This window comes from Haplochromis burtoni, unplaced genomic scaffold (genome assembly GCF_018398535.1).
Source record: "Haplochromis burtoni strain Fernald_Lab_line unplaced genomic scaffold, NCSU_Asbu1 Contig_572, whole genome shotgun sequence".
Lineage (NCBI taxonomy): Eukaryota > Metazoa > Chordata > Actinopteri > Cichliformes > Cichlidae > Haplochromis > Haplochromis burtoni.
The window spans coordinates 71,050-211,437 of NW_024582933.1; the positions used below are offsets into that span (position 1 = coordinate 71,050).

The window sequence follows — 140,388 nt, forward strand, 5'->3', positions numbered from 1 at the left end:
ATCACTCCTCTAGCAGCTATTTCTGGCTGGCTTTGCCTGAGGGGCGCTCAGGATCATCTTCAGCTGAGGAGCTGGCTGCAGGCTGTGGGCCTCATTGCCCTCACCATTGCCCTCTTCACCATCTACGTCCTTTGGACTTTGGTAAAAAAAAAAAAGAATTCCCATCCATTATTACTGTAAAGCAAACATTTTCACTTGGAAAGGTTGATGTATAATGCTGCACTTCGGTTTTCTTCAGGTATCATTCCGCTACCACTGTCAGCTGTACTCTGAGTGGAGGAGAACAAACCAGAAAGTACGTCTGCTCATTCCCGAAGCCAAGGAGTCGAACTCTTCCCAGCATTCCTTGCTCTCTAATAAACTGATGAAAAAATCGGCCAGTGAGAGCATCGTATGAGACCAAACGGAGATAGTCGATGATTATTACATCTTTTACGTATGAGGGCTGATTCCCGATGCAACCTGCCCACAGTTTTGACTTTGAAGAAACACCTGTGGGGATTTTTTTGTGTGTGTCGCTTTTTTTTTTTTTTTCTTTGCACCATGGGCTCATATTTTTTCACATTGCATTTTATAATCCTCACATGGGTGCAGGAATTAGCACATTTTAAAGGAATCTGCCTGTCCTCGTGTCAGGTGTTGACCAAGTTTATGCAAAGGCACTGAGGAACGGTGAAGGTGGTGGAAGCATGCAGAAATGGAGCCGAGCTGTCTCATCATCACAGATGTGACAACATGACTGGCTAAAACTGACAGCATAAAACAAGATGGATCGAGTAAACTTGTTAAAGAGGACTGTGAAATTGAATGATTGTCCTGCTTGGTTTAACAACCCATCGATGGTCAGGTATAGCACGTCTACTCATTGTGTATTGCGATGATAAAAGCAACTGCTACATACGCCTTTTAATCGTGTGTTACGTGGGCACGCACTTACCTACTTGGGGCTTCTCTTCTCTGCCCACTGAGGATCTCGTTGTATAATCACATATTAGTCTGTAGTGTGAAGATAAAAAGCTTTGATCTTTAATTTTTATTTCATAGTCACATCTGGATATGTCATCTGAGTGGAATCTTTTAACTCACAGCTTTTACATCATCTCATCCGAGACCAGGCGGCTGCATAACATTTGTAAAGCAGAGACTTGTGCAATAAAACACTGTGGACATCGAGGTTTTCGCAGTACACGAAGACAGTTCTACCAACGTGCACAGTTATGCATGCAAGCAGCACTGTTAATATTTTTTTTTACTCTTATTGTATTCTAAAATCATTTTTTAAACCACTTAAGAACGAATGACTTTCCTATTCCTACTGAAGTAGGGTTTAACAGTGTCCTCATAGAGGTTCTTGTACTATCAATATGTAACAAGTAGGTATTTATATTTATATAGATGGATAGAAACTCCATCACGAGTATTGGTGTGGTGGCTGGGGCAGTGTACAAAAGCGTTATCGGTGTTGCTTGTTATTCATTTTTGGCGTTTTCCTTTTTTCTTTTTTTTTTCATGATCGCAACAGTCAGAGAATTCCTGCTGTTCTTTAAGTTACGATTAAGCATTTGGTCTAATGTGATGAGAAACTTTCTTAATCTGGGATTTTTAGTGCTGGTAAACCCTAAAGGTAACCGCCAGCATTTTGATGTTACTGACCAGACTCGCCTGGAACTGGCTGTGTTGGTAGAGTTGGGAGATAGCTGAAGTTATTACAAACTACAGCGTGTGCCTGGTATTCAGATTTCCGGGTCATATGATGGTCCAGTTTTTGTAATGTGAAACATTGTTTCTTCTCTATGCTTAATTTAGGTTACAGGGAGATGTCTGATTGCTTTTTAACGCATGCTGTAGGCTGTCCACAGGGAGACAAGCTTGTAGATTTAAAAAAAAACCCTCCCAACATTACATGTACTACTAAAAAAATAATTTAATTCAGTGGATCTAATGAAGCCAATTCAGCTTAGTATTGGTCTGAAATACTTTAATCATTTTTATTTATAGATTTGTCTTTTAATGGGTTGCAATTAAAAGAATTCCTCCCCTTAAAGGGGGTGTTTAAAGCGATATAAGTTTAAAACTAACCTGACGACGACCTGTTTGGTGGATTTTTGATTATAATTCCGAGAAAGGAATTGGTGATGCATGACGCTGTCATGGTGATCAAACTGTGCGATGCCTTTTGATTCTAAATCTATCATTCTTGGTTAATTATTTAAATATTTACCTTTAAATCAGTCAGGCTTGAATAGTAATTTATTAACATGATGTGATGTGTGGTGATGTAAAATTTATCAGAGAGAAATGTGTTTTTAGAAAGGGCTTGTGGTAACATTCAGCAGACAAATCAGATCAGTGAAATTATTAGTTTCCAGCAAGCATCGTACATTTTCCCCTCCTGTCCTTTGTTAATGCTACATAAATGTGGTAAACCCAAAATGAGGTTACCAGTTAAGTAGGTGGTGAAGCGTTAGTCATGTAAAGATGTCTGTTTTCAGGAGGAATGTTGACATATGCTTGTGTTTTCCTCCCTTTTCTCACAGTGCTGCATTACCAGTAACGAGTCATTTCCTTGTTTACATTACCAGTTCCCTTTGGTACATTTCACTCCTGCTCGTTTGATCCGCGTTCTGCCCCAGATAAATATTTGTTTTTAAGAACAAAGGATTACACCCTGCAGTACTGCGGTGTGCTCGTCTGCCTTGCAGGCTTATGATTAATTTGGTCATCCGTGTGTTTACCCGAGAAAGTACTGGAATCCGTTTGTACGATGTGCAAGAAATAACAGATTTTTTTTGATGCAATGCAAAATTATTTCCTGTATTGGGAGTCTCTGCAGAGTTGCATCAAACTATGCAACACTTCTCCTTTTTTGGCTACTAAGAATTTCTGACAGTGTTTTTAGAGAAACGTAAAAAGAGAGTCTAAAATGTTTGTGACACGTTTAAGACAAATTTGAGTCGCAAAAGCAAATATAGAAAGGGATTTTTTTTTTTTGGATTTCTTTGTTGTTACTCACACAAATGAACACGCAAATGTTAATAATGTTGCGTTATAACACATTTGTGAACTGGGCATGTTGGGTTTTTTTGTTTCATCTGCAATTTATGTTGCTATTCCTCAGTATTATTATTTTTTTTATATTGTTAAATACTACAATGTTTATGGTGTGCTGTGGGGTGAAGGGATGTCTTCATCAATGTACTGGTACCTGCAATCAGCCAAGAAATGTTTGCAAAGCAAATAAAACATAATCATAAATTATGTGATCATGAATTTGTCAGTGACAGTTTGTCTGCACTTGTGTAGTGTTGGTAAGGAATTGTCATATATGTTATATAGTGTAGTTATAATGGATGTTTACAAGTCCTTCTAGTGCAGTGACGATGACATGTCATTAAGTCTGTTTTGAAACTCAGCTCAGTGAGCTTGCTAATCCTAATGGAAAAAAAACCAAACGCTAATGTCAAGTCCTTCTATGGTATCCGTGGAGACTCACTCAGTATCTGCTTCCTGTCCGCTGCATGCGGCATAAGCAGCTTAGAGTAACACAAGTTCAAAATATGCTGTTTTTGTGCAGAGGGTCTGCTCTCCAGGAAGGAAAAATGTTTTTCACAGGTTATTATTAGGAGTCAAAGCAATGTTAAAAGGTGTTTCTTCTGCCTTCCTACTTGCCTGTCTTGCTCTCAGTGACAGCAGTTGCATTCTAGAGATGTAAATCTTGGTGCGCTGCTCCAAGTTAAATGATCTAGATGGTGACCAGATACAAAAGAGCTACAGAGGATATACTCAAGTAAAAAATGCCAATGTATTTTTAAAATATTAAAGGGGGGCTTCTTTATATCCTGTCATATACGCTCTCTGGCCTCTTCATTAGGTACAAATCTTGAGCTGTCAGTCACATGTCATAAACTTTATGCATTTAGACATGGTGATAACTGCTGATGTTCAAACTGAACATCAAAACGTGGAAGAAATTAGATTTTGGTGACTCTGAGTATGATGTAGTTGTTGGCGCCAGACAGGCTGGTCTGAGTGCTGATGTACAGGGGTTTTCCCAAAGAAAGAAAATGAAAATGAGAAAATATCCAGTGAGCAGCAGTTCTCTGGGTGAAAATGTTTTGTTGATGCCAGAGGTCAGAGGAGAATGACCAGACTGCTCTGAGCTGATAGGAAGGAAACTGTAACTCAAGCACTCCCTACAACCGAGGTATGCAGAAGAGGATAGTGGAAGGCACGGGAACCTTGAAGCTGGGCTACATCAGCAGAAGACCACACCAGGTGGCACGCCTGGCAACTGAAAACAGGAAACTGAGGCTACAATTCACATGGGCTCACCAAAATGGGACAATAGAGAATTAGAAAAACGTTGCCTGGTCCGATAAGGCTCCACTTCTGCTGTGACGCATGAGTGGCAGGGTGAAAATTTGGCACAAACAGCATGAAAGCATGGATTCATCCTGCCTTGTGCTGACAGATCAGATGACTGGTGGTGGTGAAGATTTTCCTACAACAACCCACCGCTGACGATCTTCATGCTTATCACCGGCATACCAATCTTCTAATGCCTGCGTCCAACACCTTAGATCATCTCAAACAATAAGTTCACTACACTCGAATGGGCTATATAGTCACCACATCTCAATCCAATAGAGCGCCTTTAGGATGTGGTGGAACAGGAGATATGGATGTATGGCCACAAATCTCTGAGGAAGAACTGCATTAACTTGTTGAATCTATGGCAGGAAGAATGAAAGCAGTTTTGAAGGTAAAGGTTCCTACCCAGTGCCCAGTAAGTGTATTTGCAGTGTTACACTGGTGGATGCTCATACTAAAGATGACTAGTTTCAAGTTAAAAAAAACAAAAAACAAAAAAAAAACAGTTTTTTGCATGTATTGATGATACCCCTAATGTAGTCATCAAGTGCACAAAGCTGGCTCTGAGCAGAGGAGCCGACCTACCTGCTGTTCAGGTCTTTTGTTTGCAAGCAGTAGCCAGTCAGAAGGAAAAAGTATATGTATAGATGGATCCATTGTATAAATGGATAAGGAAAAGTTAAAACCTCCCTAAAAAGCCCATTTAGTTGATTCAGAATTCTGCAGCAAGCGAGCTGACAGGGGTAAGACAGAGAGAGCATGTTTTTCCCACACTGCCTTCTCGTCATTAGCTCCCTGTTAAATCCAGAATCAAATATGAAATCCTTCACCTCACTTTAATCAGGCCCTCATGGTACCATATCACTCCAAAAGAGCACTTTGCTCTCAGACTGCTGGTTTACTTGTGGTTTCTAGAGTATTTAAAAGTAGAATGGGAGGCAGAGCCTTCAGTTTTCAAGCCCCTGTTCTGTGGAACCAGCTTCCAGTTTGGATTCTGGAGACAGACACACTCTCTACTTTTAAGATTAGGCTTAAAACTTTCCTTTTTGAAGCTTATAGCGAAGCCTGGATCAGGTGACCCTGAACCCCCCCGTAACTAAGCTAGGCTGCTAGGGGGTTTCACACTGAGTGCTTCTTCTTCACTCACCTTTTCACTATATCTTTAGACACCACTCCGCATCTAATCATTAATCTCTTGCTCTCTTCCACAATGTGTCTTTTATTTTGTTGCCCTCAACCCCAAACAGTTGTGGTGGATGACCTCCCCTTACTGAGCTTAGCTCTACTGAATGTGTCTTCCTGTTAAAGTGGAGTTTTTCCTTCCCACTGTCACTAAGTGCTTGCTCAAAGAGGGGGTTGTCTGATTGTAGGGCCTTATAATATAAAGCACCCTGTTGATGCTATTTGGCAATATAAACTGAATTGTACTCTATCAGGGTCCAAGAATAAAACATAGTAATCAAATTTATGATCAAAGACTTGATTCGACTTAAATTTCTGTACTAGCAGCTGTATTTTCAGATTCGAAAACCCAGTTTTCTAACTTCAAAAAGGCATAATTCAAAGTTTTAAATATTTACATTAGTAGAGTTTAGAATGAGACATTAACATGTAAGCAGTTATGGGCTCAGGAGGTTGAGCGGGTCATCTGCTTATTAGGCTACTTTGTCAGATACTGAGATCCCAATTACTGGAAAGACGTCAGAGTGAGCCAGCTAAAAAGTGATTAAAAGCATGAAGTAAAGAAGTCAGAGAGGAAAAGCACTGTAAGTACCAGTCCATTGAACATTTTAATGTTTTTCACCTACCTTACACTTACACATGTAAAATAGTTATCTAAGTGACTTCAGAGCTAGAATTAAAATGACAATATTTCAGTTTGTTTTTGTGTGGAATAGTTTAAAATTGTCCACGCAGTTCAGTACATTTCTGATGAGAAAAAACAAAAACAAAAACAAACAAACAAACGAAAACCAAACAAGTCAGAGTATGTTAAATATCCATTTAACAAACTGCTTCAGTCAAGGATTTTATTGTAAATTTACACAGTTCTTAAACTGAAAGTAAAACAATGATGACTTCAGCCAAATCTTCTTCAATAAATACATAATGAGGATATTTTTTGGCATGATTTAAGAAGGATGTAAGAGCCACACTGTCAAATAGCACAATACTGCTTCACCTGGTTGGAGTAACTGTCTGTAGTTTATTTACACAGCACCATCTAGTGGTAAACCATTGAAATGTATCTCACAACCTCCCTTTAGAGGACAGTTTCAGTTCAAACAACTTTACAGGCATCAGTAAGACAGCAAAGACTGCCTTGCTCCTGGGTAACAGGAACCTTCACGCAGACTGACTGAGTGACATAAAGGCTTCTGAAATGTTTCTTTCATGGCAGAAAAGAAGAGCACAAGTGACTTCAAAAGTACTTTATAAAACAAAAGTAAAGGTTAAAAAAAAGATTTAAAAAAAAGAAAAGAGGCTAAAGTGGTGAGGGAGTTGGCCGTGAGCAGAGCTACGGGGGGAAAAAGTGCACAGGTGATGTGATGTGGAGGTGAATGTGGAGGAGAGGATGAGTGTCATTGGACAGAGCGTCACAGGCTCTGGCAGCACTGGAGTTTGTTGCCCTTCTGCCCGTCAGTGGTTGGCGGGACACTTATATCTACGACATTGTTGCCTGGAGACTCGTCGTGTGCAGATCTGTCTGCTATCTGCTTCTGTGACACGATGCGATAGATTTCTGCAGACAAATTTGAGAAGGAGGAAAAAAAATTACACTTTTGCAATGTTCATCATTTAAATTTTAATGTTCTTATTTATTTAACTGGCTGTGCAGATTAAATATAAAAAGGTACTATCAGCTGCTCGTGCATTTCCCAGAGTCGCCGCCACATGTTTTGATCTGGCACAGATTTTTATGCCAGATGCCCTTCCTGATGTAACCCTCCCATTTATCCAGGTATCAGCCCAAGGAATACACTAGTTTGTCACCCTGAGGTGGGGTTTGTTTCTCTCTCAGTCCTCTATTTTTAACCAGGGGGTGTAAAGAACGCTAAATGTGTTATTAAATAAATAAATATTTAACAGTAGCATGTAAGTTACACTTACTGATCAAACTAATCTAAATATGAGTGCATTTAAAATGTACCAAATTTAAGTAAATATTAATTACAACCCATGCCTAAATCCCCAGAATTAATACATGTTAAAGTATGTACAGTAGTTATATAAATGTAATGTCTTATTTCCTGCTTCTATTTGGCATGCAACTAACATACATTACTGTCAGAAAAAGGTCTTGATTCGCCATCATTTCTTTACATTTTACAAGGAAACTGACAGCACAGTCTTCAGGAATAGTTCTCCAGGACATTAAAAGCTTTTCTTTAGATAATGGATGTCTTTTTTTCCCATTCCCTGACAAGATGATCCCACACTCCTTCAATAATGTTCAAGTCTGGGCTCTTAGGAGGCCAGTCCTTACCTTACAGTGTTCTGTTGTGCGTTTTTCTTCTCAGGTATGCCTTTACTGGATTGACAGTGTGTTTGGGATCACTGACAAATGAAGCCGTTGCTCAGATTTGGCTTATTCAAAATCTAACCGTTCTTTTCTGTATTCATTAATTTTGACAAGATCTCCAACACCACTAGCTGAAATGCAGCTCCAAACCATGACAGAGCGTCCACCATGTTTTATAGATGGTTGTAGACACTCACTGTTGTACCTCTCTCCCGAGTTCCTCCAGACAAAATGATGGCAATATAAACTTTGGATTTCAAATTTGGATTAATCACTCCATCAGGCCTCTTGGCATTATTTTTCAGTCCCATTCTTGTGTAACTTGGCAAACACCAGCCTTTTCTCTCTATTTATTCCCCCTTACGAATGGCTTCTTGATAGCCATGACTTTAAGATACTGATAGACGTGCCACTTCTTATTTTGTCCTTCATTTGTCCAGTTTCCCCTGTTGTTTTAAGGATATGCTGCACAGCGTGCTAAGCTACGCCAAGTTTTCAGATAAAGCTCATTGAGAATCACCTAGTTGATGCAAAACACTACCATTGGCTTGAGTTGGGTGGCTTTTTTATGCTTCAGTTGGCTTAACATTAACATTAATTCACTGCATTTACAGCAGTCAAATAATCAATTTTTCAGAAAAAAAGCACACTGGGAAGCTATAATATAAAGTGCATCTATATGTCATCATACAGATGTTAACATGTATAATACTGCACATACAATGACTGGAACATTCAAGTTGTAAAAAAGTCCTTCACTAAGAATGAAACGAACTTACTAACCTTAAAAATCGCAGTCAAAATATTGAGCATAACATGACTTATTTTAACAATAGTTAATGTAATTACCCATACTTGTTTATCATCAACATATTCAACTAATAACAGACGTTGGGGACATCAAAAATCATTTCACAGTGACAAAATCTATACTGAAACATTTGATGAAATTACATGAACTGGTCACTACCAGTATTATGATTTTGGTAGATGCCTTTTATCAGATTTCAAAATAAAAATTCTGTGTGCATTCCTACCTGTTAAAATGTTCTTGAATGCCTCCTCTACATTCGTGGAGTCCAATGCTGACGTCTCAATAAATGAGAGTGTGTTCTTTTCTAATACGAGAAGAGACGTTCGACACTTGAGATATGCACAAAATCACACTGAGCGCAGACTGTTTGGCATAATTGTGTCTCAGTGCGATTTACCTGCGAATGCTCGGGCCTCATCAGTGGGCACGGCCCTGAGGTGTCGGAGGTCGCTCTTGTTTCCAACCAGCATTATGACAATGTTGTTATCAGCGTGGTCCCTCAGCTCCTTCAACCAACGTTCAACGTTCTCATATGTCAGGTGCTTTGCGATATCGTAGACTAGGAGAGCTCCGACCGCACCGCGATAATACCTAAGTGAACCAGCATAAACGGAACGATTAAAATACTGTCAATACAGCACGATCGTGTAAGCTAGTTCAGACAAACTGAAAATACTCACGCTGAGGTGATGGCTCTGTAGCGCTCCTGGCCAGCTGTGTCCCAGATCTGAGCCTTTATCGTTTTGCCGTCCACCTGAATGCTTCGGGTGGCGAACTCCACCCCGATGGTGCTCTTGCTCTCCAGGTTGAACTCATTTCTTGTGAAACGGGACAGCAGGTTACTTTTCCCTACTCCAGAGTCTCCGATTAGTACAACTAGAAACAATACAAAAATTATATTTAGACTTTAAATGAAAAGCACTCAAGGAACTTGTACTTTTAATAGTGTCCCATAGGCGGGTCTGTGACCAGTGACTGGATTTCTACTTTGTTTTTACACTTAATTTAAACAGACTCATTTTTAGCTGCAGGATTACAGATTTTACTACAGAATTTACAGCCATGCTGAAAGTGCTGAACTGTTGCTTTCTATCTCTAGCTATCAGACTTTGCCCTTTTGGGAATGAGGCTATTAGAAGTTGCCAATATCCTGCTCTATGGGAAATCTGACTCATCAGTTTCTCAACGCCTCTTATTGCTGTGTCGTAACGAGTCATCAGTATCTTACAATCAGTATCCAACGGCTTCTCTAGACCGCCTTACTTTGATTTGATATTTTTAAGAGATAGCTACTTGGCCATTCATAGTGTTTCATCTCAGGTTAGTATCACAAGGGAGGAAATAAGGATGCCACCTATTGTGGTCCCATTCTGACAATGAAACCTAATCAACATAACTGTAATCCTAGGAGTAAATGGATCATATGATCAGGGCTTGGTATTTGTTTGGTATGAAAATATGCTGGCTTTTGATGTTTGGAAAACACCTGGGAGCAAAACAGGGCTCTACTGGAGTTTCCTCCTCTTTGCTTTCACTGGGAGCGAGTTTCCTCCCTCAGGCTCCAGTTTTGTTTTGTTTTTTTGTTTTTTTGGGGGGGGGGGGGCACAAAGAGGAATCCTGTTTTCTTAATCATTTCATCTGAGTTTAGGAGGCAGTCTAAAGAAAGCAGACCATTGCTGGAGCCCCTGCTTAAATAGCAGACGTCTACGTGTGGCCACCGCAAAGGAAAACTTCTCTTCCATGCCAGTAAAGTTTAATTAATGCAGAAGTAATGGCACCATCCGTCTGACTAGCCACTAGCTTGCAGCGCCACACGCCCTACTTTCTAGAAAAGCCCAAACTGCTAGCTGTAAACCTCGGTACAAAAGAAACAGCACCGCACCTAAAGTAACGGTAAGTATGGGTTTAATTAGAGGAAGCGACGCTTCAATTGTAAAATAAAATAATAGTAATAAAATAAAATGTAAAAAAAAAAAAGGGGGGGGGGATCTCGGGTTAGCTACAGTTAGCAGCCACCACCAGCTGATTTTCTACCCGGCGGTACCGCAGCTAGCATGCTAACTGACGCTGAACCCGTCCAGAAGCGGCAGCGGTTCCGCTTACCTTTAAACAAGAAGTCGTATTCATCGTCCCTGTTCCCCATCGTTTGATACTATCGCCCTCCTTTTTGAGATTGCGGTGATGAGAGTAGGTAGGTTTCCCTGCCCAAACCAGGGTGGTGCGCCAAGATGACGAGAGACAATGTGCACGGAGCGGAGCCGCTGACACGGTCACGTGACTGCCCGCTACGCAGTAGCGCGTACAGAGAGGAGGCGATGCGGTTAGTACTGGGAAAAGTCTTCCTGTGGATACTTTACATTCATTTACCTTCTTATTATAATTCGACTTTTAATATTTTGTGTTTTTAAGGTTATAAATTATGTCATAGTTTTTGAGGTTTCTGGCGTTTAATTTACAGACATATGAAAATGAAAATGAAAAACCAAGTACATCCTTACCACTTCCATAGGAATAAAGAGGATAAGTAACAGGCTGGTGCGGGTAATCAAATGGAACAAGTCCTTCATTGTACAGAGAGATTATTCACAAGTTGAAAACATTCAAGACAGCTGCCAGCAAATTCACCCTTAAGTTACATGTTCAAGTTCATGATTGTACAAATAGAAAACAGCAAGAATGACTTGTTTGGAAAGGAAGGAGAAACCCTCCTCTTACCAGAAATAACTGCCAGCACGGCTTATCTGCACCTGAACAAACCACAAGACTTCTGGAACAAAGTGGAGATATTTCACCATGCACAATGAAAACAAAACACAGCATATCAGGAAAAACGCCTCATACCATAACTGTCAAACATGGTGGTAGAGGGGTGATGGTTTAGGTTTGTTTTGCAGCCCCTGGGACCTGGACACATTACAGAAAATGAGTCGACCATGTACTCCTCTGCATACCAAAGTATTTTGGAGGCCATTTGTCTGACAGCTAGATGTTGGCTCATGCAATAAGAAAACAATCAAGGTGTTGTAATGGTCCAAAGTCCAGACCTGAATCCGACTGAAGTTTTGTCTCAAAAGCCTTAGGACAGCTGTGCAATGCAAATGAATAAGAGTGGGCCAGAATTCTTCCAAAATAATTTGAGTGACTGATAAAGTCACACAGAAAACAAGTTATTGCTGCTAAAGGTGATTCCACATTTAGCAAGTTACTGATTATGGGATGTGCTCAGTTTTTCACAGGACTGCAGAGAGTCCCTTGAAGACTTTAAAAAAAGTCACATACAAGTATTTTATTTGTTTAGTTTTCCATCCAAACAAGGAAAAAGAAAAATGGAAAAACACATAATACTGATGATGAAACTGAGTGCTAGCCATCCCACACTCTTACAAAGTTGGCAGTACTGATTTCTCCAGCTGCACTGTGCTGAGAAATGGTTAAACAGTTTTGTATATTAAAAAATGTGTTGTGTATTTATTTTAAAGATCCAACAATTAAAGAAATTGGCCCAACAAACGTGATAAACTGCTGCCCATGTTACAGTCTGTGGGTGTCAGGCCAATCAAGCTGTAGTACAATAGTGGCCAAATGTTTTGGCACTACCAAAACTAAACTTATATGTATTTGTTAAATTAAATCTTTGAAACTTATGAAGCCTTTGTGATTGTTCTTCACTGTATCATAGAAATATGTTTGTGTAACTGCCAAAACTTTTGGTGTAGGACAAAAAAGCAACACCAGGGGACAGCAATGCTTTGGTCTGAACCAACTCTCTACTTACAACTAATCTGACAAATCTATATCATCCAAGTCCATCCAAAACTTTTGAAAAGGCCCAAAACAGCTAAAGAAAGGAACCTGTGTGGCCAACACTGGCAAGATATTTGAATCTCATCAGCTCTTGAAATGGTGATATTTATGCAGTGCTTAACTTCAACAAATGCATAAACTAATAAACTTAAGATGGCACACCTACAAAAAAAAACCCTACACCCTTCTCTTGTCAAATGAATGTACAATAAACTGTGCAGCCACTTACCAGAAATCAGAGAGATTTGCAGTGAGGGCGAGGACTCTTGGGTGCACTCGCTGTTGCTTCTTCTTCTTTTTTTTTGTTTCAACTTTTGTGTCCATCATCGAAACACCTTTGTGAACACAAGAATTCATAATCAACCACTATAAACAGTGATTCACGCTAAATGTGGTTTAAAAAAACACACAACTTGAGTACAATACTCACTTCTAAAGGAACTCAAGTGGAGAGCTGTGGATTTGCAAATTTTAAAGACATTGCAAAATTTATTCATGTTGATAGGATGTGGATTCAGGCTTTGTCAACTAGTTAAAAACCAAAACACAAAAATCACAGAAGAAGAGCAGAGTTCGATGCCAGCTGGTTTATTGAACTTGCAAGTTCAACAAATACCAAGAAGAAACCAAAAAAGCTCCCGGGGTGTTCGCTGTAAGCACATGCAGGTCAAGAGCCAGCAGAGACAAACAATAACGCAGACCTTTGGGGGACACCTCCACCTTTTGTTTATCTTAATAAATAAATTGAATACATTTTCAGATTTATTCAATCCCCATCTTACACTGTATGTTATTCCCCAACTGTGTCTGAATCTTTTCCTTAACAGTTTCCTATTAGTTGTGTTTATTCATGTCTTACTTTGATCAACATGCCAATTTACATCATTTTGGTCCTGCATGATATTTGACACTTGTGTCACATCACTGTCTGGGCACTCCACCCGGAGCTTATGATCTGTTCTCATTGTGGTTATTTTGACAGGTCGGTGCTGCGGTAGATACGCAATGATGATTGTTTTACTCGCTTTTTTTTTTTTTTTACATATACCCCACAGATCCACTGGGTGGTGGATATTCACGTAATAACTATAATATCTGTGTCTGCCTTTCTAACTGCCTCCCACACTTTAGGGCCAACGTCAACAGACTGGGACAGATGACTTCACCAATACTGCGCTCTGAAAAGTGTGCTTTCGTGACAGATGGGCTGTAAATGATGATTTAAACTTGGAAACATTTGTGCATCATTGCGGATAATAGTCTTCACTAAGAAACCGGAAACTACACCGTAACCTTCCAGGTAACATGACGCACCTTCAAAGAAACGTAACTATGCGTCAGGTCGAGGCAGATCGAGTGCCGTGGATGTTATCCGCGTGCTTCACTCAGTTCGCCTGAATCAAGATGGCACAGCGACATATTTCGCTGTTGCTCTCTGTTCAAAGCCTAAAAGTTAGATTGTTGGTGGTGAACCCATATTTAAACGGAAACAGTTGCATTTTGTTCTCTGAAAAGGACTAAAAGAAATAATATTTAACATCTTGTTTCTGTAGAAATTGAAAGCTTATGATTTCTGATTTCAGAATGGAGGCTGGCTTTATATGTAGCGTTAAAAGTAGAGCAAAAGTTTTCTTTTTTTGTCTTTCTTTTTTTCTTTTTACAAATCAATAATATATTTTCACATAAAAACATATATTAGCAGTAAAAATTATTTTTACATAGCTTAATGTTTCTTGATTTACAGTAAATCTGTACTATTTTTAACAGTAATGTTGAATTTTGTTTTTCACTGTAATGTTCACGGACATTTTTTTTTACAGTGTATAGGTATGAGCCCTGCGTAAATGAACCTTAGGCTGGATTGTTGATGTTAAACTATAATGGCTAAGAGTGAGTTACTTTGTAAAGATCAAAGATCACACATTCACAGAGTAAACACTGCTAAAGTAACGCCAAGGCCCAACCTTAACGTAAATTCGGGAACTGCTATTTAATCTTATTTTTTCCTGCATTGCTTTGTGTTGTGTGTTTGCACAGTTATTTCAACACGAGGAACAGCCCTAAAATCGACAAAAACATGTTTTTGCTGGTGGCGCTGGCATCTGAAAATGTGACTTCGTGTCCTCAGTTCATTTTGTAGCAACAGAAAAAAATACACGATTATTACTACGTCCTCTTTCATGCAACACTGAGCAGCAACGTTCTCATGGAATCAGATTACCAAAAAACTTTGACAAGATTGAGAATAAAGTACAAGTTGATGGCTAATCTCAGGACCTGTTTCATGCTATCTGAAAGAAGCCTGTGCTATTTTTACTAAAAACCGTGATGATATCAAGTTATGGCTCCTGATTAACCGAAAGATTAGGCTTTGACGTATCCCGCCATTGTTTCACTGCCTGTACCTTGGTAGTGGTGCACCCTTAACGGGTCGCCATAGGCAGGGCTAACGAGGGCTAAAGAGAGACAGACAGTCAAAATTCAGTCATAAACTTCATTCACATTTGGGCAATTTAGATTCACCATTTAACCTGACGCCCTTAAGCGCATGCCTTTGTCCTGTGGAATACCTGGAGAGAGCCAACGCAAATTTAAGCAATGTGCAATTTCTTGGTTATAAAAAACAAACACCATTTCCCATCTTACAGCGTTAGTACACTATACTTTTTTAAAGGTGCAGGCTGTATTATATAGAGCAGCCTAACTTCTGTGTATTTTATAGGAAAGGAGCAACAAATCATAAACATTTGAATTGAATTTGAATTATGTTGTAAAGACCCTGCACGCTATAAGTATTTTAAGCATGCCCAAGTTATAAACTTTAGAATAATTCAAAATGAATCAAAAATCTTTATATGGAGTATATTGTTTCCTCATAGTTCCATACTGTGTGGAGCTATGGGACCTGCAGCACGTGCAAAACAAAGATTACTATTACTAATACTAATACTAATACTAAACCTAAGCTAAGGCCAACTAAACAGAAAACAAGCGGAAAACACATAGTGTACTTAGAAATCTAAACTAAAATAAAAATATAGAGTAAGAAAAATAAGTTTGGTTTTAGTCTTTGCCAGTTTCGTCAGATTATGTCAACACAACCTGCCAAGCAAGTTTTGGTGCAAATGTTTAATCAGAGTGCCCCAGATGACTAACCTTCATATTATAACCATTTAAAAAAGGCCTAATCCTCAAACAATGAAGACTAAATTGAAATTAGCAAACAGACTCTGGACTGAGCCAATTTAAAACCAAATAAAAATAGTCACGATAAGAAATTCTAAAACAACTGCGCTTCAAAGCAGTGAATAATCTACAAACAAACTGTATGCAGAGGTTTGAAATAAGCTATGAATTCAGGTCAGAGATTTTCTATAAGCAGGTCTCTGGACAGAAATCTGGAAACTGTATACCTGAGAAACAGGTAAACAGGTGAAATGGTTCTGGAGCAGACTTGTGAATGAGTAGCTGACTATTCAAAGTTAATGAAAATGTAAAAAAAATAAAAAAATAAAAATGAAGTGGTAAACACATGTACTAGTTACTAGTGGCCATTGATGATGGCAGGTCTAAAAAACTAAGGCTCCAGCTCAACAGCTTTATGGTTTGCGTTGTTTCCATTTAATGACCTGTGAATTATTTACTGTAAATAATGACTGAAGAACATACACGCTCTGATGAGCATTGTGCTTTAGTTCCTTTGAAGTTCATTAAGGTGTAAATACCAGGCGCTGGAGTTTGTTCCAAGTTGCAAGAAAAGGTAGTTTCCGTCCTCAAGAAACACCCACCCACTTCGCTCTTTGACCAATCATTGGTCGAGGGCGTGGCCCAAGGACTGAGTTGTTTTATAGTCAGGCAGCTGGGGCACTTTTCATACATTTGTAGGAGAATTGAGTTCGTATTCACAGTATAATCTGACTTATTCTGAACAACGACACTTGCTGTGATGGCAAAGCGAACAAGGCGACCGAGGGACCAGCTGCCGAACTGTTACTATGAAGGATACATGGAGAAGAGATCATTCAATGATGAGGTAAATAAGATTTTTGCTTGGTTGTTTGTGCAGATATTTGACCGTTGTGTACTCACGCTTACAGCAAACATGTCATTATTTTCCATCGAGGCTTCAGGTTTTTAACTTTCAAACAGTTTAGTCAGTTTTTGAGTTTAAATGTCCATGAATTTCTCATAAATGATCAAGACCTGATGAAGCAACGTCTTTCTATTGATTGTTACTGTCCAAAAGAATTTGCTCTTATATATAAGAGAGAGAAAAAGAGCAAATCCTTGCAACTGAAAAGTGCAAAAACGTGACCACTTTTGCTTGAAATGTTGTCAAATTCGTTTCCTTATTGTAAAGCAATCAATTAGTCTGAAATATGTTTTCTGTTTGTTTTGTGTGTGTGTGTGTGTGTGTGTGTGTGTGTGTGTGTGTGTGTGGTAACAACAGAGGAACATGAATGACTGACCTGCCAACCATGTGTAGAACATGCCATTAATGTTCCTAACAACTGCCAACTCTTAAATATTTTTATTTACTTATTCATTTTAATGTCAGGGTCATTTAGTGACTTCAAAGAGGACTTCTATGCTTTTTTGGGCAATATTTAATTTTTTTCCTGCACAAGCCTGTGCTTTATATAAACTGTATTCCAATGTAATATTTGTACTTAGTCTTTACAACGTTATGCTTAAAATGATAAAACAGCACTGCATTGGCATGGTTACTGCTCAGTTACCCTTTAAAACAGATGTAGGTAAAAGACCTAGATAGAAAAAACCAGGTAAAAAAGTTGTTTACTGTGGTAGAGAAGCTCCTCGTCATTTTCACATTTTTTTTCTGCCTGTCAGACTGGTTTGACTTCTTTATTGCTTTTGTCGTAATCATTTGAGAAAACCAGGAACTAACACAAGATATAAACTAGAACATCAAGCTTTAGAGATCATAAATCCTGAGGGCTGTTCTTACAAGGTGTTACTGATAAGACTGTGCACATGAGACTGAAAGGCAAGCCTTTATCTCACTTTATAAATTCAACACAATTTGTTTGAGCTTTGCATCGAATGCCTTAGAGATTTTGCCATCAGTCTTAATATTTGCCAGCAGGTCACAGTGTTGGAAAATGGAAAAAGAGAGCTTCATTCGGGTCTTTGCTTTGTCTGTAGACCAAAATAAGATGAAATTATACATGAAATGTCTCTGGTTTTCTCAGTCTAGGCAAAACAAGTCTGGGGAGGCATTGGTGTACGCGTTGACTGAAACTGACGTCTGCGTGACTTCATACAAAATCTTTGCATTGTGCATTGCTCTATTCTGAACTTCCTACAGTGTGACAGCCACACAATAGTAAAACCTTGCATAACAGACAAATGCAGAGTTAACACTAAAACTGATAAAATCAAAAACAAAGAAATCAATTGAAATCAAGCTGAAATGAAAACAAAACTGTAAAAACCAAATAAACAAACAAAATAAAAACTAATGGAAAAAAATCCTAACTTTGTTCGTACACATACCGGGATTTGACACACTTTACACACCAACACATTTAATTATTTCAGTGATGCAGCGTCATGATTCCCCTCAGGTCCAAAGGAATCCAAACAAGCATGTAGAGCAGAGTTATTAATATCATACACCTGTATCTGTTGAGGTTTCTTGGTTTCCTTTGCGGTAAAGGAATCAGTTGACTCATCAGGTCTTTCCCAGAAATGTCATCAGCCTGGTTTTTGTTGATGTTGTTGTTTTTTCCCTTGTTGTGTAACTTTGCTTTCTTCTTTACTTGGAAGGAAATAAATGAAATGGATAAAAGAAAATGGATGATTTTATTTTTAAAATATCTATCCACGTGTCTGGATTCGTCACTTTTCTTGAGCTGTTTTTCTTTTGTGTGCAGACATCTCAGAAACTGTGGACCGCCCTTTGTGGAAACACCCTTTTTTTCTTCAATGACAAAAAGGACTGCGATGTAAGTTGACTTAATGAAATTCACAAATTTGAATTATTCTTTTTAAAAAACAACAAACAACCCCCCCCCCAAACTTTTCTTGATTAACCCTCTTTGACTGTGTGTGTTTTATCAGTACATAGAGAAACTGGATCTCAGTGGATTTATCTCAGTAACAGATGAGACCAGACAGGACCGTAACTTGGATGCAGCCAGATTCAATCTCCGACTGAAAGGCGGAAATATCAAATTCACTGTAAGGGAATATGTGGAATACATGCAACTGGTCTGATTTCTATCAAAGGAGGATGCTCTGTTTTTGACCTTTTCCTCCTCCTCTGTCACTTCTTTAGGTCCCAAATGCAGAAGTTCGTGAGTTTTGGAAGGGCTATATCCAAGCTGTGGCTGAGGTCTGTGGTACAAACCTTTATCTCACTTTATAGAAAAATAACAAGCTGTAGATGTAACACAGAGTATTTAAAATTATTATTATGTATTCCTGCAGCTGGCTGTGCCCACCTCTCTGAATCTGCTGCCAGGTCAGATCCACATGCTGAAAGAGGCAGTACAAAAGGAAACGGAGAGAAAACAGAACAGCCCTCCATCTGCTGAGACCAGCTGCCCTTCTTATGTCACCCTACAAGCAGACATGCCAGCGTCAGTACCAAAGACACTCGTGACTTTTGCACTATTGCTGACTATGTTTATGGCGAAGAGGTGTTGCTATAACTGTAAATGCGTTAACTGGTATTTAACTGAATTATCTGCATTTTCATTCTTGGAACAAAAAAAAAAAAAGAAGCCAGACATGTTGGAATTTTGTTTTCTTTGGAAAGAAGTCAAGATTGACTCTAATGCCAGAAACATTCTTTGCATATGCATTCCATTAGAATTTAATTATATACCGAGCTCAGCTGCTGATGAGTGACACATTTGTGTCATTCCTATAGCTGTTACCACAATGTCTCCCGCCTGGAGGCCGAGCTGCTTCTTGACAGAGAAGTCAAAAGAGGAAACCTGCTGCTGAGACCTGGAAGCGATGGGAGCTCCTTCGCTGTCAGCACCAGGCAGGACTTGGACAGGTACGTACACGAATCGGACACAGATATAAACATGTGCTCACTCATTCATACATAACACAAATGATATACAAACTTAATTCCCAAAAAGTTGTGATGCTGCGTAAAATGCTAATTAAAACAGAATGGAGTGATCTGAAAACCTCATAAACCCATCATATTGTTTATTCACAGTAGAACTGAAATATGGATTTATTTATTCTGTTTTTACGTTACGCTTTGCACAGTGTCCCAACGTGGCTGATAGCAATAACTATGCTGGTATTTTATTCAGGTTTAAAGTTTATTCATTTTTTTTCTTGCAGCCCTTTAGTCAAACACTACCGCGTGATCCGAAAACACGACGGCGGCTTCATCATCGATGTGGAGCCTAAAGTGAGTATTAACACTAAAGCCCAATTCTGGGTTCAGTTGTACATTTTATTCTCTATGCAGGTCTTGCCTTTTTTTTTTTTATTGCTTTATGAAATCTTCTGTGTGTGGCTTACACCCACATGGCAGTGACAAACAGTGCAACACACACGCACTGCTGCCCTTGATAGAACTTTTTTTTTTCATGGTTTTATTGGCGATAGAGATAAAGTGTTATGACCTCCTGGAAAACAATAAGGTATTTAACAGTAAAGGCTGTGGTGGGAATAAAATTGTCATGGCAGCAGATGATTGTTTTAATCTGGCTGCTGTTTTCACGACTCAGCCTGGTGTGTGTGGTTTTTTGCATTAGTTTGCGGGTACAACGCTAGGTTTGTGCTTGAAAGTTGCATACATTTCCTTCTGTGCTCTCATGACACACCTCAGTCTGTAAAGTGAATTTCAGCAGCAGTGCTCACTGCAGTTCCTGCAAGACATTTTATCGTTGCAGGTCCATAAATGACCAAGTCAACACACACACACACACACACCCTTGTTAACTTTGTGTATTTGATTATTCTCTCTGTGCAGGTCACCTGTGACACTCTGCACGATATGATCAGCTATTTAGTGACATCAACTGACGGAGTTTTGATTCCCCTCATTATTGAAGAACCATATGAAAAGAAATTATGTATGTACAGAACCTGATATAGTCCAGTCTCTATTTGTTCTTCTGTAGTAATTATTCCATGACTAATATAAGCTATGGACTTTTTTTTTAACAGCTTATATTTCTTCTGATAATGAAAATGGAGAAAAGAGTGTTCAGCAGCCTTTGCAAAAAGGTCCTCCACCAAGCCTTCCTTCCAAGCCTCCCAAACCAGGTATTTTCCATTAACACAAACTCATACATCAGTCTGTTTACTCTGCTTTGTAAGCCTCTTTGTTTTGGTGCAGTTGGGAGATTCCTCCTTGAGATTTAACTTTAGTTTCTTCTTTTGGCTCTGGACTTTGAAATTAAATGCTAATTACCATTAAACTTTAATTAATTAAACTGTAATTTAAGAAAATCTGCACAAAATATCACAGTAAACAATCGTTTGAAATGATATTGAATTCATTCCAGACTCCTGTGACTAAAACATATTACGTTAACCTTTATTTACCTGAACATAATATGCCATGTTTATTGTCTGCATATTTGTGGTTTCCCAAGGTTGCTGGTTGAAATAGTACCTGTTTTTTGGTTTGTTTGTTTAAAATCTGGTCATTTTCTTTCTTTATTTTTTATTAGGTGCTCCAATAATCAAAATCATGTCTTCTATTTTCCAGTCTGTAGAAAAACACCATCTCCTGAACCAGAGGAATTGCCAGTGGAAGAGTGCTTGTATTTGAATGAGAACTGTGAGTATCACCATTGTCACATGTGGCATCAATCAGCTCATCCATCATGAGTTTTTTGTTATGTTTCACAAGTGTAAACAGGTGTGACTTCATTTTTGCCAGTTACTGTTTCTAAGCAATGTCTGTGTTCAAACAGGGAATGAGGAAGCAGAAGAGACAGAAGATTCCTCAGTCAATCCGTTGCCACGTAAGTCGCTCTCGATCTCTATCTCGCTTTCTAATTTAAGAAACTATTGGAAAATATTCACTTTGACGTTGCATGGTTAATTCCCCCCTTGTATGTGTCTGTCTTCACTACAGAACCAGAAGGGAAAACCCAGAAAATTCCACTCATGCCTCCAACTCCTGCACCTCGCAAATTCTTTCCCTCCTCCGTTTCAACCACAAAACAAGATGTGAAGGTGAAAGCCGTTACAGACCCCGATAATCAGCGTAGGTTCACTTTAAGGCTTTTTCCTACCTCAGTGAAATCTGAAACACATTTAATATTTTTCTAAATAGTTATTTTTACTTTTTTCTCATGTTGAACTTAATAATCTGTTTATCTTTTAGTTGCTCGCGCAACAATATCTGAGCTGAAACTTCGGCTGGAAAAAAACAAGGGCAAGTGCCAGTGACCTCTCGTGACGGGAGCCCCTGAGAGCAATCTCCATCTGTGACAATATGGCAAAGCTGCTGTGTCAGACCGTCCCTGCAAGATGAACCGACACATGGGAGCAGAAATGGGCCGCTGATAACCTCCCCCTGCTCCACAGTGTAGCTCGGCTCTCGGCACAGAAGCAGCAAAGCCTCTCAGAAGATTAACGTGCTATTGATTTTTGCTTCTCTTGGACACTCATTAGCAAATTAATCAACTGTAAAGAGCAGTGCACATGTCACATTATCTATACCTTTCTCTTGTACATTTTGCACATTTGCCAATGAAAGTGGCACTTTTTTTCTTTGTTCTATTGAATCACATTTATCAGTGTTTTTAATTTTTTTTTTGTTTTTTTAAGATTTCCATAGCTACAATGGTTATATTCTGCCTTACAGGCAGAATGTTCATCTTTGAACTGTAGTGTATTACTGCCCACCTTTTTAGTGATGCAGCCCTATGAAGAAAAACAGAACTGCCAGACGAACTTTTGGTTTCTGTAAATGTATCGTATAAAATTTTAATTTTTTTACTGAAGTAAAACTTGCTCTTTCGCATCAGGTCATGTGATCAAGCAAATTCTAGTAGGTGCCATGCAGCAACAGAATAGGTTTTATGACGGTCTGTGCCAGGTCTATTTCCGCTTTATGTATTATTCATACAGCCAAACCTTTTTGTCCTCCTTTGTTGATTTCTGTTTTGAGACAGACATCCACGGACAAACACAGTGCTCTCACTCCTTTATTACCTCAATGACTGATACATTATAGTGGAAAAAATTAAACTATTTACAATAAACTCTGACATCTGTCAGCATGTGAAACAAAGTCAACAGAACTCTCGCTTCTTTAAAGCATCGCAGGCTACATTACTCAGAACACACGTAGAGGGAGAAATGTGGCAAAGCAACACTGTTACCGTGTGTTACATACAGCATGAGGTGGATGCTTCTCAGAGGTCAGGCGGTGCACAAAAACAGACTTCAGACTAAGTTTTCAGGGTTTATCGTTTTAGTTTCTCGCCTGGGTGGCTCCATAAATGGCTAATCTGTATTATATGATTTATTAGCTCCAGCTACTGCCTAGCTATTTGTTATATTTAGGACTAAACGCAGTCCACTACTCGTAATGGGAACTCTTTGCTGCAAAAGAAATGGTGCATATACAGGGACAAGCATTAGAGTGCAGTTATGTGAGTATACAGTACAATCATTTCAAAAATCCTGAAGCCACATGAGCGCTCTGACTTCACTACAAGGAGTTAAAATGAAGGAAGTTGCCTCTGACTTTTAGTCTGTACGACAGACTCCTCCACAGATAACACCATCTCTGATTTTAAACTAACAAAACCTCAGCAGGAGCCAAAAGAGCCCAAAGTGTGGGTCCTGGCTATTATATGAAATACAGTAGACACTGTTAAATGCACATGCCTTGGCAACAAAACAAATTCAGCATCCTAAATATGTTAATTTCTTGTATCTAAAAGCTGCTGGCAGCGATTCAGGGACTTCAGTAACTGTGTGTAGGTGCAGGTTGTTATTTGGGTTATAGACCGTATGTTGGTTGCTGGCTGGATAGGTAATAACCGCTAATCCAAATTTTTCTGACATAGTTTTAAATTGGAACAGAAAGCTTATTAGCGTACCCGATTTCATCTTTTTGGAAATGAGCAGGAAGGCACAGGGAGAGAGAGCAGACAGGACAGAGCGTAACCCTGAACCGGCAGCTGGCTGCACAACAGTTCGGCTGACAGAAGGATGGACAGCGGCCAGCGCTAAATCAGTGCTCTAGCAGCAGTGGTGCTAAATGGATGTGCAGAGACAGGAAACCTAGCAAGCCTACACCTACTGTATCCCCAGCATTCACAACAGCCAGAGTCATACATCTGAAGAGTTCTGTCACTGAGGGAGCAGCAGACCCACCTCTTCCCACCTAAAGTTCGTCTCTATGCAACACAGACACTGCACGTGGAATAGGATAAACTGTCATACTCCAGTGATTTAACTCTTCTGCGATATGGCTTCGACCGCCGTCAGGGCAGAGGAGATGATCTGCGGCGCTGACCAAGGCTGGGTGGAGGTGGGAGGAGTCCACTTGGCTAGGTGGATGGATGTGTCTAGTTGAGACTGGCGTTGGAGCTGCTGGTGCCGCTGTTCTTCCTCTGGCCGCTCTGCACCACGCTAGGAACCTGCAGGCCCGTCACTACAGAGAAACTCCCGTTCCAAACCTGCAGGGGGCAGCACATGACAGGCAGTTTATTAAAAAAAAAAAGAAAATCAGCAGGTGGTGCAAAGTTTTCAGACAAAAATAGGCTTGAATTTCCTCACCATGAACGCTGGGATAACTGGCTGCTGAAACTTAGTTTTAAAAGTGTGCATCAGCTGCTTAGTTTTGGCGTTGTAAAAAGACAGAATACCTGGAGAGAAACACAAAGGCAAACATACTTAACGGTTTATTTTATAAAGATTTGCTTTTTAAAATGTGTGGAAGTTAAAGTAGCCTTATTCTTGCTTCACTTTAATCCACAAATAACGCTAAACAGTCTTTTTCTTTTATTTCATTTTGTTCCAGTTACCAAATTGTGGCTGAGGCAAACTAAATCTTTGAGTTCACCCATTGATCTGTTTGGATCCTACCTTCATCGTAGTTGATGTAGACTCCGATGCTATTTGGGATGGGACAGTCGAGGGTTCGAGCCTTGTTGTTGTGCTTGGCTGTGAGGCTCTGCTGCAGCCAGTTGTTCAGGTGGATGCACCAGGAAGCGCTGCTTTTCCCCAACTGGTCGAATCGGCCGAGGCTCCGCAGGGCTACGCCCACGGCAAAGGCCTTGCTCTCCTTGTCGAAACGCACCTCCCAGTACTGCTGGCCAGCATCAATCATAGTGTCAGCTGTCACGACACATAAGGCCAGCGTCAAAACAATCGCCACTGTCTTTACGCATGCTGACAGCTGTGGTTATGTAACAACTGCCTTGCTAAGAGATGGAAATCTGATTTGAAGAGTTAGTTATGTGGAAATGATTTCTGTTTAAAATATCCAAAGCTGTAAAAAGTGCAGTAATTAAAAGAAACAACAAAAAAACCCTTTGGTTTAAATCTGGATCATTTCTTCTCGTGTAAAGCCTTCATTACACCAACTAACTAGTTCACCTTGGGCGGTAAGGAAGATCAGATTACTTTATTGTGTAACTTTCTAACATTGTATCTTACAATCTACAATCTGGGGCGGTTTGGTAATGCAAAAACAAGTTTGTGTCTGTCCTTCCCTCTTTTTTTGCTGCACGTATTCTTACCCAGCACTGTGTACGACTCTGCTGTAAACCTGTCTCTGCCGGGCCGGGCGGTCGGTGCTCTCTTAGGAGACATCAGGGCTGACCTGATTACAGAAAAGACACGAGCTAGAAAGATTCAATATTTCTGAGCTTTATTCATAATGAGAGTTAGCACATGAAATCAGCAGCTTACAAACCTGGCTGGGGAGTGCATTGGTGAGTTGGTTCGGTTCTTGTCTTTTCGGATGTCCTGTATTTTTCCTCCGCTGCTGTCCCACTCAACGCTCAAGTCCTCCACCTTCAGGTTCTGATGAGCTGAAGCAGCATCCAGCTTGAAAGTGAAAGCTGGAAATGGGAAAGAAGTAAGGTTTTTCTTTTAGTGTACAGGAAACTGAAAAGCCCCACATCTTTTGTCAGTCAGAGTAAAATAACAGCAGCCAGATCCAAGTATTCTCACCGTGGGTTTCTAGTGTAACCGGCTCAGAGAACTCTCCCGCCACAGCCTTGTTACACGCTCTCACTCTGAACGTCAAGTACCGGGTGTCAAAACGCAGACCTTGGAATTAGGGACGTTTTCTAGGTTAGAAAATCTACTCAAAGTTTAACTATAAATGCCAAACATCACCTCACAGTCCTCTTCCTACCCGTGAGAGTGTGCTCCATCTCTCGTATCCCCTCCACCACCATCCAGGGGTAGTCCTCTCGGATGCGAGGTGGACCCTCGTGATTTGTGCGCCGGTGTTCTAGTATGTAGTGGTCTATCTTGCTATCAGGCTCTGGTAAACTCCAAACTACGGTCACCGTATTGTCGCACACCTGGCACTCTGACACCTGGATCTCAGGAGTAGCAGGAACTGAAGACAAAAAGAGTTTTTACCTGTTACAGATTGTGTCCAACATCAACTTTCACTACTCTTTAAGTCTTGTTTTCATTTAAAAAAGGTACTAAAATAGTCAAGAAGTGTAACAGTTCGATATTAAAGCTGCATTTAATACCACAAGGGGGCAGTATTTTCCTAAAAGAAGTCTTACATGACCTTGTGGCAAAATATAAATATTTATTTTATTTTTATTTTTTTTTACATGCACTTGATAAAAAAGTCGACCTTCTCTGTGCCCAACTCTTCACTCACATCCATCTGATAAACTTTCACCTTTTCCATTTACTGTATCCTGTTTAACCAGCAGTGTGTCTTAGCTCTGTGTGTCTTAGCTTTACAGCTAAAAGCAGGCGATTCAGATCAGATTGAGACCCACACTACATATGTAGGCTGTCAAACCGCAACGGTGCAATAACGAGGTTAGGAGGTCTCGCACAGCTGTGGAGTGATACTTCTCTGTGGTTTTATTGCTGTATGTAACTCCCCGTCACATCACATGTATTCATTTGACTCATTAATATAAAAAAATGCTGGTAAGTGGAACATACTGCAGGAAGTTTAACACACAGCAAGCATCGACCCTTTCTTTTGTTCTGGTTGAAAAAAAACACAAAAATGCCTACACTGCGCTTAACAACACCTCCAGGGTGGCAGCTTATACTCTATCTACCAAACACAGCCTGACCAGAATCTCTTAAGTATTTTTTTGAACTCTTAACTTCATTGTGTTGTGAAATTAAGTGTAATGTGCAGTGACTCATTTCGGGTTGTTTTATCTAGATTGCATCGTCTTACTTTTGAAATTCATTGAGGTGAAGTTAGACTACATGTACTGTGTAGCAGTTCAAGGTGTAACGATACAAAAGCTCAAATCTTAAAAGAGTTTTCACACATGAACTCAGGTGGGAACGTTAACCAGATTTCCCCCCTTTTCCCACATGCAGCACACCGGATCACGCAGCCTGCTTCAAAAACACTGTTTAGTTTAGGAGATCCCGCTGCCTGAACAGACGCACATCCCGCCTAGCTGCTGTAAACTCTCCTCATATTTTATCTGCTCTACTATATGGCCTAGTGAAAAACTACCTGGACTTTGTACGAGGGAGCAGGCAGGTTACAGGTTGTTTAACTTCCGATGCGATTGAGACAGTTGTGCCCTCACGTGCAGCTCTGCTGATCAGAGAAACAACTGAAACCCATTAAATTGGTTGGCACTCGCCAAGAGCCGACAATGACATGACTAGATGCAGATTTTATACCAAAAAAAGTAATTTTTCAGACAAAAACTGTAAAGTAATTAGTTACTAATTATAGTAAAATACTACAGCTGTAATTAATAATTACTCAAAGTAATTATTAGTAACTAGAGCTGTTAAGGAGAACCTTAATTTCAGCTCCATATTTAAATTCTTGGACTCCGAATCATGCTAAGCTACTCTTGTAGAGTTCAAAATAATCCTTACTAATCTTATGCTCAGCTGTACTGCAGCCCCTAATTTTATCTGACCTTCAGCCCTTCTCTCTTTAACTTTATTTATATAACACATTAAAACCACTAAAACTAAATAAATTAAACATGTTCCTGAATATTGATGCTACACAACATTTACATAAAATTGCACAGCAGGAACCTATCCTCCAGAGATGAACTATTTCCAAAAGCCTGCCAAAAAAAAAAGAAAAAAAAGAAGAGGTACATTTTCAGTTTAGATTTAACGACCGTCACAGGGGATGCTCATCTGATTGTAAAAACAGCAGAGACAAGCGTCTCCCTTTTCAGAAAGCATCAGAGGAATGATCAGGAGTGGCACACTTTAATGATATTGAGTGTATGGAGGCAGACTATCTACCACATATCCAGGTGCAAGACCATTTAAGGCTTTAAACACAAACAGTTCTCCTTTATATTTGATTCTGTAGTGCACAGGGAGCCAGTGCATGGCTGCTAACAAGGGACTAATGTGATCTCTCTTTTTTTTTGTCCCAGTCAGTGAATTACCTGTAAATAATCAACAAGTAATTGACCTACTAATGTATGCAGTGCATTACAAGAGTCGAGTATAGATGTAACTAAGTGTGCATGTGTAACTTTCTTATCATTGCTTATCCCTTTTAAACAGAAGCTTTAAACAATCAACCGGGTGTGTAAAATTAAACAGAAGTAGAGAAGCAGAGTGCTGCTTTAATGTTGTGCAAGTCAGCAACTCCTTCGTTTCAGACCTGGGAGAAATTTGAGTCCTTGCAACATCTCCCTCTCCTGGCTGAAATCCACCATCAAGTGACTCATGTTGTCACTGGCTTTAGCCTTCAGGGAGAGGCGAAAGGCTGGAGCCATTGTGACGCTGCGGAGAAAGACACACAAAAAACACACAAAGACGTGGGGTGGAAACAAGTGCGGGTCTATTATTGAACTGAACCAGAGGGCGACAAAGAAGAAACAGGTGATTCTAGTACTGCTCACTAAGAAAAGACCACTAACTACATTTCTGACATACTAGCGCTGAACTCATCACCCTAATTCAAAAAGCGGAGCTAGAGAGGGAGCAGCATTCATCCAGGGAGGGGCTGACACAGGATGGCACAGACTCGAGATGAGAGTGGGGAAACTCAGAGACAAAAGAGTGGAAAGCTTCCATCGTGCTTACTGTCTATGAAATGGGTGCGGTGGCTACAGGTCTGAATGCATGCATGCTACATTCATTAGATGGCTCGCTGGTTACAGGAGGCTATGACAAAAGGAAAGCAATGGATTGCTGAGTACTATACCTATCCTTAATGTCTTTGGCCGCCTGGAGAGGAGAAGCACAGAGAGGGAAAGGAAAAAAAGAGGAGAGACATGGAGCGAAGAGAGAACTGAGTAGGAGCCCATCATGTTGTCATTCAACACAAAAAGCTGCCGGTGGCCATGTTAAAATCACTGCTAGTATGACAGCACAAGGAGGACAGATTAAATCGTATGTGGACACTGAAATTCACATCAAACGGCGCAGCAGCATGACTGTCAGTTACCTGAGTAAAACCGTCCGTCTCAGAGGAGCAGAGCGTCTGATTGGCCATCTCCAGAAGCTCCTCTGAACTCTCCAGGGCTTTGGAGCAGGCGCTCAGCTGACTCTGAGAAAAGACCAACTTACAGTCAAATGGAGCGCATCTGCAAACTCCCACAGGTTATTCGTCTGTATAATAAGTTGATTGTGTTGCCAGCAGAAGCCATGGAGCTAGCTGCATCATTTGAGAGTCATCGCTCAGTCCTGAGGCTACAGACGTTTTTGAATTATTGGTATTTTGACCTGAGATGAATGAAAACAAAGATCAGCCTTCATTCATGCAGCTAGTTTGGAATAAATGTTGCAAAGAAAGAGAGTAAAAATGCAAACTTGAGATGAGTCATTTTCACCTCCTCTCTGCAGCATTTCAGCAGGTACCTCTGGCTCCACAGCTGCAAGTTCCTGGCCTTACCTTGTTTATTGTTACACAATATGAACAAAAGTATCGGACCACGCCTCGTAATCTTTGAATTCAGGTGTATGAAAATCAAGCATGCAGTCGGCCTTTACAGACTGCATGGCTCACTGAATTCGATGGTGCTGTAATAGGATGCCTCTGTTGAGATCTCTTGTAAGAGGCTTGTTGCAACATGGAAGTGTTTAGGAACCATGCTAGCTCAGCCATGAATTATATTGATGACATAAAGTTACAGAGCGGGGTCGCCGAGTGCATAAAACTCGCCGACGCTCAGCTGACTCAGTAACTGCAGAGGTCCAAACTTCCTCTGGCATTAACACCAGCACAAACACTGTGTGCCGGGAGCTTCACTGCATGGGTTTCCATGCTTGAACAGCTCCTGCAGGTGTAATGTGGAGATGGCTCAGTAGTTTTGAGGCATATAGCGTATATTCCTCTTCTCTCTCTCTCTCTATGGTCTTCTTTCTTACTTCATTTTTTAAAGCACTTTAACAAGCTAAAGCAATGTAGAGGAAAAAAAGTAAAAAACAGTGTTGCTATGGTGGAAATCATTGAAAGCTGATTGGAGCAGAAGTCACCTGATTCTGTACACACCACTTAAAAACAATCACATACGGACACTTTCAGTCTCCTTGCATCTTTGGGGCGATTTTGGCCAAACCATTCATGTTCAGGAGGTTCATGGTTCGAGGAATAAATGACAGTTTGGACCTTTTTTTTTTCCCAAACAAAGGGGAACAACAGCACCGTACAGATGGTAGCAGTTTAAAGGAAGTGGCAATATTATTTGTCTTGCTCCATAGTCCCCTATAAATCTTTCTAAGCTTGGCAACGCACTTCAAAACATATTACTAGCTATTGTTACTGTCTTCCTAATGCCTCAGAGGCATTTCCAAACCAACAAATGACACAAAGTCAACACACTTTCAAGAGAAGTACAACCGAACATGTGAAGCATTTTAGAATTCAGCTTGAAGGATAAACGCTTCTCACCAATATTATAAATTACAGTGGCATTAAAAAACATAAACGTTAAGACAAACACGATGATGCTCCACTTAAACCTGTTATCTGTAATTTTGTGGTTTGTATTCTGTACAGTTACAGTATTTTTTAACAGATCGTGTTAAAGTACGTTGCATTCTGCTTGCTGTTCACTTAGAAAAGTTTAGATTTTAGTCTGACTTAAAGGTCAGGAGGCTCCGGTTTTATCCTGTGAACCGCCTTACTCAATCAGTGATCAAGAGATGAGCATGGGATGTACAACAACAAAGAATGAAACAACGTCCCCACAAGCACTGATGCAACACCTGCTTTCGTATGCAGACAGGTAATAAGTCTAAGCCATGCTATGATGCCCCCCCGATTAAAAAGATCTAGACTTTTCAAATCAAGAAACAATAACGGCTACCTGCAGCTCATAGGTACGGCTTGCTCGCTCCTGTTTGATACGGGTCAGCATATTTTCTTTCATTTCGTCCAGAACAGCATGGAGGGAGCTGCATTCAGACTCCAGGTCCTCCTGCACCCGGTTGGAGTTTGCCTGGTGTCACAACAGAAAAAAAACAGTTCAGGGTATCATTTGAGATCAAATTTAACTTGAGCCCTTCGCGTTACTGTACCTCCAAGTTGTCCAGACTCTGCTTGAGAGTGCAGATGAAGTTGGAAATCTCCTCATTCTTCATGGCCAGTGTGTGGGTGATCTTCCGCAGAGATTCCTGAAGAAAAAGACAAAATTTTCCTTTAGTCAATTCAGATTTTTCTTAACATTTCTGCTTTGAACTCACACACACAATCTGACCCTTCCAGGCAGGCTCAGGATCCCTGTATTAGCGCACAGGAGAGCCTCCTCTGTGGATAAGATGTGTTAATCAGCCCTTGTCTGATGAGTGGACACATAAAGCTTTAGGCTTTGAGCTCCCTTTTAAACAGATGAGATCAGAGAGGGACCTACCCTCGGTGCACAGGGAGGGCGGAAGGATGCGCATTTATAATTTAATAATGCAGCTCCGCAATCGTTACGCAGGCGACTTCAAAGACCGGACACACAATATTACACAGAAAAACCCACACTTTTGATTTGCTGCCACTCCTGCTGCACTGCTCCGACGCCACAGTGAAAAAGCCCATTCATACAGAAGAACTGTGCAATGTTTGTTGATGGAAGAGGAGCTACGCCAAGGCCCCCTTCCCCACGTCCCCGACTGCTACACCGATACTTATCGATAAGAAAGCGGTCGATAGCGAGCACAGCAACGACCCCACATCCACCCGAACAAACACCGAGTACAAAAACAAGACGACTGAGAAATTCAAGCCCGTGCTGCATCCACAAACTCCCTCATATCGCCGCGTCTCCCCCTCCTTCCTTTGTACACTACGCCCTGAAACGGCTTCCCCCATCAGAGACACCTGTTCCCCCGGCTCCGGCTCACCTTCTGGTCTCCCATCTTGCAGTCAGGTGCACCGGCGCGGTCGCAGCTCCACACACCGCCGGTATGTCTCCTCCGTCCCCCGGTGTTTGGTGTATTAGCACGGCGGAGCTGGTACTGATGCTGCCGGAGAGCAACGCATCTTCGGACGGACACCAACCACCAACGCCTTTGGGCCGTAGTAAGCGGGGCGCATGCGGCACGGGGGGATTCTGGGTAGTGATGTTCTGGTGGCGCGGGTGAGGGATGCTGCTTTCAGGTGCAGTCAGAGAAAGGACAACGCGATAGATAGATAGATAGATAGATAGATAGATAGATAGATAGATAGATAGATAGATAGATAGATAGATAGATAGATAGATAGATAGATAGATAGATAGATAGATGGATAGATAGATAGATAGATAGATAGATAGATAGATAGATAGATAGATAGATAGATAGATAGATAGCCTGTATAACACAATACAGAGCCATTTAGGGTCCCAATAAAAATCTTCTTGGATATGGTTTTAGGTTTTCCTGTTATTTATAAAATCTCTGTATCTATTTTAGCTACTAAAAAGACAAAACTCTGTGTCTGCTTCCTTCTTTCTTTTTTCTTTGTAGAGGACACAAATGAATGTCTTCTAAATAATGCAGGAGAAGGCTCCACCTGAAATCTACATCTATATTACCAGATAAGTCGCCACAGCAGTGCTGGAGCCTATATCTCCCTAAATACTGATTTATTTATTCAGCATCTCTAATCTGAGATGTAAAACTGTGCGCATGGTTGGTAATAGTATGGTGAACCATATTATGAATTTGGATGATCTTGTGGTCTCTAGCCGTGGTAGTGCTGGTCTCTATTAGCTTCTTCACATATGTTGTGGATTTAAAAAAAATAAAATCATATACAGTGTCTGTAAGAGCGATATTATTATTTATAGAACCAAGGAAAACAAACATTTAAGATTTTATAGACTTCATATTGTCATACAATAACGTTACTGTGTATGTAATAGGGTCAGATGTCTTGGACAGAGCAAAAAATAAAAACAACAACAAAAACACGTGATGATGATATTTGTAGGCAACGTGCGATAATGTATATACCAGCATATTTAATGCATGCACAGACTGGGGGAGGGTCTTCATTTAGATCATTATGTAGAGCAAGGTGCTTTTCTTTCCTTTAGTTTGTGCATACTGTACAGCTCTAGCACATATGTGTACAGGAAAATGAGTTTACCGAAACTAAATGTAGCTTTCAATGACATCATGAGGGTGACGATGGCTCAGTGCATGTAAGATGTTTGTAACTACTGGAGCCAGCATATTTAAAACTACTGGGTGTAAGTATATTTGCAGGCTTAATATGAAATCACTACGGGCTAAATGCAAATGATGTTTAACACTAGACATTACCAGTATTAATTCTAGAGACACTGGTATCCTCTCTTTGTTGGATGGTGTTTTGCAACTGAAATAAAGATTAAATGAATGAATAATCTGCCCATTAAGGTGTGGTTAGAAATATGGAAATAAATACAACTTTTACTCAAGTATTGCACTTGTTTTGATGTAACTGTATCATATATGTCACTACTTCATATCAGAGCTTGATGTTGGCCTTTTTTCTATTCATTTAAATTCAGACTGAAAATTTGATATGAGAGATGCAAGATGCCACCCTCCACACCACTGGGCTCCCCTCTGTTAGAAGTGCTGTGTGGTTACCAGTATCAGCTCACAGTAAGAAAGCACCGACTTTGAATTTAACTGTCGGCTCATGTAAGTTTGCATTTTCTCTTTGTGTCTGCATTTGTTCTTACAGGTGCTTTGACTTTCTCGCTCCCCCACCGTCCTCTCAAACACATGCATGTTAGGTCAGCTAGTGATTATAAATTGCCCAGAAGTGTAAATGTGAGCACGTATTTGAGTATGTCTATTTGACCAGGGCCTACCACAACTCTTCCTCTCTCTTGGCCTCTTGCCTTATAAGAAAAATAAAGAAAATAACTATGTGTTGTGCATGTGTATTGTGTCACGGAGACCATTCATAACCTTTAAAACTGTTAAAAGTGATGACAACGTGATTTTTAAACAAAGTATAAAAGCATACGTGACCTTTGTACTCACAATTTTAGTTTGGACACGTTTGGACAACTTTCTTTTCTATTTCTATGTCCTCAGAATGGGTCACATCACAGCGACCGCAAACTTGCATACTTTTGATGAAGGAAAACAACAATGAAATGACCATTGGCCAATAAGTGAAACTCAAAACAAAGGAATTAAAATAACCAACAGAGACTCCTAACTTAAGAGATGCAGCTTCCTGTCTGCTCAGCAGCAAACAAAAGACCCACTCTAACGTAGCTGCACTGGTTCTCTAAATAGAAAGGAAAAAAAAACCCTTTTAAGTATCGCTCCCCTAAAACCTAAATGTTGGTAACATTTCTTGATTCTGATCAGTATACTAAGTAAAATTTGCATTATGTTTGATTAAAAAAACAACAACCCCGCAGCTGTTTCAAAGCGCAACATTTTTTACAGTAATTTTTGTCTTTTTCTTTTGCTTTTATGCATCGACATGCGTTTCTTATGAAAAACCACGCCAGTAATTAGAAAATGGTCCGAATTTTATTATCATTTCATATATAACAGCATAAAAGATGAAGTGTATTGTGTTCACAGAGTCCTACTAAATAAATGATTTTAAGATTCTTTCTTTTCTTGCATTACAAACAGGACCTACTTTCAGAGACAAAAAAAAGATCATAGGGTTGAGGTTTCAGAAGCTATACACCCCCTGCAACCTTCAGATGTCTCGTCTTGTGGCCTTTTTTCTTTCTTTCACTGTCAGGAACAAATAATACACTGACACCTGCTATAATGTTAGTGAATTAAAGATTAGTTTTCAGAGCAAATCAATGCAGCGCGGCTTTACACTTTAAACACCTGAATGCAAAATGCCACCCACACTGTTGTGTTCTTAAAGCCTTTTGTTGTGTTCACTTTATAAAACAACAATGCAAGAAAATTAATATATGTAATATATATGAGTTGAATCTCTTTCTTTTTGTCAAGATTGTGGTTGGAGACTGGATCAGAAAGTTCATCAAGCCATTTTGCTTAGTTGTGTCTTGTCACAGGAAGCCAGATGTTACTTTTCTAGTAAGACGGTGTGGAGACGAGGCGAGTAGAGTTTTAGCACCCTTGCACTTAAAACCCACAGGGGTTTCACAACCCCTTCACATCATCCTCATGTTTTTTATATTTGGTGACAGCAAGAAAGTCAGCAAATGTACATTTATATCACTGAGGAATTCACAAGGTGCAGAGCAATGCAGGGTATACTTTTTTATTTTATTTTATAGAAAGGCCTAAGAGTAGTAGTCAGGTTTGATTTCTAGTGACTAAAACTGTTAGGTATAAAAAATGAGTTGGTGTGTCTGGTCAATAATTCTGTCTTTCTTTAGAAAGCCTACGTCAGTTTCCATCTTCATTTGCCGTGTCTGCCTAAATCTCCAATAGTAAAAGTAACTGACTGACACTGAGCAGTATTAGAAAAAAAGAAAAAAAAAAACCTACTCCTCCCTCCCACCAACCCAACCGCCCACACACCAGTTCTACGTCTGGCTTTGTCAGATGTGCAGAAAGGCAGGCTGCTAAGACAGGATGACACTGACGATTAGAAGACCACTGCTCACACGATAAGATGGAAATGTCGCTGAAGCAGTTGATTCTGATGCTACTTACAGGTAAGACTCCCAATTTTATATTTAACGGATTAAAAAAAAGACACAGTGTCATGCTAAATGCAACATGTGCACATTTCCTGAAGAATGAAACTCGTCTTCCTGTCTGTAGTTTTTGTCTACATGAACTATTTTGTAATTCAAAAAGTAAAATATCTTCTTTTTTGTATTTACAGTGGCAGCAACAGCCATGGTGATATCAGGTCAAACTGCTGTATTTCTGAATGAAACAAGAACAGTGAGAGTTCCATCTGGATCAGACCTGGCTTTGTACTGCTTTTTGAACACTGAGAAATATGATCGATATCGAATCTTGTGGTATTCCAACAAATCTGAGAAATCTGAATCTTCTTCCAACAAGTCAAACTCAATATGTCGCAAAATCATTAACAAAACTGCAAACAAGACTGAAAATGAAGATTCAAAATGCATTTTGTCAAATGTTAATACAAACCACAGTGGATGGTACTTTTGCAAAGTCACAGGAGAGATTCCCAGTTTAACAGAAATTCAGAGCAATGGAACAGAAGTAAATGTTTGTAAGTATTTTAAAACTGTTAATTTTTTACTTTAAGTCTCTTGCATAACTTTTTTGAGCAGTATACAAACATTTAATAAATGCTGTGTAATACACTAAAATGTAGCAGTACAGTAGTACACAGATAAAAAGCACTTTACTTTTTATCAGGTAATCTATATTTGTCAACAACTTCCTCTGTTAGTATGGATACATCATTTTTATCATAATAAATACAACAGCATCCACTTCAACCAACCTTTAACATTAATGTGTTATAAACCATTACATGTTTATATGCCGCTTACAAACACCTTAACACCTGCTTTTTTGTCGTGAATGAATGCATAACTAATTTAAATGTCCTGGCTTGCAATGAATGTTTCTCATATAATTTTGTTTCCTCCACGACAGCGGACAGTGAAGTTACAACGTACCCGTCAAATGTGACGAATATTAAAGGTGTGTGCATGTATGTGCGTGTGCATGTGAGAGAGAGTGCGTGTATGCAGTTCTCAAAAGGCATAGGACATTTTCAGGACCCAGGAGATACTGAGCTGCGTAGATTTTCCATTCAGTGTCGCTCTGCGTGGGTGTCATTTGTCCACTTACACAGGGGATAAAAGCTCTAGCTGATGAGTCAAAACTGTTTCAAAGTGCTCACATTCGTCCTGTCAGATGCGTACTGCTCACAGGAAGTGCGTGGACCTTTACATAAAAAGGGCTGACGTAACGACTGCATATCTTTTAAAGTGATCACATAACGCAACAATCCATTTTATTGTATCCATGGTGTAAGTTGAGAGTTACTTGTAAGTTAAATGCGTTCACATTTCAGGGCAAACTTTTCCTCCCGCAGACCCTTCTGCCCTGAGTGACAACTGGTGGATATGGGTGGTGTTGGGAGCATCCTCTTTCATCCTGTTCATCCTGACGGTCACATGTGTCCTTCTCTCAAGAAGACAAGAAAATAGAGGTAGTGCTATTTCTTTTCATTGTGAAGGTTTAGATAATCATCGACAGTCTATACAGATTGCAGATAAGCTGTGCTTCAGCTGTATGCAACAGAAGCTGCTAGCCTGAGATAAAAGTTGCTCTATAAGAAAAAGAGGTCAAGCAACAAAAAAGCAAATTATCACACAAGATAACTTCACAAGATCTACAGTCACTTCAAATCTACACCGCATACAGTACAAGCTGATTCATTTCCTTGCAAATATTTGCATTTAAAAGAAGAAAACCTCTCATTTTTTTATATGAGAGAAGACGTTTTTATGATAGCAGAAACCTTCCCAAGTAGTGGCTGATGGACACAAACTGAGCAAGAAAGTGGTTAGTGTGGTTTGACAGCACACCGTGAGACAAACTCTGCTGTCACTAATAGATGTCTTCTCCTCCTGTGCGGTTTCACTTAAGAAAAAGATTTTAATTTCGAGCAGACATCAGAGACAAGGACCGCAGTTTATTTTGTGAAGCAGAGCTCGAGGTAAACACTTTGAGATCTGGTTGTAGGCAAGTTATCAGCACTGTTATTAATATCAGATATCTGCAGAAATAAAACACAGGCAAAGCTGAAAAAGCCCGTCCACATCTGCATCAACCAGCACTTTTACTACTTAGAGATAGCTTTCTGTAGTGTCCATATTTGACAGGCAAAATAAACTGAGCTGTTTCATGATTATTGAAGCCCTTACAAGTGGTTTGACTATAAAACTGGTATTATTATGATTGGGAAACTATGTTTTTTCCAAAACTCTATTTTTCTGTCCATTAACTGACAAAAAATTAAGTTTAAAACTTGATTAGTTCTGACTTCAGTCCCACTCGTCATCATAAGATTGTATTTAGCTCACAGATTTAAGTCATTGACACATTTTTTAAACTAACTTTAAACCACAGAGGACAAAGCAGTTCTTTATGTAGGCAACCAGCAGCTCGTGCAAGTACATGTGGTTGTTTGGCCACCATTGATGGCCACAGAGGAAGGAGAAAAAACAGATGTAGAGTGAAGCTTTGAAAGTACTGCCAAGCAGCTGTAAAATCACACGTATGACCCAGGCAAGGTGGTTTCTGATTGACACAAATTGTTGTTTGGAGTATTGTGTTACTGAGAAAATGTATTAAAGTATACTACTGAGGAGAATGAGGGAAAAAAGAGAGTTACCGGCAATAAAAAGCAAACCTCTGCTTTAGAAAAAGGTATTGAAACGATATCATATACAATAAAAATATAAAGGAAATTAATTTTAGTTAAGTATTTTGTAAGTTTGGCCACATTTGTCAATATAACCAGCACAAGGGGACGCGAGTGCTTATGCCTATTGAGACTCGGGCACCCCTCGGGTATCGCTGTACCATTCTGAACTTCAATCTTTTAATATGTCAAACAGCACCTGCAACATAACAATAAGAGCTAATATTAATGTTGAAATGAATAAAAATGAGATGAAAGTTGAAATTTTAAAACAACAAAAACTAACAACCAAACTGACTTTTGAAACTAAACTGAACTGAAAACACAAAAGTAAAAATAAATATAAAAATAAATAAAACAAAACCTAAAAATGTATAATCTTAGTTATTTTATAGTTATGACTAGCACATCTGTGTCGCAGTGAGAAATTAAATACAGAAATTCCAGGGGACTTTGGTACTGACTCTGTTTCTTTGACATTTAACTATCTTGACTGTAAGTGAACTTTAACTTGAAAGGCTTTGATGTATTAATTTGATGAATCTTTTTACTTTTGAATCATAGTCAAGTGATTTCACTGAGTCAACACTTGTGTTTTTGCAGTACAAATGAATGTTTGCACTGCAAAATGTTTTGCCTTTCAGTAAAAAATGTCAAGATTAAATTTACAGTGACAGCATTTTTCTTTTTGAAAAGCGTGAGAAAAACTTACACGTGGTTCCAAATGTATAGTTTTCGGGGCAGAAAGGATATTCTGTTAAAATAGAAATGAATTACAATTAAAAATAAATATTTGACATTTGAATAATTCCCATCTTAAACTATTTTTTTCTGTTGTTAGGAAACTTTCAAGTTTACATCTCCTGATCAATTTTTAAATTGCAAAACCAGTTTAGTATTAAGTTGATAATAAAATATGTAAAGCATTTGTAGTAACAAGATGTATATTGACTCTTAATACTATGTATATTCAAATATATAAAGATTTGGACGGACAACATCTGACGTGACTTGCAGTCTTTCTCTAAAAATCAAATGATCAGATAATTGATGCTGACATACTACATATGAAAAATAAGGTCATGTTATTTAGTTACTTGCACAGAAATCAGTCTTTATTGTAGATCACTGTATTTCATCACTGAATAGACTAGAACAGAATGCCTTTATTGTCACTATACAGATGTACAATGACATACAGAGCATCTCCTACTCAGTGCAAACATGTTTGAGAAGAAAGGAGGGGTGGGGTGCACAGTTTTGCAGCACTGCTATATGACAGTATTGAAGAAATTATAACAGAAAATAAATATATATATATATATATATATATATATATATATATATACATATATACATATACATATATACATATACATATATACATATACATATATACATATACATGAAAAAAGGAAATAAAGACGTAAATAAATAGTGTTATGTGTTTACACTGTATTTCATCACTGTTTTCACTGGGGTTGGGGATTTAAATAGCTTCATTTGCAGTGTGTAACAATTAGTCAACTGCACAATAATCAAAATTAGCTAATTCAACTAATAAAACTAAATAAGTACATTTTTAGGGTAAAACTGTATTTATTTTCCCTGCATTTTGGTCTCAGTGATGTTTGATTACTACTTTAAAGTCTAATCAGCCAAATGATAAGCTATAAAAAAAAATCCCTCTGAGCTTTTGTTCTACAGATTGTCCTACAGCTCAAATGCAGACATACATTAATTACAGCAATTAAATGATATGCCATTGATTCTGTATTTGCCTTTCGTCCACCAGAAGAGCCCATCTATGCAAACACCCCCAACAAACAGCCTTCACCTCGGCCGTCCATGAGCGCAGCAGCGGTCAGTCTGAAGGCAGCTTCTTCCTTTCAAGACCCGCGGACCCCGAGTCCTGCCAGCAGATACGACGAAGGCAAACGGAGATATAGACACTGAACAAGTCACGGACCTCACAAACTAATGCCAGCAAAGGTCCTCACAGCTAATTTCACCGGGACACTGAAAGAAACTTTCCCCTTTCATTATTGTCGGATCTACATTTTGTTCATCTGGATTACTGGTTTAGGGTTTTTTCATTCAAACTGTACGTTTTTTAAAATGCGCAGGTGAAGTAGCTTTTATGAGCCACTAGATGGCAGATGATGAATGCGGTGTGAATGTGTAAATTCATGGTTTTGTTCCCTTAATTTTTGTATTGTATTACTTAATATTGAATATGATGAATACTGAATATTTGGAAATGTTTTCAATAGCTTTTGAATGGAGTATGGAGAAGATTTATACACAAATATGTATATTTTTGTATTTTTTTTTTTAAAGGAGACTAAAACGTTAATTTTTTATATATCGACTGCGTCCTTCTTTTTATTTTCAAAATAAACGTGGCTTTCTGTCGTGCTTAGGCTAACACTTTAATACGTCCTCTGATAAAATACCTATTAAGTCGACTTAACATTTCCAAACAAACCAAAAGTCCGCACTTGGGAACATTAACAGGACTATGTCGTTGCTATCTGCTCGGTCGCGAAGCTTAGCGGCTCCTATATAAGTAAAGGTGCGATCAAACACGTGACGTGATCAGGCGCTGCCTACCGCTGAGAGCTGCCTGTCGGATAATCACTCCCTGCAGGAATTAGACGTGGAGTGAACGTTACAGGTGGAGCAGTGAAAAAAAGAGCGGAGCTGGATTCAAGACGGGAAAGACATCGGCACTCTGAGCGGTTTAATATTAAAACTAACTACTGGTAAGTGCGAGTTAGCCCGCTGACTCGTTTTTTTCTTTCCTTTTTTGTTTTTGGTGCAGGTTTTTCCCATTGGGCGTGTTATTTTTCCACTGCGCTCGGGCTTGTTGTGGGAATTGGATTGCCAACCTGAGGGGTGGAGAGGTTGCAGAGACAGCGCACTGCAAATTCTCTGACTTACCTTAAGATTATAGGATATCCTAATCTAATAATAGCAGCGGGGCGTTAGAGTAAGCAGTAGTAGGATATACTTACAAACTCTTGCACCAGCAGCAGCACGGATAGTGTTACACTGAGAGAGACGCGCTCATCAAACTTGGAGGGGTCGCGCGTTCCCTGCAGCCCTCAGGATTAGATATAGCAGCGCTACGGGAGCGAGTGTGTGGTTGGATCCGGAGGAGAAAACGCTTTGAATCGCGAGCCAAGCTGTTTTATAAAGCTTAAGCACACAGATTTTTATTTTTTTTTCCTCCGCTGGAAACCAAGCATATAATTCACAGACTTCAGAGACATGAATCAGTTCTTAAATATAGTGCGCAGAAGGAAGCATCAGCATGTTTAATCTTTTGGAAACGTTTCTCTGCGCACACACAGCTACAAAAAAAAAGAAAAATCAATACTGCTGCATCAATAATTCACACATTCTCAAATAATTTATTAAAAAGCAGCAAATTTTCATTGTATGCACATTATCACTGAACCGAACTTGATGTTAAATGGGGGTGAAGCGGATATTCGAGGGCATTTGTGGTGGAGGTTTAGTGATGGTGAGAATTGTACCAGGAGGAGTGTGTGTGGCTCAGTGAGCAGACGATAGACGAAGTGAAAGGCTTTCAGTTCACTTGCTCTGGGGATTGCCCGATTGTAGCTGTCATATTGCAGCTACATTAAGTGGGTTCATGGCTGATAATAGCACTTACATTGCTCTAAGCTGGAGATGATGCAGATTGTGTCTGTTTCACTGTGATTACATGTATATGATTCATCTCCAAAAGAACTTGGAGTTTATTTGACAGATAACTTCTTATAGTTCGCAATCAGATTCTCATAAACTGCAGTTCTCAAGCCTATCCAAGCACGACCCGCCCCCCCCACCCCACCCCCAATCAGTAGGTGACTCAGATTTGTTATCAATCATTAACAATAACAAGGACAAAAAAGAAAGCTAGTTAATTTTTTAGTGAAGGTCAGCAGGACAGCGTCAGCAAACCCTTGTTTTCCCAACATGCTCTTTCTTTGCATATTGATCATCAGATTACCCCCACCCGTCTTCTTTTAAGTCTGTGCCCCCAGTTTGAAAACCACTGCTTTCGACTCAGACAGTCAACAAAGTGGCTTTCAGAGATTAGATAAGTCTTGGAAACCACAACAGGAAAAACATCTTTATGGTTGTCACATCGTAACTGGCTGGCATCAGGTTTTTAAGGTCTAAGCTCAGAAAGCAGAAGGCATATTGCACATAGCAGTTTATTAACACGACAGTTCTTGGATTTAAAATGAAATGAATAATAACATCGTAATGGCAGTAAGTGAAGGTTTACAAAAACATCAAGATTCTCTTGCCATCCCAGTAAGAATACACCTTAGTGTTTCTAAGAAAGCTGCAAGAACTAATTCAGTGATAATTAAAATAAGGTGAGACATGAATTCTTTGTACTTTGCTCCTTTTTGTCCTCTGTAATGTTTTATGGTATTATAATCTAAATTATCTTCTGGTTTTTGGTGGCTGTTTGGCCAAAGTGAAACACTGAGCTGATAGCACTGGTTTAAAAAAACACACACCCTTTTTCTAAAAAACAGTGTAAGAGTTGTGAAGTAAATTCTTGGTGTTGATTTTTAAATCTAAAGAGAGGAGCGCCCCACACTTTACGACCTGCACAGACTTGCCTGGGTGTGTGTGTGTTTTTCTGCGTGCGTGCGTGCGTTCATGCGTGCATTTTGACTCAATAACAACTGATATGTCAAAACAAAAGTCAGTATCTTATTAAACAGGCTTTTGCTTTTGTTATTGTGTTGTTCAGTTGTCACTTTCATTCCAGTTAATGATATTGTCAGTTGTGCTCTGGCGCAGTTCCACTGATTTGGACCGTAGCTTAAAAACTGTACACGCTGCATGTTTTTGAAGTATTGCTCTCAGCTAATTACAATCCTCCTGCATATCAAAACAAAAGGTTGGAAGCTACTGTCATTGTGATAAAAGAAGGGGGGCTTTTTCTTTTTTAAGCAAATGTGAGCTTGCAAAAATATAACCCGGTGCTGAACTGGGGTGTGTTTTCCAGTGAATAACAACAGTCTGTGACACACGGGGTGTCAGGGGTGAAAACCCTCCCACTGGCGCTTTCCTGTTTAGGCCGGTGTGCTGTTGAAATACTGTATCACAGCCAGCTCACCAGCTGGCCTGCCAGTGGACGGCTCAGCTTACGCCCAAATGGCAACAAGACGTAGAAAGAGGCAGTAGATGACCAACCAGTCAGCCAGTGACTCAAACAGAATCAAACCTGAATAACAGTTTGTCAGGCCAGAGGTAAATCAGTTACTGCCGAAGGGGACCTCACCCATAGGGCTCAGCGTAGTGCCGTCATTTAAGGCGTACACCAAAGCAGTCATGGCTCACTCCAGCTGTTTGACTGACTGCTTTTTGGATGTATTATGACTCACAGGGATGACAACAGCATGCAAGTCTGAGCACGTCTCAGACGCTGCTGCTGCATGAGGTTTTTACTTTGTTATCAGCACGCAGTTGTGTTGAGAATCCATTGTAGAGGTTTTTGGAGATGGCGTGGAGGCTCCTAAAGAGGCTATAAATATCCCCATGCTTCAAGTGGTTCCAGTGTCTTGAGATACTGCCGCGGGGCTTCTTCGGCACATTGAACTTGTTCATGTGCAGCTTTTGAACCCACAGTTGTTCGCGTTGTACCGATTGATGAGTAAAAACCCACTTGGAGTCCCTGTGCTAACCTTTTTAGAATGTTGCTTGGTAGGAAGGTACATGCTGACATTTACATCTAGATGTATGGAGATGCAAGGGAACAGTTTTAGTCACAATCTTGTTAATTCTGTGAGTACTGTTTGACGTCAGATCAGACTTTAAATGTCAGTGATTTTTAACAGAAGCAAAAGAAGTATAGAGATTACAAAGTGTTGTTCATTGCATGCAGGTTCTGTATACTGTCTGTGTGAGCAGTATTAGTCAGTGAGTGAATACTATAGATTTGCTCTATAGTCTGACACAAAGGGAATATCAAGTTTTTCAGAGCTGCATAATGAAGTTGCGTGCTCAGTGACGGGTCCGTGAGCAGGTTTTGCTGGCCGTACTGGAAGTTTCATCGTGCCCTTATGAAAAATAATAGTACACTAGTCTTCCATGACATAGCTTTTGCCTCAGTGAAGAGCACACCCACGCTGATGGCGGTTTATTTTTGTTTTTGTCACTAAGGTGTCAAATAAACAAGAGGAAATCAAAAAAGCTGGGGTTCACTGTACAAAAGGTCAAATCCTTTAATGTTAATAAATGGTTCACCATTTAAAATGTAGTGTTAAAACATCTTAGGTCCAGTTTTACTTACCAGAACTAATAAAGGTGTGCTACTGATAAAAGGCCACTGTGTAATAAGCCATAAAGTCTTAGGGGCTGTATTGCTAGTAAGCCATTATAGAGCAGAGGTGTTATGCAACCGTGTGCATGACAAAAAAGGTCAAACAGTCCATTGGTGTGTCTTTCCTGATTAAAAATAAAAAAGCATTCTAAAGAAATCCTTCACACGAATTTGAAATGTAAAATTAATGTTCGTTTCCAAGGAAAAATAAATCCTGAAAGGCGCGGCACCTCTTAAAATAAATGAAATCTTTACTTCCTTCTTCCCTTATTTTTTTGATTTCAATACAACTCGTATCTCCTGTTTGGCTGCGATTGTTTTTTCCAAGCTGCTCGCGGTGTCACAAACCCTGCTCGTACGCGGTGAACAAAATCTGATTTTTCTTTTTGGTAAGATCAGAGAAGCTTTCAGCACATTTACTAATGTCAAAGTCTGAACATGCATCAGCGTGCGCTCACATGCAAGAGAAGCAATGACCAAAGACATGAACAAAACACATTTTTATATCAAAATATTAAAAGCTGCACTTCTAACGGGCTATCAACTGCTGGTAATGTAAGAGGTGTTGTTTCTAGTTATAAATAAACAAAGAATGACAACAAATTTTCATTTTTCTACACTCTTTGTTTTGTTAGCCTGCAGTCAAACACTGATTTTATCTGTAGCAAGGTATAGGGCTTTTTTGTTTTTTTGTGGAGGTACACTTTTAATAAATAAACTGCGTGTGCTTCTCGGGGATCACTAAATGGATACAGACAACATTATCTTAGTGACTAGCTAATGAAGATGCAATTTCAGCTTGTTCTCCTGCCTTAGGAGGCAAATTAATGCGATAAATAACTAATTAATGCGTTTAGATTAATAACGTACAATCCACTGATAAAGCAGTGGGGCCTTTTTACTTTCAAATTCTCAGACTTTTAGGATTTATATAATTTTTTGTCAATTCATTAAGCGACTTCCAGACTAAACATAACCTAAGGGCCCCATTGCGAATGGAAATCTGCATCATATGTGTTGTAAATCCCTCAGCAGTGCACTGTCACACCTTACGCTATGTTAAGTGTGGGAGAGCCAGAGGAAAGGACGACTGTTGCGTGTTGTATTGTTATTGTGGCCATGCCTACCTGTCTGCGCCATCATGACCTATCTGCCAAAACCTCTGAAAAACAACCTTCAGTTATTCCGTTCAGCTGTGGCGCTTAACCCACGGTACCCTCAGCCCCCAACAGGCTGTGGTAAAAAGCATGCAACATGTCACCTCTTTGACAACACAGGAGCAGTCCTGTACATGCAGCAGCTCGTCCCACTGTGTCAACTAACAACAGGGTGGGAGCACAGCAGGTTAGCTGCAAAATGCACATCCCAAAAAAACCAAAAAACAAACCTAGACTGCTCAAAGACCCAGGAGAGTTAACGCTTAGCTGTCTCTCAAGGAAATATAGATACTGTCATTTTTTCATTTCTGTCAACAGGCGAGGACTGTACGGTGTTTCAAAAGATGCATCTTTACTTTTTACTTTTACTTAAATCTGAATAGCACATGCAAAGCAGCTGTGTACTGCACACCCCATTTTATTTATTTCTTCTTCTTCTTTTTTTTACCTTGCGAATCTGGTCTCGAATATGCTCTGTGTGTTATTCTGAGTTAAAGTGCCTTGATGAATTTTGAATGAGGCTGCATCGCTCAGTTTGTCAAAACACAGAGAATGAATCTCGCCAAAGAAGTGGTAAGTCTCGATTCCACATGAATCCCAGGGTAGGGATGGAGTTCGTGAGCTGTGAATTACCGTGATCTGCATGCATGCCCAAACCTGAACTGATCCCCGCTGCTGCTTGAACCCTGCTGAGTCCAGAGGAAGCAGGTTCTTATCAGGGAGGAGGACAGGAAGATACAGAGAGTGCAGGAGGAAGAGAGAGAGTGGGGGTGGGTGGGCAGTATATGGCACTCTGTAGAATTTCACTTAACATCAGCTTCCTTTGTGAAGTTTACTGTTATGAGTTGTCATAGCTTTAGCTGTAAGTGGTGCCAGACATCTCTGGTAGAAAAACATGGTTATATTTGTCTCTGTTTAGCACACTGTCTGGGTCTTCAGGATTTAACGGTCAGCAAACAGAACATGTTCATTTATGACACTTTTCCCCACCTTGGTATTTTCACTACTATCTTTAACTTGAAAGGTGTTGCTTATTTTTAATCTGGCTATTTTGAGCAACCCAAATTAATAAAAAAAAAGAAGGAAAGAAAGAAGGAAGTTCTCCAGGAAACGAACAAAGTGTTCATCTTAAGTGGTCCTCTTTTTCCCAGTCTTGCTTGCTGTCACTTAGATAAACTTAGATATACAAAGGGAGCTAAAGTGCTTGTTTCAGGCAGTAGATGAACTGGGGGGCTACATGAGGATCCAGTATAATGTAAAATAAAAAGGATTATTTTGAATTGTGAGCCATGCAGAGTGACTCTTGTAGAGGCCATAAGTCCATATAAATGAGAAGAATAGGTAGCAAGGGCATAATAGTAGGGGTATTTTAAATTTATATTGCCCTGCATAAAAATCATCAAGCATAACAGAGATAAAATGAAAAGAAATAAAGTGTTGGAGGAAAACCAGCTTGCATTGAAAATTTTCAAGGGAATGTAGCCATCTTTTAATGCATGTAATATTTCCCGGTTTGGTATTAAAGTCAGGTTTTCTATTTCATGGGTCTCTTTGATTATTTCATAGATGTTTTCATATCTCTTCCAGAAGTGGGCTGCCGTGAAAATGATCTCCTCCAGCATCCCTCACCACTAGCTGAGCAGTATGGCTTCTGCTCCTCCTTCCAGAGAGGACACCAGCAGCTCGTTAGCACTGCGCTGGAGGCTAACACCGACATAGATTTCCAGCAAGTAGCTGCGCTTGACGTTCCCGGTTAAACATCTGAACGATTCACCTTTAGAAGGTCTCTGTAAGCAAATATGATGACTCGTGCCAGAGTGGCACATGTCCAGGACCGTGACATCACCACAGTTTAACAACATCTGGACTGACACTGTGGACCATGATCTTTCTCTGATTTCGTGCTTTGGTGGCGGAGCTGGATCTTGCAGCTCTTCCACACTTAGACAAACCCGGACTCTGAGCCATGTCTCTTCTTTTAGCTCTGAGCATCATCTGTGGATTGATGCTCCATGTTTGTTTTAGTGCTGTCAATACTGACTATTGTGTGCCACGAAAGACCGTGCCCTACCAGAGTGAGTCAGAGATTCTCTCACCTTCTCCAGTAATATGTCGTAGAATTATTCTTAGCATATTCTTTCTTCTTGTGGGCTGAATCAGAAGTAGAAGCTAGAGCAGTTTTGAATATTTTTACTGTGATTTATGACCCAGTAGTGCAACTTTAACATCTCTTTTTTTGCTGGCTGGGACAAGTTTATTAGTTTTCAGTAAATTAGCATTTTGCTTTTTGCTGTGGGGGCATTTTTCCTACTGCATGGAGTCACAGTAGCTAACATGTGGGAGGTAAATAAAGCAAAAAACAGTGTATGATGCAGATTTCTCCGTGCAGATGAACTGAAGTTGTTCAGGGAAGAGGGGATTTACAATTACTCCACGATGCTGATGAGAGAAGACCTGGGTGTGATGCTGCTGGGGGCAAGAGAGGCCATCTATGCTTTGAATATGAGCGACATCTCAGTTAAAAATGCTACGGTAAGAACATGAGGAGTCTGTACACTCTGAGCAGAGCTGTCAGATAATGTACATATAAAATACACACGCTGGAGCTGCCATGTTGCTTATTTTGTTTGATGAAATAGTAATTAGTTAACTTTTTTATCACTGTGGATTAAAAATGGAAGATTCATTAAATATTTATGATGTTTTACCACAGCACTGAAGCCATTTCCTCAAATAATCAGTAGCCCTGCCAAAGATGGACTTATCATGCTTAGATGTGATTTGTATTCATGGTTCTTAACTTTCTTTTAGGTTATGCTGTGATAGCACTGGCTTAACACAGTGAAATATTTCAGTACTTTACAAAGAAAATAAAAAAAGTAAACAGCATTTTGTTTCTCGCTGGTTTGCAGTATAGCAATAGCTGATAATAGCTAATAATAGAGGTTGTTAATCAACAGTTAATCAACAGCTAGGCTGGTATACAGTACTGATTTATTGCATGCACTTACTGGCAGTTCTGTTAGGTGTATCTGTTTAAGTGCAACGGCAATATCTGATCAGCCAATCACATGGCAGCAGTTCAGTGCATTCAGGCATGTAGACAAGTTCAAACCGAGCATCAGAATGGGGAAGAAAGGAGATTTAAGTGACTTGGAAGGTGGCACGGTTGTTGGTGTCAGATGGGCTGCTCTGAGTATTTCCGAAAGTCTCAAATATCATTCACAGCATATTAAATATCTTCCCTAAAATCCACTGTGTCAGGTTTGTCGTATAAAGAGAAGAAACATTTCATATTTGCACATCTTTCAGATGCTGTGAATTATGGCCAAATGTTAGGTCACATTACGTACAGCGTTTTCTCACACATCATTTCATTCTACATGACCACTGCACATTTGCATGAGATATTTCAATAATAATGGTTCTGTTGGACTCTGTTGTTTGTTCATAGCTGTAGATACATGTCTAACAGTCAGAGGCGAGGAGTGCTTTGCCAGCTAACCGGTTCATGCTTTTAGATCATGCTGACAGGTCTCGAAAAACAATAAATTGTGAAAGCTGTAACTGGACTACTACTGTGTGGTTGCAACACCATTCCTGAATGCTTTGACAAGACTCTTTCGTTTTGTTGGTGCAGGTGTATTGGCGGGTGACTGAGGATAAGCAGAGGGACTGCACGTACAAGGGAAAGAATGCAGAGGTTTGTGTAAAGTCGTTCAAAACAAAAGCTTTGCACTAGACAACTTTTACTTCGGGGGCATTGCTGCAGCTGTAAAAGATGACCACTGATTGAAAGTTGTTTACTCCCCCCTCACATTTTATCTTAGCACATGTGTAAATCATTTATATGAGAATGATTTTTTTCCCCTTTTCATGCCTTTACATGGAATTCTCTTTGAAGTACTTGGCTCATATCTTTGTGCTGAGAGTCCAAATAAAGGCACAGGAAGAAAACGCATGTGCACAGCCCTGACCTTTTGGTCACCGCGAGCTGCGGACAGCATGTGCAGTCACTATATGTATGCGGTATGTTTGTGTTTTTGCGGCTGAACTAACAAAGCTCTGACCTTGGCATTCTCTCTGCTGGATCTTGTTGCAGGTGGAATGCCGCAACTACATTCGAACCCTGCACAGAGTGAATGACTCTACAATGTATGTGTGTGGTACAAATGCGTTTAGCCCGACCTGTGATTATCTGGTAAGTGTGGCTTTAAGAGTTAAGAGTTTAGTTTATTGCCCCCTTGTAAACTGATGCTAGTAACACTTGCATGAGATCCATAAAGGAGATCCACATGAAAAGCTCCTTCCTACTGAAGATGTAGAAGTTAATTTTTTTTTCTTTTTTGTAACTCAGTGACTCCACAAAACAGTTAGATGTTTTTCTTATATCCAAATACATGTGTACTCAGTACTACAGCGTAGAAGGGACTGCCTTAAAATAAAGTACAGTACTTACTATAATGAATGAAAACTGTGGCATAGATTTCCTCATTTAATGTACGTGTGTTTGGATGCACAGTTTTGTTTTTATCCTTTCCCATGTTGATTTGTTTGCAATGAAAATTATATCACTCGTCTTACTTTAAAGGGAACCTGTAATACTCATTTCCAACTTCATATTTTATTCTTGGCCTGTACTAGTGCAGCTCTGGATGACCTTATCTTACACTCTTAAACAAGCTCCTCTCCCTTTAACCAGCTTTTATTTCATTGGCTGCCCCTCACAAACAAACAATGTGAACAGCTGGTATATGGTACACAGCTAGGGCGGTGTGTCTTAGATGACCATATTCAGAAAATCTGCTCTCACTGTTTGAAATGTAGGGTTGTTGAGCAGCCAGTAGCCTACCTGTAGATATGCTGAACTTGCATCCACCGCTGAAAGATTCTAGACATAACAGAGCAGAAGGCAGTGCAGGGTCTGCTTTAATTCAAGCAGTAATAACTGGGATTGAATTTTGTTAAGCTTTATGCTGAAGTGTTGTAAATGGGCACGCTTTGAGACATTTCTCTCCTGTCATCGTCAGTTAAATTTCCTTCCCCTGTTGTTGGTGTCTTGGAAAACTGTTTATTTTGGCAAGATGCTGAAATTTCAGAGGACTGAGCAGTCTTGGCTGCATCACAATGGGGTGTTAAACTGTTGCTATGTGAACCTGCAGCACTATGATAATAACAAACGAAATAAATAAAGGCAGACAATATGCTCATTATGTATCCTCAGACTCTGGAAGAAGATTTTAAGAGAAACAATTAAAGTGATTCCGGATATGAGTTTTGAAAACCCATGTAAAACCCTTTGTTTCGTTTGGACACTTTAGCGAGTTATTATGTAAATGTATGCAAGTTTAGTTAACTGCTTAAACATGTGAACAAACAGTAAGCTTCCAGTTCCAGTCCTCAATCTCAATAAAACACAGCTTTCTCAACTTCTCTCTCTTTGCTTGATCTCTTTCTTTGTTTCTGACAGACGTTTGCTAAAGGACAGCTGACGCTGCAGGGAAAGCCGGAGGAGGGGAAGGGCAAGTGTCCTTTCGATCCCTTTCAGAGATACTCCTCCCTCATGGTTGGTGAGTGTCTGAGGCAGACACAGAATGAAGATTTGATAGTTGTGTGCAGATTTCACTTCACACACTAAATAAATAAGAAAAATACCGCTCGGAGTATATTTGCTAGAGCTACCTGCTCATTCAGCATTCTCTGTACGATTTGTCGAAATGCCAAATTTTTCTGTATATAAATGTGATGTTGTTACAATTTAAAGTGAATAATGGATTTCCAGGAATTTTCACTCACCTCTTTTTCCTGTCTCACAGGAAACGATTTGTATTCTGCCACATCCATCAACTTCTTGGGCTCTGAGCCTGTTGTTCTGCGCAGCTCAAACTTGGCTCTTCGTACCGAGTTTAAAAGCTCCTGGCTCAATGGTGACTTCCTCTCCCTTCTTTTTAAAATTTTATAGCACCCCATGAACATTTTAGCGTTTGTGGTGCTGTTGACTTCTATTTTCGTTTGCCTGTGTTCAATTCAATTTGTTCAATTTGTGTTTTCAGAGCCAAACTTTGTCTACATGGACTTTGTGGATGAGAGCTTTGATAGTCCCGATGGTGACGACGACAAGGTGTACTTGTTCTTCAGTGAAAATGCCATAGAGTACGACTTCTACAGAAAGGTTTCAGTGTCACGAGTGGCCCGTGTCTGCAAGGTAATGAACACAGTCTGTTCAAAAGCCTTGGCCTGTCTGACACAGGTTTGGTTGTTGTTAAAGGCAATACGCACACACATCACAGAGTGCTCCATATCTGTGTTAAAGGGGGATATGGGCGGCCAGCGGACACTGCAGAGGAAATGGACGTCGTTCCTGAAAGCTCGCCTGGATTGTTCCCTGTCTGAACCCAGCCTGCCCTCCATTGTCCAGGATGTCTTCCTTCTCAGACACAAGGACTGGAGGAAGAGTGTCTTCTATGCTGTCTTCACTCCACAGTCGTAAGTGTTTGCTGACAAATCCAGTGGCTCTTATTGCTCATGGTGGGTGTTGGCTTTGAGGAATGTTAGGAGTATCCTGAGCTTTTAGTTAACACACACAAAAAAACTACCAAGTCTGTTGCAACTAGTATTTTGTTGAGACTCAGCTGATACGAACTTGTCTCAGTGTGTTGTTTGAATTTCACCTAAACTTGTTATTTTGCGTTTCCAGGAGCTTATCCCAGAAGTCGGCTGTTTGTGCATACAGCGTATCTGCTATTAGAGATATTTTCAATGAGGGAAAGTTTAAAACCCCTGTTGCTGTGGAGACGTCTCATATTAAATGGGTGATGTACACCGGTGAGGTGCCGGTCCCCAGACCAGGAGCGGTGCGTTTACAGACTTTTGTTGCATGCAGAAATTCAATTGAAAAACCAGATAAACGCAAATAGATGTGGAAGAAAAAAAAAATCTAAATTGCAGTTTTTGTGTTTCAGTGCATCAATAACATGGTGCGTAAAATGGGGATGAATCGCTCTCTGGACCTTCCAGACAAAACGCTCCAGTTCATCAGGGATCGTCCTCTAATGGATGAAGCAATTCGGCCACTGACAGGAGGCCCGCTGCTGATCACGAAGGGAGCTCTGCTGACTCGGATTGTAGTGGACAGCGTGCAGGGCCTGGATGGAGAGAAATATAACGTCATGTTTATTGGCACAGGTAAAAAAAGAGCTGTCTTTTTCAGAAAGGCCCCTTTGGAGTACTGCCGGTGTTACTTGAGTTTTATTTTTAATGTTAAACATGTCACTCACATAAAATTCTTAAAATAGTTAAAGTTTAATACTCAATACTGCAGTTTTAAATGAATTCATAACCTTTTAAATGGCTTTAAAACTTGACAGAAGGAGAAAAGTAACAAAATCAGATATCAGAACAGCAAATTTAGAAACTGGCTTTTGTTTCTGGGTGAAGCTTAGCAGCTGAAAAAACATAGTGATCCACATAAATTTTGTTTGAGGACTTAATTTTCCTAATTATGCTGATTAAAAAGAGATTCGTTTATTGTACTTGGGAAAGAGTTTGAGCACTGCAAGTGGCTCCCTGACACAGAATTACAAATGTCCTCAGTGATTATGTTTCTCACTAAATCTGATCAGAACTTATCAGAAAGACTGAATTATGCAACTTTAACGCAACTATATTGTTGTTATAATGTAACTAAAGGAGGTGAACATATTAGTTTCCATTAATTTAGCAATAGATTTTAACAATATGACATTTGTCATATTGTCATATAAGTGTTTTCTAGTTATAAGCTTACCATTAAAAAACTGATGGCACAGTTTTTCCCCCTTCATAAAGGCATCACCTGCACAACACCTGATTGGGCAGGTGACCCATTTGTTGAAGGTGGCTGCAGGTGCCTGAGTTTGAGTCCGCCTCACACCATTTCCTGTGTGTCTTTTCTATTGTCCCTATTTTTTTTGTAATATCTGGGCTAAAAAAATGCCCAAAGCAAATCTAAAACTGTTGCAAAAGCAGAGACCAAAGTAAAGGCTTTTAAAGCAATAAATATAACTTGGTTAATCATTAGCTTTTTATGATTTGTTCTAAGCAGCAGAGTCATCAAATGATGGGTAAATACACTTGTGTAAGTTACGGCCTCTGCTTTTTGTCTTTGTAATAGGAAACGGTTATGTTCAGAAGGCTGTGAACTATGACGGAGAGATGTTCATCATCGAGGAGGTTCAGCTGTATGAAAACCATGAGCCCATCTCTATCTTGCGCCTCTCATCCACTGAGGTAATATATAATAACAAGTCCATTATACATGTTTTGTCATCATCACAGTTTACGGTTGTTTGCTGGGGTTTTGGTTGGGAGATACTGTTTAATATCTTAGTTTGAATATGTCATCACCTATTTGGCACTTACAGGCAATAAAGAGGCTTCAGTTGTGCTAAAGGTGAAACACTTTTAGTCTTTTGATATTTATGAGTCTTTATGGTTGTGCACTTATAGGGTCAAGTGTATGCTGGTTCAACTTCTGGTGCAGTCCAGATGCCGGTCAGTAACTGCAGCCGCTATGAGACTTGTGTGGACTGCATCCTTGCAAGAGATCCGTACTGCGCCTGGGATTTATCCACCAAGCAGTGCTCCTCCGTCAACACTTTGTCCCCCTCCCCACATACAATACAGAGTCTCAAGAAGGGAGATGTGTCACAGTGTCCTCCACTAGGTACTTTAAATTCAGTTGTTTTTATTTAGTGTTAAATCAGAACCCAAGAAAGCACAAGGGTTGTTCGATTGTAGAAATAACAATATTATAGACACCCTTTGATCAAGCGTGTGCTGACATGGCAGCAGTTTTATGAGCATGAATTAACCTTGCGTTTGTGTGTTTTTAGATCCAGTGACAGCTGTCGAATTAGTCCTCATTCCAGAGAACAATATCCAGCTGCCGTGCCAACTTCACTCTAACTTGGCTGTGGCCGACTGGCGTTTCGGTAACCACACACTTCACTCCAACAACAAATACTACATCTACAGTGGCGGTCTCCTCATCCTGAGTGCTTCTGAAACAGACGCTGGCCAGTATATCTGCGACTCAGTAGAGAAGATAAACGGACAAATATACAACCAGACTGTGGCGGTTTATCATTTACAGCTCTACTCTGACCCGACAACGGGGATCATCTCCACCTTTGGCACAGAGGTGCCAAGTACCACAGAAGCTATTCACAAAACAATACATTTGACACCAGATCCAGTGCCAAGCCATCACATTGACAAAACGTTGTCTCCTGAGAGTCAAAACGACAGTGGCAGGATAACTCATCTACAGGTGGCTGTGGCCATGCTGTCCCTGATTTGCCTCTCTCTGATGGGAGTCATATTTATGATCTGGAGCCGTGGGCACTGGGAGTGCTTAAAGTTTGTACAGCGGCCCAGTGAAAGCGAGACGAGAAGGCAGTCAACCGAGTACAGGCAGATCCTGAACAGAACTTCAGAGGTAAAGTTCCTGGGGCCTGAATCCGGGAGACCTTGCAGTGCCAATAATAATCACCCTGCTGTTGACTTCAAAGGGAATGGGGAGCATCACTTCCCACCTATGGCCAACATTTCAAGTCTGGACGGTCTGGGATACATAAATGATGAGTCAGAGATTTGACTCTGCTGAGGTGTAGAATTCAGTCTGAGGCAGGACTCGTGCACTAATTATCTTCCTATAGGTGTACTTCCACTGAGATTCGGTTCCTATAAAGGCATTATAAATTCTTTTGATTGGTGTCCTGTTTCCTACACTGACTATCATTTCCATATTCTTACCAGGCAGCTCATGTCCTCTAAAAAGATATTTAACTGGTGGTTAATGTTTTTATATGTATTTTTTTTTGTATAATGATAAATTGTGAATAAGCTTTGTGCAATAGATTGTGTACAGCCAACACCTTTTCTTTTTGGACTATTTATTTGTAAATATAGTATTAAAAAACACTGGACATGTAGCATTTTGATCATATTTTCAATGATTTTTAATGATTGATCAGTTGTCTGTATCACTATTTTATTTCCTGGTGGCCGTAAAAAACATCTTCTACATACATACCTCTATTTTTAAGCATAACCCCCACTAATATAACAGTTGTACCTCTGTCTTCAATAAGAAAAAAAAAGGATTTTTTTTTTTTGGGTTGACTTGGGTTATTTTTTTTTTTTTTTTTTTGGGTGTGTAGCTACATTTCTGATTCCAAGCATACTGTACACTTAATAAGAAACAAACAAAAATGTCATTGTAATGTTGAGGGTGGGGGTGTACATTTCTGTCAGTGAAACAACTCAGAGGTGCAGCGTATCCAAGAGTTTCGGTGTCAAACTTTGAAACCTGCTGCCTTGCTCATGAAAGGAACTTTGAGAGTCTTGTCATGCACTTATGAATCAGTAAGTCAGTAATGTCTCACACAGTCGGGAAATGTATTTGAAGGCAACGCACAAAGCCACTGCTTCCAATATTAATGTTTCCAAAGGTTTCATATGGTTTGTAGGGGAGGAAAACATCATCATTAACACCACATGCTCAGTTTGTAATTATTACAGTTTGTTTTGGACAAAAAGTCAATTGCAGTGAAGCCCCCCGAATCTTCTCTGTGGTTTTCAGTTTTGGTCATTAGCGCCATTGCGCAGAGACTTTTATGTTTCATCAAGTTCTGTACAACTGTCTGTATGAGAGTTGAAATGGGTCTCTGCTGAATTATTAAACAGCAGAATTGTATATGGATGTACAATATCAGTAGTACAAAGTAATCATTCAAACGTTACCTGTGCATTTGAATATTTTTTTTATTTTTAAAAAAGGGTACAATTTGTGTGTGTGTGTGTTTTTTTTTAAAAAAGCACTAAAAAATCATCCCAGCTATAACACTGCCAACTACTGTTATACATTTTATAACAATAAAGCTACAAGACTTAAACGGAATTGTTTACATCATTCAGAAATGGCTTTTAGCTGACCTCTCTCAGGCCCAATTTTCCTCCCAACATTTAAATGAGGCTTCTTCTCTTACATCTGGCTTTGAGTTATTGTGTGATCCTTATGGCAAATATTTATTTGCCTTTGTGAAATGCATTGTAATACTGTTCTTTGGTCACAGTGGTGCAGTGGTTAGCGCCATTACTTCACAGCAAGAATTTCCTAAAGGTGCTTGTGTGGGTTCCCTCCCACTTCCTCCCACAGTCCACTAGGTTAATTATCAATGCTTGGTCATAGTTGGTCATAGGTGCAAATAATTGTCTCTCTTTGTTAGTCAAGCAACAGACTACTGACTTTCTAGGAGGTGTTTAAGTTATTAAAATTAGACCCCGACCTATTTATTGGAAAAATTGACATTATTTGCTGATAGATATTTGCTAATCGGTTAGTATCTATTAATGATGGGCCAAAACATGAAAGTTAAAAAAAGAAGACACGGGAGTTGTTATGAGTGTTGACATTGCACCCTGGTGGGCAAACTATGTAAAGTGCAACTTCCTGTTGGCAACCAATGTCTTCAGAATTTACAAATACAACAATTTGAACTAAGTAGTGGGAGTGTAAACTAGTAAATTCATGTAACAAATGATGGCAAAATCTCTTTTTTTATGCATCTGAAAGAAAAAGGAAATCAGCTAATGTATCCAAATATTGGTATTAGTTTTAAACATCCTGTATTGGGCTCTATTTGAAAAGCTAAAGCCAGGGTCCCCAACCCCAGTCCACGAGGGCCGGTGTCCCTGCAGGTTTTAGATCTCACCCTGGGTCAACACACCCGAATCACATGATTAGTTCACTACAAGGCCTCTGGAGAACTGCAAGACATGTTGAGGAGGTCGTTTAGCCATTTAAATCAGCTGTGATGGATCAAGGACACATTTAAAACCTGCAGGACACCGTCCCTCGTGGACTGGGATTGGGGACCCCTGAGCTAAAGGATAATAGTGTTGCTGAAATGAATTCATCAGCAGTAAAACTGTAGGGTGAAATATTATCACTTTTCAGGGTCTTCTTGTGAAGCAATAGCTGCTACTTCTGTATGACGAAATTCAGATTAGTTGAATTTAAGAATAGTAGGATTGCAACATGATGAGCTTTACTGGAGCAGATTTCATCCAGAATTTTAGGATGTCAAGAGATACTTTTATTCATACCCCGAAGCATTTCACTAGTGTCTCACAGCAAGAGAGTGAAGTCAGGCAAGAAATGTACAAGCTCCACAAACTGACAGGACTGCTTGCAAAAAAAAAAAAAATCAGACTGGCATCTGGTTCAAATCACAGCTGAAAAGCTCATTCTCTATGATTTTTGGTGTTCAGACTATCAAAACTGAACTGATATACATGAGTTTGCTTGCAGTTTAAAGAGAGCATAAAAAGTATATATAAAACTCAAGTAAAAAGATTTAAACTCACTCTATATTAAAGTAGCTGTGGCAGAACTGACTCATTTTTAAGACTTTCAACATAAATCGAACAATTACATGTATTTTTATGATAAGCAGGAACAGGCAAACACAATGTGAAAAAGAAGATTTATTGAAATGCTGCAACAGTGTTAGTTTAACATATCCATTTTATCAGTCACTTATCAAATATCAGAAAAATCAAAGTATTAAATTTGGCAGTTGGCCATAAAGGGCACTTCAGTATGTTGAAAAAAAAAAAAAAAATAGTTGTGTATCTATGAGGGAGCAACCTTTCTTTATGACAGCGCTTTTACTTCAAACAAGCTTTATCTGGATCAACGGTGTTGCATTACCAGCATATATGCATATTTCTTTAAAAAAAAAAAAAAAAAAATCCAATAATTCCTCAGTCATGTCTGATATTAGACTATGTTTAAACAATTTGTTACCACATCTGCATGCATTAGTTCACTCAGCCAGCGGTTTGTACCAGTCTTTACTGTTTACATCACATCCGTTCATTTGTAATAAGAGAATCGCCTTCATTCAGAATCCCACAGCAGGCTGCATGCAACACAGTGTAGACCCCAGATGCAATAACTCAGTCTATCTGGGAGAAAATTGAAAGTTGCTGGAAGTTTGACAACAGCTGATAAGGTGCTGTCACTGCAGGGCACTGACCACTAGAAGCAAACAGTGTAGCTTTAAAACAACAGGAATTGTGAAATACTGAGGTGGAGACACCCAGCCCCCTCCGTCGTAAGAGTAGAAAGTGTTTTGGCTCAATGATAAGTTGCACAGAAGAGTTGCTTCACTGAAGCATCCAGTTTTACAAAAAAACAACAACAACAACAACAAAAAAGAACAATTAGAGTGTTTTTTAAGGCAAAAATCAGGTGTTCAGGCTTTTTTTTTTTTTTTTTAAACATGCAAAAATCTGAACACAACAGTAAGGCGCATTTCAATACATCACAGGCAAGCGTGGACATATCAAGCAGACCATCAAAAATAAGCTCAATTTATGCTCAAAAACCTAAAATTTAAAAAAAAAAAAAAAAAAAAAAAAAAAAAAAAATCACCAGTTTGTACACAGTCTTCTTGCAAAAAAGAAAAAAAAAACCCTGCTCTAAAGCATACCATTATTTTGAGCATGCAATTCTGGCAATATACAAAAACAATCCTATTATAGAGGTCTATAAGGCACACATCTCTCACACACTCTTGAAAGTGTTCACTCTTTTTCCAATTGAGTCATTCGTTTTATGGACTAGATGTAAACAAAGCTGAAATGGAATGGTATAATCTAAGGATAGTCCTCTACCACATGTGTAGAGGCTTTCTGATAAAAGTCTGTCCTCTCATAAAACACACCTGTATACTTTGAAAAGTAAGGGTTAAATAAATGGCGTTTTTGAAGTGCTTTCTTGAACATTGGTTAAACTGCCAGTTATCTGTCTCCCCCTAGAGGCGATTCTTAGCCATCACCAGTGACTGTTGTCGGGATAGCTGGGCACCGCCGTAGGGTACTGTGGCAAACTTGGGCCTTGGGCAGTCTGAGCGACGGCGTTAAGCCCCGCTTCCCTCACCGGTGCATTCTTCCACATCCCGGTGCTCCACTCTTCCTGAGCTCGCTGCATACTACCGCCACCACCACGGTACATTCTGTGCACCTGGAAAAAGTGGGTGTGTTAGGTAGTTGTTGGTGTGCTTTGGTGTCTGCAAGGAACTGTGTGCACGTTGACCCACACAAAGGTAAAGGTAAGTGCGTGTGCATTTTCAGCATAGGCGTTCACTCACCTTAATGAGAACCAGTGCCATTAAAGCAGTCACCAGAGTGAAGAGCAGACTTGTGATAAGCATCACTACAGCAGAGCCCACATTTTGGCTGAAAAACGTCACTGTTGCAATCCAGCCGCTTTGTTGTGTTGGTGAGGGTGAGATGGAGTTTTATGGGTTAGTGTATCAGACAGTATGCACTTAGCAAAGTGGATTTAATACAAATGCAATTTAAAGTTTTATTAAAAAAAAAAACAAAAAAAAAAAGAGCCACGAAGCAGTGAGAACTGAGGCATAGCAACAAACAGCGCAGCAATGATCAGCTAACACATCGACCAAAAGTCTTATCATTACTTTTTATTATTACTTCCTACATTTTTAAAGATTTTCTGGCCTGGTTCTTATATGGAGTGTTTCTTTTTACTGACGCATTCAAGGCGCTTTACACAGCTTGCCTCATTCACCCATTCATACAGACATTTTTCTACACGCAAGTGTTTTCTATCTAACATTCACACTCTGAAGAACGCATCAGAGAGCAACATGGGGGTCAGTATTTTGCCCAAGGATACTTTGGCATACAGATTGGAGCAACCAGCGATCAAACACCAATCCTCCAAATAGGAGAAGACTTGCTGAGGTTTAGCCACCCCTGTTTTCATGTTTTATGTTAACAAAAAAAGAAAAAAAGAAAAAAAAGAAAGAAAACAAGATACTACTTGACCTACACTTACTGGCCACCTTCATGGTCATTAGGTACACCTTATCAGTACCAGGTTAGATCCTGTTTTGCTGTCATAACTGCCTTAATTCTAGGTGACAGATACAACAACGTCCTGGAAACTTTTCAGTTCATAATCGCATGATATCATCACACAGTTGCTGTAGATTTCTCTGCTGACCAACCATGATGAGACTCATTCCACGACATCTCAAAGTTGCTCTATTGGATTGAAATCTGGTGACTGTGGAGGCCATTTGAGCACAGTGAATTCACTGTCATTTTCTTACATGCCGTCATGCCAAATTCTGACTCCACGATCCAAATGTTGCAGTAAAAATGAAGACTCATCAGACAAGGCAACATTTTTTCAATCTTCAGTTGTCCAATTTTGAGAAGCTTGTGTGAATTATGGCCTCAGGTTTCCTGTTCTTAGCTGGCAGGAGGTTTCCCTACAGTGGTCTTGCTACATCCCTTCATTTTTAACGAGTGGTTACTTTTCCTTTCTATCAGCTCAAATCAGTGTGGTCATTCTCCTCTGTCAGCAACAAGGTATTTTGATTCAAAGAACTGCTGCTCACTGGATATCTTTTTGGGACCAGTCTCTGTGATTCTAGAGTTTGTTGTGTGGGAAAATCCAACGGTTTCTAAAATACTCCGACCGGTTTGTATGGCACCAACAACCATGCAACATTTAAATTTGGGGGCAATATAGCCTCAAAATTAAATCACTATATTTTTTAAGAAAATGTGCCACAATACTTCTGAAGCAGAAAAAAAAGACACTGAACACTAAAAATGGTGAAAGATTTTCTATCTGGGATGTTGTAATGTGGCTTGGTCTCTTTAACCATTTGCATAACAGCTTCCTTTTCCACCATTTAAACTGGTCTCATGTACTTTGCCAAACAATATATAACCACGTCAATGATTTGCATCCATTTTCTGCTCTTCCAGTCTATACGCAGTTTAACTAGCTATGCACCAGTGACGTTTGGTTGAACCATTTGTTTACTTTTGGACTGTACACAGCTGCCAGCATCTCTTCTACTTGCCTGTCACCCTAGCCCAGTTGTACTCCACAGTGTTTTTGCCTCGAGTGTTGAAAAGAAGTTTGTTCCATTCAGCTGGAACAGGTTTCTAGCATATTTTCCAAAAGTATTGCGCTATGTTGGGGGTGTTAGAGCAGCTCCCTTTTTACCAAATCTTCAGCAGCAGAAATACACTTCTCACTGTCAGATATGTCACTTTGTTGTGCATGAGGGACATAAAGGCACAGTGTTGCTATAACGATATCACGAATGACCCCCCCACCCGCCAAAATCAGCAGGTCATCTTGACCATGTTTAAATTAATTGAATGGCTGGCATGTGATTGGCTGATTAGATAAGTGCTTAAAAAACAGTTGGACAGGTGTACCTAACAATGCGGCCAATGAGAGTACAATGTCTCTAAAAACAGATCGATGTCAGTACTACATGAAACCGGTTTAGAAACACCACTTCATAAAAACTTTGCGAAATTAAAAAAAAAAAAAAAAATAGTAATCCACAAAATTTAAACCACATTGTTATTCTGCAGCTCAAACATATACAAAAAAAAAAAAAAGCACTTTCATTCTGTATTTACATACAACTGGGTAGATAACAGGCTAAAAATGGCAATTATTTTCAATTTTAAAACAGTTTGAAATGTTTCACCTCCTTATATGTTAACTTCATGATTTTTTTTATTGAACAGATGAGAAACAGCCAAGTGTGGTGAAAAGCACATTTTCCAGCTGCCTTGATCATCAGAGAGAAACCTTCATGACCCAATCCGATAAAAAAAACCCCCAAAAAACATAAAATAACTAAATAAATAAATAAACAAATAAACTAGCAGCCAATATGTGTGGTGTTCAAAGCAGGTTTGGTTCAACTTACCATGTTCCCCAACCAGGGATGCCGACGGCCTGGATGAGGGCCAAGACACACTGAAAGAAGAAGATGAAGAAGAAGGCCATGAAGTTGAACGAGCTGTCAGCCCTATGAAGAAAATAAGAAAAGAAAATACAAAGATGATACAGTAGAAAAAAAAGCCCGAAGGTTTTCCATTTCTGTGGCAAAGTTGCTTCTTCCTTCTTGTTGGCAAGATTTGAGTCAAACTACCACACATACTTGCAGAGAAACATGAACAAGTCACAGAAAAGCTGGAAATGTTCTCAGTAAACTCAAAAGATGGGTGCAAATTCAAATCAGAAAACAAGCAGCACAGTCAGAGCTGATCAAACTTTTTGGGGGCTTGTATTCAATTCAATGAATTTTATTTATATAGCACCAAATCACAACAACAGTCGCCTCAAGGCGCTTTATACTGTAAGGTAGACCCTACAATAATACATACAGAGAAAACCCCAACAATCATACAGGAAGAAACCTCCAGCAGAACCAGGCTCAGGGAGGGGCGGGGCCATCTGCCGCGACCGGTTGGGTTGATTTCTGTCCGTTCTAAAGAGTTCATTCTATGAGTATTAGGGCTGCATAAGAAAAGAAATATTGTCGATACTTTTGAGAAGAAAGTTGAAATTTCAAGATTAAACCGAAAAACTATTTTGAGAAAAAAATTCAAAATCTACTTCAAAGTTTTTCAATCTGACCATCTTTTTAATGTCCTTATCGCCACAATATGATTATGTGTTAAAAGAGAAATCATATTCTTCCTAGTTACCAAGAACGATTTTACTAACTCAGAGGGTATTGCAACCGTGGCAGTTTTGTCTTGTAACGACAACTGTAATCTCCACGTTTCGACTTTTTCCTCAAAATAGAATTGTGACCTTAATCTCAAGGCTTTATTCTCAAAATTATGAATAATCTTTTTCTTTCAGTTAGATTTGTTTTATTTCACTTTTAAATACCAAAAAAGCTCACCTTTTCCGCTTTTATTAACTATTAACTAGCTTGTAAGTTAAAAGGCTTTTGGTCAATTTTCAACCAATAAATCCTTAAGATGATCTTGAAGACATCGGTGGATGGAAGTAAAATTTTAATGGATTATTAACATGACGCCACTCCACACGCTTAGAAAGTTTTACCATAATTTATGATAAACTTTTGAAGCCATCATGTTTACAGAGAGTGAGACATACATGTGTAGCCCTGTCTGCAATTATTCGGGCTTGCAGTATAAAGAAAAAAGTCTACTGTTATAAAAAATGGTTAAAATATAAATAGTTGATCAAAGGTTTAAAATCATATGCTTTGGTACAAATGTATTTCATTTACAGTTAAGAGTCCAATAAATAAAAGGGTTTCATGATTTAGAGTTCATTTTCTGTGCAGAATCAATATGTTGGGGTGTAACCTAAATTTATTTACCCATCTAATGTCAGTTACTTCAATGTTGTATTGTCATTGGTTGTTGTGCTGACGAGACAGTCAATGTCACTCTTCTCTGTTATAGGGGCGGGACGAGTGGTAAAGTTTGTGTGAATCTGTGGGAGCGGACACAGAAGCTAAGTCCGACGAGAGAGATGTCGTAAGGCAAACGTGGTGTGGATTTTGCATCTACAGTGGGGCAAAAAAGTATTTAGTCAGCCACCGATTGTGCAAGTTCCCCAACTTAAAATGATGACAGAGGTCAGTAATTTGCACCAGAGGTACACTTCAACTGTGAGAGACAGAATGTGAAAAAAAAATCCATGAATCCACATGGTAGGATTTGTAAAGAATTTATTCGTAAATTAGGGTGGAAAATAAGTATTTGGTCACCTCAAACAAGGAAAATCTCTGGCTCTCACAGACCTGTAACGTCTCTGTAAGAAGCTTTTCTGTCCCCCACTCGTTACCTGTATGAATGGCACCTGTTTGAACTCATCATCTGTATAAAAGACACCTGTCCACAGCCTCAAACAGTCAGACTCCAAACTCCGCCATGGCCAAGACCAAAGAGCTTTCGAAGGACACCAGGAAAAGTATTGTAGACCTGCACCAGACTGGGAAGAGTGAATCTACAATAGGCAAGCAGCTTGGTGTGAAAAAATCAACTGTGGGAGCAATCATCAGAAAATGGAAGACATACAAGACCACTGATAATCTCCCTCGATCTGGGGCTCCACGCAAGATCTCATCCCGTGGGGTCAAAATGATCATGAGAACGGTGAGCAAAGATCCCAGAACCACACGGGGGGACCTGGTGAATGACCTGCAGAGAGCTGGGACCAAAGTAACAAAGGTCACCATCAGTAACACACTACAACGGCAGGGAATCAAATCCCGCAGTGCCAGACGTGTTCCGCTGCTGAAGCCAGTGCATGTCCAGGCCCGTCTGAAGTTTGCCAGAGAGCACATGGATGATACAGCAGAGGATTGGGAGAATGTCATGTGGTCAGATGAAACCAAAGTAGAACTTTTTGGTATAAACTCAACTCGTCGTGTTTGGAGGAAGAAGAATACTGAGTTGCATCCCAAGAACACCATACCTACTGTGAAGCATGGGGGTGGAAACATCATGCTATGGGGCTGTTTTTCTGCCAAGGGGACAGGACGACTGATCCGTGTTAAGGACAGAATGAATGGGGCCATGTATCGTGAGATTTTGAGCCAAAACCTCCTTCCATCAGTGAGAACTTTGAAGATGAAACGAGGCTGGGTCTTCCAACATGACAATGATCCAAAACACACCGCCCGGGCAACAAAGGAGTGGCTCCGTAAGAAGCATTTGAAAGTCCTGGAGTGGCCTAGCCAGTCTCCAGACCTCAACCCCATAGAAAATCTGTGGCGGGAGTTGAAAGTCCGTGTTGCTCGGCGACAGCCCCAAAACATCACTGCTCTCGAGAAGATCTGCATGGAGGAATGGGCCAAAATACCAGCTACTGTGTGTGCAAACCTGGTAAAGACCTATAGTAAACGTTTGACCTCTGTTATTGCCAACAAAGGTTATGTTACAAAGTATTGAGTTGTATTTTTGTTATTGACCAAATACTTATTTTCCACCCTGATTTACGAATAAATTCTTTACAAATCCTACCATGTGGATTCATGGATTTTTTTTTCACATTCTGTCTCTCACAGTTGAAGTGTACCTCTGGTGCAAATTACTGACCTCTGTCATCATTTTAGGTGGGGGAACTTGCACAATCGGTGGCTGACTAAATACTTTTTTGCCCCACTGTAAGTGTATCATTGAGGTCGACTACCCGTGGTCCTGATATTACTTATTTGTGATCTGCAAGAGAAGCCGAGGGACACTCTGAAAGGAGAGGGAGAGAGAGGTTTCTACCCGGATGGACCCTGCTGTTTTCTCACCCCTGGCTGTTTCCTCACCCCTGACTGTCTTCACTACTGGTGAACTAACTGCCCGTTTCTGATTGCCCCACTAACAAACTCATTGGACTCGTGAGTACTAACTGGAACTAAAGTGCACGTATTTTGTTTATTGCTCAGTTTGAGTGAAGCGGCCATCAGTTTTAGGCCTCACCGCACCCGAACTTCGAATCAGGCCTGCAACAAGCACCGTGCTACAGGTGTAGTGTGGACAGGTTAAAGTGTGTGTGTGTGTGTGGCTGTGTAGTGTTGGTGGTATGTGGTGTGTGTGTGTGTGTGTGTGCCCACTGTTACAAATTTAGTTTAAATTGAGTAAGTGTTGTAATTGTAATCTAAGTTATTATCAAAGGTTGAAATTCATCCATTTTAAAGGTGTGAGCTGTTGTAACTGAAATAACAGTTGGCACCTAAGAAAGAGGCATTTTGTGTTGAAAATCTTTTATTTAAAATCCATGTAGTCACTTTTACAGTATTTTTGTTTGTTTATTTGAATTCAATTCATTTGATAAAAGTAACTGTTTATTTTATTCATTTCTTTTTGTCTAAATAAATACCCGGTGAGGGATAAATTTGTTTAAAATACAGTTGTGGTGGTCCTTATTAGTTAAATTAGAGGGTATCAGGTATCATTACTAGTAGCACTACGAACCCAGGCCCAGTCTCATTGTACTATATACTCAAGCTTTACCATAGCTACGTGGGACCTGGGTTACACATGCATGCAATCAAATGCTAACAAAAACATACATGTCCTTGGTGGAGGCGATCATAATCTTCCTCATCTTTCCTGAACATACTGACACAAAATTACACATGCAGATAGTAGTACGTAAACCCTTGAAACTGAGAGCTTTGAATCAGATATATAATCTTCAGGAAATACTTTTAGACCACTTTTCTTGACACATGGTGCAAGCAGCTCTCTTAAGCTCACTCAACATCTAACTGATTCAAAGCTATGACTTTTTAAAGACACATAAAAAGTCTTCTAATTTAATGCTTCTAAATTAAGATAAAACAGAGTTTATTTTACTTTAAAAAGCTTAGAAACACTGTGTTTAACCAGATACTTACTCTGAATGGCATTACCTTGGCAAAGGAATCCTGGAGTCATTTTTGACCAGGATATGTGCTTCAATGCGCATATTTACCAAATATGGCGCACTGCTTTCTTGCATTTGCGCAATATGTCTAAAATTAGAGTCGTCATGTCTAAGAGTCATGGTGAAATAGTAGTTCATGCATCTTTACTTGTAGGCTCGAGTATTGTAATTCATTATTATCGGGTTGTTCTAAAAGCACCCTGAAAAACCTTCAGTTGATCTGCACCTTTTGGCATAGCTCTGGAATAATGCAGCTAGATACAGATGAATTTTCATTTTCCCTTGATCTATATTATGTTTATTGCTGCTTTTTAAGCATTCCAGACTGGAAAACAAAACAAAACAGCTTTTGCCGTAGAGCCTTTGCTCGTTATAGTCTTCTTCTTTGGAACATGCTTGAAAGCCATTAGTTTTTCTCTCTGCCAGTTTTACTCCCTGGGTAAACATTTGACTTTGATAATGTGTCATCTGAGTTTGTTTTGCATTCATAAGAACTTTTTAATGTACGCCTGATGTTATGCTAAAGTTGTAATTTATGCATGCGTGTAATCAGAAGCTGCTCATAAATTTGTGGCAATTACTAAATGATAACTGACCTGAAAGCTTTGTAGAGTGGTCTAAACCAGCAGGTGTAACTACAGGGGCAGAAGAGGATGAGCCAGAGCAGGGAAAAGCCAAAGTTTGTGGCATCTCCACCCCCGGCCCACCAAGCAATACATCCGATTAAATTTACGCACAGTGTTCCCGAATACACTGCAAAGAGGAGAAATAAGCGTGCGTTAAAAAAACAAAGGGAAATAAGTACTTTCTCAGCAAAAATGGAAGGAATCCATATGCTTCCTGTTCTGAAGAAACTGAAGACACTTACTCATCCAGAGGACGTAGACTCTGCGTACCAGCAGCTGGTGGGGCGCAGGTATTTCCTCTTCAATGTTCTGGTAAAAACATGGCTTTATTTTTACAAACTCGGGCAGGGGTGGAAAGTTATTGGCCCGCTCTGAAACAAGAAGTAAGATTACATCATAAAAGTACTGCCATAGTAATAGTTTTTATTTGAATATATCTGAATACAGTGCAGGGAGGGAGAGAGAGAAAATGAGGTATAGTGGAGTTGTACTTTAAATAAGATTTCAAACATGAGGCTTGGAGGCCAAAACTGGCCTGCTAAAGGGGCCCAATTTTTGCAGGGAGTAAAAATTGCATTCCAAGTACTTTGCAGCCCACCCCTTCTTTAATAGAGAGATAGCAACTAACCTGCCATTTTGAAATTCCACGTCTTCCCTGAAAAAGAAGAATATACAAAAAAAGAGACGTAAATCTCCACACATTTTAAAATTATATATATATAACTGCCATTAATTTTCTGCTAGTGCTAACCTTGATTTATACAAATTCAAGCTAACCTTCGACCACTTGCAGGAACAGTAAACCCTCTAATTAGTTCTAACTGCAGATTTCAACTTTGCTCAAATTGTATACCGATTTCAATACGCCAACAGGAACACTTTCATGTTTTACCAATGCCAACGTGAAGTTATTAACTCTTTGCTTTACGTGAGACATTTTAGAGTTGATAGCAGCTAAGGCGTGTTCCTAAGCAGTTAGTTGTCGTACAGTAGCAGATATGAGCTCAGTGACTCTTTATCTCACGCTGCTGCTTCATTTGAATAGCAATGGTCTGTACAGCAAAAGGACAGCAAAGACATGTCGGTTTTACCGGGGTAACAGAATATCCTCGCGGTTCAGTCGACGACAGCGGTGGGGTCCTGGAATCGTTTAGGAATTGCATGCGCTTTTTCGACCCATCATCTGCGACTGCGCTACCCCGTTCACCACATGTAGTTCAAAACTGTTTATATTCGGCAAGTACAGGGGACCAGTAGAACTACACGTCCCAGCAGCCATTCGAGCGGTAAACGGAAAACGCGTGACTTCAACATGCCATCGTTTCCACCCAGTCCCCTCTCTGTAAACAGTATAGGAGAGGCCTTTTTAATCATAAAGTAGAGAAATGAAAACCTCATTAACACATTCATAAACATTTAGCCGCTTTACTGACACACAAAAACTGTTGGTCCGGGACACTGGAATAGTCGGGAGTTTATACCGGCCCATTCCTTTATTTCACACAACATGGCAACCATGACTTCAGAAAGTCAAACTCTTCTGCCAATCACAGAGCCCGAATCATCAGCTACACTGGGCGTTCTTTGGTTCACAGCCTCGGGTGTCCCCTATGGAGTGGCTAGTGTCGACATGATAAAGTTAAATTGGTTTTAGACCACTGAATGACATGAGAGAATAAGCTTTTATTGTTACATTTCACATCTTAAATACTATCACACAGTGCCTAGAACTCTCTTTCTACCAAGAATAAGTCACGTAGCTTTATAAAACGTGAACAGTAGCATAAACGTGCAGCGCAGCAGTACAAATCAAACAGCCCCTTGGCAGCCGGTAGCTTCTTTTGGGCCAATCAGTGAGGAGCATTGATGGAAGTGACAGGCTCCCGCCAATTCCGACTCGGGAGCGCGAGGCAGGCAGCAGGGTAAACCAGGGGAGCATGTAGGAGCTGTAGGAAGGAGTATGTGTTATGTTTTATGTGAAATTAATTAGCTATACATGTCGTTCGAATAGCAGCACAATATTGGTTTGCTACCACGGTGTATTTTCGGGTGTTAACGTGAACCTTGAGGGTATTTTGAAGTCACTTTGTCGGAGAACACAGCTAACGACAGAAGCACCGGGTTAGTGGTTGGGATGTTGGCGGCTGAAAACCCATCGGTGGAAGGACATTTGGCAGCATCGACTCCTCGTAGAAGAGGTAATGCTACGGCCCTGAATGCCATTAAAGCACACATATGTTTACATGTATATCATAGACAAAGTACAGTTTTGTCTTAACTACGTACAGAGTTGACAAACTGACAAAACTGTCATTTGCGTACTATAAAGTTATCCAACGCTAAAAACTGTTTTATATCGCGAGGCTATTTAATGCCAATGGGACGAGACACACACGGATTGTTTTTAAAAAAAATGCGCCATTGTCTTGAGTCATTAAAGTCTGCAATGTGCAGCTAACCTACTACTTTGCTGTTATAATGTCACTTAACGCCAATCCGGAAATTTTTAGCGTCGGATAACGTTTAAATTAGTTAAGCTAGGCTTCCGTTGGTCGGTATTTATATCCATCCAAATCTAACTGTAAATTAAAGGCCTTTAACCGAATGACAGTTGTATTTTTTTGCTCTACTTTGCAACTCAAAGCTCTGCCTCAGGTGTTTAGCTAAAGCTGCTAGGCTAGATGCTTAGCAGCAAACATGAAAGCCGGGTCACAGTTAACGCGTCAAAGCTGCTCCCTTCCCTTTAGCTTTACACACATTGACGTTTTGAAGCTGTTGTAACTGTCGTGTTGTTACGACCATTCTCAGTTGTTGTTTCGAGGGAGGTTTCAGCTCAGCGCTTGGCAGGCAAAATGTATCCTGACAAACCCAAACTGAGGCGCTTGCCCGGTGGACTCTACCGGGCCTTGTTGCACCGATGCATACGCCGGTTGGCGGGAGAGCCAGCCAAACATAGCTACTATACTCGGTGTAATGTTGTTGTTGCAGCGTATTGTGCCGTTAATACAGCAAATTCAAGAGCTACCTTTACTGTCAGATAAATGCATTTAATGTCAATCGATTAGTATTGGTTCTCGGACTGTTGTTATGACACTAGTCGGTAAATGTTATTTTACTACAAACAGTCTTAACACTAAAAAGTGGTGTTGCCAGTGATTTGTTTTGCTTTTTAAATGGATAAATATAATTTTTTGTGGGGGTATGGCTATTGATAAATATTTTATTGATGAATGCCAATATCGGTTCTGATAACGGTTCCACTTCTCCTAAAGTCTGATCACTCTGCTGGGAGTGGGGAGGGGAAGTAGGCCTCAACAGGTTACCAGCATGAGTGTAACTGTTTTATTGTGTGTACATACGAAAAAACGTTAAACGCTATGTTTTAAGTATTACTTGCAATAGCAGTCATTTTACAAAGACAGCTGGGATAGGCTCCAAGATGGATAATGATACTTGGAAGTTTAAAACCTGTTCAGTTTTTTCTTTTTCTTTTTTTTCAGTCCATCAAAACCATTTCAACTGCCTTGATTTGACTGTTGTGAATTGGCACTGTATCAGTACAACTGATTTGAATTGGGGCTCAGAAAGCAGTTTATTTGCTTCTAAAAGGCACAGATGTTTCAAATATTCCAACTAATTACAATCACTTATCTCGAAGCTTTTGCCATTGGTGACATGTTTTTACGTCACAAAACAGTGCTCCTAAACTAATGTTTCCACAGAAATTCCCTTTCTCTACTTAAAGATTTATCAGAAATAAATAAGGAATTGATAAATATTTATAAAATCTTATTATATTATATTATATAGTCTTTTTTTCTTCTTCTTCTTGAGCACTTTTACTGGGAGGTAATTTAAAACAAATGAATATCATGATGTGAAATTTTACTTTAATTATCTTTTAATGTGTCTGTTTTCATTTTTCAGGCATGGATTGTAAGTCAAGTAACAATGCCAGCAAGAAACTTGTACAAGGTAAATGCAATGTTTAATTTTTACTTCTACATTTTGTGAAACATATTACTCTTGACAATGAGAAATGAGACAGTGCAGATTAAATGTTTCATAATTTCTGTGCTGTCTACTGTAAAATTATACCTTGCACTAACAGTGCCTGTTACTTACTTCTAGACTTTCTGTATTACTTTTTCCCCTCATCAATATATTGAATCCAAATTGTGTCTTTCATCATACACAGTGGTGCAGCTCCAAATGATCCGTATTTTCTTCTGTCTCTAGCCCGTCTTCCTTTCAAGCGCCTGAACCCTGAACCTAAAGAGAACCAGCCACCTAAGCGCCCCTGTGCCCATTCCTGCCCTCAACCTGAAGTCTCAGACAGGGAGAATGAGAATGCATCCTCTCCTCTTTCTGTGCGCAGTGGCCCACCTTTGGTTAATGGTCGTGGGCCACTTGATGGCTTCATAAGCCGTAGACGCGCCACAACTTCAGATGAGAACATAATTATAGATCTGACTGAGGACAACACATCATCTCCTTTAAAGCCCCTTGCCTCATCCGTTTCAGCCTCTCCCTGCGTCCCAGCAAAAGATAAGCATCACTGCAAAGACACAACAGCTTCGCCTGAGAAGTCCTGCAGTGCTAATGGCGCTCCTAAAATGCAAACATTAGACTCTGTTGTAATCAACAATGATGATAAAGAAGAAGAAGAGGAGGAGGAGGAGGAGGAAGAAGAGGAGGAGGAGGAAAAGAACACCGCATCCATCTCTCAGCTTGACACAACACAGGATTCTGACACTGAAGCAGAGGAGCTGAATGAGTCAGGAAATGTTTCTAGTTTGGGAAACCGGTCCATGCAGTCAGTTTCATCAGTCACCTCTCCGTCTGAAAGCTCGCCAGAAAAGTCCAAGACGGATGACCCTACACCCGCTACTACACCTACAGTATGTACAGCACTCTGTGACCCTGCTTTTTGTTGCAGCCCACATTGGACAGTATATTACTACAAACGTGACATAATCAGTGTTCAAAGAGTTTGTTTTTTAATTATAAATTATATATATAAATCTGCACATATCACACAAAAAACAAGATTTCTATTGAGTGTTTGCTTCCTATCATCAATAGATTGCTTTAATTTGATATTTACTCATGTAATGCATAACACTAAAGTACTAAATCATTAATAATTAACAGTGTGGTGTTTTTTTTTTGGTTTTTTTTTTTGGGGGGGGGGGGTGTAATCTTGGCTGTTCAGAAAAATGTCATTGTTAATTGAAGTAATTATACCATTGTTAACATTTAACATTGTTAAAATTTAAACATAGGAGCATTTGTGAAAGACAGGCAATGATCTTGAGCCATATTTCTTTTCTCTCACTAACAGGAGTCAAAGACCACCCCCAAGATACCAGCAGATCAAAAAAAGGTCAAAAGACGCTCATTGAAGGTAAAAAAACAAACAAACCCAAATTGTTGCATTCGGTTCATTTTCATTTATTTATTTATTTTGTGAGCCTTTTGTGTGTTATATTTCTTCACCCACTTTATCAGTTTGTAGAAAAAGTGATAAATATTTGACATTTAGAGTTTACAGGAACAAGACGAGAGACTCCGGCTGCGACAGGAGAAGGAACGGCAGAAGGAAGAGGCCAAAGCTGCAAAAGAGAAAAAGAAGGAAGAAGCTCGGAAACTAAAGGAGGAACGAGAAAGGGAAAAACGGGAGAAAAAGGAGAAGGATGAACGAGAAAAACGGGAGAAAAAAGAGAAGGAGGAGAGGGAAAAGGCAGAGAGGCTAAAAGCAAAAGAGGAGCTGCGGAAATCCAAAATGGAGTAAGTAACGGATTATTGTTTTACATTGTAGTTGTCCATACTTTTCGCCACACCTGCAGTCATTTGAGAGACTTGCAGGTCAGCTGATGGAGGAATCTGAACAGTAAAAACACTTTCATTGTTTCATATGGTTGTAAAGATTTGTGTCCGTTGTGGCAGTGGAGCTGAAATGAAATGTGGTTTGGGTTATCCATATATTATTTATATTTCCCCCCCACACTTGCAGTCATTTAAGCGACATATAGGGCAGCTGATAGAGGAATCCATATAGTCTATTCATTCAATCTGAATTAAGTTTTGTTTTTAAGTTTAGATTTGGTAAAATATTTTTGTTAACATCTGCCATAGGGCCAAGCTGGAAGAAAAACGAAAGAAAGAGGAAGAGAAGCGAATGAAAGAGGAGGAGAAACGGTTGAAAGAAGAAAAGGATGTAAGTTATTTTTCTTTTTTCTTTCTTTTTTTTGACAGTTATGTGCTCAGCATCTTGTTCTACATTCAAAATTAACCATTTGACTGTTCTGTTTTGTTACAGCGCCTCAAAGCTGAGAAAGCAGAAATTACGCGGTTTCTACAAAAATCGAAGATCCAGCAGGCTCCAAAGGTAAGTAGATTTACTAACCTGACAAGAAAATTGATGGATGTCACATTTGAACTTTGATCTCTCCTTCAAAATCTGTACAGTTTCATAAAATGTCTTTTCTTTAAAACTACACCCACATTAAATATTTACAGCAAGTATTGTTAAGACAAAAAGAGAGCAGTCTACAGTGTATTTTTAACTAACTACTGTTACATTGAATAACAAGCTCAGTGTATTCGCGTTCAGTTATTTAAAAATCTGTGCCCATTATCTACTCCTACATAAGGTTTGTGTAATCAAAGCAAACCTCTTTCATACAGCTGCTACCCGATTTTCACTGCACTGCAAACTTAATGTATGTATTGTTAAAAATACAATACTAAAGGTGAATGCTGCTCAGAGAGTGAGCTACCTTGGCGGAGGTTTGCATTCTTAGTGCTTCTCGTTTATATTGACTTCATGAACCTCCAGTATAATAATTGCCATGTGTTTTCTTCCCTTGTCATTTCAGACACTTGCAGCTGCTTGCGGGAAATTTGCTCCATTTGAGATCAAAGAAAACATGGCTCTGGCACCACTGTGCCGGGTTCAGTGTGAAGAGTCTGCTCTGGAGGAACTGGACCGATGTTTGTTGAATCCTGCTGATAACCTGAATGGACTGAAAGATTGGATTGGGCAAAAACCCAGACAGTCAGGACCCACAAAACCCAGACAGACCAACTCACTCAGGTGAGACTGGAATTGGTGGTAATCCCAATTTAACTTTTGTTTTGTAAATCTATATACAGCAGCAGTAATCCCTTGCTCAGACTCCTTGGGCAGAGGCGGTCACATGATCTTGGTTATTAACTGCTTAAGTTAACCCAGGGTTTGTCAGTTTAATTGCGAGCATGTTTATTTGAAAGAGGTGGCCCAGTTGCAAACATGAACAGGCAGAACATCTAATTTTTAAAAAGAAGTTAAAACTGTAATATTAGAAAAATATAAAAAAGTAAAATGCATAACACAGGCTGGAAGCAACACAGCTGCTTCTGAGCAGTACAAGTGTATTTGTTGTCAGGAAAAGTATTTTGAAGGCATTTTGGTCAGTTAGTCTGGACAAGATCTACTATATCAAAGTCAGCTAAATTGGACTGTAAAAAGTCAGGGGAAAGGTGAAATGATAACTATGCAAGTTTCTTCTTTCACACAGTGTCAGTGCCACTTCTCTATAATACACAGATGAATTTAATCAACTATTAAATTAGTATTTTCCTAACTGGCCCTAGGACGGTTACAGTTTCTATTCTGCATCACTGGTCATGTCCAATGGTCTGACAATAAAGTATAAAAACAAACATAATTCAAATGAATGACCAAAGTCTAAAGTACAAATGGATTATATATTAATGCCTGTAGAACAATAAAATTGTTTTAAATTGGTTCTCATGTATCATTTTTATAAACTGAAAAAAAAGATAATTAAAATAGTCCTTCAAGCTTTTGTTTGTTTTCTTCCTCTCTCAGGGATTGTATAGCAGTGGAAGGGCCAAAACCAGATAGTGTGCCGGACCGTAAACGTTATGGGCCCATGAAGCTTCTGCAGTTTCGTGAGAATTACCGTCCAGCCTACTGGGGCACATGGAGCAAGAACAGTTCACACATCTCACCTCGCCGCCCCTTTAGACAAGACAAGGTGAAACCTTTATTTGTAATTTTATTAATGTCTTCTGTTCATGCACCACCCTAGCGGTGAATGTGCTTATGTGGGTTGCCAGTTTATGTGTAGCTGTAGTGATAGCAACTGTTCTCTATGACCATAGGGTTTACTTGACTATGAGGTGGAAAGTGATGAAGAATGGGAGGAAGAAGAGCCAGGAGAGTCCCTGTCTCATAGTGAAGGGGTAAGTCTTTTTTTTTTTTTTTTTTTTTTTTGCCCCCCCATTTAATAACTGATTTAGACACATGCAGACATAAACATATAGGTATTACTGTTCATCAAACAACACACCCACATTTGTTTTTTTCTTCTCTTTGAAATCATTGAAACCCGTTTCAATCACTCATGATTTATATAGAAATCACAGATTGTTGTCCCAAAGTCCTGGTGTGAAAACGACCATTGAGAGGTGTGCGTGCGTGTGTGTGTGTGTGTGTGTGAGTGAAGTGAACTTAAAAAAAAAGACCATCTTGTGATGTGATTGTTCAACCATGACACAATAAAATGTTGACTGTGAGCCCTTGGACCACACCTAATGATTTTAAACTCAATCATATGGTTTTTAATGTTTGTTTATCCATTGCCATACTCATCAACCCCTACCAAAGTATTCAAATCCATCTTAAATTATAGTTGACGTTACAGTATGCATCTTCAGCCATGCCATGATTGTATGAAATGACAGCTATGCACGTTTCTTTTTACAAGGTGAAAACGATACCGGTTATGCTTTGTGGCTGGTAATAACTGTGACAGTGATTATTTTACTCGTTAGAAAGCTGTGAACTCTTGATCACTTTTAGGAAGATGAGGAAGAGGGAGGAGAAGATGATGACGATGACGATGATGGATTCTTTGTTCCTCATGGCTACCTTTCAGAAGATGAAGGGGCACTGGAAGAAGAGGTATGAGTCGAACTACAGTATTAGTGCCCTCTGTCACCTTACTGAAAGAATTGTTTGACTCTTCTAGTTTCAAAATACTTTGGCAAAGTTTCTTTTGGCGGTTCGCACAACTGATAATGCCCAATAAACCTCCCAGGATGGTGGTGACCTGGAAAAGCAGAAACTCCGTCAGAAACTGAAAGCAAGGGAGTGGGATGAGCTTATGTCCAGCAAGAAGAAGATGAAGGTCCTGGAGCCGATGGTGAGGGGCTGCATCTGGGAGGGAGAAGCACCTGGCTTTGAACTTTTACAGTCATATGCTGTGTGCTTGGTGGAGCCTTTACCCAAAGCAGACAACAGTCCCAGCCCAGAGGAGATGTCACTGAAGTCTCAGAGAGAAGAAAAATGTAAGTGTCTGTCAGATGTTTTTCTTGCATGCAAAGTTTGAATGGTAAATGGCCTGTATTTGTATAGCGCTTTACTAGTCCCTATGGACCCCAAAGGGCTTTACACAATCAGTCATCCACCCATTCACACACTGGTGATGACAAGCTACATTGTAGCCACAGCCACCCTGGGGCGCACTGACAGAGGCGAGGCTGCCGGACACTGGCACCACCGGGCCCTCTGGCCACCACCAGTAGGCAACGGGTGAAGTGTCTTGCCCAAGGACACAACGACCTAGACTGTCCAAGCCGGGGCTCGAACCGGCAACCTTCCGATTACAAGGCAAACTTCCAACTCTTGAGCCACGATCGATTGAAGAGCTGCCTGAGCTGCCTGCTCCTCTTGTGATTAATTATGGAGCAAGTAAAGGCGGCTCACTTTACCATAAATTGCGTGGGTGTGCATCTATCTGCATATGTGCCATTTCTTCATTCAGTGAAGTGATCGTTAAGCTTCAGCAGCAGTTCTCAAGGTTCTTGCTGTGAAACTGTAACTGTTTAGCAGTGAACAGAAGTCCTGTCTGACTAAAAAGTCCCTCACAGGCTCCAGATGCACGAAGAGCTGTATTGACTTTGAATGACAGTTTGATGTGAGGAAAGCTATGCAATAGATCCATATTTCTAATGAATATACATGAAAGGTACATCTCCAGCTTCCCTGCTTCTGGGTTCCTGACCCCATGGATCCAAATAAGTCATCTTCATTGGATAGGCTACTGTTTGTACTGGCCTCATCCAACTCTGTGTCTAGGTGATGTCTGATGAAGTTGAGACCTGTGGAAAGATGTATGGTTTTTCAAAAGAATTAGGTCTGGGCATTATTGTGCTGTATAGGATGTTTGCCTTGAAAATTTGATCACACTGGAGATGTTTTTTACGAACTACTAAAACAAAATCTTGTCATTCATAGCCAACAAACAATTTGCGATGAATTCCAGATTACATTCAAAATCAGAACTTATGCAAGGCTAAGCAGTGCTGGCAAATAGTCTCCTTCAAAAAAATGTTTAGCCTTCCTCTTAGTTATAAACTTCTACACCTCATAATTGAAGTTCATTGAAGGAGTCAGGACAAAAAGTCACTTGTTGAGAAAAGAAAAATATTAAAACAGCTTAATTATCAATGTAGTTTCTAGCAGAGAAAGGGAGTGATTCTGGAAATGCGCATCATTTATTATTATTATTTTTTTTTAAATCATTTAATTTTTAATGTGGCTCAAGACTGTGATCCTATAACCCACAGGTGTTAAGCTCCAGTCCTCGAGGGTCAGTGTCCTGAAACTATTAAACGTCTCCTTGCCGCTACACACCAGAATAAAATGATGTCATTTGCAAGACTCTATAGTACTTGACTCCATGCTGAGGTGGCAATTCAGCTGTTTAATTCATGTGTGTTGGAGTATGGACACATCAAAAAGTTGCAGTACACTGACCACTGAGACACAGCTGCTGTAACATAAGGATGACATCCACCTAACCACAGCTAAAAAAACGAAATTTAGCATGCTTCCTCAGGTTAGATGTTGAGTTCTTGTTATGCTGAAATGTCGGTTTGTTTTGGCTCACACTGAAGACACAGCGTTGTACAGCTGTTATTTTGTACTGCTTTTATGCAAAACATGCTTTGCACATGAGCGCAAGGGTGTTCATCCTCTTCAGTTCTAGCTACCTCTGCCATTTTTAAAAAATGTGTTTTATATCTGGTCATGTGACTGCATGGCTACATCTGATTGGTGAAAGAGTTACAGGTAACTCTAATGGTGGCATGATCCATTATTAGTAGTAGTGTTATCTAATGTTATTAGATATAATGTTATTAGACTAGAAATTAATTATTTTTAAAAAAGTAACAAGTCAAGTATTGCCAAATATAGTGGAGTAAAAGTAGCAGTTCTTCTTCACAAATGTACTCAAGTAAAGTATGGTGTAACAAAGGTACTTTTAAAAGTACTTTCCCCCCAAAACGTATTCAAGTTAATGTAACGGAGTAAATGTAACTTATTACTACCCACCTCTGTAATTGAGATCTCAAATTCTGACCATACAGTAACCAGCATGTTTACGAAATAAAATTTTTAGAGTAGAGTTTCTAGAGTGAGCCTTCGAAATAAAAGCAGGAAAAATCGTCTGTTATCAATTATCTTCTCATGGATGGATGGTAAGACAGGTGTAAACTGTCTATATAAAGTCTTGCAAACTCTGGATCAACTTATTTTGGCAGCGGAATGGGTCATGGTTCGACGCTAGCCTAATATTACACGGCACTGTTGGCTTCAAGGAAATAAATCTTTTGATTTTTATGTGAAATGTATTTAAATTCTAATAAATGTATGCATTTATGACATAACAATGAATAACTCCCTAATATTCTCGTCTTGGACAGTACTCGGTAAGCTCCTGCCTCTTCTGCATGGCAATCTCAACAGTAGCAAAGTGATCATCAATGAGTTTCGGGAGTTTTGTCGCCAGGAGACCACCTCCTCATCTCCTCCTGTTCTGTCCAGCCCTCAGAACCCAGCAGAAAATATTCCCAGCAGGTAAAGCAATGGTTAGGGAACAGTAAATGTAATATTCAGTGTGGACGTTTATATTTGTATGGTGTAGTTGTATTGTCTTGAGATTTTTCCTTTCCCTCCTGCTTTGATCAGGATGCAGCTGCGACGCCTCATCAAGAACAATGCTATTTATGAAAAGCGTTCAGCCCACAGGCGATGCTGCTGGTATGTGCACCAAGAGGTTCTGTCCCGTTTTGGTCAGGAGGCTCTTCCAGTGCCCTGCCAATGGACCTACCTCACCACGGGAGCTCGAGAAGAACCCCGTGAAGAACCCCAGGCAGCCACAGGCTCTCAGGGAAACTCTCCCACAACTCCCCAGAGCTGCTCCACCACCCCTTCATCCTCTAACAAAAGGAAGAGCACAGGCAGCATGTCAATCACCAAGTTTATGAAGAGATGTAATGATCCTGAGCAGGTAGGTAAAGGTGGATTATGAGAGGGTTTTTATTTATTTATTTATTTTATTTTATTTTATTTTATTTTATTTTATTTTATTTTATTTTATTTTATTTTTAAAAGCCCTGTTTGCAGGACTGGTCTACAATGAAATATCCACTTCACATTACCACTTTTAAATATCATGTTACCAAACACGTGAAAGGATTTTCTTAAACTGACTGCAGCTTTTTACTGTTTACCAGACGGAAGCAATAGAGGCTGACGGTTTTCAAGCTGACACTGAGGATGATGATGAAGATGACTGTGTAATTATTTCTACCCAAAGTGGTAAGCTGCATAGGAAGATTATTTTTTTTGTAAAACTTTACCTTTTAACTGTAATTTTCAACTTTAAGGTTTAAACCAAGATTCAACGACATCACAAGAAAATAATAGTGAATAAATGGATGTGAAAGTGTTCATTTTAAACATGGCTACAATCAAGTGAGGCCAGCATATACGAGTAATTCCTGTGATGCAAAAGCTCAGAGTTCAGACTGCTGCAAATGCTCATTTTACTCTTAATTCTGTATAATGCCAATGAGAATGGCTCCTAACATAGTCATCTACTGTTCATACCTTTTTTGGAGTAGCAGTCAATCAGAAGAAGTTTTCCAGTAGTCTGTAGTTGGATTTTGATGGTAGTGATTGAATTTAAAAACTGTGTAGTGAACTTTTATTTCAGCTTCTGAAGTAGGGCATGTCAGAAAAGGTTTGAAAGTGAGTGAACTGAGGGGTACCACCAAGACCCAGTATAACATAAATGGGGATTGTTTTCAATTATCAAGTATGGAAACTTACTGTGGAGTCAAAGAATAAAATTATGGAGCTAGAAAATAATAGCACAATAGAGCCACTTTGAGCCAAGCATTTAACCTAAGCTGTTTATTACAGTTTCCTATATATATTATTCAGTTTTAAAGTGTATGTATACATTTTAGACACCTAAATTAAATCTTATTACATTTGTACTTTTTTTTTTTCTTTTTTTCTTCAGGCCCTACAAAACAGACATCCAGTGAGGGAGATGGTACAATGGAAACAACCCCCTCTGACACTGCTGCTCTCCCCACTGCAAGCTCTGCGTCTGCCCTCGACACTGTCTGAGTGCAGGACAGGCAGTCTTCACCCAGTCAGACTACCCCTTTTCTGCCTAGAAATTCCTGCTTGCTGGATCTGAACTCCACGGTGTGCCAGACAGAATCAAGTCTTCAAGTAAGATGAAGCACCTAAGATACGGGTAACTCGTAGCAGGTAAACTCTGCTCAGGATTGAGTTCCCTCTCAACTAATTCAGTTCAGTCAGCAGCCATCGGGCCGATAGCAGCTATCCCTAATATTGGTGACTGGTTTGAATAAGGACAGGCTTGACCAGTATTCCAGTATTCATTGATTATATCTGATATTTGTGTTTAACGTGGGCCTATAGAGGGGAAGGTGAATTTCTCCGGCACTGCTTTAGCTGCTGCTGCAGATTTGGGTTAAACAGGGAGAAAAGCAGAACACAAATGGGCTTTTTTTTTTTTTCTTCTTCCCCTCCACGAGAAGCATCCAAGACATCGAGAACATTATTTACGGTTTTTGAAATGTTCAATTCATCAAGTTGTGGATGTGATATTTTCTAATGTGTATATAGGTTACCAAAATGAGAAGCTTAAAGTCCATCTGTACATTTTCTTCTGATTTCCATGGGGTCATTTATTCTGCAACTTCTAAACCTGACAAACTCACTGGAGTAGTTGCTAGATCTGTACTTGTACAGTTAGGTTCAGTGCCACAGTGTTTTATAAATATGTATTTTCTTTATTTTTCAAGAATACTTGAACAGGATAAATCCATTAAACATGAATAAAAGTACTGCACTTTTATATACAGTTTATTTCTTGTCTCTTTGGGATGTTTTGTTATTCTATTAGTAGAGTTCTGTAAAAAAAAAAACTGGCAGCTGAGTTGTTACATGGAACTAAATTCAGAAAATATTTGTCCCACAATGGGCAATTAAGTTTGACAGTTGATAAGTAATATATTAATGATGCACATGTGTTACCTAAATCTTCTGTTACACAACATCAGTAAACTGTCATGTTTAAGAAACCAATGCCAGGTGATTTAGGCTCACGTGGCTTTATCCTGCTGGAAACAGTCATCACTGTTATACACTGTTGTCACAAAGGAATAAACATAGTCAGGAGTAATATTGATGTTTACGCCAAATTCTGACTCTACCCTCTGAATGTTGCACCAGAAATTCACTCATCAGACCAGGCAACAGTTTTTTCCAATCTTCTGATCATTTTGGTGTGCGAACTGTAGCATCAGTTCTGTTGTTAGCTGACTTGAGTTATACCCAGAGAGCCATCTGCTTCAAGGTTAGACGTGTATTCAGAAATGCTCTTGCGCATATCTTGGTTGTAACGAGTCGCTATTTGAACAATCAGGCCATTCTCTGACATCACATCAACACATTTGCTGCGCACTGGATATTTTCTTTTTCAGATCATTCTTGGTACACGGTACAGATGTTTGTGCTGAAAAATCACGTAAAGCAGCTGTTTCTAAACTACTTAGAGCAACATCTGAATACTGATACTGCAGTTCACCTTAGCCAATTTGAATGTATATGATAAGGGATAGAACACCAATCAGACTAAGCCACACAGACAGCACTTGGTGACAGTGGGAGGGAAAAACTCAGTTTTAACTGGAAGAGACCCCAAAAGCAGGCTCAGGGAGAGGAAACCATCTACCTGGTTACAGCTGGCTAGGGGGGCTGAGGAGTATTAGCAGCTCTAATTTGGTTTAAAGATGGTAACCTGTTTTTGACTTATTTTGCTGTTATTTAGTTAAAAAAACAAAACTGGGGCACTAACATGGTTTACCAGTTGAGAGGAGGGAAACTCCCACCAACACATCCATTAAAAGATGATGTAGTCTGGTTAAAGACACTTTGTATTTCATCCAATTAACCCTTTAAAGCCAGAACCATAAAATAATTGCCAGAAAATTATAATTTTATGAAAATGGAGTGATTATTGAACTGTCTGCATATATGAATTTTAAGTTGTATCATATTTGTTACAACCGGTTCTTTTCTTTTTGCAATTTATTTTTTTCATAGGGAAAATAATCTGCAATAACGCATTAAATATGATACACTTGACTTTAAAGGGTCCAAATCTGAGAGCAGTAAATGGCTGGCTGCTAAACTAATTTCACATTTAAGGTATCAGCACATCAAGATGTTGCACATATTATGAAGGCTTTGCAAATAAATACATGTCCAACACAAGAATAGAAAGCATTTCTTATTCCAAAGACAACTTTTATTTATTTATTTTAAACAGACTTCTGTTTGTTAAAAGTTAAGAGGCTTTGCAAGCGATCGTTATTACAGGCAGCTTAAAAAGCAACAGAACACCACTCGGAAGGAAACATCTGGACAGATCACAACTGCTCACTTAATTATTTCATACTGTTATGGTGCTAATGAAAGATCTACATCCCTTTTATGCAATACCTGTGGACAAGCGTTAGACTGCAGAAATGTTTCTTTTGGCTGATTCAACCTGGGCTGTGAATGAAATAGTGGACATCAGTTTGTTTCCCCATCACCCAGTTCTAATTTGTGTGTTCAGTGTGCAACTGACCATTATTAGCAACATAAGAGGGGAAAAGACAGTAACCCCTAACCTTAGACTGATGTTACACAATTGTGTACATTTCCCTTGTGATGCATGGAAATGGTAAGAGGTAGGCTGTTGTCATTTAACCAACCACTACAAGGAGAAAGTAATTAGGTTTTAAAGTTCTACTTGGTAAATGCTCATGTACAGCAAAACCACAAACAAAATAAACGTATGCAGCTTGAATAAACTTTGAAACTTCAGTCTCTTTTGCAACTTGAGTTGTCACTGGATTCAGTTCGGACAGTTGGTGTTTTGAGGCGTTTTCATGTACTCGGACCCTTTTTATGTGGAGAAAAATAAGTGTTTGATGCAAACAAATACAAAAAATAATTAACCACCATTTTCAATACAACAGAAATCCATGCTGCCAGAAATTTGGCTATCTCCATGCCAGGGTGGAGTTGGTTACACAAAGCTTCAACATAAAATTCAAACATTAATCATTTAAGTGTGAACAATGTAATAGTAGAGGTGTTTAGGCCCCTCCCTACTCCCCAAAATATCCTTCATTGTTACAAACTTACAAAATAGTTGATTCCAGTACTAGAATTGCCTTCACATTGTCACCACATGGCTGACACAATTATAAAACTATATATATGGGCCTCATCTTTTAATTATTTTTAAGTTACCCCTCTGTTTTATCTCAACATAAATTTCAAAATTATCCAAAATAAAATTTTGGATTTATGAATTCTGATTTAGGCTCATGCTCATACTGAAGCAACAACAAAAGACAGTCTGTGTTGTAACACCAAGGAGTCCAAGGCCGCTCCGGAGCAGAGGACAAAAGGGCAACAGAAGCTTATGTATGTTTTCAGCAATAAAGCCAGACTCATATCACATCAAATCAGTTAACAGACTACACTGAGCTAATCTCGAACACCGCCAAACAAAGCACAGAGCATTTCAAGTCTGAAGTAAAGCCAGTGCATTGACACCCAGCAGCCTTACAAAAAAAAAAAAAAATCACAGGAGCCGCTGAAGGAGCTGAGATACTTAACGTGATTCAACAACTGTATCTTGAACGGTCTTTGCCATTTATTTTTTTCTAAAGGGGAGGGAGTGGTGACACAGTTAAAACAGGGTCTCAACATGCTTTGAAAACTCTACCTGACTGACTTGGGTTGAACAGGAAAGACTGCAGCTGCAGAGTCTGTTTACTACACAGCATGTACAATCAGGATGCAAAACCCCCCAAAACAAGCATGTGCTCTTGCTTTCTCCTTCCATCTGTCAGCAGTGCTTCCTTCAACATGTCCTGCTGAAGCAGGCTGTGTTGTGACCTCATCCCCATGGGGAAATTATGCTCAGCCCAACAAATATATTAGGGTAACATTGCCCCTAATCTATCACTGCTACCGACTTAGGTTAGAGTTTGCAAAAATAAATGTGTCACTAGTAAAGGGCCGAATTCACCCCAGTAGTGTGAGAGGAAAGAGGAAGGTAGAGGGGAGGGTTCGGGGGAGAGTACTCGTGCTCAGCTCAGGCTCCGAATGTTTTCCAGCAGTTCCGGTTTGAGGAGAGTGGGGCTCTTTCCACCTGCAGCTGCAATATCAGCCTGTACAGCTGCATCCCAGGCAAACGTGAGCAGCGCAGCAGGGACCTAAAATATAAGGGAAGTCAGTACAATACAGATTATTTTTCGTTTAAAAGGGAGAAAATTAGTAGTTGAAATGTAAATGTGACACTTTACCTCAACATCAATATTACCCGACTAAAAACGACCTCAAACATTCACTCTCTGTTCTAAACATTTGCCACAAACTAAAACCTGAATTAAAACCCCTGCTCTGTGCTGCGGGTTTTAACATTGAAGTTTGTTATCATTCTCCCAGTTTCCACATTCTTCAGAAAGAAATACTAAATACAGTGTTACATGTTAGGGCAACAATGGGACTGACAAAAAAATTAATCCACAGGCCAGTTTGCAAAGTAGATTCTGATTTCAACCCACCAAGTTGCACTCTGCGAGAGCAATGTCTTCAGATTCTTGTAGTTTTTGACCTCCAGGAGCAATCAGTTCAAAGGGCTGCCAACCGTCCACCAGAGACTCCCGCATGAATGAAAATAGCACAGGCATCCGGTCCCAGGCATAAAATGTTCCTGAGAGGGTCACAAATCATGAGCAGTTGTGTCGACAATGCCCAGAAAACTACAATGTGTAGGATTTTTCAGAGTAAAATGCTTTTGGTTTACTCAATTTGATTTAATCTTGAAGTACATTTTAAATTGTGGCTTCACCTTGTAGCAGGTTTCCATCAGGTAGTCTCACCCTGAGCAGGGTGTAGTTGTATTTCCTCCTCTCCCTTTGTTCCTCTTTCTCCCTCATGGCTTTAGTGCGCAGCATGGCACTCTTCTCTACTAACTCACTCCTGTGAAACACACAAGGGACTCATTCGCTGATAGACAAACACTAGTAAACCAGGGAAACTTTTCTGGCTAGAGGCACATGACACACCCAGAGGCTATAAAAAGAACATCAGCATTAAATAATCCATTATTCTTGGGTGTGCTGTTAATAGTGGAAACCTAGAGTCAAATACTGCCATACAACCCAGGACAACTAAGAGTTAAAAAAGTCCGATCCAAAGAGGACCCACCTCAGAATTTACAAGACCTAAAGGATCTGTTGCTTTACATCATGTTGCAAAGTTATGAGAACTAATGATCCATCGAGGGGTCACTGTCTACTGCACACATCCAGGAGACTGTCACTGTCTCCTCTGAATCTTCTTTACTTGGTTACTCAAACTTGGAAACCATGTGGAACAAATATAACCAAAACCTAGTTTGATCACCAGCATATTTAGGGGCAAACTGTTACTTGTGGTTCTTTTACAGCAGTCTTGTAGGATAAATTCAAACAGAGATGAAGTTTCTCTAACTACACTGTCACAGACAAATTGCAAATCCTATGAGCCAAATATTGATCTTTACTCCATTTCACTGGAACTGCTACCACAGCGAGTGAAATCAAGTAACTGATCTGACTGCACAGACAATTCATTAAAGAAAAGAGAGACAACATTTCTCTACCACCTAACTAGAATTTATAGCTGACTTGAATTAGATCCATTTTTTTGGTTTGAAAGTGAGTCTATACCTCTGCTGTTGCTCCCTTTTGAGCTCCTCCGCCGTCAGGTTGTAGAACTCTGGCGGCAGCTCAAAGCGTTGAGCGTTAGGAGACTGCCTGAAAGCTTGAGGCTGCCTGTCCAGCTGCGCTCTGACCGGCTCGCCTCTCTGAAGACGATCCCTCCTCTCCTTCATCAGCTCCAGCGCATCGGGGCTCTGCTCTGGCAAAACCAGGAACTCCTCTTCCTCCTCTGATCTCCGTGAAAGGTGGGCACGCGTTAAAACGATGTAAAGACTGAATGATGCATAAATGAAAATCACTGGCAGGTGAGCAGACACATACTGCTCATAAATATCACTATTCATTTACCTTGGCCCTCTATGGGAAGCATCACACTTGTAAAGCCCAGAGCCTGCAGGAACTCCCTGCTGCCCTCCACAGACTTTACTTTCTCCTGAAATAACACAAGGAATCTTATAAGACATGCAAAATTATCTTGTTTTCTTATAGAAATCCCATAAAGTTTGCTACAAATAGTTAGGCTTGATCCAGTAGGTGAGGAACGTTACACACCTGGAACACTTTGTTGCTGAGTTTAATTTTCCTGTATTTCTCTTCTGTGGGGTTCTTGCATATATTTTCAACATATCTGGAAACAAAACAATGACAACAAAAAAACTTTGATGTCTAGAACAGATCAAAATCTGTGACAACAGCATAAAACATTTACATATGTAATTAACATCACCATCAGCGTCTTACTTGCTTATGATGTCCACAGCAGCCTTCACTTTCTCTCTGTCTTTGTTAAATGTGTGCATCATCATAACAGACGCCTCGACTGCATCTTCCTCAAACCGCTGCAGGCAAAAATTGCATGTTTATCAAAAGCACCGATTAGATAAGCATTCAGTCTGACTGCACACACGTTATAACTGAACCAACATCCTCAGACATACCATTAAAATGGCCCCTTTAATGTGTACTTCCCTCTCGCTCTTGGTTAATGTGGCTCCAGTTAGTGGACAGATGAAATAGACGCCCGATACCGAGAGAAGGGTGGGATCTTTCACTGGCACTTTGGAGCCCTGGGAGGAAAATGTCAATCAGTGTTGTTAGATTCAGTGATGAAATTTTCATCCACACTAACAGGCCACCGCTATTACTCTGAATTTAATACAGCTCACATAACTAGGCGGCTCCTTTTCTGATATTCTGAATTAGGCCTCACAACCACTGACGTATTTTCCAGTAAGGACATGTATAATTCAGGTTTCAACAAGCATATAGGGTTTTTTTTTCATATAAAAAAAGAAAGTTCTGGCTTTTCAACTAAAGAAAACCACCAGGATTGTGATAAAAGAATTTTAGTACTGAACAGATTTAAGGTAAATAAGGGAAGATTAAAACAAAAGCCCACTGTCTGGCTGGAGAAGGACACCTACTTTTATGAAACTGACATTGAGATGAACAGCTGTCTGCACCTATGCTGCCCTTTTCAACACTGGACACTGTATGATAGGCTGTGTATAAACAGGAATATTTACTTTAATCAGTCATGAAAACAGCTTATCAGGAGTACTGTCTTCTTCAAAGTGAAAGAAAAAAATGAAATATTTTAAAAAGTTAACCACAGTCGATGTGAACCAAAATTAGCATGAAAATTGTGTCACAATTCTGGTTTATGCAACACTTACCTCTGCTGCAGCTGCCTTTTCTTTTTCAGCAAGTGCAGCTGCCTCGGCCTCAAGTTCTCTTTTTACTGCAAGCACGTGTAGAAAACAACTGTTATAACCAGAATATTTTATAACAGTTAATAAATAATTTTTTTAACCAAAACTATTACCTCAAAATAAAAATCTTTGCCGTTTGCTTTATCAGTTTAAAACAGTACCTAATCATATCTACTTCCCACTGACAGGATCAGCATCTTAATATAAACATAAAGATTATATACTTGATGCAAATCTTCCCATGAATACAAAAACAATGATTTTTTTAAAATAAATACTTCTTTGGTTCAGGGACGAGTTGCTACCTCAAGTGGAGGAATTGAAATATCTGAGGGGGGAGAAAGGTCTGGGCTTCTCTGCTTAGGCTGCAGCCCTCACTAACCGGCCTCAGTTATACAGCAGAAAATGAATGGGTGGGTGACTTCTATGATTATGTGGTTTTTCAGAGGTAATAAATGTTTTTGGTGGCTGTTTCTTTCATACACTGGATATATTACAGTAGCAGACAACAAATTTAGAAGATATGGTTTTTTTTAAACACATCAACTATAACAATCCGTAGAGTGCTTCACAGTCCAAAACATGTTTTAATACCCACAACTGAATTATCCTAATACCCACAACTGAAACGAGGAGGCTGACGTTCATCTGTGTTTGATAGACACCACCTGGTGTAATAACAGGGCTGCATGTCTCACCCTGGGTCCTGATGGCGTCCTGGGAGGTGTGAACCTTCGGCTTCTGATGCTGTTCAATCCTGGCCAAGGCTGCAGCTCCAGCCCTCTGGGCTCCTTCACTGGGGGCATGGCGATCGTGCTTGACACTGGATCTGCCCTGCACCACCTCAGGCTTGGCACTGTAGGGTTATTAGGAGAGAAACAGCACTATAAGAGGAGACGTGTTGTGGCTTCACAGTAGGAAGAAGAAAAGACAGTGCTAAGCTAAGTAGCAACGACAACAGTACAAACACGTCAGAATCACAACAGCTCTGCTTCCTGTTGAGAAGCAGGTTTGCTTAGTTCTTTAACTAAACAAGCTTGTGCAGGGATTAACTGTTAGTCAGGTCACCCTGAAATTATACAGTCGTCCCCCGCCGTGCTCAAGAATATATAACAGTTAGCCGTTTGACAAACACCCGTGAGAAAAACACACACAAATTAGCACTGTTCTGGTTAGCTTCAATACATGGGGAGACGGAAAAGCGGTAGTCATTACTGATCAGCTGTCAGCTATGAGATAAGCCCGTTTAGCCAATGTTAAATAGCTATCTGTGCGGCTAGCTCTGCTTAGCGCTGTAGCAGCTGAGAAAAGAAAAGTTTGTTATTTGCCTGGTGTCTTCCGTTAGTTTCTTCCCGGGTCCCGCGGATTTAAATTTGATGTCTTTCTTAAAGTCATCGAAAAACTTCTTCATTTTCTGTAGCTGCACAAAAATCTGACTACCAGGAAAAAAGAAACAGATGGGCAGCACCCAGCCTGGTTTTAGCGAGGAAGAGGAGGACCACAACAAAATTGTTTCAAATGAGAACAAACTGCTTCCGCCTCATCACGAGAGACGGTCGCCCCCTCGTGGTTGAACTCAGAACTGAAAGTCCAACCAGATCAGTTGTTCGTGTTTTATAAGACAACTTTATTTTTTATTATTTGACCTTTTTGTTTGTTTGTTTGTTTGATTACATGTACTTACATGTTTGCTGAAATTACCAGAGTATTGACTGGCTCACACACACACACACACACACACACACACACACAAACATATTATGCTATCACATTCTGGAAACACATCACATTAAGTTACTAAAAGCTAATTTTAGCTGTTCCCTAATTCACAAAGTGGTTGGCCCAATGCAATGCAAAAAATGTTTTGTGTCTCTTCCTGAGCTCGAACAAGTGATCTTTTACTTATTAGGTAAAACTGTAAACCAGTTACTACTATGGCAAACATAATGAGCTGTATCAATGTTAGATTAATATCAGTGTGAACAGTAATGAAAGAACAAAAAGAAAAACAAATTAAAAGAGATTAGTAAACGAGTTTAAAACACACAAATGAAAAACAATAATTTGTGTTTTTATTCTTTTTAGTTTAAGTGGAGATATGTACATTAGCTGGTTCATTGAAGCTGACTGCTCTGTCTCTACCTGTCTAATGATTTACCTTTGATTACATTCATAAAGCTGCTTTAGACTATCAAAGACTGTTAAGAACAAGTACAAATACGAAAAAGTGATGACAAATAGTATAAGATAAAGCTTGCATGATTCGGCATGTCGGCAAATACAGATATATCAGAAAAAGAAGTGCATTTTCATCTCTTTATTAAAGTAATCAAAGAAACTGTCAAAATATCTCTTTGGGCTCAGTAGGCGAAGCCATAAAATTTATATAAATAGAATTTCCAAAAATACAGTTAGTCGTTCATTTTTCCTTCACATTTTCCAAAGCTGTCCAGAGGTGATAAGAGTCTTTGATGGTGTGGTGCAAAAAAAAAAACCCAACCTATTAGCTGTTCATGACTTGTTGCAATACAATCTGACAAGAAAATTTCAGACATGTTTCTCAAACATGATTTCAAGACAAAATAAAAGCTGTGATCAGTTTTTGGCAAGGGGACTTGTATATATATCCTTCATTTATCCTGGTAAAAAGGGAAATTGACGTCAAAAGTGTATTTTTAAGAAAGATGTGCCCAAGGGGGCAGCACAAATGGCAGAAAATGGTTATCTCAAGATATTTTAAGTGGGCAGAACAGACTGCTGTGATTATCAAATAGGTAGAATCAAGAAAGATTCTTGCAAAACAGGCTATGTCTTTACTTTATATATAACCTTCTCAGAAATCCTATTGACTGCAGTCTATTTAACCATATAAGCAAATATATTACACAGATAGAAAACAGTTTTTGGCACAAAATCAGACACACACACTCCTAGCATAGAGTGATTAAATTTACAGGTGGCACTTGAACGCACCACTGACTTGACTACACACGCACACCTCCTGCCACGTCAAATGTGACGTAGCAGGAGGTGTATTCCGGGAGGGAGACGAATAGTGACCAGTGCGAGCGAATAGTCATCGATTGGCATTAATGATCTTACACCGGAGAGGAGTCTTTGTGAGAGGTAAGAGTTAAATATTTGATTTACTTCTATCTGCTGTGTGTGCAGCAACCTGAGCGGTTTCCCGCTCCTCAGTCGGGCGGATATTTGCTAACATGTGCCCGGCTGTAGCTTGACTGATGCGCAGACCGCGGCTAACTATCTTATACAGTGACTGAAAATGAGGTTCACTAACTCTATGCGCTTCTTAGCAACAGTCCGTGTTATTACATTGTGCTAACACTGGATTTATCTGTGCTCCGAGTCAACACAGCAGTCCCTGCTACCTCTTTACAGGCTCACCGTCACAGTCATGTTGGAGATGTGAAGTTTAAAAGTTTTATAAACACTTTAACTAAAAGTGATATATGAGTATTGTGTATTACAGCTGTAGATAATTCAGGTTGTGTGGCTGTGGTGTTAGTCGTCAGCATCCCATTGAAAAGCTCACTTACAGAGGAGATTTCTTTGGTGTAAACCCTCTTAGAAAACATCATAATATCGCGTTGTTACACAGCTATTATTGTACTGTTGTAATTATCAATCATAATAAGCAAACATAATGGGTATGAAAGAGTCAGTATTCACACTGTGGTATAAAAGAAACTATCCTCGACCTTATCCTATAGTGTTGTGACGACTTCCTGGTAAAAGTGGGTGTGGATTTAAACAAATAGGATAAACATTCCAGCAGTGCTTGTTTTACCTACACTACAACTAGCACAGGGCTATTAAATACTCTTATCATGTTTCCACCTTCCATCAGAAGATCTTCAGTCACTTTAAGGACATTGGCTATGTCATCAATTATTTTTTTACTCCTAAAATTTGTTTTTATATACACATACAGTTTCTTGGGTGCTCAAAATGAGCTTTTAGTGGTGACTGTACTAAGAAATATGATTGGTCCACATGAAACTATAGGAAAGAGTCTATGTTACCTTATATAACAGATTTTTTTCTGTAATTTTTTTTACCCATTTTACTTAAAAAAATTATTTAAAGGTGAGTAAATTAAACCACACTGTTAAAAAAAAGCTACAAGTATTTTTTAAAAGGTCCTTGCAGAAGGCCATATCTATATGTGGGAAAAACCCTGCAAATGTTTGGATATTGTAGTGTGACCTTTATCTTATCATCTATTTTTTTTTATATTTACATAAAGGCCACCGGCTTATACAAAAACAACACAAGACCTGGGGCATGTTTTGCAGTTCTTTTTAAATAAAATAATCTTTTTTCCCACAGTTAATTAAAAGCACAGGTGATCATGGACCCAAACATCAGCACACTCAGGCAGAAACTGGCTGACGCCGGCCAGTCTCACCTCCTGCAGTTCTGGAATGAGCTGAGCCCTGAAGAGCAGGCCGAGTTGACCCAAGAACTGGAGGGTATGGACTTTCAGGAGATCAACGGATTCTTCAAGAATGCCATGCAGACATCTAACAGCAGCAAACAAGGGAAGATGGACTGCCGCATGGAGCCCGTGCCCAGGGAGGTGCTGGGAAGTGTGACGAGAGACAGGGAGAGCGTCAAAGACTGGGAGCTGACAGGTGAAGTATATTCTCACCTATTTACTGCTTTTGACCTTTAAACTGTACTTACTCGGTATGCTGAGTGTTTTAAGGAAACATAAAGCATTAGAATTGGGAGTATTTTATTTTAATGAGAATATGTAAGCTATTATCACTTGTTAAACAAGATTCGCCTAGTTACTGCAAGCACGTTTAACACAATGAAATCTTGACAGTGATGACCTGCAGGTAAGAGAGGAAAGCTTAACCGGTATCAGACTGGGAAGCTTAAGTGGATTAAAACATCACATGGGTAACCCAGCTGGATGAATAGTTGTTCTCATGGCAATATTTTTAAGTATCCACATCCAGATGTTAGCTCACAGAAAAACAGCCCATTAGATCAAAACTTTTGCAAAAGCTTATTACAAAGTTCCAGTCATGCTGCGTCAGAAGCTCCATGTTTATCCATTGTGCGTTTCTGTGCAAGGGTTGACATTTGAGTAAGTTGCTGGAATTATTCATTATGTTTTGCGCAATCCCTCATGCTTCATTCTTCCCGGGGCTGTATGACTATCTCGGTGGGCAGCAGAAACATCTGGTGTTGATTTGTGCTTGACGTAACTGGAGTTCCCTCTTGACCCTCAATCATGAGCTCATTGTGATCTGTTGGGACAAAATCTGTGTTGCTGGGTGTGGGGCATGTGTCAAAGTTTATGGATTAACCCACTACATAAAACTTGCTTCCTGGCACCAACCAGTAGGAAGAGAGTTTCGTATCGTGTCACGTTGCTGCAGTTTATGTAAGACAAACTGGAACCATTATAAACTATTGGTACATTGAACCATAGTAAAATCTTGAGTGGGGTTGTAAGATTTTAGCTCGTATAATGTGTCACGTCCACAAGTACTCCAGAACCAGTCATAAAATGTTGCTAAACTGTTTGGATTAATGTTATCAGAACTGTTTTGTTAAGTTTATTATTATTCATCTACTAACCAGGCAATAAGAGGTCTGCAGAGATTAGATACTGTGCATTGTGTGCTATCATATCAGTGTACAACACTAAATGCATGGCCCTGTTTTAAATAAACTACAGGACACATTTCTGCTACTATTTATGACCGTTGTGCTGTGTTGCCCTTTAGGTCTTCAGTGCATCTCTAAGAATAAAGTGGCAGTCTTACTGCTGGCAGGAGGCCAAGGAACCAGGCTGGGGGTCTCGTACCCCAAAGGCATGTACGACATTGGGCTGCCGTCCCACAAAACCCTCTTTCAGATCCAGGCTGAGCGCATCTTGAAGCTGCAACAGCTGGTTGAGCAGTCGCACAAAACCAAGTGCTGTATCCCCTGGTGAGACACGAGGTTTCCATGACTAAGGCATTTTAGTCGACTAAATCTACAGCTTGATTTGAGGAAAAATAAACAAGCTCGAGCAACCAAATAGTGCTATCCTATTTGTAAAGTGAACTTCAGCTGTTTGTCCCAATTATGTTAGCATGATGATTAACTGGGTCAAGTCACTGTGTGAATCAAAGGAAACTCAGTCAAGGAAGCTGTGTTGCTGGAAAAGCTTTAAGTCCCTGCAGGGGAGATCCAGCAGTTTATAGTTTAAAAATATGAATGATCGAGATAAAAAAGCAGGAAATAGAGTTGTGCGTGTCAGATTTAACGTAGTTGAAGGATATGTTAGAAACATCTTCATCAAGTTGTTACTTTTTATTGTCTGCTATAAACTTAAGTATTATACTGTTGGTTCAAGCTAACATCACCTTTGCTGTTAAGTTTTTGTAAGAGATGATGGAGATGTTTTCTGCAGCACTGCACAATTGTTAAATTGTTTAAAATGCATAAGTGCTGCGTTCTTTCCGTGTTGCCTTCAGGTACATCATGACGAGCGGCAGGACAATGAAATCCACAAAGGATTTTTTCTCCAAACATAACTACTTTGGTTTGGACAAGAACAGCGTGGTCTTCTTTCAGCAGGGCATGCTGCCGGCCATGGACTACAACTGCAAGATCATCCTGGAGAGCAAAGGAAAGCCCTCCATGGCTCCGGGTACGTCCACACATATACAGAAGTGTATGTATGCTTCATTCACAGTGTTGCTCAGTGTGTGATAAATGTGTCTGTGTTTGTGTTCTAGACGGTAATGGGGGTCTTTACAGAGCTCTCGGGAACCAGGGTATCCTGGATGACATGGAGAGGAGGGGGATTGAGTCCATCCATGTTTATTGTGTTGATAACATTTTGGTCAAAGTGGCTGACCCTGCCTTTGTTGGTTTCTGTGTGCAGAAGGGAGCGGACTGTGGAGCTAAGGTTGGTAATACCACCTATTTTTTTCCTTTTTTCTTCTTCTTCTTTCAGCTGCCCGCTCTAGGGGTCGCCACAGCAGCTCATCTGCCTCCATCTTTGGTGAATTTCTTGTGGTAGCACCTTCCAAAGTTACTGACAAGGGCGGTAATTCCAAACTTTGGGTTCAACAAAGGTGTGGTGTGGTGCTGATGCCATCATTTGGGGAGTGACACTAATATTTTTTCTGTGGGAATGTGTGGACCTGGGTCTAGACTGGACATGAGTAGTACTTATCCCCTTGAAGCCGAGTAAGTCATATTTGATACACGAGTTTTTTTTAGTTTTTGAGACTTTACCCCCCCAAAACCAAAACAACTGACTTCTTTTTGCATTTATGTTAATCAGTACCCAAGTCAGACCACATAAAAAGGCACGACAAAACAAAAGATAAAGAACCGAGGAAGCAGTAAACATATTTTATTCCCCTCCTAAAGTTGCCTGAACACTGATAAGTCACCTTGAAGCACTATAAAAGTAACACTGAATTGAATTCATAAATCTAAAGTTGACCTTTATCAGACCTTATAGTATCAGTGATTGCAAGGAGGCGTGCACACAAAGATTAAAAGTCATTAAATAGGAATGGCACATACAGATGAGTCATGCAAATACTAAAGCATGTATTTGAGTTAGGTAATATGTATGCCAATAGTCGAGTCATATTTGTAGTATTTTATCCAGTCTGAGCAGTTAGTCTCGTTCTTCTTGAGCAACCATTTATCATGTATGACAGTTTCATACATGATTAAAAAAAAAGTAAATGAAAGAAATCTGCCCACATGACCCTGTGGGCTTAAATTGTAAGAAACAAATGTGTAAAATTACCAAAAAGGTTTTGGTAGCTCATTGTGTAGACTTTTCTTTTTTATGAATCAAAAAGTTTCTGTTAATTCACAGAAACCTCTTTTTTATACAGTGGACCTGCTGTAAAAAACAGAAACCTATATAGTACAAAGTGAAACAGAGGAAATTTGCTGTCACTTAATCATGTGTTACCCTGTGAGCAGGCACTGAGGAGGTCTTCATCAGCAGGAAAAACTGAAGACTTGTGAAAATATGCTCCCAAATCCAAACTTTATGCCCGTCTTCACAGCTGCCCAGGGGTCTAATTGGAGTCTTAGCCAGGCCGATTCTGGCCCTTGGACCTTATGTTTGAAAACCCTGTTCTAGAAGGTCCGAAGGGTGACAAGTGTGGGATGTCATATATCGAAAGGTGGGGTCAGTTTAACTTGGCAGGTTCCAGATAGCTGCACCTTCCACAACTTACCACTGGGTGGAGTTGTAATCCACTTCTGCAATCTTCTTTTGCACTACACTTAGCTTTCTAGGAAATTTAGGAATGAGCCCAGAATCTTCTTTTGCCTACTATTATGGTTTAGTTGATAGTGTGATGTGAAAATGCCACTTTTCCAACATATTTTGGAGCCTTCTTGTCCTGTGAAGTGTTAGTGATAACCACTGTTCCACTGTGCCACAAGTGTAAGTAATTAATTAGTAATGCGATTTACTATAAAAAGATAATCCCAAAGAAGCTTAATGTTGCAGAACTAAAGACATAAAGGAGTTCTGATTTATAAAATAATATTTTCACGTATAGACTCGCAAAAGAATTTGAGCAGAATCTAGTTTGTGGTGATGTGAAAATTCAGTACTCACTGGCCAAGATCTGTTGCTGAGGAGGCTATGTTCGAGATAAAAAGTTTTACATTTATTCTTCACCATTATTCATTCTGTGAAGATCCTGCTGACCTTGGTGCAGAGATAGTTAGAGGGACATTTTTCTAAAATAACACCTACTGACGAGCTAAGCGATAAGAGTCCAGTACACCAGAAAGAGTGTAACCATCAGGAGACCTCTGTTTTTAGCTTTAACAGTAAAATATGACTGATGTATGTGTGACTAAGCTTTGCTGGCAGATCTTACTAATTAATTTCTAAACAAACCACATACTACTTCAAATACATCAAAGTATGAAGTCAAGATTTTACTTTTTTAACTGTTTTTGCACAAATTACGTGCTTCAGTGTGTGTTGGATAGCTGAAAAGTGCCTGAAGGATCCTGCTACTTTTTGATTTCCTCTAAGAAGTAGAAACACTATGTATATTTTCCAGCTAACATAGAGCAGAGTGAACTAATTATTGTAATAAGATCACCCAGACCCTGCTTCTGTTTGAAATTATGAGATGTGGGGTGGAGCAGCGATGGAAGAATCAGATCAGAGCGGGGTACCACCCTCTCATCGTAAATTACTAAGCTCTGCTAACAGTTCATGTGGCTTCACCAACCCCCCCTGCCAAACCCCTACCAGTTTACCATCCCCCCGTCAGGACCCTGTCATTAGTAACCGACAGATAGGAAGGGGGGAAGGATTTTTCATTCAGTGCAGACTCGTAACTTACTGGTTGTAAAATGGAGTGCACCGATTGCTTCATAGCACTTTTATTTACTATTTTATTTCAGTTTTAGACTATTTCTGACTGTAAATAATTTATAGATAATTTGACTCATAAAGAGACAACAGTGAAAATATTTTGTAGTTTTTATATGGAAAACTAAATTTAGCACAATTAAAGTGTACCGATCTGGGGATTTTATTGTATAAATAGTTAAAGTAGAGAGTTATTAGCATTTTACAGTTGCTTATTTTTATTCTTTGACTTAACTAGAGTAGCTTTGCATGATTCATGTTAAAATAATCCTTTTTTAAATATCATAACTTTTTTTGATACAGTTGATCGGTTCATCCTCTGTCTGAAACAAGCTTTTTTAGTTCCCTTCCTCCTCGCTTTAAACCAAAAATGTATGATTGGCTGTCTCTTGTGGACAAAATATTTGAACAGAACAATTGTGTGTGTCTGAGGTGACCATATTATGTTTGGGATATCTGCTTTTATCAATATCAAACAAAACCAAGAGTAGAAAAAATTGACTGAAGCTGAGCATTCAGAGCAGTCTGAAGCCTGAGCTTTGGAGTTACAGCAATTACTTGGACATGTGCTGAACTTTTGATTTGAATCTTTGCTTATTTTTGATGTGAGCATCCAGCAGTAACAGTTACATATGGGACAGTAAAAGGAAAAGCACAGTCCACTTTAAGTTGACTTTGTAGTAATCTGAGGTTTTCAGTAAGGTCATTTTGTGACATTGTTTCCCAGGTGGTGGAGAAAACAAACCCGACAGAAGCAGTAGGCGTTGTCTGCAAGGTGGATGGTCGTTACCAGGTGGTGGAGTACAGCGAGATCACCCTGGCAACTGCTGAGAAGCGGAGCGCCGATGGTCGTCTGATGTTCAACGCAGCAAACGTGGCCAATCATTTCTTCAGCTTCTCCTTCCTCAAAGACATAGTGCAGTAAGGCAAAGCTATAAACACAGTTATCATTACGTTTCAGATTCTTTCAGCTTTACATCATCGTAATGAGACATTTTTTCCCCGTTTTCACATTAGGAAATACGAGCCCCAGCTGCAGCACCACGTGGCCCAGAAGAAGATCCCATATGTGGATGCTCAGGGTCAACTAATCAAACCAGAGAAACCAAACGGCATCAAAATGGAAAAGTTTGTCTTTGACATTTTCCAGTTTGCCAAGTGAGTGACGGTGCATTTTTTTCATATATGGCATAGAAAATATCAATGTGCGTGTGCATGCCAGTACCAGTTAGCTAAATCTTGCCTTATACTAACCCCACCTCCTTTTGAGAGGTGACCAGTTTGCATATATTTGGGGCCCTGGTTCTACTGGTCCTTGATTTTTTTCTTCCGTGCAAGGACTGTCTTTTTTTTTCCAGCCCTAATTTCTGCCCTCCAGTTGTGCCATTTCTGCAAGGTCTGGTCCATCAGACTAAGCTTGCCAAATTCTCCACAGGGGGATGGAAGTTTATGAGCGGTTCCACATCCTTTAGTGTTACATGACATCAGCTCTGAGTCACGTCACTACTAATAGAACTTTATATTTAATGAAAGTATTCCTGTAACAGTTAACTGATGGAAAATCAAGGACACCATATCAAGCTTACTTCAAAGTTTTTGAAGATGTATTTTTAAAGTAAAGAAAAATCTATTTTTGATGCTGCTGAGGACATGGATTTGACTCAAGTCTTCAGTTTTTAATGTGGCCTGCTCTGTTGTCTTATGACCTGTCTTAGAGCCATTTGGTCCATAAAAATAAACAAAACTTAACTGATTTCAGTCCTCTGCAGAAGCATTTTTATGTGTTCCTCTGGTCTATCTTTAGTGTGGCTGCTATTTTTATATCGCTCCATGGAAGTCACGCACAATCTGAAAGCACAGTGAAACCACTCCAAGCATAGAAAGAAAAATGACATTTTTGTTTTTATATGTTGCGGTTTAATTTCCTGTTGAGTAACTAATTAACCTGCTAATTTTTCAATCCCTGGCAGCTGCTCGGTTGTGATGCAGGTCTTCGGTTTGCCTGTGTGCTGATGGGATGCTCTGTGTTTGTAACAGGACGTTTGTTGTGTATGAGGTGCTCCGAGAGGACGAGTTCTCCCCGCTGAAGAACGCAGACACTCAGGACGGAAAGGACACACCCACCACAGCCCGACACGCCCTGATGTCCCTCCACCACCGCTGGGTGCTCAACGCTGGGGGACATTTCATTGACGAGAACGGCAGACGTGTACCCGCCATACCCAGGTGACCACAGCATGTCATGTCACTTTACAAAAAACATACATAATAATGAGATCTTTGTGGTTATTCCCTTCTCCTCGACACTTTCCACACGGTGGACAAACTGTATGCACTGACCTTTTTGTTTGTGTACAGACTGTATGCGCTGGACTTTTTGTTTGTTTTGTAGACATCGTATTCTTTTAGCTTCACACTCTCACTCCCCCTTCTCTCATGCTTGGTCTTGCTCCTGTGTGTCCCGTGCAATGTTTCCAGAGACGGAGCAGCAGGCAGTGTCACAGATGATGGCAAGAGAAAGTAATTATCCCTCTGCAGTACTGAGTGCATGGTGATGGGGTTTTGGCTTTCTTACCCTCTCGCTCAGACGTGTTAACACCGTGTAATATTACTTCTGATCCTTGACATCCCTTTCCTTCATTTCCACTGAGAGGAAAAGAGTCTGTAGAGGCCCTGCCAGTCGGCGGCCTTCTTTCAGTCTTTTTACGGTCAGTCGGGATGCAGGAAATGTCATCGAGGATCAGTGAAGTCACCTGAAAACATGGTCTTCTTCCGCACCTTGGTTAAATGATCCACTATCATGTCAACCTGTGATATATTGCATGCTGGGTAAAGGGAGACAGTTACTAGACTGCAGATGAGCACACACCTGTTGGTTTCTGTACCAAATAGTTATGTGGTCAGCTTCATCGCTTGCTATTTTGCCTTTAAGTTTAAATCCACCCGCTTGTTTTTCCAGACAGAATTAAATGAGCATGTGCTTCACAAACTCTTTCGGCACCACGAATGTTTCCAACACTCTTAAAGGGCGTGCTTCTTTCTCAGTCATTCAGCTTTTCCATCAGGCAGCTGCTCAGCAAAACACCTGAAACACCTGATGTCTGATTAGTGATTTTTTTTCTCTGTAATCATCATCTAGAAATTAACACGTTGAGTGACGGCAGTCTCGCACAACGTTCCTTTCATTCGTCTGTTTTCTTCTAGCGGACTTCTATCACAAGTCAAAGGACTAATCACTTGTTGCGATGAAGCGCTGATTCTCTTTGTCCTCTAATCACAAGCCGCAGTAGAAGAACAGCTGTGTCAAGGAGTCCTAGCAGCTGTCTTTTCAGCTACAATTGCTTCTCTTCTTCCACGAGACCGTCACTCATTCGCTTTCTGTTTTTCTCCTGTGATCCTCTCTGAATTTGTCTTTCCACCGCAGCCTGAAGGATGGAACGGACCTGCCGATCAAATGCGAGATCTCCCCACTGGTGTCGTACGGGGGAGAGGTAAGAACACGTTGTACTAAATAAAACTCCAGATGTTATTCTTATCCATGAATACTCAGTAAAATACTAACATTGTCCTGATGGTGTCTGTACTTCAAGGGTCTTGAGGAGCTGGTGAAGGGAAAAGAGTTTCAACCAACTCTGACGATCGATAAGGAGGGAGTCCACCAGCTGGTGAAGAATGGGGTGTAATGACTGAACGGGAGAATGCGGGGAAGGAAACGGCGCAACTTCCCTTTATCTCTCATTGTATGGGAAGAGAAACTGTGATGTCATCGCTGTGCAATAACAAATATCACACACATGTGTTCAAGAAAGAAGCTGTCCTGTCCAAAATGAATGAATGAACAACATGAAGTTTACTTTTTAGCACCAGGCTTTCCTTTGCTTTGTAACTCGTTTTGCTTTTCTTCTTCTTCTTCTTCTTTTTTTTCCTTGAAGACTTGAACACAGCAAGAATTGAAGTATGAAAATCCTGTCATACTGACAGGTTGAAGCTGTCTGCAGGCGCATCTATTTATTTTGCTTATGAGACTTATTTTTATATGTACTGATAGATTATCTATTGGTGGAAATGGCCATCTACTTGTTTTACCTGGTGATTTTTTTATGCAACAGCTGATTCAGACGAAATGATCACACAGATGTTTCCTACAATCAGATACGGTACATGGTCAGGATGTGGGGGGTATTTATAATAATTGCTTCTTCTCTGCTTGTAATCAGTGAAGATTAGATGTTATTCAGCTTTAAGAGACGCTATGGCTCATCTTTATTAAATACATTTTCCTACTTGGAAAGCAATGTCTTTGTGTCTGTTTAATTATTCAAATGGTGTTAACGTGTTTTTTTTGTCATATCTTTGCTCGCCGGTGTCTGCGAGGTGTGTTTTTTGCATTATAGCTCTTTGGTGTTGTGAATCACCATTTCCAGTAGATGGTTTATGTTCAAGATGGCTCCGAGGACGCAACGCTGCTGCAGCTATTCAGGGCATTTTTCTTTGTGGCTCCTTTCTGACTCACTTTCTTTCTCTCCCGCTCCATAACGGTGCTGTTAAGACTAAAGAAGGTCTCTTATAACGTCTATGGAAAGACAGCCTGACCTGTAGCTAAGCTGAAAAACTCTTTAATGGCATTTTAATCAGTACATTAATTCTTTAACATATTTCATACACTTTACCTGTTCTACTGAGAGTCCATATTCAGCAGATAACAGATATGTGACGTTGTTACTGGGCACAACATGCTCATGATGATAGTATTTACAAGTGTTCAAAGTTTGCTCAAAAAAATCAAATTTTAACTATGAATATTAGTATTCACAGTCAAACTTAGAAGTTTTAAAAACTCATGAATGAACCATTAATGGTTATTAAAATGAAACAATAAAAATAAATAATACTTAAAAAATTATTTATTTAATATATATATTTAAAACGGATAAAAAGATGCAAGGCAGAGCTGGAGGTGAGGAGCCGAAGATTTGTTCCTTGTTCCGACACATCTGAATTAAATGAATGGCTTGTTACAAAGCCTTTGCCAAACTTCATGGCATGCTGAAGAGGTAACCCAACCATCTGATTCAGCTGTGTTGGAGTAGGGATGCATCTAAAAGCTGCTGGACAGTAGCTCTCAAGGACTGGAGTTGGACACCCCTGATGTAAAGCTTTCATTAGGAGTGACCAGGATGGACAAGATTAGAAGTAGAGGGACAGCTCAGGTTGAGCGGTTTGGAGGTAAGACTGAGATGGTTTGGACATGTGCAGAGGACGGATAGTGGATATACTGAACAAAGGATGTTGAAGTTGGAGCTGCCTGGCAAATGGAAGACAGAGTGTGTTCATGATATAATGAAGGAGGAGATGCAGAGTGTTGGTGTGGCAGAAGAGTGTTAGTGATAGTGTGAAATGGGGGCAGATGATCTCCTGTGGGGACCCCTAAAGGAAGTAGCTGAAAGAAGAAAAAGAAGTGACTTAAACAGAACGTTTTAGGGTTAACTTGTCGAAGGCCTATTTGCTGGCATATCAGACTGTAAAAGTCATGAGCCAAAGACCAAAGCCTCCTTTATCCTCTAATAACTGACTCCAATACTTACAATAATTTACAAAAGAATTTAATGTTCTCTTCCTAATGACTTAAAATAAGAGACTGAGTACATAAACTCACGAGTGAGGTGTTTAATGAGGGCACCATCTGATATCCCCATGTTGGTGTTGTTCCTGGATCATCAAAGCTAATGTTTGTCCAGGTTTAACACTGCAACGATATCCTAGCTATAGCCCCGTAACCCTAACCTAGATCACATGTTAGAGTGAGTGGACATGGGCAACGTTTTTTTTCCCACATCGCAAAACTATGACACCATAACACTGTGATTGGTCACTTGTGATACTGAACCTAGGTCAAAATGAATTATGAGGATTCAGAAACAACACTAACACAGGGATATCAGATACACCTTTACACAACTGGAAATCTCTTTGTAACTACAGTCGTTGCCCCAGCAGGCCATCGGAAAGAACTGGAAAGCTTTAAGAGACTTGACAAATGCCTAAACAGAATATTAAACTGGGGAATACAGAGTAGGACAGTGGGAGCTGTGGTAAAACACTTGCAAAAGCAGCAGAAAAAACATCTCCAAGCAAGTAAAAAGTAAAATCCTAGGGTTCCAATAAATTTCCACTGGCCATTGGTGTCACTTCCCTGCAGGTCAATATGGCTTCCTCATCAGCAAAGCCAGCAACTTTGCATGTAACTAAGTAAGAAAAGCTCTTAGTCACCATGTCTAACAGATGAAAACTTCATTGTTTTTATAGAGATCAGGTCATAGAGTTCAGACCACATCAGCAGCAAAACGCACAGAGTACAACGTAATAAGAAGAAGACCTCTCTCTGACACCTGACTCACACTTTTCATGGATCTGGTTCGACTATTGAGGTTGTGACAAACTGCTGCGTTAGTGCCACTGAGTTCAATAAAAGAGTAGCTTCTTTTGCAGTTTTTAAACCTAAAGTAAGCTTGTTTTTAAGGTTAGTGATGAAACAATAAGTTATATGAATTTGACATAAAGCAAGTGACAGCGACACCACCGCAAATACTCCCTTCAGTTATGGCTGCTTCTATGCTTCGTCCTGTAGCTGTCAAAAGAAAGGTTCCTTTCAGGAGGAAGAAAGCTTTTTGATTGAGCTTTGGATTTTTTGTGTGTGTCTTTAATTGAAACCTTATGTGTGGCATGTGGAATTCTGGGACGTTGGCAAACTCCCAGGAATCCACAGAATGTGATTTTTTTCCTGCCTCCCTCCCTCTCTCGCTCTCTTTCTCTCTTACTCTGTTTCTCTTCTCTCCCTCTTTTTTTCCCCCCTATTTGCAGGGGTGTCTTACATCAGCCCAGTGAGTCCTGGTGAAGGCAACTGACGGACAGAGAGTGAGCGAGCAACAGAGAGCAAGGTTTGGAGGGTTACATCCAGCCGCCTGCGTCTCACTGGAATAATCTAAAACCATCAGTGAACAAATGGTTTGAAATGAAAATAAAACCTTCTTAGAAGTAAGTCACTCATTTCTTTTACTTGAAAAAAACAACAACTTTTTATTCTCTATGTTAGGACTGTTAAGACTGATCAGCTTTCTTGGCTCTCTCCTTGAATTATTTCCTCTTGGGAGGCCCGTTTGCACACGCGATCCAGACTTCTGTGTACTTTTGTGACTGAAGCAGCTTCTGTTTGCATGGCAGACGAGAAGAGTGGACAGCAGAACAGAGCGATGCGGTGCCGCATTCAGACTCCTGTCTGCTCTGCAGTGGATGCAGCTGTTTTCAACAGAAGCTATTACTTACCGTTTGGCTTTGCTGCGGTTGACTTCAAATGTGATTGAGGCCAATTCCTTCTTTTCACTCCTAAAAATCTTTTTATTTCTAATGGAAATTAAAATTGAAGGAAGGAATATAATGCAAACTTCTCTTTGCAGGCTAAGATCTTCCGATGTGGAGTATTTTTTATTCTCTATGTGCTTACTGTAACTTTAAGACAACACACATGTCTACTGTTGACTGGCTTAAATATAATTCTGGAGTTTGTTGCGGTATTGACTTCATCATACAAACCCCTCTCTTCTGTGCGGAATGACTGTGCGTATTATTTTTACGGGCATAGCTAATGAAAAAATGATGTGACTTCTTTTCTGCTGCCGTGCATCAAGCTCACACATATTTTGTGTGTTTTTTTGTGGCCTGGAAGTTTTGGAAAACTAAAACAACTGACTCATTTCATGCTGCTTAGATCCTCTCTGTGGTCACCTGGTGAAATGTTGAAATTTGAAGTTGCAGCTTTCTAAAAAAAACGCCTTTGTGTCACTGAGGTGATGTGTGTACTTCGGTGTAGGTGTTACGTAGGTGGTATGTAGGTATCATCCTGCGGTATGTGGGTAATAGATGTTCACACAGAGGTCGCTTTTGTGCTTTGCCGAAGAGCGCAGGATATGGACTATGAGCTCAGAGCTTTGACATTTGAACCACAGTGCCCAGCTGAGGTGAACAGTCATGAGAGGTGGCTCTGATCAATGGAATAATTGTTAGAGGAAGGTCACGCTGATACTCAGGTATGCGTATGTAGTCTGGGTCTAATATGGGGATGGATTTCTTTTCTGGACAAGCACTTTCATTCCAGTAATGCAAAAACCTGATGCTGACCCCAGTGGCTTCCTAATATCTGAAGTGATTTGACAAAAAAATGCATTATTTTATTAGAGCTGATTGCTGAGACACTGTTGATGGCACAAGGCTGTGACTTCTGTGCAGGACTGTAATTGCTTATGCTATCGCTGCTATTAGATCAGACACTTTCTCTGCGAGGACCAAATAAGTAATAGAGTAGGAACAGACAAAAGAAAGCAATAAGTCCGATTTCATAACATCACCGCAAATTAAGTCCAGGAATGTACTGATTACAACAAACTGTGGATTTATTGCAGTGTAAGACTATATGGGTGTGGCTTTTTCCTTTAAGCTCTCTTTGTTGTGTCCCTGCTTGGCGTGTTATTGTGTTAATAGGAAACCATCTTTATCATAATAATTGAGTTCTTTGCCAAAGCAGAATTAAAAGAAGTTATTTCCTATTACGTTGAAATATATGAAACACTTGTGGTTGATGCAAGAGGGGAGTGGACCCATATATTTTACTTGCTCAGACTGTTGGTTTAAGCACATGCCATCACTCTGTTCTCCATATATGTAAGTATCTGATGAGCAGCTGTGTGCAGATGCATATAGGCGCACACCCAGATAGAGAGAATAAAAGAAGCAACAGGAGGAATTATGCATTTCTCCTGCACGCCCTTTCAATTAGCAACCCTTCTGTCTCGAGCTTTGACGCTGACTGACATCCTCACATACAGACCCAAATCACACACCACAGCAAAGGTTGTAATTTCAACCCTACTTTCAAAACACTGCACTAGAGGCACCCGGTGCTTACTTAGCTTAGCAGTAACCCGACACTGACCTTGTTTGATTGGAAGTGTTTTCAAATCAATGCCTCTGGCAGGAGAAAACCAGCTGTGCGCTCGTTAGCTGAGGTGCATGCTGTAATTTGGCATAAATAGATCCATTTCAGGGAATGTCATGGCTAAAATACTGCGCTGTTGACTTTGTAATCCCACATGTGCTTGAACTTCGACCCTGCCCAAACCACCACCCATATCATCACCTTTCTTTTGAGGGGCATTACGCAACGTGTAACCCAGAGAAGTCTACCTTTGTCCTTCTTATTTCTGAGTATGTCAATTTTGGTGTTTCACTGAAAACTATATGTTGATTTGTCTTCAGTCATGGAAAACATATATTTAATTTCCGTTGTAGAATAATTATTAAGCTCGCTGCTTTTGTCCAGAGAGAGCTTATTCTCGATGTGTATCATGAAAGCTAGGTAATTATAAAGGAGCCAAGCTAGAGGTGCTCATTAACACAAAGCAGTCAGAAATCCTCCTCTCTCTGTTTGCACGTGTCCTCAGCTGTCCTCCTTCTCCTGTTTACATGTGGAAGTCTTTTCTTGTTTGTTTGTTTGTCTGATGCTCATCATCCATCTCTTCACCTCAGTTCTCTCATGCCTTCCCTAATTACAGAGTGTCAGGGACACTCTGAGGCAATATCTCAACATGAGAAAAACCTCATGACTCGCTGCAGCCTGCTGCTGCTGGGTACAAATGACAGTCTTGGCTTTGAATGAGTTGTCACTGCTGAGTTGTCACTGCATGGACAACGCTGGCCTTTTTTTCTGGAACCACTGCTATCTGCTCTGCTGTGTCGACTCGTTTTTATTTGATCCTGTTACAAAAATACAAAAGAATTTATTGAAATCATTCTGTTTTAATTAGTGACCTTTTGGACAAGAATGCGCTTTCAGTTTGAAAGTGGGTGGCAGTGAATGTATTTTTTTTTTTATATATTATTCACTTCAGTGGCAGTCACTGATATTTGTGAGTCAGTGTGCTGTTTAAATTTAAGACAGCCCCAACTGCCACAGTCAAATGGCTTCAATGCACAAGTGCTCTTGAGCTGGGCGCCGTGTGGCGGATAGAGCTCTGCTTTAACGGGGGAGATGGAAATTGGCGTGAGATGCTGTTTTTCCAATCTGACAGTGTAGCTGTAAAGTTCAGGGCCTGCATATTCAATCAAACTGGATCTCCACTCATAGATTTTGGGCTACTCTCCTTACATAACAAACACAGCCTGTAGCTGCACAATATTCACAATGAACAGTTTGTGCCTTTGTCGAAATATTTTGGTGGATTTTGCAGGTAAAACTCTGTGCCCGGTCAGCCTGAGGGTGCTAAAAATGACGCTTCAGTCTCTCCTGCAGGTTCTCACATTCTTTCTCCATTTTTACAGCCTTTTTTTTTACAAGCACCTGTACACTGGCTTGAACAGTTCGTGTCCTCAGGCAAGTTTCAGTCCCCAGTGGCACCATCGCTGGCGTACTCCAACAGGTGTGCTCCTGGCTGAATGCGTTGTACACAGTTATGCTGTAAAAGAAAAACCCCTTTGCTTTATTACATAGTGTATTGGTGGGACAACCGCCTTACGCAGCCTTTAAGCCATCATGTCAGCAAGCAGTACGAAGACAGAATCCAGACAGTTTTTCTGTGTAGATTTTCAATCATCTGAATAACGGTAATGGACCGAAAAGAGATCTGGTTGCCTTATGCTTTGAACCACTTACTCCAGCTCTGTGGAGTTTCACTACTGGGCTTTTTTTAAATAGAGAAATTTCTGCGAAGCTTAAAACAAAGTGAAATATGACAGTATGTCACAAAGCTGCGTGTGATATGGTGTTTCTTCTACAGCGCTTTGTGACTGCTGTTCCAGGATAACAATAAATAAATAAAGCAGCTTTGTGACTCAGTAATAAAGAAAAAACAAAAAAGATGCCTCGACACAAGATGTGACACATAATATTTCCCCTGCACAGCTTTTTAAAGGAAATAAACAACACGAAGGCAACAAAAGACAGACTGTTTATGTGAAAAGATCCGGCAGAGGTTGTCTCCAACCAGTGAAGCAGTGAAGGACCTTTGCTTTTCAGCTTTGGGTTTCACGTTACTGTAAAACTATTGCTTAGGAAGCGGAATCTTGTATTCATCCACAGTGTCGCAGAGCAGCATTTAAAGTCTGCCGTGTCACGTTTGCATACGTGGTGTAAGATATCCCACATTTAAGCATGTAACTAAGGACTTCTCCCCACATGTCACAACATTTTATGTGGACAATAGAGGATTGTTTTCCGTGGCTGTTTTTCCTTTCCAGTCACAATAATTTAATTGTGTGTGTGTGTGTGTGTGTGTGTGTGGGCCTTCTTCCATGCATGTCCCTGCTCCTCATTCTAAGATTTTACGGCTGTGTGTTTACATGGCTCCACCTGGGTCTGGTTGTGAAATACAATTCGGATTCCATACTTTTCCATAAAAATAAAATATCTGTGATTCTATATTACAGCCTTAAGGGAGAAACAAGAGGATATAATAGAAAGCACATGTGGATGGTTATGGTGCATAGCATACGGGTGCACTGAATAGCAATCAGACCTGTGCACATAAACACACTCACACTAGTACATGTGTTCTATGCAGGGCGTGGCTCTCGGTGCAAAAGTGCTTCTTATTATCTTATTACCAATTTGGTACTCATGCTCATAATTTTTCTACCACGTGTCCTGGCATTAACACAGAAAACAAAAATGAGGGGAAAATAATAGATAAGAAAAATAATGGTTGACTTTTAAGCATTTTCTTATTTTCTGCCTTATGTATTTACTCATATTAAATCTGACCAAAGTTAATAATAGATAATGAGATCAGCATGTGTGTAAGTAATCCTTATGAGCCCAAATCTTGGGCTTCAGACTTCAGTCTACTATTGATACCAGTTGATACCATTTGAACAATAGAAGTGCTTTAAAGACAGGCTCCATTACATTCCAGGTCTCCAACAAAACCCAGTTTAAAAATACAAGCTAGCTAATAGATGTGTTTTATTGTTTTATTCATAAGATCAAAATGATTTAGTGGCCATTAAAATGTGTTCAGATTTGGCAAACTGATAACGATTCATCTCATAAATCAAGACATGCCACTTTGCCGTATGTTAGTGGGCTTAGTATTAGCATAAGATTACGCTCCATCCTTCCTGCGCTTCTTAAATCAAGAGCCTTTGTGCAGTCAGTCGGGACAAGGGGCGATATCTAGGAAGCAGAGTAAAATATGAGCAAATGGAAAAGCAAGAATTGAGCAGTGACATTATAATGTGTTTACCCTGGAAATTAACCTGTCATGCAGTTATTTTTATTTTCTAAAAGCACTGTAGTTAAATTTCATATTTTAATCAACGTGAAGTCATACAGTTTGACAGAAATTATGGCCTGTGTTTTAGCGTTGTGATTATAAAACAGAAGATATAATTTTCTAAGTGCCTCCCTAGCCTCAGGCCTTTGTGCTTTCCTTCACCCCCTCCTCTTCTGTCTGGCCACTGATACTGGCAGGACAGTTTTTGGTGCCTGGATGGTGAAATTCTCAGTCTTTCTCAACCGTGCCAGCCTCGCCTGGCTGCTTCCTGTCATGCGAGGGATCCTGTAAAACCTCAGATGTTGATGCTGCTGTGTGTTTGTGTTTGTATGTGAGAGAGGCAGGGAGTAGAGCCAGGTAAACCTGTGTGTTGACTTTACAGTTTTTCCCAGGCTGCAGGCCCTGGTGCACCAGTGTTACTCTGTGTGCTTTGCCCGTTACTCCCGAGCAAATTAAATTATTTACACAAACATATAAAGCCTGGGAAAACAAAATAAAATCCCTGTGCATTTTTTTTTCTTTGGCAATGTGAGTGCTCTGCAGGAGGACTTTGCAATCAGTGCATGAGCGCCTGTGAAACTACTAAACCGGTGTGCCTTAATATTTAGGTTGAATAGTTATTCTTCTGAATTTTCCAGACTCATCAGTTTACCTCAAAGGTATTTAAGACGTCCTTCAGGTTAAAAAATGTGTGTGCTGTGCGTGTGTTTCTTTCTGCGGCCTTGTGGGTTTCTGAGTGGAATATCTGTCCTTCACCACTTCCTGAACTAGCCAAGAGAGACCTGATATCGACCCCAGAAACAGAAATTTGAGCAAACAGTTATTCCATTCAGGAACGTTCTGCTCCAGCTAGATAATAAACTTTGCTTGCTGCTGATCACCGCTTGGTTTATAACAACCTGTTTTCAATCAAAGGCTAGAGCCCTATCACAGAGGCTGAAAGTCATTATTTCTAAAACACATAATGTCTGTTCTAATATGCAATAACTCTGAATAGCTTTGGCCATAGATGTTGTCCTGAGTGGGGTCTAGCCTCTAGCATGTAAGATTTTGTGTAAAATGTAAAGTAAAACTCCCAGTGCGCGCAGGAACATTTAAAGCACGTTTTCTATCATATTTGAGTCTTGGTAAGACAGTATGTATAAATAGCTGTTATGCTGGACTGTATTGTAAGTCAAGAGGAAAATAACAATTCATTATTGGTGCTAAAGTATTGCATTTGAATCTGTTTTGAGGACATCCAGCTCTTTTGTGGATTCATTTGGTGTTGGAATAATCGGGGAAAAAATGGTTCCCGGCTGGAAAAAGTTCACCAAAACACCCCCTCAAGTTGGAACGACAACTTTTCCAAGTTCTGCACATGATTTGCCGAGTTCTTGACGTCATAAAAGCACACGCGGAGTATGAAAGGAAATGTTTTGTTGGCTATAGCAGCTTTTGGTCAATCGTGGAAATTCACATATTGCAGACCACTTTTATAGTATCATTTAATCTGTGGTGCTGTATTAGATTGTAACATTACTTGCCATCCATCTACACTGTCTGAGACTAGCTAGAAAGCTTATTATCAATGAATACATAAACAATTCAAGTAAAACTATTTTATTTATTATATGCAAGAAACAGTTTCTCATTGTAGCATCCATGTTATTTCCATTTTCTGACTTACAACACTTGAACACAACGTCAGAAGAATGACCTTCTGACTCTGGAAATTCATCCTCCTGGAGAACATGTGAACGCACAGTTCAGTAGGAATTTACTGCAAGTATCTACTTAGCTTAGCATAGGATAAACACTCAAGACTGGGGAGTCAAATAGCCTTTTTCTGGCCTGCTAGCACCCAATTTTCACACTTATAAAGACATCTATACAAATAGAAAAACAGAACAAGTTAGATTAGATTAAGCTAATATAACCAGTGGCTGACAGCAGCTTTTTGTAAAGAGACACATAGGAGAAAAGCATTTATCGTCTAATCTAAGTCTTTGCAGGAAGGGAAAATAACATGTCTCCCAACATCTCAAAGTATTCTTTTCACCAGGAGGGCTAACTTATTGACCCATGAGGGGCTGAACATGTAAGCTCTCAGCCGACCTGAGGGTGAGGCCCCTCGCGGTCATGATTTCCTGCACGGGGAATATGTATGTAAATTTAACTCTTGATGATGTGGAATTATAACAAGTTTCTTCATAAACAATCAGAGTTTCAAAATGACACTAATAATGACAGATGAGTTTAACCTCAGCTGAAAATCGGGTTCTTGCCTAATATTGTGACTGAAGATAGAGCACTCCATTATGACATTTAGCATATTATGTTTACAGTCCCCTGAAAAGGATAAGCGGAAGCGAATGGATGGATGGATGGATGTTTGCAGTCCTAGGGGAGGCACACAGATGTATTTAAAAGAAGAAATTTCCATGCTTTCTGTTTTTTATATGCTAAATAGTTATGTCTATGGCAGCATATGAAACCAGAAAAAAGGCCATCCTCAGGGACTCTTCATCCCACCGATGGCTAAACATATTTCACTCAGGGAAAAAGGAAACTTTTGGAGTTGGAATACAGTAAATGAGGCCAATTTTCCTTTTGAGCTATTGCCTCGGCATTTATAACTTATAGTCTGGAGATACAGCTCGGTAAGGTGGAACTGATGTGAAACTCACCACTCTGTTATGTATCTTGTCACTCTTGACAATTATAAACTGGTGAAGTCATATATTTGACTTTTTTCCCTAACTTTTGTGGCCTCTTTGGACTATATTTTTACTATAGATTTGTATGCTTTTCCAGAATAACTTGTAACAGGAAAGTTTCCCCGGACACATTGAAATTTGTCATGCCTGCTACTCTAAAGCCTTTTGTTTTGATTGCTTTATACACTTTCTGCTCAGGTTTATTTTTTGTTCTTTTTCTGAAAGCTTTTGGAAGTGTCCGCAGTTTATTTTCAGAAATGTGAACCTTGAGTGGGCCTTGCACCGGTATAGACTTTCCTGAAGGTTAGCTGTCTTAAAAGATAGGCGATCAGAGGTGTAGACTCTCTCATGTCCATGAATTTTAAACGTGAGGCGGCACACAGATACTTTGAAATGCCTAAGTCAGCAATTTAACATGTGCAAAGTGAGAAAGTTATAAGGCAAGAAGGATCAGAAATACAGTACCAGACTACAAACTGTATATCAAAGATGTATGTTCCTTCCAAAAGTGTGAAAGTGTCTTAAACTTACCTTTTTGTGGCCATGTTGAGAAAATACACTGGATTATAGATCTAAGAAAAATGGCCCTAGACCTTCTTAAAAACTTTTTTAACAAGTTTAACACTTCATAATAATAATTTCCTAAGAAAACAGCCCCTAATAGGGTAAAAGGGTATATCCAAAAGCACACCTTTGTTTGTGGAGTCCACCTTGTGTTTGGCAAGGTGCATTATCCCTCAGTTTCCCAGTCAGACCCGTCTCTCAGTCGTCAGTGTGGTTACAACACCAAAATTGCAGCAAATTGGCAAAAATGATCACCCTAACAGTTCATAACAGGATTTCATTAACTAATGGGTGATGTAATGGTGGCTACATCCATCTTTTACATATAACCGATCCCAAAGCGAGGCCTCTGGACATCACTTTAAGAACTACACCATGACAACAACCGTAAAACACGCTCGTTATAATTCATCTTGCTTTCCTTCTTCCTCAGAGCTCCGTTTATGAGTTGACATGTCCTCTATGGAATCATAGCCCTTTTTCATCCAACACCTCTTTTGTGCTTCCATCCTCACCTCGTTTCTCCCCTCCTGTGGCTCTCAGTCTCGCTGTTTACACTGGATTGCATGTTGTGAAAAATGCAGGCCAAATTTGGACCCGGTTTACCTGGGCGCCATCGTCACAGTAGAGAGCAGACTTTACCTCAGACCAGTGATATCCAAACCAAACCCTGCCTGCTAGTGTTGAAGGATTGTTTAATTAGCAGGAAAATGGCAGACATATCGTACCTGGAAGGGGACACTATTTCCATTTTCACCTCAGAGAATTTGAATCCTGTGTGTGCTCCAGCAGGCTGAATAACAAAGGGCCTGGAGGTTGTTCTGCATATGTACAGGTGGGGGTGTCTGTGTATACCCAGCTCTCCTAACTTTTTCCTGTGGTGTCTCTCAGGAGCTATCAGAATAAATTCACCTCTGAAGGGTTTGTGCAGCTGGTCTCCAGTTTCCCCGTCTTTTACTTCACCATTGCTACTTGTGTATTTCATCATGAAATGAGACAGCTAATTTTCTCTTTATGGAAAATGTTAAATATACATAATATGATGAATAATAGTACACTTTAAAATTACTCACCAATTATATTTTAATCATATTACATGGTTTAGTAATAGTTTAATGAGATACTTTCTGTTTTTCTTTATTTTTTTCACATGAAAGTCTGAAATTTTTCTTTGGAAGTGCAAAGGAAAAATCCCTGGAAAGGATACCTTTTGAAACGGAGATAGGATATGAATAAGTTTTTCCTGCCGTGTTCCTGTAAGAGGAGAGCGGAGAGAACTTTCCAGAAATGTGGACCTGTGCTGGGTTCTTAGCACTGTGGACTGATCTGATGTTACTATAACAGGGAATAAAAGCTGTTTTATTAATACAGGTATGGAAAACACACCTGGAAGTTGTGTAGCTGTATTCCGGGGAAGCAAACAACTCTTAAAAAACGGGTTTAATTTTTATAGATTAGACTTTATAGTTACATTTTTTTGCCTTCTAGATTTGAATTTGTCACAACATACGTAGTTTATCCAGGCTGCTGCTGAGCCGAGTCTTTTCACTCAGATTCCCGGTGTTCTTACTACAATTTGAGCTTTCACAGTAGTCTTTATTACCATATTAAGCACTTTCCAAACCTCTGCAATTAAATCTTAAAGTAAATTATGTCGAGATCTGTGGTTGTTCAACACTTTCTAACTTTCTGAAGGTCCGTGAATCGGGAATTAGGATCCGTCTGCTGTAAAAACAGAGCTGGGGTTTTTATAACTGACTAAACAGTTATATGATTATTTGTGATTCATTTTTGTTGTATCACATTTGCAGAGTTAAGATCTAAGGAGTTTTAGGGGAAGTTCAGTTGTATCAAGTGAGTGATAAGGAAATTTATTGCCCAAATTCTCCAGAGCAGCAGAGTCCAAATGTATTTATTTTCAAATTGCAGTTTTGAAGCTGTTACTGATTAAACTTTGGAATATTTATATGAGGAAACCTTAAAAAAAATGATGTTTAAAGCTGAGAAAAAGTTAAAAACTTTAATAAATAATAGGCCATACATTTTCTTCTGCTTATCCATTCAGGGTTGTGGTGGGACTGGAGTCTATCCTTGGTACATCAGGTACTCCTAGGTACACAAATGACTTGCACAGGTACACCCTGTGTCAGTCATTAGTCTTCTGAAAGGTTAACACAGAGATCTAGACAACCATGCATGCTCACATTCACACACAGGGCCAATTTAGAATCATCAGTTTACCTAACATGGATGTTTTTGAAGAAAACCCATGCAGACATGGAGCGAACATGCAAAATTCCAGCATCTTAAAGGGCCTCTCATCCCCATACAACAAACAAATGAAAGCTAGACATTTTACTTTTGGCAAGAGAATAAAAAGCCATTATTATCTAAAACATGTTTTTCTTGGTGTTGTTGTCATTTAAAGACATTTCAGACTCACTTTTTGTGTTTGTCACATGTACCCCGCCTTTATTTGTGTAAAACCTGCAGGTTTTTCAAGTTTGTCTTTATCCACAGGAGTCATCTGTGATTACAGCGTGCTTTGCTCGCTTACTGAAAGTATATCTGATCATTAGTTTTAGAGATAGTGCTTTGGAGGTGTTTCAGAGGCTGGCCTTTTAATCTGTTCATTACAACTCAGGGGACCACCAATTATCAACAGGAGACATGGTCTGGGGATTCAGCCTCTCTGTGCTCAGTTTTGTCAGTTCACATATTTAAGTTTAGATCTAAAGCGCTCCAGACTGTCTGATAGTTGGTGAGCAGTAATGTGAAATGTATGTTTGCACACAAACACACTGGTATGCTCCTTTGAGAGTGTCCAAATGTATAACCAAAAGTCAGTTCTCCTCCCGGACATACAATGCAGGCAGTCTTTACATAAATGTTCTCCAGCACATGGTAAACACATTTCTGACTGCCACATACACGCAAGCCATCAGGTGTTTGTGTTTCATTAGCTACGAAACGCCAAGAGGAATTAAGCTTAGCAAAAGCGTCTCAGTGGGAAATGGCTGTAACATGAAGCTGCAGGAAATAGCAGTAAGAAAAGCAATGAGATTATGTGTGAAGGTACAATGAAAGAGGCAAGTCAGGGGTGTAATAAGTGTCACAACATGCACTGGGTGGACTCTCTGTTCTCTGTGCTCAAGCAATCAGAGAATTCATAACTAATGTACAACTAATGCTAAATCCAGCATTTTGATAGGATTTTGTTCTTAAATATAAGGCGCGATTCTAAACTTAAAAAACAGTGTAAGCTCAGGGCTACAAAGCTATATTACACCTCCTGACCCAGTATGAACCTTCCAGATCCCTCAGGTCATCTGGATCCGGTTTTTTATCAGTTCCCAGAGTCAGAACCAGACACGGAGAAGTTGCATTCAGCTTTTATGCTCCATATATCTGGAACAAACTCCCAGAAAGCCTCACATCAGCTGAAACGCTCAGTTTATTTAAATCCAGGTTGAAGACTCACCTATTCTCAGCAGCATTTAAATGAAACACCAAATCCACACTTTAAGCTTAAATTTCAAAACTTACATTTTAACTACTGATTTTATCAACTGTTCTGATTTTATCTACTGTTTTTTTAATCAATTTTAAATCATGCTTTTTATTTGTTTTTGTTTTTTAATGTCTCTGTAAAGCACTTTGAATGACCTTGTTGTTGAATTGTGCTATATAAATAAACTTGCCTTGCCTTACACTCCTCATTTATCCTCAAAACTGAAAATACACTGTTTGATTTAGGTGACAGAGCTGAATGAAGGATGAAAAACACAGGAGGAGTGCTCGCTATCTTTGAATTTATCTTATCGTTACCTGCACATTTAATGTCCAATCTGAGTGCACTTCTTGTTCCTGTGTGCGTCTTAGTCAGGTAATGTTTAGGAACACATGCTGCAGTGCAGGCGTATCTATAGACAGATCCTGTACCGCATATATGTTTGATTTGGACAAACTGAAGCATCAGCAAATCTTGAAACAGATGACAGCAGATTGAACATGAAATAAAATGAACAGAGGCCTGCACTGTGGTGAAACTCTGTTTCATTGACCAGACTGCTGCTCCTTTTGTTATTTCAGTGGGAGAATGTCAGGAATATGTTGCTTTTGGCCCGAGACGAAGACCAGGAAATGTTCGATACAGACACACACACACACACACACACACACACACACACACACACACACACACACACACACACACACACACACACACACACACACACTGTGATGTTTCTTTATGAAAATTCCCACAATGTTCTCTTAGTTTTGCTTTGCATCACGTGTGTTTTAGTTTAGATAACCTTGCTTTATTGATTTCCTCTACTACCAAACAGCTGAACAGCGTGTAGAGTATTCTACGCTGTAAAATGTTAAAGCAAAACTAGACTTCAGGTGTTAAGTTCTGATTTCTTCAAGCAGACACACGGTGATCAGGAATGTGCAAATTTAGTGCGGAAACATAAGTGGAAGCTTTTGCTAATGCTGGCGAAGCTGTTCAGAGTTTTAATAGTCCCCTTTAAAAAGATCAAGTATGCTGGCATTTCACTGATCTCTTTCATCACTTTTTGCACTTTTACATTTGCACAGTCACAGCATTTGTAAATGTAATCTAAAAAGTGCTACAAATAAAGGCTGATTATGAATTGGATTTGGTGAGAAACTAGCTGAAACTAGGTGTTTCTCTCTGTTGTTGGATGAACTGGTCAGTTGGAGGCGGCTGGTTGGCTGTGCGGCCTTCCAGCTGAGGTCATGTCTGTGACTCAGTGCCTCAACGTCTCTTTCCCCCTCGCTTCATAATTTGTCCCTTCGTTTATTCGTTCCTCATTTCTTCCTATAATTAGTGTGCATTATGTAAAATCATAAAAAAAACCAACTTTAACTGAGACTATTTTGTCTTCTTTGGCTGAAATTTAAACATCCCTACAGTTAGATTTTAATAGCTCTTTCACAGAGCGATAAAGCTCTAAATAAAGGGAAATTCCAGTTTTCGGTGGCAGTTATTGTGTTTTTTATTGAGTGAAATAAAAACATGTTTCCAATTAAACTGCCATTTTCCTCTTATATATCTAAACAAATGTTTTGTTCCCATGAATACAGAGGAGTTAGTACAAAATGTAATCTGGTCATCCTGCAGGCACCAAAGAGTTCACAGTTTTATCCCCGAGTTTATGAAACTGTCTTTCAGGTGTTTGCATAACCCGCTGTTTCCATCTTGTCTTTCAGGTTGGAAGTCTGTCTCTTTGCACGTGTTTGGGATGAAGCACCTGTGGGACATTCACTTCCTCCTGCTCATCCTTGTCTATTTGTTAGGAGGCGTCACGTCACAGGTCAACCCAGGTGTGTGCAAAATGAGATGACGTACTGTGTTGAGCTCCCATTTTTCTGTCCTTGGGTGTCTGAGGGTGTAATAAGGTTATATTCAAGAGTTTGTGAATACTATAAAACCACTTTTGTGAGTTTTGAGTAGGGATTTTTGGACTCAGTGCTGCAGTCCAACAGTCCAGACTGCAACTGATTCAGATTCTGGATAAGTGCTGCATTGTGGGAGCCATGTGGTCCTCTCTTTCTGGTTTGGCCTCTTTGATCCCAGCATGCACGCCTTTCTCCAGCTCTCTCTTCAATGTATGTGTGGTTTTTGTGATGTCAATGAAAAGGGACCAATAATTTTTTTTTACAAGGAAATGGGGTAGCAACATTTAATGGGCAAAGATTGAGTCAAAAAGCAACCAAAGAGAGCTTTCTAGTTATTGTTGAAATTGTAGAAATGCAGCAGATATTTGCCAGTAAAAACCTCGAGCTGGCTACTGTTTATGATTTCAGTTTCAAAGCTTCTGTCATCAGGTTCAGTTTTCTTTATTGTTGAAAGAATAATGAATGACATATATGCCACAGTATTTCAGATCTAATAACAGTAATTAATAATGGTTTTGTCAGAAAAGTTCAAAACAGGGTTTACAGGTTATATCCCGACAGCTCTGCCAAGAAATGTTAAAAAAAAAAAACAACAGTGGAAAAAAAAAGTGCCCCATCACTTCCACATCCTCCAGCCTTTCTACACCCCACTTCCACTTTCAAAATAAAACTTTCTTACATGATGTTCTGCAGCATTTTAAGACCGTAAACCCAATTTTATTTTGAGAAAGTATGAAAGTAAAAGCAAACATGAGGTCATGATGACAGGCCTGGGGCTTTTCTGCTCTCTCAAATGGACACTGCTGAAGCAAAACTACAAACATTACATTTTTCAAACCCACCAAACCAAAGTATTTTTTTTAAGAAACACAACTTTTCTTTTTCCTTTTTTTAACAACAGCTGTTTTCTACATGTTTCTTTCTCATTCTCACCACTGAACTGCACAGGCAAACACAAATACTTACACAACCACATCACAGGTAAACGCACATTTGAACCTGACTCACTCTGGCACTCATTTATTCATCAATCCAAAGACAACAGAATAAATTCAGCCTGGTTGCAATTGAGATCAAAGGGTGTCAAGGAGTATAAGTAAAATAGTGCCTGCATGCTGTGGTTACTTTCAAGCATTTCCTTATACGTAGTTATTAATAGCTGCATTTCTGACCTATATAGCCATATGTGAAAGCCTTTTCAGGATTCAGTACCAAAACTTTCAAACATGTCTTATGAGATATCTTCTCAATTACACGTTGAGTATTTGACTCTGTTATAGCTTCTCCCTCTTGTCTGTCTTTTTTCCTTGTTTTTGTGAGTGAGTGAATGCATGTGTGCGTGTTTGTGCGCCTGCTTGCATGCATATACCCGCATGCACACGCATGCTGTGATCCAGCTATCCCACTGGAGTCTGTGGCTAATGCATACCAGACATTCTGACAGCAGGAAAGTCCATTGAAATAGGCTCTGTCTTTCTCCCCACCATTTCTGTGTTTGTGTGTGTGTCTGTGGGGTGTGCAATTCCCAGTATCTGACCACTTATAAGTCAAGGAAAAGACTGTTTGTGTATCTGATCGTTGTCAGCGTTCAACAAGTTCACCATTTAAGACATTTGATCCCGTTTAAAATCTGATCCAAACCATTGTTTAAAGCATTCACATCCGCTGTCACTGTCCTCCACTAAAAACTCAAATCTCAACCTGCTGTAATAAACGGAAGCAGGACATATCCACCTATAATTCTGTCTAATGCTTTACTTGTGTTGCATTGAGAAGTGAGTCGTTTTTTCACTGTGTGGAAATATTCACTGCTGAATTTAGTGGAGCTAAGATGCTGAGTGATGCCAACTTTCCCCTGTTTAAAATTCCCAAGCAATGGAGTTATACCATCCCTGTTTTTCCCATTTTAATCGTGAGTAGGCGAACTTTATTTCACTGTGGAGAGAGGAGGAGGGCGGGGAGGAAGTGTGGACACGAGCACAGGCCAGGGCAGAGCATCCAAATATTGGGCAGTACTATTATTGTGTGGGCTTCTTCTTTTGAGGATGTTTAAGTCTTGAATGAATGAATGCAGTCGAATTTGAGAGCTTATAAAAGTGAATTTCACTACAATAAGAATATAAATTATGTGAGGTGAGGAATTAATTAAATGCCAGTCTTTGCAAATTTGCTGCTGCAACCTTACTTAATGTCAAATATCAAGAAGCTTATAGTCAAATAACTTGGTTAATGGTTTATATTTACAGCCTGGATGCTAATGGTAAATGGCCTGTATTTGTATAGCGCTTTACTAGTCCCTAAGTGCTTTACACATCCAGTCATCCACCCATTCACACACATATTGGTGATGGCAAGCGACATTGTAGCCACAGCCACCCTGGGGCGCACTGACAGAGGCTGCCGGACACTGACGCCACCGGGCCCTCTGACCACCACCAGTAGGCAACGGGTGAAGTGTCTTGCCAAAGGACACAACAACCGAGACTGTCCAAGCCGGGGCTCGAACCGGCAACCTTCCGGTGCAAACTTCCACTAAAGCCCCAGTTTCTAATGTGTGTCCTTGGGGAAATTAATTGCCCACCATTGACCCAGAAGCTGCTAAAATGGTATGCACAGCAAACCTTTCATATCACATGCAATTTTTTGATAGAAATATTGATTAATTCAGCTTTAAAGCAACTGACTTAGGTGACTGACTTGAGCCATAACCATGTAAATTCCCATTTGTGGCCACAGTGGCTGCTATAAGTTTACATGGTCATGGTCTCGGAGATACAATAAAGCAGACAGCTTATTTATAGGCAATGAAACCAAAACATGACTGACACATAAGGGACAGATATGTGAACATAAACTTTCATGACTGCGGTGTGTGTGTGTGTGTGTGTCTGTGCAGTCAGTGGTTGAACTGCAAAAGCTAAAGAACAAGTCTGCCTTTCAGTGCAGGGTGCGGTAAAAATCAAGAGGTGAGCGAGAGGTTTGGTCCATTGCTTCTTCATCTCTCTCTCTCTTTATTCCTCCACCACACAAGGCAAGTATTTTTCCACCTTTTTTCACGGGTGATATTTTTAGATAGTGCAGCTCAATGTGAAGCCTGATGGGTTGTGGTGATGGTGGTGGTGGGTGTGCACATAAGGGGAGTGGGGTATGTGTCCATACATCCAAATGCACACACTGGACTGCCCCCACAACTCACCCCGGGGGTCACCTCTGAGTGGGTCGGGTAGATAAATAAACACAGCAAAAACCAACATTTGGAAGAGCGGTCACACATCCGGCAGGGCGTACTGAAACCCGCCTCTTTCTCGCTCTGACTCTCTCTGGGATGTGGTTAAAGGGTCTGATAATGGCTCCTGTTTCATTCGTTGCGTCTTGGGCAATTTCACCTCAAAATGGTCACTGAAAGTATTCTCTTAACTTTTGACTGTGTTTCATAGCAGAGACAGTTAAAGTAAATAACAAGAGCTGCTGTGCTTTGCTCACTCACTCTCCACCTCAGTGTCTGTTTACACTCTTCACCTCTGTGCGAACGAGGCTCTGCTGGCATTCAAAAGTGCGGGAGCGCCAACCACCTCAAACCCCCTAATCTAGCTGGACTGAGCTGCCACAAAAGGACAGATTTCAGCTACATGTCAGTCTGAAACCAGTGATTACTATTCATCGTTTGTTTTCAAACAGTGTCGTTCTTTGACTGGATTGGGATTCGTGTATTACACATCTCTGCAGTTCATCTTGAAGGAGGTTTGATTATTTTTTCCCCTTTACTCCAGCTGTCATTTGTGCAGTTCGAGCACCTGAAATTGTTTTGTAATTACGCATCTAAGGATACCACTAATTTACTTGGAACATGAGACGAGTAGGATGGTTTTGGTTGATGTGGTCTGTTTATTGCCACAGCGATCTGGTGCATGGAGAGAAATTGTAGGAGGGGAGGGATATAAACAGTAGGGGATAAATGATGCGGGATGGAGTGAGGAGGGCAGCAAAGGTTAGTGAGGACAAGATGAGAGGAGGTCAGAGGAGGTAAATGTAGACATCTGGAAGAGTTTTTGTTTGTGCTTCCTTCACCGTGTCACTGCCAAAACGAAGCTTTCATGCGTGTTTGTGGTTTCATCTACTCTTGCTCTTTTGTGTATCTGTGCGCGCTCCAACTTCCAAAACGTAAGGCGTCTCCCCATCTCGACTATTAAGCAAATATTTGGAGGAGATTAGGATCAGAGGAAGAAAGAATAACAGGGAGACATAAAGAGCAAGAGGAGGACACAGGAGGCCTTGGACCTCAAGCTCTTGCTGGCATCTTCTCAAAGGGTTTTTTTGTGAAACAAGGGGCCAGGCGAACTTGATCAGACTCCCTTTAACTTCCACCTCCAACCTAGCTAAAGGCTGCGACCTGATGCTATCACATATGCAGAAATCAAATTTTTCAAAGACTCTTTCATACATGGTTCAAAACAGGTTGCATGGTGGTCATATCCTATTAGGTGGAATTAGTCTAGGAGCCAAACATAGTATCTCTCCCAACCTGTCAAGAGTGCCCCTTTTTTGGCCTCTGAAAACACCCATAAATCGCTTAATTCATTCAGAGGCGTATAAAAGTTAATAGATGCCATGTTGGCTGGATCACGCTCAGTTAGCCTCTAGCTCACTGAGTCTTAATGAGATGAAGATTTTGTAAAGCATGCTGTTAACTTTAATCTCTTTTAACCACTCAGATGGTCAGAGGAGAGCAAGGAGGGACCACACAGGATGGGACACAGGGGAGAGAGGAAGAAAGGAGCTTGAGGGGGTGGAGGGCCATGTAGGAAACGATGGGCATAATGGTTTTATTGACCGCACAGTGGGGGCACCAGTCACTCTGACCATAGACACACACACACACACATGCATAGAATAACTCAATCCTCATGTGCTTGATACCAGTGCTGTTTTCACTGGCAGAAACACCGAATGGATACAGCTTATTATTTCAATAAGGAACCACAATTTGAGGGCACAGAGTGTGTAGTCGTGTGTGTATGCGCATGCATATGTGTACAGTCCTCCCACAGCACTACCCCACCCCTTCATCCAGCACTATCCATCAAGTTTTTCAGGTTTCTTGACAGAAGCTGGGAATGAAATATTTCTGTCTGGTGAATGTTTGAGTACGAGTTTGAATTTTCATCACCGTCGAGCACTGCGGAGGGTCTGGGGAGAGTTAGGGGAGACGTTTGCTTAACAGTGTGATAACTGATTTAAGTACAGGAGGTGGACAGTCTCCCAGGAAATTCCTGCTTAAAAAGAAACACTTAAGTAGAAGTGGTCCTCTTATCAAGTTAAAAAAATACCTTGATGATATGTTGGTGCGACTGCAGGTTTAACAGAGGTGGAACGAGTTAGACTAGAAGATTGATACAATATTTACTGCTGTTTGTAAAGACATGGCCAAGAGATATTTAGCTTTGAGTCTTCTTAAAGTGGACCTATTATAGTTTCTCTTATTTTGATCATATATATTGTTAGTAAGCTTGTGTACAAAAGCACATACTCTAGACTGAGAAAATTTAGCTCCTAATCAGTGGTTTTAAACGGATTTCTGCTCATTGAGAGTGGATTTTCTTAAAATGATTATTTCAGACACACAGCTCTGGCTGTGAGCACAGAAGTGCCATAAACCTGCTTTTTTCTAGCCTTCTGCTTGTGAGGGGCGGCCAATCAGTGGGTGAACTGACCAGCTATAGCAAAGACCATCATGAGGATTATTCTAGCTACAAGGAACCTCTACTAAATTCCAAGAATTCAAAAATAGCTGGGCTGAAAAACCTTTCATTTTTTAAACAAGAGGATATATTGAGGTTGAGCTAAATGTATTAGTGTTTTTAAAGCTAACTGTTTTTTTCAAAGGGCTGATAAAAATGGGTGACAAACAAAGAGAAAACAACCCAATAAAGAGTGTCTTACCAAGGTGGTGGGTGGCTCTACTGGAAGCTTGGAAAAACATTTTTCCATTTTTCTGTCATGACAGTGCTTTTGGTGGTGGAAAGCACTGTCACTGGTCCACAGTCTCCTGTGGGTGTTCAGTTTGGTTAGGGTCTGATTACTGGAAAGGCCAGAGAGTGTGATTTACATTGTGCACATATCAAACTGTTCAGTGACACCCTCGCACCCACTGGATGGGGACATCGTCACACTGAGAAAACCACTCACATCTGAGTTAGGATTAGCCAAGTAATATAGTTAAATATTACGCCACTATGAAAACACAATTGTCTGTGTCAGTGTTTTAGTATTTTCTTTCATTAATGCATCAATATGTAGGCAGCTTCTTTATATATGTATCATTATGCTTTATATCTGATGTTGTCATTCTTTAAAATGTCATTCTGCCAAGACACACATGTGGAATATGGATTCATTTCCAACATAGGCAGCAAGACACAGGAACACAGAAGGCAAACACAAAGAGGACATTTAATGCTGATAGTCCATACCCAGTTATTCAGAAAGTAAATCCAGGGATTTCAAATATACAGAAAACCAAGCTCAGAGAATATACAGCTAAATATACAATGTGACAAAGGAAGGCTGAGACAATACATACATATATACAGAAGAGGTAATGAGGGAAGAGAACACAGTTGGGGAACTAAACAAAGCTGAAAACAATCAAGACAATGGGCAGGTGTAGTAAAACTAGACAAAATACAGAAAGCTAAACATTGACCAAAATAAAATGGGAAATAAAGACTAAACGAGAAAAAAACTAACTTGACACAGGAGATGAGAAGGAAAACAGGAACACTGAAAGTAAAAGGGCAAACACAGAGTGATGGAAGGACAGACAAGGAGCATAGAGGTGGCATTAATTTAAAAATAAATGCCACCAAAAGTAACAAAGACTCAACAAATAAAGGAACGCAAATAGACCTCAGTCTTAAACAGCAAAAGTAGGAAATAGACCATAAAGAGCCCATACAAAGCATCGGAAAATAAACAAGGCTTCTAAGCACAAGATAATTAAAAAAAAATACCTTAATGAGTAGAAAGCTAAGTGCAAACTAGACACACACACACACACAAACCCAATCAAAAAGGCAAACTAAAAAGCAAGACTCAAATGACAGGCTAAATATAAAGTAGGACCACCAGGAAGGTATAATAAATAAAACAGAAAGCTAAATTTAAACAAAAATGAAGAACAAAACCAAAACAAAATATGAATCATGCTCAAAACAAAAGAAAACATGAGCTCACAAAAACTCAAAACCGATGACAAAAGAAACTGTAGCTAAAGACACAGAGCAACTTGAGTGCTGTTAAAAAATACACAATTTCAGAGTAGATAAACACAATTACAAAAAACGTTAGACTGCAAACATTTCCTGACTAAAGTAGCTGAGTATATGTACTAAGTTACTTTCTGCAAGCTGTGTAATACTAACCAATCTGGTTTCCATTTTTCCCTCATCAGAATTTTTAATAGGCTGAAAAAAAGGAAACCAGTGGAAAAATCATATTTTCCTGCTTGCGTCGTTACCAAAATGCTACTGTGTAACTCTGGCCTTTTCATAATTGCATAATCAAAAGTGGACTCACAGCAAGTTAAAAGAGAATTACTGCTTTCACAAGTGCTAGTAAAGAGAAAAAGCTTCTCATTGACAGAAGGACTTGTAATCAGCAACCCCCATCCCCCCGCCACATGCACCCCACTGGCTCAGTGGTGTTTATGGCTGAGAAAACATCAGGCTGCTTTGTCTGTCTGCTTGCATATTTGTGATTTCAATTGATGGATGTTGTGGTGTTTCAGGTGTGTGCCGGTATCCTCTGGGGATGTCAGGAGGACAGATACAGGATGAGGACATTTCTGCTTCTAGTCAGTGGTCTGAATCCACAGCTGCAAGATACGGCAGGTAGGTATCTCTCTACAAACTCTTACATACGTGTTTCATGGCATGTGTACCCTGATAATGAGTGAGTGTGTGTGTATATGTGTGGGTGGTTTATCCTGCAAGGTGCCTGTGCCTGTTTATTTGCAGTTAACCACAGACTGGGGTATCAGTTCTAACCTACAGCCGCATGATTGTGTGTCTCTGTGTGTGTCTGCTCTAGAACTTGGGTGGCCCTCAGTAAGTATCAGGATAATGATGTAATATACTTTCCCCATCCATCCTGGCTGGAGTTTCAGTCTTGCCCAGCGCCGTCTTTCCTGTGCCAGGCCCCTGCCTGAAATTAACACTTTAAGATGAATTTACGATGCAGCCTTTCACCAAAGTGTTTTCATAGCAGGCTGCAGGAACTGAAATCCAACACTGAACTCACTTTTACTTTCCTCTCACCTTTTTCTTCTCTGTCAAGTCCTAACGTTTCTGCTCCGTTGCTCCCTTTCCGGCTGTAATTCTAATGTGCACATCTACTATTATTTGTCTTTCTCTCTCCCTCCATTTATTTCTCCAGGTTGGACTTTGAGGAGGGCGATGGCGCGTGGTGTCCGGAGATAACAGTGGAGCCAGATAACCTGAAGGAGTTCCTCCAGATTGACCTGCGCTCCCTCCACTTTATCACGCTCGTGGGCACCCAAGGTCGTCACGCAGGAGGCATGGGTAATGAGTTCGCCCAGATGTACAAGATCAAGTACAGTCGTGATGGCAGTCGCTGGATCTCGTGGAAAAACAGACAGGGCAAGCAGGTAAATGCACCATAGAGTTTGTCCTCTGCAGTAAATCAGGTGAAACTACATCTTTTTCTGGTTTGGCAGTCATATCTATTTGGACCTTTACAGCAAATGATAACGCTGTACTGATTTTACCCTTTTAGTGCCTCTCATTACTTGGACCTATTATGACTGAGTTTAAAGTGATGCAATGGCTTTGCTATCTATAAACTCTGTGACTCTCAGTCATTAGTGTCTGCCATAACAGTGCATTTGTTTGACCTCCAGGTGATCGAGGGAAACAGAAACGCCTACGACATTGTCCTCAAGGACCTCGAACCGCCCATAATTGCTCGCTATGTCCGCTTCATGCCAGTCACAGACCACTCCATGAATGTCTGCATGAGAGTGGAGCTCTATGGCTGTGAATGGCTGGGTAAGTGGTGGATCAGGTGGAAGGGAAAACCGTGCAGAGGGAAAAGTGGGAAATATAATGAATAATGTGCAAAGAACTGTAAAGGCAATTCAACAGCTGAGCTGAAGCAACAAATCCTCCTCATCTTTGAGCCCATAAAGATAGAGAGGATCAGCTGAGGATCTGTTGCTTTTTAATGACAGGCAGGGCAGTGTCTGAAAAACACTGGTGCCCTTAATGAGTATATGGCAAGGAAAATATTAAACATCTACTTTATAGGCACTTTAGTCCCTTTACGTGGTAACTTTTTTTTATTAATCAGTGAAAAAAGAGTCAACGTGTACTTTTTAAAGCACTTTTTCTCTGTCTCTGCTCCCTTAAATATTATGCAAAAATCAATGCCCAAAACCAGCTTTAAAACTGGCACAAATGTCATGATGTATTATTTTGAGACCCTGCATGCTTCTTATGCTCATGTGAACACATCCTTGTTTAAAATTCACGTGTATAGCTAATGAATCAATAAAAAGCTGGTTAATTAATGACATTACTCCTGCAAATGCACTTTCAGTTTTGATTAAATGCATTGAACTATAATATTGAATAAACCTTTGATGAATTTTGCCATATTTTTTTACACAGTCCCATGAAAAAGGTGCCTTTGTTGAAACATTTCCAGATTTTAGTGCATGAACTAATACTGCATGGCTGGATAAGTTTTGAATATAAAGTGAAATGTTTGTGAAGCAGACTTTATTGGTCATGTTAGCAGATTGTTTTGCTCGCATGAGGATGACAAAGAAAAAAAGAAAGCAACTGCTTTTTAAAAGTCACTTTACCTCCAGCGTGTTAGAAGCTTTAAGGGGGTGTCTTAAAGTAAAAGTGCTATTCAGTCGGTTTTGTTCATTCCTTGTGCTTCCTTTAAGTCCTTCTTTTCTCAGCACTGGCAAAACAGTCCCGTTTCTCCCATACTGCTCCTAAACATTACATTTATATTCTTTGTTTCCTTGTTCTGCTTCTTCATCGAGGACTATTACTGCTATCAAAGTGGAAAATTCCACCCGTCTCTTGTGACGCTTGACATTTTGGTAAAAATCTGAACTACAATGTAAAACAAACTTTGTGGTTTTCAACAAAGGCTTTCTGCATGACGTGAATGATGGATCTCATAAAAGTCCATGGGATTCTCACTTAAAAAAAGAGAAAAGAATAATTTTTCTTTGCTTTGCAGACGGCCTTGTTTCATACAACGTTCCAGTGGGAGAACAGATGAATTTGCCCGCTTATCCTGTTTATCTCAATGACTCTGTGTATGATGGAGCGATCATCTACAGGTGTGTGACTGTTTAATGTATTGGGTTTTTTTTTTTTTGTCATTTTCCTCCATCACACACAACCCTCTCACTTTACATCCACCCTCTTACAATCCTCCCCTTTGCCATGTTGTTGTCCAGTTTCTATAGTGACAGCAGAGACAGACAGTGGTGAGTGGGCCATGGTGGTTTACTGTTAGGCAATACCTCATGGGAATAATTGAGTCAAGCCCGCTCACACAGTTACAAAACCAGATTGAACCAATCTGAGTATTTTGTTGACATTCATGTTTGGGTTATGGTAGGGTGAATAATCTCCTCCATGACACAAAGCTTCTTTTCTCTGTCAAGGAAAAAGGGCAGAGGGAAAAGAAAATGGACCATATTACAATATCAAAGCCAAAAGTCAAAGATTAAAAAATGATTTATGCAATGCTGCCACCTAGTGCTGGATCAACATATGAAAAGTGTTCCTACTAGGGCTAGTTAACCTTTCCAAAAATTATTTATTTTTGCCCTTCAGATTTATATTGTGATATAATTTGTATTATCCAGTGCATAATAGTTCTCTCTTCAAAACAATGCCTGTAGCTTTTTGGCATTTGAAACATGATATTTTACTCTCAAGATTCATTGTTGTATTGTTTTTTATTTAATTTAATTTAAATATAGTGACGTCCTTAGTTACAAGCCAAACACGAATACCTTTGGATCAAGTGGAATTTCTTCTGAGTTAATCACACCACATGTCACATTGACCTCTTCCCCAAATGTTTTAATCTCTCGGCTAAATGCAGTGAAAAGACGTTTCTTCAACTTCTGTTTTAGTAACCAGTTGTAGTAAAAGTTATTCTTCAGTATGAGGCTCCATAGAATTTAAGATCGGAGCATTAAGCATGCTCTACCTCTCTGTTTCTCAGTATGACAGAGGGCTTGGGCCAGCTGACTGATGGAGTGTGTGGCCTGGACGATTTTACAGTAAGTCATGAACGCAATGGATGGCCAGGATATGACTACGTGGGCTGGAACAATGAGAGCTTCCCGAGTGGATTTGTAGAAATAATGTTTGAGTTTGACCGCATACGAAACTTTACCACGATGAAGGTGAGGTTCGTGATCAGAAAAGCTGAAATTCTCCATGACTGTTCAGCTCCACACATCTCACCGGGTGGCTTTTTCCCCGCTCAGGTCCACTGCAACAACATGTTCTCGAGACACGTCAAAGCCTTCCGTCAGGTGGTTTGTTACTTCCGCTCTGACTCCGACTGGGAGGCCACGCCGCTCTCCTTCAGCCCAGCGGCGGATGAGAAGAATCCGACTGCCCGCTTCGTCATCGTCAACCTGGCTAATCACATGGCCAGTGCCATCAAGTGCCAGTTCTATTTTGCTGATGCCTGGATGCTGTTCAGCGAGATCACCTTCCAGTCAGGTACACATTTGAGAGCTGTGTGATGCTCTCTGCTAGTCTGTTATGTATTTAGAATAGGTTTGTAAAATGGATCATGCTCATTTCAAGCTCTGTGTTTTTATTGATTAAAGTACTTTCAAATGGTTAAAAAAAATACTTATCCCATACTGGGATTTTATAGTGGGCTTTGTGCAGCCCTTTCTTCAATCCACTGTCTGAAACAAGTAGCTTTCACTCCTGCCTCATATAAGCCTGCCTTCTTCTGATTGGCTGCCCCTCGTTTGACTTCTGCAAATAGCACCAGGTGCTTGAGGGCACCACTTCCTCTCTTTGCAAGTCTGGAATTACTGAAAAAATACTAAATACTACTATTTTCTCACTATGCTTTAATAAAAAGTTGACAAGCTCGGCTAATTTCCGATCAACTCTGTGCCATCTGCCCTTTCAGACACAGCCATGTACAACACAACGCTGGCTCCACCCGAGCAAACACCTAACACACCACCAGGTTAGTGCAATACTCACCTCACTTACACTAATAATACACCTATCAGTTACAAAATCTGTGGCAACACCCAACGACATTGGTCTGAGCATTTGGCAGTGATAATGAATGCACCAACACAGCATGCAAACTATCAAGAGTTTAACTTACTGATGTCTCTTTGCTGTTTTCTTATTCCAATCAATGAAAAGCAATTGAGATTTATTATTATTTGTTTACTTCCATGTTTCATTTGCATTTTACAAACTGATTTAAGCAGGTTTTAGATATGCAGGTCAAAAGCAGGTCCGTCCAGCTGTCATAGGGTGAAAGGCCTGGGCTGGTCTGCAAGAGCACACTCCCTTCAAAATCTTCAACTCTTGCCTCTCTCTCTGTTTCACTGCAGAAGATGACCCCACACACAAAGTAGATGACAGCAACACCCGCATTCTGATTGGCTGTTTAGTGGCCATTATCTTTATCCTTGTAGCCATAATTGTGATTATGCTGTGGAGGCAGGTGTGGCAGAAGATGCTGGAGAAGGTGAGCACACGGTTTGTGCGTTTCAGCTGAAGCTTTCTTCTGAGAAGCGGTCAGTTCTGTTTCTTCACCTCTATATCTTTTATTTCAGGCCTCTCGTCAGATGCTGGATGACGAACTAACTACTAGTTTGTCAATACAGAGTGAAACACTGGGCTACCACACCCACAACCAGTCGAATACAACCAATGCACAGGAGTCTAATTCCACCTATGAGCACATCTTTCCTCTCGGTCCAGACTACCAGGAACCTTCGCGCCTCATAAGTAAGCTGCCGGAGTTTTCACAGAGAACAGAAGAGCCCAGTAAGCAGGCAAACATGGGTACTTACAAATTCAAATGTATTTATATTCATTTGCACTGATTTATAGTTACCATGTTGCATTTCAGGTTCGACCAGCACTTCTGCTTCTAAATCCACTGCCTCTTTTGCAGTCCAAGATGGCGTCCCTCACTACGCAGAGGCAGATGTTGTAAACCTACAAGGTGTAACTGGAAGCAACACCTATGCCATCCCTGCAGTAACTATGGACCTGTTGTCAGGGAAGGATGTTGCTGTGGAGGAGTTCCCACGAAAACTGCTCACATTTAAAGAGAAGCTTGGAGAAGGCCAGTTTGGAGAGGTGCAGGTTACAGCTTTGGTTACAGCTTTGCATAAGATAAAACACAAGTCACGTTTTGAATCTCACTCTCCCCGCTCCCTGTTTCTCTTCTAGGTGCACCTGTGTGAGGCAGAAGGAATGCAGGAGTTTATGAATAAAGAGTTTTTGTTTGACATCACAGAAGATGAGCCCGTCTTGGTGGCTGTGAAGATGCTCCGTTCAGATGCCAATAAAAATGCCAGGTGTGCCGGTGCTTCTTGTACCCTTTAAATGAAATGAAATTGCAAGCGTACATGTGAAGTTTTTATTTTTCTCACCTTTAACTTGCAAATTGTTTTCCATTGGAAGGAATGACTTCCTTAAAGAAATAAAGATCATGTCACGTTTGAAGGACCCCAACATCATTCGCCTCCTAGCTGTGTGCATCCACAGCGACCCTTTCTGCATGATCACAGAGTACATGGAGAACGGAGATCTCAACCAGTTCTTGTCCCGCCACGAACCAGAGGGACATCTTGCTCTGCTTAGCAATGCACCTACTGTGAGGTAGGAAGGTGGCTAATATATGCAAACACATGTAAACATGATTTTCAAGCAAATTATATGAATATTTATTCTCTGTCCTCCCCAGCTTCAGTAATCTCTGCTACATGGCCACTCAGATAGCCTCGGGGATGAAGTACCTATCCTCACTTAACTTTGTTCATCGAGACTTGGCCACACGAAACTGTCTGGTGGGCAAAAAGTACACAATAAAGATAGCTGACTTTGGCATGAGCAGAAACCTGTACAGTGGGGACTACTATCGCATCCAGGGCCGGGCAGTGCTGCCTATACGCTGGATGTCATGGGAAAGCATCCTGCTGGTGAGGACTTCCTGCAAAAACATCACTTTATTCAACCGTTACTGATAAATTGTAAATTGATATCTAATTAAACTTTAGTAAATACTTAATTTAGTATAAAAGAAAACAATTATTTGATAATTCATATACCATAGATTGTCGGTTATTTTTATGACATTATGTATAAAATGTTTTATAGAGATGATATACTGTATTATTTTTTTCTACTGACACTGAAACAAAAATTTAGTATTTGTTGATACATGTCATTGTGATTGTTACTCATCAGTGTTGCCAATTTCAGCTGAAACAACAATCGTGTGATTTACGTCACCAACACCTCATCTGTCTACTTATCTGTCTAATGCTCTATTTATTTGTCTACTTGTAAAACAGATAGCAGATAGCTTTCAAATCAATTACTGATTAGTAAACATTAACAGTTTAAATGCTGTTATTTGTACAGTGATTATTAAAAAGTAGAAAAAAAACATGTTTGCAATCTTCTGCTTTGCAGGGGAAGTTCACCACAGCCAGCGATGTTTGGGCCTTCGGGGTGACCCTGTGGGAGATACTAAACTTCTGCAAGGAACAGCCCTACTCTCAGCTCACTGATGAGCAGGTGATAGAAAACACGGGAGAGTTTTTCAGGGACCAGAAACGACAGGTGAGGGCTGCCAGAAGCATTTTGTCATTGTTTCTTTTTAAATAAGAAAAATGTAGTTATTATCAGTATTTTTGAACAGAACAAAAAATTAAGAAATTAAACAAATTGTTTTACGACAAAGAATTCAATTAAAATGGGAAAAACACAAATTAATGAATGAAAAGGTGTTAGCTGAAGGGGGTAGGGACAAATAAGTAAATACTTCAGCCTACTCCTTTTCAAACAAATAATGGAATTTTGTAATGATTGTGAAGGCACATGTTTGAAATGTTTGAAATAAAAATGAACTGAACTGAACTGAAGCTTTATCCTATTCTAAAGGAAAATAAATTTCTCACTGGATTTCACCAAACAAACACCAAGTACTACATACCCATACCTTCACACAGTAGGTCATTTATGGAGATATTAGGGAATGATGATGTAAATGTACTAGTTTTGATATGAGATATATTTAGTTTGGTTTCAGATATTTATTTCCATATTGTTTTAATGAGCCTTCTAACAAAATGTTGTGCTCTCTTATTCACAAAAGGTAGCTACAGCAAATCGATCTATATATTCGATTTAGCATTTTTTTTTACACCAGATGCCTCCTGACACAATCCTTCTATGGATTTGTGTCTCCTCGTCAGCTAATGGAGCCACTAGTCTAAAAATCACAGCTGAAAATCTAGTTTGATACAATTCTTTCTAATTTCATAAATTTGACTTCATTTTTTTATTTGCCAGTGTCAATCAACACCTCCACAGTGTATTTCTTGTTAGCCATAAACTTCTATTAGTTCCATTATTACAGCCATTGAGGTGAATGTGTTTGCTCTGAACCCAAAGTGTAAGTTATTTAATAAATTGTATTTTTCAATTAAAGGAAACAGCTAAACAATCTAAAGTGCTAAAACAGTAAACTCTTTTGATTCCCTGAGTTAATATCTCATCCATATTGTGCAGATCTACCTGCCTCAACCTGTGTTGTGCCCGGACTCGCTCTACAAGATTATGCTGAGCTGCTGGAGGAGGAATGCAAAAGAACGGCCGTCCTTCCAGGAGATACACAGGGCCATCTTGGAAATACAATCTTAAGCCAGTGCAGTGTTAAAGACAGTGATTTCCAGTCTGCTCATCTCTGGAAGTAAATGAAAATATGGCAATAACAGCAGACATTATCCAGGTTTAAGCTTGTCTCTGTAGAGTAACAGGGTTGGGGGCACTATGTACTACCCAAAAGAGTGAGTGTGTGTCAGTTATTAGCAAAAACAAGTTGGCTAAGATGTTTTATAGGCATACAAATATTCCTCAAAAAAACCAGTGCTGTTTTATACTACGCTATTCTTCAAACATGCTTAAGAACATGACCTAAGGCTCTGACTCATGTCGATGAAGCCTAATTTAATGTAGCAAGTGACATTTGGCACTTTTGAAAATATATTTTAATTGCATTTGTTAATGTTGGTTTAAATTTCCTATGTTACAGCAATTTTCATATTGACAACAAAACTAATGCAACTGAACTCTCTAGTGTTTTCTCTTGGAAGACTGCTTGAATGTAGAGGAGGAAAGTCCAGAAAAACCATCACTGTTACAGTTCATCTTATCTCAAGTATCTAATCACCACACATTTAGATTGACGAGAATAACAAGGAAATACCATCTTTTACATCTCCTTGACGTGGTTTCAACATTAAATGTATATGACTCTGTATTTTAAACAGATAATTCTAAATCTCAAATATCAATATTTTGTATTAGTATTTATATGTTAATATGTGTTTGTTCCGTTGGTTTTGTTTGTGCATTAATATGCTCTTTATTTGGAGTATTGTATTTGATGCAATGCAATAATTCTCTAGGTTACATTTTGGATTTCTACGTTATCTTTTATCCTGCTGCAAACTGTTGAGTTGATCATACACTAAGCTCTAAACCATTGTGATTGATAATCGATGAGATATTGGAAGATGCTTATCAGCAATCCAGGCCGCGTTGGTTCAACAGTATGTGTTTACAGTCAGTGTCATTGGAAAGATGTTACTGAGAGTGCTGTGGATGTTGAACAAATGACAGAGAAAATAAGTCTTTTTTTGAAAGCAGATTAAATGTAGGTATTCATCCTAAATGGTGTGTTTGACAAGAACCATAAGATGCCTATGAGTGAACGCTTTCACTGTAGTTTATACAAGCAAATGAAAAATAAATATCTGATGAGTCATCTACAGGTTTAGCTTTCTGCAGTTGGCTTTTTCTTCTGTATTATTTCCTCTACGATTTGTTTGTTTGTCCACGTCTGTGCTGACTTTCAGATAGTTTAACTGTGTTTACAGGCTTTGCTTTTGCAGGTCTTTGTCCCTCTTTGTAAATCAAGAGAAAGCTCAGATCATTGCCCTTTCAACTTATCCCTATCTGGGCAAAGACATTCTACAAATTAAATCTGATATTTGGTTTAAAGATACATTTGTGAAGCTTGCAGATGTTCTCACAAGACAAAGAAAGCATTTCATGGCATTCTCCATCAGCTCAGTGCAGGCAGATGAAGTCCTAATATGTTGAGATTCATTTCATCTTTGTACTCAAATGTTTAAGTGAGAATATTTTATATATTTCTGTAAGCAAAAGTTGTTCATTAAATAAAAATTAAACTGGAAATTGAATCTGTTTGAGAGCTTTTGTCTTATTCATGAACAGAGCTGAATATTTCATGCTGTGTCTGAGTGAGCTGTCCCTAAAGATGATCAGCTGACAACCATGTGGATCTTATTGGCGGAGTGCTGCTACAGCATCCAATCAGAACTCAGAGGTGGGGCGAAAACTGTTACTTCACAGATCAGGAAATCATTCTTAGGACTTCGCACGGATCAACTGACTTAAAAGAACATTTGGCAGCAAATGTAGTTTTCTATATTGGCAGTTTGAAGTTAACAGGATGAATAAGGTGATTTTGGTAACAGGAGCCAATAGGTAATCACTGTTTTTGTTCTTTAAATGATAACCTTCAAATCAGGAAACTTTATATGTTCAGTGAACTTACTACTAGTTATATTACAAAAATGTTTGACTAAATATCATTTTTTCAGTGAATTTAATCCACAGTATTAAACAGTAATACTGTAGTAAAGTATTGTTGTAAGTAGTAGTAGTAGTAGTAAATACTAGTAGTAATAGTAATATGGATTTCCCTGCAGTGGCATTGGCCTGGCACTGTGTGAGCGTCTCCTTTCAGTGGACACAGAGGGTCTCCAGCTTTGTCTGGCCTGCAGGAACATGCGCAGGGCTGAAGCTGCTCGCTCAGCACTTCTCACCTCTCACCCCAAAGCCCAGGTGGCCCTGCTGCAGGTGGACACCAGCAGCATCTCCTCCGTCATTAGTGCTGCACAGGAGGTCAAAAAGAGGTGGGAAGGTGAACTCAGAAACACAGAAATCAAATCTGTACTTGATAAATCATCACTGATCACCAGTTATGCTGATAGTTCTTTATGTGCTATAGACAACCATTGTTTGTTATCTGCAGGTACGACCGGCTGGACTACCTTTACCTGAATGCAGGAATCATGCCAAATCCACGGTTTGATGTAAATGCCTTTTTCAAAGGCCTCTTTTCCAGGTAAACTAGTAACTCTAGATGTGCCTGAATCCTCAATTTTATCTACAGTGCATCACAGTTTCTTTATATTTCATCATCTTCAACTGTGTCCCATGCTGCATTTCTTTTGCCTCAAATTTCTATAAACCTGTATTGCAGAAATGTCATCACAATGTTTGCCACCGGTGAGGGCATTCTGACACAGCAGGATGGTGTTACCCCAGATGGCCTCCACGAAGTTTTTATGACAAATCTCTTTGGTCACTTTCTTTTTGTGAGTCACTTTTGTAATTTGGTGTCTGAATAATCTTCATATTTTAGACAGATCTGCTCATAAAATATTGTACTGAGATGTGCTTTGTCATAGTTTTCTGAAGGAAGACTAATTGCTGGTCGGTTGTCCTTGATGAAACAAATATAGGTGATACTGGATCTGTCTGTCACTTAGCAACTATGCTCATTAAAAATTAACAGCACATACTGCTCTAGCCATAAGGTCACAGCAGGTAATATTCTGCTCACTTTGCATTTTCGGCTAAATTGGGGCTGCCATCAAAGTAACCTTTTCAAAGTTCTTGTTTAAACTTTCAGCAATTATAAAACAGTCTTCAGTGCGCTTAAGAAAACTGTTCACTCTCACTTTTAGACATTTTGGTGGAATCTTCTTAAAATGCTCATTCAGTTTCTTTAAAATCTACATAGATTAGCCACAACATTAAAACCACTGCCAGGCAAAGAGAATAAGGCTGATTCGGCGCTGGCATTTATGTGGAGATTAGTTTGGCACATTCCTCCCATAGAAATGTTTTTGTAGACCAAACAGAGACAGTAATGACACCCAAAACAGAACTGGCCTTCCACCGTAGGACTGTGCACATTGTCAAACCCCCAAAACTGCTTTCGAATGCTTAAAAGAACAGAGTCCAAGGCCTTCAAGATCAATAACTAGAACAAGCCCAGTCAACCCTACAGCCCACTGGACCCTAGGTTCCACTCCCCATACTATTTTGTTAAAGTTACTTTGGTTACTTATATAATATCAGCTGGTTTTAGTGTTATGTCAGATTGCTGCATAAGCATCCAGTTTAATATACAGATGTTTTTAAGTACATGCAGTAATCTCATCTGTTCTCACACAGTTCACCCAGTTACCTTGGATTTAGCTTCTTTTTTGGACAAACTGCAGTGCAAGTTTTAATTTTATCTTTCTGTAATTTTGTGTTCTGCTTTTAATGATAAAGGTCAGGGAGCTGGAGCCAATGCTGTGCCGTGCAGGCCGGACCTCCCAGCTGGTCTGGACCTCCTCTAGTAATGCTCATCGTTCGGCCTTTAGTCTCGAAGACATTCAACATAAAAAAGGCACTCAGCCTTACAGCTCTTCCAAATATGCCTCTGACCTGCTCAGCCTCACACTCAACACACACTACAATAAACAGGTCAGCTCATGCACCTCACATGCCATGACTGACTCACACCAGAAATTGCATTTCTTTTTTTAAGCTCCTAATATTTTGATGAAAGTGACCCTGGTGCTCATTATTTTTTTTAGGGTTTGTACTCATCTGTGATTTGTCCTGGTTTTGTGATGACCAATCTGACCTACAACATCCTGCCCTCCTTCCCAGCATTCCTCTGGACACTGTTTACGCCTATCTTCTGGCTTGTGAGTGACACAGTTGTTACAAATGCATAGTTGGGTGTTTGGCTCTATCTGAGATGTGCATTTCTTTCAAACTCACAGATAAGAATGTTCACAAACACTTTCACATTGACACCTTATAATGGAGCTGAAGCTCTGGTAAGTAAAACAGAAATTCACACTTCCAACACACAGTTCAGGTGAAATTCATGTTCTCAATTCTGTTCTTATTTTCAGTTTTGGTTATTTAAACAAAAGCCTGAATCGCTGGACCCATATGCAAAGTATCACAGCTTAACATCTGGGCTAGGGAACAACTACACACAGCCCCGTAAGGTACGGCGGGTAAAAATTTACATTAAAAACTAATGTTGAGTCAAAACAGTCTGTAATGTAGTTCCACATATGTCTTCTGTGTCTCTTCACAGATGGACATTGACTTGGAGACATCGGAGTCTTTGTATGAGAAATTACTGCAGCTAGAAAGAGAAGTAAGGAAGAAACTGAAGGACGAACAAAAGGAAAGCCCACCGTGATCCCCCAAATCCTGCAGGATCATCTTGATGCAGATCACCCAGTTCTGGATGGAAAACATTTTATTCCCGTCTCACAGGTCTCCTAGGAGGATTATGTGCTCTGGCTGTCAGAAAAATAACACACCTCTACCTGTCACAGCAACCTGCAAGGCTGAATTTTAAGTGGGAACTGATGAGTGTGGTGCATGTTGTGACAGCACACATTTTCATCTAACAATACAAATAAGCACTGCCTGTTGCACTAATTCTTATTCAGAGACTTAACAAATTATCAGAACCTACTAACACAGCTACTAACACAGTTTTGGAGTCTAAATACACAGAAATAAATGTGATCACCACTATGCATTTTCTCCACTTTCTCCAATCTGGTTGTTAATCCCATGGTCCTCACGGCAAAACGCAGTGCAGTCTGACAGCAGACTATCTGTGTCTTCCCAAAAGTTGATATAGGTACTTCGTGTGAGCCTCTCGGCGGTGTACGGAGGTGCCGGCAGGTGCGCACAAGCGCTCTCGAAATACCTCTCCGGAGGATCTGGGGCAGAAAC

At 39.9% G+C, this 140,388-nt stretch overlaps 11 protein-coding genes across 21 annotated transcripts in view; 7 read left to right on the top strand and 4 right to left on the bottom strand.

Moving 5' to 3' along the window:
* Positions 1–3,258, top strand: part of march2 (membrane-associated ring finger (C3HC4) 2) — a 7,057-nt gene extending 3,799 nt beyond the window's left edge. For both annotated transcript variants that reach the window (XM_014329496.2, XM_005948109.2), the window contains exons 4-5: positions 1–141; positions 239–3,258. The exon at positions 1–141 is cut by the window's left edge and continues 69 nt beyond it. In XM_014329496.2, the coding sequence (XP_014184982.1) occupies positions 1–141; positions 239–397 (300 nt within the window). In that variant the 3' untranslated portion in view covers positions 398–3,258. The remainder of the gene's footprint in view (positions 142–238) is intronic.
* Positions 3,259–6,136: 2,878 nt separating this feature from the next.
* On the bottom strand, positions 6,137–10,989 carry LOC102308060 (ras-related protein Rab-11B). Its single transcript, XM_005948105.3, has 5 exons — positions 10,812–10,989; positions 9,389–9,584; positions 9,106–9,299; positions 8,932–9,012; positions 6,137–7,114 (listed from the first exon to the last, which is right to left on the bottom strand). Exons 1-5 carry the CDS (start codon positions 10,849–10,851, stop codon positions 6,969–6,971), a joined length of 657 nt encoding a protein of 218 aa, XP_005948167.1. The 5' UTR covers positions 10,852–10,989; the 3' UTR covers positions 6,137–6,968.
* A 4,946-nt stretch (positions 10,990–15,935) lies between these two features.
* On the top strand, positions 15,936–22,766 carry LOC102308571 (signal-transducing adaptor protein 1). Its single transcript, XM_005948107.3, has 13 exons — positions 15,936–16,545; positions 18,410–18,481; positions 18,597–18,716; positions 18,814–18,870; positions 18,966–19,117; positions 19,411–19,542; positions 19,845–19,914; positions 20,482–20,584; positions 20,679–20,777; positions 21,226–21,297; positions 21,434–21,484; positions 21,598–21,729; positions 21,850–22,766. The coding sequence occupies exons 1-13, from the start codon at positions 16,459–16,461 to the stop codon at positions 21,912–21,914; spliced, it is 1,212 nt and encodes a 403-aa protein (XP_005948169.1). The 5' UTR covers positions 15,936–16,458; the 3' UTR covers positions 21,915–22,766.
* On the bottom strand, positions 22,663–32,191 carry fsd1 (fibronectin type III and SPRY domain containing 1). Its single transcript, XM_005948108.3, has 13 exons — positions 31,983–32,191; positions 31,170–31,265; positions 30,959–31,090; positions 29,095–29,196; positions 28,852–28,874; positions 28,306–28,427; positions 25,849–26,058; positions 25,662–25,760; positions 25,402–25,549; positions 25,226–25,308; positions 24,570–24,821; positions 24,261–24,349; positions 22,663–24,160 (listed from the first exon to the last, which is right to left on the bottom strand). Exons 1-13 carry the CDS (start codon positions 31,995–31,997, stop codon positions 24,050–24,052), a joined length of 1,482 nt encoding a protein of 493 aa, XP_005948170.1. The 5' UTR covers positions 31,998–32,191; the 3' UTR covers positions 22,663–24,049.
* An 8,865-nt stretch (positions 32,192–41,056) lies between these two features.
* On the top strand, positions 41,057–56,802 carry si:ch211-129c21.1 (uncharacterized protein LOC563087 homolog). Of its 2 annotated transcripts, none has more exons than XM_005948098.3 (14): positions 41,057–41,201; positions 47,539–48,026; positions 48,341–48,483; positions 49,592–49,654; positions 50,054–50,152; positions 51,422–51,521; positions 51,768–51,878; positions 52,005–52,156; positions 52,265–52,437; positions 52,649–52,805; positions 52,914–53,136; positions 54,104–54,219; positions 54,439–54,655; positions 54,825–56,802. In XM_005948098.3, exons 2-14 carry the CDS (start codon positions 47,918–47,920, stop codon positions 55,586–55,588), a joined length of 2,427 nt encoding a protein of 808 aa, XP_005948160.1. In that variant the 5' UTR covers positions 41,057–41,201; positions 47,539–47,917; the 3' UTR covers positions 55,589–56,802. The 2 variants fall into 2 exon arrangements, with proteins under 2 accessions (XP_005948160.1, XP_005948161.1); XM_005948099.3 differs by having other exon boundaries at positions 47,542–48,026.
* Positions 56,803–58,464: 1,662 nt separating this feature from the next.
* Positions 58,465–69,162, bottom strand: scamp4 (secretory carrier membrane protein 4). The gene is made up of 7 exons (XM_005948100.3): positions 68,979–69,162; positions 68,516–68,542; positions 68,130–68,258; positions 67,858–68,014; positions 62,778–62,879; positions 60,153–60,270; positions 58,465–60,025 (listed from the first exon to the last, which is right to left on the bottom strand). Exons 2-7 carry the CDS (start codon positions 68,520–68,522, stop codon positions 59,837–59,839), a joined length of 702 nt encoding a protein of 233 aa, XP_005948162.1. The 5' UTR covers positions 68,523–68,542; positions 68,979–69,162; the 3' UTR covers positions 58,465–59,836.
* A 566-nt stretch (positions 69,163–69,728) lies between these two features.
* Positions 69,729–81,832, top strand: chaf1a (chromatin assembly factor 1, subunit A (p150)). Of its 3 annotated transcripts, none has more exons than XM_042214484.1 (16): positions 69,729–70,085; positions 71,815–71,862; positions 72,127–72,788; positions 73,232–73,294; positions 73,442–73,677; positions 74,026–74,107; positions 74,210–74,278; positions 74,769–74,986; positions 75,764–75,932; positions 76,060–76,140; positions 76,760–76,861; positions 76,998–77,247; positions 79,669–79,822; positions 79,934–80,255; positions 80,482–80,566; positions 81,276–81,832. In XM_042214484.1, exons 1-16 carry the CDS (start codon positions 70,022–70,024, stop codon positions 81,383–81,385), a joined length of 2,715 nt encoding a protein of 904 aa, XP_042070418.1. In that variant the 5' UTR covers positions 69,729–70,021; the 3' UTR covers positions 81,386–81,832. The 3 variants fall into 3 exon arrangements, with proteins under 3 accessions (XP_042070418.1, XP_042070417.1, XP_014184972.2); XM_042214483.1 differs by having other exon boundaries at positions 69,731–70,085; positions 73,433–73,677; XM_014329486.2 differs by having other exon boundaries at positions 69,731–69,845; positions 73,433–73,677.
* A 3,152-nt stretch (positions 81,833–84,984) lies between these two features.
* Positions 84,985–90,315, bottom strand: ubxn6 (UBX domain protein 6). Its single transcript, XM_005948096.2, has 11 exons — positions 90,101–90,315; positions 89,471–89,628; positions 88,737–88,801; positions 87,999–88,127; positions 87,802–87,899; positions 87,613–87,688; positions 87,409–87,493; positions 87,070–87,289; positions 86,208–86,338; positions 85,921–86,069; positions 84,985–85,569 (listed from the first exon to the last, which is right to left on the bottom strand). Exons 1-11 carry the CDS (start codon positions 90,181–90,183, stop codon positions 85,444–85,446), a joined length of 1,320 nt encoding a protein of 439 aa, XP_005948158.1. The 5' UTR covers positions 90,184–90,315; the 3' UTR covers positions 84,985–85,443.
* Positions 90,316–91,753: 1,438 nt separating this feature from the next.
* On the top strand, positions 91,754–102,470 carry uap1 (UDP-N-acetylglucosamine pyrophosphorylase 1). 2 transcript variants are annotated; one of them, XM_005948094.3, is made up of 11 exons: positions 91,754–91,898; positions 93,123–93,427; positions 94,538–94,742; positions 95,273–95,448; positions 95,537–95,709; positions 98,903–99,096; positions 99,193–99,333; positions 100,213–100,401; positions 100,654–100,695; positions 101,600–101,666; positions 101,766–102,470. In XM_005948094.3, the coding sequence occupies exons 2-11, from the start codon at positions 93,145–93,147 to the stop codon at positions 101,856–101,858; spliced, it is 1,563 nt and encodes a 520-aa protein (XP_005948156.1). In that variant the 5' UTR covers positions 91,754–91,898; positions 93,123–93,144; the 3' UTR covers positions 101,859–102,470. The 2 variants fall into 2 exon arrangements, with proteins under 2 accessions (XP_005948156.1, XP_005948157.1); XM_005948095.3 differs by lacking the exon at positions 100,654–100,695.
* A 2,540-nt stretch (positions 102,471–105,010) lies between these two features.
* On the top strand, positions 105,011–136,736 carry ddr2a (discoidin domain receptor tyrosine kinase 2a). Of its 6 annotated transcripts, none has more exons than XM_014329490.2 (17): positions 105,013–105,210; positions 118,997–119,110; positions 126,972–127,074; positions 127,619–127,850; positions 128,103–128,250; positions 129,461–129,563; positions 130,463–130,646; positions 130,731–130,971; positions 131,399–131,458; positions 131,841–131,977; positions 132,066–132,279; positions 132,365–132,597; positions 132,691–132,818; positions 132,925–133,122; positions 133,208–133,442; positions 133,939–134,088; positions 135,040–136,736. In XM_014329490.2, exons 2-17 carry the CDS (start codon positions 119,029–119,031, stop codon positions 135,169–135,171), a joined length of 2,580 nt encoding a protein of 859 aa, XP_014184976.1. In that variant the 5' UTR covers positions 105,013–105,210; positions 118,997–119,028; the 3' UTR covers positions 135,172–136,736. The 6 variants fall into 6 exon arrangements, with proteins under 6 accessions (XP_014184980.1, XP_014184976.1, XP_014184979.1 ...); XM_014329493.2 differs by having other exon boundaries at positions 132,410–132,597; XM_014329492.2 differs by having other exon boundaries at positions 132,066–132,240.
* Positions 136,737–136,840: 104 nt separating this feature from the next.
* hsd17b7 (hydroxysteroid (17-beta) dehydrogenase 7) lies at positions 136,841–140,184 on the top strand. The gene is made up of 9 exons (XM_005948092.2): positions 136,841–137,043; positions 137,268–137,474; positions 137,594–137,686; positions 137,825–137,939; positions 138,907–139,101; positions 139,215–139,328; positions 139,407–139,463; positions 139,542–139,640; positions 139,733–140,184. The coding sequence occupies exons 1-9, from the start codon at positions 137,009–137,011 to the stop codon at positions 139,838–139,840; spliced, it is 1,023 nt and encodes a 340-aa protein (XP_005948154.1). The 5' UTR covers positions 136,841–137,008; the 3' UTR covers positions 139,841–140,184.
* Positions 140,185–140,388: the final 204 nt, after the last annotated feature.

What these genes read in the sequence shown, in the direction of transcription:
- LOC102308060 (XM_005948105.3), bottom strand. Translation starts at nt 10,851, where the DNA reads ATGGGGAACAGGGACGATGAATACGACTTCTTGTTTAAAG. An exon ending in TGAGGCCCGAGCATTCGCAG is followed by an intron (nt 9,013 to 9,105) that starts GTAAATCGCACT and finishes TTCTCGTATTAG; the next exon opens with AAAAGAACACACTCTCATTT. An exon ending in ATTCAAGAACATTTTAACAG is followed by an intron (nt 7,115 to 8,931) that starts GTAGGAATGCAC and finishes ATTTGTCTGCAG; the next exon opens with AAATCTATCGCATCGTGTCA.
- LOC102308571 (XM_005948107.3), top strand. Translation starts at nt 16,459, where the DNA reads ATGGCAAAGCGAACAAGGCGACCGAGGGACCAGCTGCCGAACTGTTAC. An exon ending in ACCAGGCAGGACTTGGACAG is followed by an intron (nt 19,543 to 19,844) that starts GTACGTACACGA and finishes TTTTTCTTGCAG; the next exon opens with CCCTTTAGTCAAACACTACC. An exon ending in ACCATATGAAAAGAAATTAT is followed by an intron (nt 20,585 to 20,678) that starts GTATGTACAGAA and finishes TTTTTTTAACAG; the next exon opens with CTTATATTTCTTCTGATAAT.
- fsd1 (XM_005948108.3), bottom strand. An exon ending in GCCGTACCTATGAGCTGCAG is followed by an intron (nt 29,197 to 30,958) that starts GTAGCCGTTATT and finishes GTCTTTTCTCAG; the next exon opens with AGTCAGCTGAGCGCCTGCTC. An exon ending in GATGGAGCACACTCTCACGG is followed by an intron (nt 25,761 to 25,848) that starts GTAGGAAGAGGA and finishes CCTAATTCCAAG; the next exon opens with GTCTGCGTTTTGACACCCGG.
- si:ch211-129c21.1 (XM_005948098.3), top strand. Translation starts at nt 47,918, where the DNA reads ATGTCTCTTCTTTTAGCTCTGAGCATCATCTGTGGATTGATGCTCCAT. An exon ending in ACAAGGGAAAGAATGCAGAG is followed by an intron (nt 49,655 to 50,053) that starts GTTTGTGTAAAG and finishes ATCTTGTTGCAG; the next exon opens with GTGGAATGCCGCAACTACAT. An exon ending in CGTCATGTTTATTGGCACAG is followed by an intron (nt 53,137 to 54,103) that starts GTAAAAAAAGAG and finishes TCTTTGTAATAG; the next exon opens with GAAACGGTTATGTTCAGAAG.
- scamp4 (XM_005948100.3), bottom strand. An exon ending in CCACTCTACAAAGCTTTCAG is followed by an intron (nt 62,880 to 67,857) that starts GTCAGTTATCAT and finishes TTTTCTTCATAG; the next exon opens with GGCTGACAGCTCGTTCAACT. An exon ending in ATCCCTGGTTGGGGAACATG is followed by an intron (nt 60,271 to 62,777) that starts GTAAGTTGAACC and finishes AACACAACAAAG; the next exon opens with CGGCTGGATTGCAACAGTGA.
- chaf1a (XM_042214483.1), top strand. Translation starts at nt 70,022, where the DNA reads ATGTTGGCGGCTGAAAACCCATCGGTGGAAGGACATTTGGCAGCATCG. An exon ending in GGTTGAAAGAAGAAAAGGAT is followed by an intron (nt 74,108 to 74,209) that starts GTAAGTTATTTT and finishes GTTTTGTTACAG; the next exon opens with CGCCTCAAAGCTGAGAAAGC. An exon ending in AGACAGACCAACTCACTCAG is followed by an intron (nt 74,987 to 75,763) that starts GTGAGACTGGAA and finishes TTCCTCTCTCAG; the next exon opens with GGATTGTATAGCAGTGGAAG.
- ubxn6 (XM_005948096.2), bottom strand. Translation starts at nt 90,183, where the DNA reads ATGAAGAAGTTTTTCGATGACTTTAAGAAAGACATCAAATTTAAATCC. An exon ending in AAAAGGGAGCAACAGCAGAG is followed by an intron (nt 86,339 to 87,069) that starts GTATAGACTCAC and finishes TGTGTTTCACAG; the next exon opens with GAGTGAGTTAGTAGAGAAGA. An exon ending in TGATGGAAACCTGCTACAAG is followed by an intron (nt 86,070 to 86,207) that starts GTGAAGCCACAA and finishes TGACCCTCTCAG; the next exon opens with GAACATTTTATGCCTGGGAC.
- uap1 (XM_005948094.3), top strand. Translation starts at nt 93,145, where the DNA reads ATGGACCCAAACATCAGCACACTCAGGCAGAAACTGGCTGACGCCGGC. An exon ending in GACATTTTCCAGTTTGCCAA is followed by an intron (nt 99,334 to 100,212) that starts GTGAGTGACGGT and finishes TGTTTGTAACAG; the next exon opens with GACGTTTGTTGTGTATGAGG. An exon ending in TGGTGTCGTACGGGGGAGAG is followed by an intron (nt 101,667 to 101,765) that starts GTAAGAACACGT and finishes CTGTACTTCAAG; the next exon opens with GGTCTTGAGGAGCTGGTGAA.
- ddr2a (XM_014329490.2), top strand. Translation starts at nt 119,029, where the DNA reads ATGAAGCACCTGTGGGACATTCACTTCCTCCTGCTCATCCTTGTCTAT. An exon ending in ACAGCTGCAAGATACGGCAG is followed by an intron (nt 127,075 to 127,618) that starts GTAGGTATCTCT and finishes TTATTTCTCCAG; the next exon opens with GTTGGACTTTGAGGAGGGCG. An exon ending in GGCAGAAGATGCTGGAGAAG is followed by an intron (nt 131,978 to 132,065) that starts GTGAGCACACGG and finishes CTTTTATTTCAG; the next exon opens with GCCTCTCGTCAGATGCTGGA.
- hsd17b7 (XM_005948092.2), top strand. Translation starts at nt 137,009, where the DNA reads ATGAATAAGGTGATTTTGGTAACAGGAGCCAATAG. An exon ending in TTGGTAACAGGAGCCAATAG is followed by an intron (nt 137,044 to 137,267) that starts GTAATCACTGTT and finishes ATTTCCCTGCAG; the next exon opens with TGGCATTGGCCTGGCACTGT. An exon ending in TCTTTGGTCACTTTCTTTTT is followed by an intron (nt 137,940 to 138,906) that starts GTGAGTCACTTT and finishes TTAATGATAAAG; the next exon opens with GTCAGGGAGCTGGAGCCAAT.